The sequence below is a fragment of the Aythya ferina genome, assembly GCF_964211825.1.
Source record: "Aythya ferina genome assembly, chromosome: 1".
Taxonomy (NCBI): Eukaryota; Metazoa; Chordata; class Aves; order Anseriformes; family Anatidae; genus Aythya; species Aythya ferina.
Window position 1 is genome coordinate 181,330,042 of NC_140296.1, and position 116,898 is coordinate 181,446,939.

The window sequence follows — 116,898 nt, forward strand, 5'->3', positions numbered from 1 at the left end:
TAGGATGTTTCATCAGGATGAAGACTACATGTATAAAACTTGTGTTGATACTCAGACATCCTCTTCATGGACACCATCAGTAGCATATATAAGATTGTGCTTATCCAAGAAAAAAAACCTCTAGGACCTTGTGCCTCTCAGAAAGAACATGCTTAAACTTGTTCTAAAGTGTGAGCTGAGATGAGGTTCTCCTCCAAGCCTAAGAGCTGGCTCTCCCTAGTCCTGGTATCTGGGGCAATCCTGAGGCTCACTCGTGAAGACATGGAAAATTTGGACTCACAAAGGGCTGGCTAAGCTCAGATTTAAACAGCCAACATACTGAAGCCTTTGCGTTTCGCACTCTTTACAGTCCTATTTTTCCAAGGTTTAATGCACTTCTTGCAGTAGGAAACTCCTTTAATGTATCAACATGCTGCATGTCTGACAAAGTGTGTTTAGGAAATTGCAAAGCAAAGAATACTGTATAAATGTAACAAAAAGTGCTATCACAGCTATGTGCTCTTGTGGGACAAAATTAAAGGCAAACGATTGCTGTTTGAGGCCACAGTAACATGGTAATTGAGATGTAATCCACAGCATCCTTTAAAAAATAAGTCAAATGCTAAAGACCTTATTTCAAACAGTGCTTATTATTTCCTTTGAAGTTTTATGCAAGTAGTGTTTAGTAGAAAAAATGAGCTGGTAATTTAGTATTTTTCCCACTGTTTGTATACAATTTTCTTTTTAAAATGTAAAGAGAAAAGGAAACAAAGGTTTCATGAGAGAACAAACTGAAATACGAGAACTTCTGTGGGAGACTGAAATAGCAGCAGGATTAAAAGCAGAAAATACATGCATCCCACAGTCTCCTTTCTTGCCTAAGAGGCCTCACATTCAAGCACTGACCAGGACCAGTGTAGCTTAGTTTATGACATCTGACAAGCTCAAAGTCTCTGCCTGTGAGGCAGCATTAGTTATTTTTTAATGCATTCTTTGAAGCTCTAGGCAACAACAAAACAGTATTAGGAATGAAATTGAATTCTTCCAAATTTTTTCAGTGCAGCATCTGTATTGTCAAGGTAGAGGTAAATTTAAATCTGTGTATATGTGGACACAGATGTGTATAAAACATTGAAATGTGTATTTAACTATCACAGAATTGGTAAGATCTGCTGTTTATACTTGGGAACCAGACAATTTCAGAAGGACATGTGATATCATACTTGCATCTTCTTGTTTTACAATGCTAATTGGCAATATATATCATTTTTGTTAAGTACATTTACATCATAGCATGTTAACTTAAAAAGCTTTCTTTTAAATTAAATAGCTTCATTTTTTAAGGATTTGGGGGAATTTTTAGGTATTTGAAGAAGAGAATGGATTTTATGACTTGTTTCAGCACCACTAGAATCAATAATTTCTCCTCAATACCAATGTCTGCAGGACCAAAGCACTAGAACCCTAATGGCTAATAGCTGTCATCTTGCCCTCTAGTGGAATTTCTTTAGAGCCATCACTTGAATAAAACCCACATGGACTAGAGTATTTTAAATTTTTGTAAAAATATATATATAAACTAATTTATGTTGAAGCTGGAGAGGCAAATGCATGTAGATATAGAAATGCACAACTTTTCTAATTTTGTCTTAGCACAGCAAGCAAGATAAGGCTATTACAAAACTCTGAAAACTTCACGTGAATGTTTGCAATACAAGATCAGGCGATGCAGGTAGGTTGATTTGTTTTGTCAGTAAACAATATCCCACATTTTTCAGCTTCTTCTGAAGCTTCCCATATAGGGACTATGATCTCAGACTTTTCTGATCACTGAATATCTCCCAGTTTCGCAAGGGCTGTGAGCAAAGGTTTGAAACAAAAAACAATAATGACTTCAGGAATTTCTGCCTTCAATTTTTGCTGGTATCTCTATAGGTTGTTTATAGGATGCAGAGGGAAAATGCTCAAATTCAAAACTTCCAGTGGAGTGAAGATGACATAGGTCATTTTATGCTCCTTGGGGAAAGAAGGACAGGTATCTGTCAAAGCACCAGGCAGGTTGTGCTGAAGCGGATTCATAGCAGAGTAAAGGGATGTTGCACTGATCTTATCTACTTCATATGCAGCTTATGCAGCATGGCATATACTACTTATCATGCAAAATATTTTGGTATCTTCTTGCACTGTTCTGTGGGTCAAAAAAAAGAAGAAAAAGAGGCTGAGGGCAAGTTAAGAGAAAGACGAGTTCTCAGATTCTGACGGAAAGGTACTGAAAACTGAGGGGATTAGATTACTAGAGATGATTCTAAGCCACAGAATCTTGATCTATAAGTAAAAGTGTTTTTAAACACATATTTTGGCTCATTCTGCTGCAGAGGTGGTCTTTGGAATTCATAACATTAAGTAACAGAAAGCAACTAAACCATAGAGGTTTGGATCCAAGCTCTCCTCCAGTTTTTCACTCTATGATCATTTACTTGAATTGACTGTTTACTTCCTTCTTAGTGACTCCATCAGTGACTTCAGCAGTATCTTGCATACTAAAATCTGTACGATCTTTTTCTCAAAGCAGAATGGTATTTACTTTCTAAATAAAATAAAAATAATTCTAATGTAGGCTTTCAGAGAAATGTTTTATATGTTCAAACTTCAGGCACCTAGCTAGCCTTCCTTCTTTCCCTTTATAGTCCATTGATGTAGGTTACTTTTTCTGAAGGTTACTTGGATCAAATACTTTTGACCCTTACCTGAGTTCAGCCTTTGGAAAAGCCTACTGCTCTGTTGGCTGCAGGTGGAGCTCAGAGAGATAAACTTTCTCATAAATCACTTATGCATTGGCCTGTACTTTAATTTCACTAATTTCTCTAAAAGCCAAGTGAAATAAATCAGAGCCTGCATTTTCAGCCTGAATCTTTATTACAGTTATTATTGAAAAGATGGTGTATGAATCTAGAGAGATGCATTAGGACAGTCCTGGTATTTGGAACATCAATTCTGCCCTTGACACTACTCAACAAATTCCCACTGATGCTAGGGATTTACATGCAGTATGGAGGGGAGAGAAAAATCTTCCTTATGCAAACAGTTAATTGGTTAGTTTATTTGTTCAAAAATTAATAAAGGCAGTTTACCTCAGAAGATGGGATTCAGATCTTTTCAAAACATCAGCCAAGCTACTAAGCTGGTAGATGATTTATTGAATGTCAAACTTAACCACTGTATTTCTGTGCCTGACTCCAGCAATAAAAACTTTGATCTAATATTTGATCAAACAGATAATATTCTTATAAATTCCAATAAACTTTCTATGTCCTAGCTAACTTAACAAATGTTCATGTCAGAATAAAAGTTTAAACAACCTATGCTTTCAGAATTTAAATCTACAAGGCCAAAATTTTCAAAAGTGTCTTGTGACCCAGGATATGTCCATTTCTATAGACTGAAGCCAGGATAGTTAAATAGTTTGGTCTGTACAGTGTACTAAGTATGCATGCATAAAATGTCTCAACTTAAATCACGATCCACTTCTTTAAAAAAAATCATTTTAAAATTTTTGCATGGACTATATTTGAAGTGCATTTATGTTGGAGGAAACCAATGTATGAGGTTTATTGAAGAGTATGTGTATATATACTTATTTTATATATAAGGAATATACGTACATATTATATATCGTACTTTTTAATATATAAATGAACAATTTCTTCAAGTGCAATACAGATGAATTACAAGAAGTTTCAGGTCCACCTTTAGTTCTAAATAGTGGTAGGATAGCCAGAACCATTTCAAAGACATGTTCAAATATCATTCCTGCAGTGAAGCTGGGACTAGTAGAAAATGGAGAAAATGGAGAAAAATAGTCGCTACCCTTAGCACTGTGGCTACTGGCTTGATCACAGAGTTTCTTGATCAAACTCTGATATAATTTATGTGGAACTAGTACTAATTATGCTAAAGGATAGGAAGCTATCCCACAGTTGTTCATAAACTCAAGAAATATTCTTGGACAAAAAAGTGTGGACATCATTTTATATCAACTAAGAAAGAGAGAGGGGAAAAGGAGTGTTAAACTTAAAATGGGAGAGGCAAAAAGGAGGTTTACAAAAGGGTATAGATACACAAAATTTATCTGGGGTGGTACCTTAGTGATGGATGTGTTTTCTAAAGGCACTGCAATGAGCTGAATTTCACTGAAAGTGCTTAGCATATTTCCTTCTACCTGTATTGGTTGCATAAGTGTTCCTTGCTTCTCCTATGACCCTGGCAAAGTCACTGGGGTCATATGGAGTTCAGAACTCCACAGTGAGCTCTGTGGCTCCAAAGGTGAAAGCCTACATGAAAAAGATAGTAATGGACTTGCTTGGTATGAGCTGAAGGACAGAAAGGGCAGCAGTCTGTCTCTCATGTCCTGGACTGAGAAGAGGAGACAGATTTAACCCCTGGCAAATTGAAGTCTTTAGGGATCTTTGTTTCAGTTTTGTGGGCTGTATTTCTATGAGCAGAGGAAGACATTATATAGCACAGAAATATAGGACAAGTGATTACTGTGTGCCAGATCTGTGGAGAGAGGGTGGGAAGTGTTCATCTGCATATGCTATAACAGTTCATTAAATGCAGTAAACTGCCTGCAAAATTTACATAGTGGAAAGAGGGCATTTCATTTTTACCTCTCTGAAAGAGACAAAGAATGCTGAATACATATCAGCAGTCATCAACTTAAAAGGATTCTGTTCACTACAGGGGAAGTACCTGGTAACACTTCAGTGGGGCCAGGCTTTTGCTGTGTGCTCATCAGCTTCCCTGGGGCTCTAAATACTGGAGATCAATAAAATGTATTCCTGGACTAGAAGAACATTTCCTCCAAGATTTTATGCAGCAAATCCTCTTTGCTACATTGGCTCCACATATTTTAAACTTCTGTAGAATCATGTACATGTAAGAGAAAATATCAGAACTGAGACCTTCCATGTGACTGTGAACAGCTGAATGGAATGTTTTAATTGAATTGTCAGGATGCAGGATTTCATTGTCAGACAATATCATAAAATAAAGCTTTGCCATCTAACTCGGGTGATCCTAGGTCTTTTGCCATTTAACATTTAAACTATGTCAGGAAACTGACAGACATTTCTACTTCCACTAAAAGTTATTTCTCTAAAAAGAACCTTAAGAAATTTGCTTTCTCTTGCATGTAATTACAGCATATAATTATTTTAAATCAGAAAGAATTCCAGTGCATTTGCACATCCCCTTTTGACAGTAGTCATCTTGGATTTTAGTAGCAATTACTCAGATTGAAAGGGATGTGTTATTGTAATTGACTCCTATTTATATGCCCCAAAATATCATTTGGTGTGGGTGGCGGAGGAACCTCCACCAACAAGTTGATTTGTTCCGTTACTACATGTTCTTTGAAATTATAGACAGCCTGAATAAATGAATCTGCCATATGTCTATACTCAGCCATTTGCCATTTGGTTGAATGTACAATTCCCATTTTATAGAGCTCTGGATTTTACTCCCTCAAATCCTGTTGAATGGAGACTCAAGTAAATCCAGTGATCTGAAGCCAAACAGGTCAATTATGATCATACATCTGACCTACCACACCACGTATAATTCTAGCTAGTCAAGACCAATCGATTTCTTGTTGAAGCAAAGCAGGCTATATATTTAAGGAAAATATCCACCATTTTAGTCAGCTGCAGAAAGCCTGAGTGTATGGGGCAGACTACCAATCATTTTTATAAAAAACAAAACAAAACAAAACAAAACATAAACCAGTAGCAGATGTAGATACAAAATCTTACCAACAGAAAACAACACTTCGGAGTAATGTTGAGATAAACTAAATTTTTTGCAACCGTGCACTAGATTAGGAGTCTATCTCCAGATACTCTAAGACATTGTTGGAGAATTTCATGTCCTCTGTGTGGCCTCGTCTTTCCTCTCTCCCAAAGTCACAAAAAACATAACTTTTTCTATAAAATACAGGAAATGATGAGTACAAGAATAGTGTAGCACATCAGCTAATGTGCCATGTCGACTGAGACCAACTGACATGCAGCAGTCAGGTCAGCGGCCTGCAGAAATATTTTTAGTCAGTTCACCAATTGCTTGGGAAGAAGAATCCCTCTAGCAGGGTCAATACCTTTTCTGGCTTAACATTACATCAAAACAAAAATACAAATGTCACTGTGTTATCCACAACTACAGGATACATTAACTCTATTTCCTAATAAATAAGAACAGTTATAGTCAGGTAAGACTTGACCAGGCCTTAAGCACTACCAAAATGGGATGTCCTGGTTCTGGCACTATTTTTCTTAGGTTCTGGTACCATTTTTTGATTACATTAGGTCTTCTTTTTCATTCTTTTTCCTCTCTTTCCTTGTACCCCATCAGTCGCTACATGTTATGAAGAATTGGTTCATTCTATCAGCTTGGGACTTTGTCACAATCTGTCACAAACAGCTGTTGTCACTTTGCATTCCCGGCTGCTCACTGTGGTGTCAGAACCATCTCACTCTAGTTTACATTACTAGACAATTTTCAAGTGGGATTCTTGGTTACAGCATTAGCTTCTCCTTGGTTCCACTCACAAACTTCCTTAGCCTTCCATATTATCTGAATAACAATGCCTGTCCCTGGTCCTATAAAATGCTTTCTTTTGCTGCCCTCTGCGTAGGGCAGAGCACCTCTCCAGTGATGAGCTGGGGGCAGCCAGGAGTAGGGGAGGAGATGGACAGGCAGTTTGCTTTGGGGAAGATGAAAACCACAGAAGCAGGGCCCTGTAGGAGGGCTAATGACACCCGAAGTACAGGGAACCCGTGGGAGCTGGCCTGCAGGTGTAAAGAGATGGTCAGGTGGTCATAGGCACATGGAGATGAAAACTGGGATTTCAGAGGGCAAAAGTTAGACCTTCCAAACCGAGATGAACTGGAGTGGAAGGAATTTTTGAGGTGAAAAGGGAGAGGAATTGTTTAGACAGAAAAACGGAAGATAGGGAAGGCAAGTTTGGTGCAGGTGAAGGCATATGTCAGTCTAAACTCTTACAGCAAAGCACAGGTGGGCCCAATGTCAGGAAACTTGTGGACTGCTAGTGTTTACACATTGCTCTGTGTATTGGCCACTGAGTAAGGCTGTGATACATCTGAGCTTTAATCTTAAATATTGATTTAATCTATTGCAAGGAATTGGGCAAAATTTTAGCCATTAATCTGTTGGGCAAGGAATCGATTAGACTGGATTCATTATGTCTGTCTACCTATTTCAAAGGACTGCTGTAAGGAAGAATTAGTCATCATTTGTGGATTTCTTTGAAGATGCAAATGTAGAACTGTATAATTAAATGAAATCATTGTACATAAGGTTATGTGGCTTTGATATTCTCCTATAACATATAAATTAATACCATTATATCTACTTCCATTTTGTTCTTAGGCATATTCGTAATCCTGGATAAGGAATTACAGTGACTGTAAAACGTGCCTACATAGTGGTTGCATGAATGAAATCCATCTAGTAAATAAAACATTATTAAAATTATAAGGCTTATAGCAATATAAATTAGGTATATATATCAAGCTTACTGTTGTTATTCAAAGACAGTGAATCTGAGACAGACCTTTGCTGCTTTAAAATATTTTCTCATCTACAGAAACCAAACCTTTGGCTGCCTTCCAGCACTTAGGAACTGTGGCCATGCCCCCATGTTCCTCACAGCAGCAGTGAAACACCACTGGAGAGAAAGGAATCAGAGATTTACATGTGATAAGTTTACAGTCTAATACCTGGGTGGCACCTGAAGGGGTGACATGCCAGCCAATGTGCCCACATTTCACTGTTTACTCTCTGACAGGCTCAGGACAGCATACATGGGGGGGCTGATGGATTTTACCTATTTCTTATTCAGAGGAACTGAAAGATGATGGTATTCTGGTTGGCTCACAGCTTCAGAAAGCATAAACTATCATCAACATGCTAAGTCAAAAGACAGTATACATTAATCTACACATCATTTTCTCAGGCTAAGTGAGGTAATGTCAATGGTGGAACCATGTCTTTGAATTTCAATGTTTTTTTAGGCTTGGAATACCCACCTACATGTATGTAATGGAAGTTCTGGTGTTCTGTTATGGATTTTCACCATTGTAGAATACTGAGTAACTTTATACCTATAGCAGCAATAGTTTCTCGTGATAATAAAGAAAGTAGTCAAAAGGACTCTGTAACCATCATGGAAAGCTGCAGTGGAAAGCTTCTAAATTAGACTTTTTTTTTTCTTTAATGAAATTCGATTAATTGTTCCTGAAAAGACACATCAGCCCCACCACCACACACTTTGCTTCTTTGTAGCTGTTGCTTAGCATTCATATAATTATGACAACATAAATGGTTTTATTTTAAATTGGTTGTTTTCCAAACAGCTTTTTGTGCACTGATTTATTGAACTTGGTGTGGAGGGGGAAGCGAGGGGGAGTGTTAGATTCCTTCAGGGTCCAATCATCACACCCAATTTTTCACAACTCCTAAGACCTGTACCACCCGCGGTGGGACCCATCTGCTGGCAGGAAATGGTGCCTAGGGCCCTATATTTCTCACTTAAAGATTCTGAATAGAAACAAAGGATAGCAGAATGGCTGAAAAGAAGAAAATGATAACTATGTTAATGTTTACCTATCTTTAGATGACATTCAGAAAGCTTCCTGTGTCGTACTAAACTGTCAAGGCTGCGCCTCGACCATGGAGCTCACAATGCTGTCCTTATGCCAGTTCATCATAACCTGTGAAAGCAAACTTAAAGAAGACCTCAAATGGGGAATGCTTGCTTCCTCCTTCCTTTAGTATTTGTTTGGGTTAACTCTGCCCTCTACAGACTCTTTTGCTTTGCCCTTTCCACCCTACCTCTGGCCCCTGCTGAAGAATTACGAATTCTTATTTTATTCAGGCAGCAATGTCAGTACTCACTCCCCCAAAATCTTCACTGCTTTCACCACCTCAGAAAAGGCCTGTGTCACTGTTTAAGCCAGCTGCTGGCATCCCTTTCCTCTCTGCAAGCAGCACCAGTTAATGAGGCCACCCCAGACTCAACCAAATGTTGAAAACATCATTAGCCCACCCTAAGGCAAAATTTTCTCTCGCACTTAGTAAGGGACTGTTCAAATCTCATCATGAAGTCCTCCCATATATTGAAAATTGGATTCAATTTAAGCATATAGATATGCCTATATACTTTGCCACACCTTACACAAATACATACCTGCATTACTGGCTCTTGTGTGAGATTGGACGTGGTGATAATTAATCATGTGGAAGTGGTGAGGTTTGGTGTGACAGACCTTGAAGCAATCTTTGAGTGATTCTGTAACAGACCTATTATTTGCAGGATGTGTCAATAGGTAGTTCATACTTCACACAACTCTTTACGAAGGGGTTTTTCCTCAGGAGCAAGGTGAGGAAACCAGTCAGTACTTCCTCTCCCCATCCAGACTGCTTAGTTACAATTCACACGTCTGTTTTCCAAACCCTGTGCATTACAGACACAGTCAGCTCAGAGATTTCCTGGTCAAATAACCACAGCATGAAAGAATAGAGAAAGGGCGTGGAATATTTCAGGCATAAAGGGTCTGGTTTTCTACTTTTTTGTACCTGCTTAGTGTGAGAACAAATGGCTGTAAAAAGCAGGCCAAAACCAAAATATATTTACTTGCCCACTGTATCCAATATCTACAATCACTCCCTACACCTTCACTGCAAATACAGAGTACAGAAACATGCCTCTGTGGAGGCTGAGAAGAAAGGTGAGGTAAAATGAAACACTGACTTCACAGAAACAGAACCAGGCCTACTCTGCATAGATGTAAATTGCTATGAAAAAGGCAAAGCATTGGCTTTAGCAGCCTCCAGTGTCTGGACTTAGACACTTGGTCCCTCCAGTAGCTGGGCCCAGGTCCTCTCTCTCCCCATGTGCCTCATGCACAGGCATGCACATGAGGGGCTCTGGTCTCCTCACCGACCCCACAGCCTGTCCTGCAGATGGCTGGGACACCAGTCCATCTGGTAGCTGGCTCGTCCAGCACCCTCACAGGGGCAGATGCACACACCTGGCTCCCAGGTCACTTCAACTACTTGTGTGCAAGTCAAGCTTGACATTCACGAGTGATCACACAATGATTTAAACCACTTCAGATGCCAACACCACAGAACCAGGCCCCAGTGCTCCTGTGGTCCCACTCCAGTCACTGGCCTTTTGGACCTCCATACAAAGATAAGAAATCCCCACATTCAGGAAAGTAAAAAAGTTTTTTTTTAATGAAAACAAAGGACAGTCTATGCTGATCAAGTGCAGGGCATGGACAAACAAGTCTGCTGTCTAGCCACGTGTTTACATGTGACTGCCCCCTCTCAGCCCTCTATATTACTTTTTTTTTTTTTTTCCCTCCCTAAGACACATCTGTCCCTTCCTCCCCTCCCTGTGGTTCCTCCCCCCAACATCCTACAATATGTTTTGTGCAAACCCCAAATGCTCTTCCCCTGCAATCCATAATTGTGTCCTATACTTCTAGGCAGTGACCCCCTCAGTCTGTGAGATGCTACAGAGACCCACTCCCATCTTGTGGTCAACACTTTGTTTCTGTGTAACACAGCAGACCCCAGGTCCTGACAAAATTCAGCAGGAAATTGAAGCCTCTGCCTCTTAAATTCATGTTCTCTGCTGCTACATGGCTCTCAGATTGCAGATCTTGCTTGCATCTGACATACTGTGATAGATTGCTTTGCAATCCTTGATAACAATGTGGGGAAAAAAAAAAAAAGCTAAAGACCTGCATGAGAAAACAACACACAATATGAAACAATCCACCAGGGTTGTAACACACCCATCCCCTAATTCCAATGCACTAGCATTGTTCAGAATCTGTTTATAAGAGCATTAGCTGGCATAACCTTTTTGCCAACTTCCTTCACGCTCTTTTTATTTTTATGTTCAAACATTTGCCTTTGGAATCCTTGCACTGCAGAGAGGCCCCATGCTGGACAATGTCTAAACCTGGAGCAGCAACTGTACCCTTCTAAACTGAGACTTTCATCATCTGGAACATTACTGATTAATCAACAATTCAGCATAGCAATGCTATAAACTGAAAAATAGACCTGCTTCAGAAAAACTGGCATTATAGTTGGCATTGTGTTTTACAATACATACACACATGGTGACTTGATGTACAGTTTCTAAAGCTAAGCATTTTCCCAGAAAGATTTAATTAGTGATGCATGTTTCAGGAGTTTTTCCCACCCTGAGACAACTTTCAGCTAGATATATATATATCCTGGACATAAAGCCTTCTGTAAAACCAATATATTTCTGCATAAGAGTGGTGCAGCAGAAGAAGGAAGACTGCATTCAAGTCTCTAAACAAGTTTACTTGCAGACACTGGAGATAAGTTACCAGCTCGGCTTCCTCTGGAAACTGAAAACAATTATTTGTCCCTCACCAAACAGATTTTCATAACACAATCATGTCATGCTTATACTTTCAGAAAGTCTTGAGGTGTATTTAAAAAATCACCAGCAGGCTAAATCTTTGAAAAGCTTTTTTTTTTTTTTTTTTTTTTTTTTTTTTTTTTTTAAATCAAGGGCAACGTGCTGCTTTTTCATACTAAGTGCATTTTGGATATTGACAATATGATGAAGTTTTATAAAAAAGGTCTCCATTACTTACAATTGTTGCTACTCAAGTGATACTGCTCATTTCATCTCAGTAATCACAGCTCTTAGGCTGAAATTGGGGATCAATGTTATACAGCAACTGCAAAAGAAACAGACAAGCCTGTATAAATGTAAGAGCTTTCCAATTTAATATCATGCTTGCATTTCTAACACAATGATAATGCTCCCCAGGTAGAAACTAGAAATCAGATTCAAACCACCATGGATTTGTACATGAACATAATGAACATTGGGTATATTCTTTGAAAAACAGTCATAACACCCTCTTGCCAAAAAACAGCAACACTTTTTTTATTATTTCCTCTATAACACAGCCCCTTTACCATGTGCAGAACAGATCACCTCCTGTTTAAATACCACAATCGTGACTGCAAAATACCAGAGTCAGCCAATACAAAAAAAAACACTTAAGTGCTGTATATGTTCATAATAAAGAATGAAAATATGAAAGCACTTGCAAAAACAGATTGTGCACATCAGCTTCAGGGCAGCAGAGATTTGCACAATGACAGTATTACCTTGAAGTTGTGCTTCCGCTTGCAATGGCCTGTTTTGCATAGGAGAGAGCTAACTTCCACACCTACCTCATCAGTTATTTGACATAAGAGAAGACAGACTACTTTCTGAAAGATATATAAACACCCTAATATGTCATTTCAGTGTCATCAGGAATGGCAGGGAATATTATTTCCATTCGATGTACAGTATCCAAACGATATTGTTTCATATTTAATTCTCTATTAATTATTTAATTCTCTATTAATTATCTATTTCTTTTTCCTTTCTTTAAGAAAAGTTATTCATTTAGTTGAAAGACAGACAGTCATGTGGGGCAGATGATAACAGTGCTTTACCTCATGTGTGGTGGTGTACTGTGGTCCATACATTTGCTCATACACGCTTTTTATCAAATAAAGATATATGGTGAGGTGGAAGGAGGGGAACCTTCCTCAAGGACCAAAAGTACATTGTAAAATAAACTATGAGAAATTGCCTAAAATATAGTTCAGAAATCTGAATTTGGTTTCCACTGGTGATACAGTGCAGCCTTAGGCAAATCGCTTTGCTTTGCTTCCTGTCTGTAAAATGGAGACATTAATATCTCCTTCGTTCTGCACTGTCTTGGCTATTCACTATGTCAATTCCTTGCAGCCAAGACTTTTTGTCTCTCACACGTACAGAGTTTAGCATAATAAGGCCCTAATACTGACTGAAGTCTTTTGGTATCATTATAATACCAATATTTAAAACTTAGCTAATTTCTATTTACAGTTCCACCATTGACTTCAAAAGAAATTCTGTTATTTCAGTGAATGTCTATTTGATTTAACTTAAAGATTTAGTAGCTAATTATAGTAATACTTACCAATCATTCTGAGATATGGTAATACTTAATTAAGATGTACAGAACACTTTTACTCCCTACAATAAGTGAAGCATGCAAGTCCAGAGCAGAAGTAGTAGCAGCATTTCTAGCATAAGTTGAGTAAATTATATTTAAAAAATAGCATTATGTTTGGAAATTTTATGCCTTCAGGATGGTTTCAATATTCAATGACATACATACTTTTGCCAATGACTATAAAAGGAAGGAGTGCTTATAAATGACATTTCGCTCACTCTTCTTGATATTCAATGTGATGTGGGTGATAATGTTAAGTGTTTTTCAGTAAGAACCTAAGGGACCAGCAGGAATAGCTTTCAACAGCATTAATCAATAATGCAATAACACAGTGGTTGATAATGAAAAGGCAGCAGTTACTAGTGGCTAGCACTGTGCTCCCTGAGACACTGCTCTTCTCTAATGTGCTATATGGTGGAGTGGTGCTAACCCTTCCACTTCATAACTAGTGAAGTGTGCACTCTGACATAAGGGCACGTCTGAAGGCCTTTACACTCTCCCTCCCAGCTCCTCAAGCACTACAGAATTGTTAAGCTAACTTGCACTTTTAGACATCAGACATACCCATCCAAATACCCCAGAAATTGCAGAGCATGAGATATCTGTACCATTCATCAGTGCAGAGTGGCAATCAGGCCTTGGAGCCTTGGACACATGATTGTGTTAATCCAAGGACAGAAATTCTGTTTGAGCTTAAGAAAAAAAAAATAATTAAAACAAAACAAAACAAAACAAAACCTAAGCAACCAACCAAAAACAACGACAAACAACAAAACTGTGAGCACAATGCAACTTCTTGGTGCAAACAAAAAGCTTTACCTAAGGGAATACCTGTTCAGACAAGGGATACATCTTGTCACGTCCCAAAGCCCTGTTTCAGTGGTGTTCCCCAATTTATACCATCAGTGGAAACAGTAAGTCAACCAAAAGACTAAAGGGCTCAACACCAAGTCCAGCACTAATGCCAGCTGTCTGCTTGAGTGAATCATGAACTACCACAGCTGGGACAAGCAAGCTCACAGAAGCCATTTCATCTCCCCATGAGCTGAATATCACAGAATCACAGAATTTTCTAGGTTGGAAGAGACCTCAAGGTCATCGAGTCCAACCTCCAACCTAACGCTAACAGCCCTCCACTAAACCATATCCCTAAGCTCTACATCTAAACGTCTTTTGAAGACTTCCAAGGATGGTGACTCCACCACTTCCCTGGGCAGCCTGTTCCAGTGCCTCACAACCCTTTCAGTGAAGAAGTTCTTCCTAACATCTAGCCTAAAACTCCCCTGGCTCAACTTAAACCCATTCCCCCTCGTCCTGTCACCAGGCACGTGGGAGAACAGGCCAACCCCCACCTCGCTACAGCCTCCCTTGAGGTACCTAAAAAGAGCGATAAGGTCACCCCTGAGCCTCCTCTTCTCCAGGCTGAACAAGCCCAGCTCCCTCAGCCGCTCCTCGTAGGACTTGTTCTCCAGGCCCCTCACCAGCTTCGTCGCCCTTCTCTGCACCCGCTCAAGCACCTCGATGTCCTTCTTGTAGCGAGGGGCCCAAAACTGAACACAGTACTCGAGGTGCGGCCTCACCAGAGCTGAGTACAGGGGGACGATCACCTCCCTAGCCCTGCTGGTCACGCTGTTCCTAATACAAGCCAGGATGCCGTTGGCCTTCTTGGCCACCTGAGCACACTGCTGGCTCATATTCAGCCGACTATCACTCCCAGGTCCTTCTCTGCCTGGCAGCTTTCCAACCATTCCTCTCCCAGCCTGTAGCTCTGCTTGGGGTTATTGCGCCCCAGGTGCAGGACCCGGCACTTGGCCTTGTTAAACTTCATGCAGTTGACCTCAGCCCATCGGTCCAGCCTATCCAGATCCTCCTGCAGAGCTTTCCTACCCTCAAGCAGATCGACACACGCACCTAACTTGGTGTCATCTGCGAACTTACTGAGGGTGCACTCGATGCCCTCGTCCAGATCATCGATGAAGATATTAAAGAGGACCGGCCCCAGCACCGAGCCCTGGGGGACGCCACTAGTGACTGGCCTCCAACTGGACTTGGCTCCATTCACCACGACTCTTTGGGCCCGGCTATCCAGCCAGTTTCTAACCCAACGAAGCGTGCGCCAGTCCAAGCCAAGAGCAGCCAGTTTCTTGAGGAGAATGCTGTGGGAGACGGTGTCAAAAGCCTTGCTGAAGTCAAGGTAGACCACATCCACAGCCTTTCCCTCATCCACCCAGCGCGTCACTCTGTCATAGAAGGAGATCAGGTTCGTCAGGCATGACCTGCCTTTCATAAAGCCATGCTGACTGGGCCTGATCGCCTGCTTCCCCTTCAAGTGCTGCATGATGACTCTCAGGAGGATCTGCTCCATGAGCTTTCCTGGCACTGAGGTCAAACTGACAGGCCTGTAGTTTCCTGGGTCTGCCCTCCGGCCCTTCTTGTAGATGGGCGTCACATTTGCTAGCCGCCAGTCAATTGGGACCTCCCCCGATAGCCAGGACTGTTGATAAATGATGGACAGTGGCTTGGCCAGCTCCTCTGCCAGTTCCCTCAGTACCCTTGGGTGGATCCCATCTGGCCCCATTGACTTGTGCACATCTAAGTGCCGTAGTAGGTCACCAACCAGTTCTTCATGGATAATGAGGGCCACATCCTGCTCCCCATCCCCTTCCACCAGCTCAGGGTACTGGGTATCCAGAGAACATCCGGTATTGCCGCTAAAGACTGAGGCAAAGAAGGCATTGAGCACCTCCGCCTTTTCCTCATCTCTTGTAACTAAGTTTCCCCCCGCATCCAGTAAAGGATGGAGATTCTCCTTAGTCCTCCTTTTTGTGTTGATGTATTTATAGAAACGTTTTTTGTTATCTTTAACGGCAGTAGCCAGATTGAGCTCCAGATGAGCTTTGGCCTTCCTAATTTTGTCCCTGCACAGCCTCGCTACTTCTTTAAAGTCCTCCTTAGTGGCCTGCCCACTTTTCCAAAGCTTATAAACCCTCTTTTTCCTCCTAAGATCAAGCCACAATTCTCTGTTGAGCCAGGCCGGTCTTCTTCCCCGCCAGCTCGTCTTTGGGCACGTGGGAACAGACCGTTCCTGCGCCATTAAGACTTCCCTCTTGAAGAGCGCCCAGCCTTCCTGGACCCCTCTGCCCTTCAGAACCGCCTCCCAAGGGACTCCACCAACCAGTGTCCTGAGCAGCTCAAAGTCAGCCCTCCGAAAGTCCAATACAGCGGTTTTACTGGTCCCCTTCCTGGCCTCGCCAAGAATAGTGAACTCCACCATTGCGTGGTCACTCTGCCCTAGACAGCTCCCGACGATCACGTCCTCCACCAGTCCTTCTCTGTTTGTGAAGAGAAGGTCTATATCCGAAGAGTAACAGTTAAAAAACACTTCACTATAAGGAATCTCAAGTGCCAGCAGAAACACTAAGCAGAAGCTGTGAAGAGAGTACCTGAAAGGACCACGTGAAAGTGCTAGCACATACCCTGGTGGTGAACAAAGATGCCAACTGCCATTACCAAGGACATTCTGGGGGCTGTACGAGAAAATATCCAGCTGGAGCAGTAGCTCGCAAAGTCCTAGGCTAGAAATAATGACAAAACAGACAGCCCTTTTTGAGGCTGCGAAGACAGCATAGCAGCTGCTATACTCCTGTGCCACCTCTTTTCACTGCTGTCGGTGCAATACTTTTTCCTTGTGCTTCAAGTTATGCCTTTCAGAGCATAGCCTGCTGATAAAAAAAAATAGCCTCCTCTGTACCCTTTGTTCTTACTCCTTTTATTAGACAAAACACAGCTCAGTGCCTGTTCAGAACAGCAGGTTCTCGAACTTATTTTTTAATTCTGTTGATCATTTTTCATTTGCATGTTTCTAACACGAAGGGTTTCAGCACCTGTTCTGTGCAACATCAAATCCATGGTATATTCTTTCTCCACTTCCATAATTGCTTTAAAGCTGCTGGTGCCAAAGACTACTCTGTGGTATAATGAATGACCCTACTTCACTAAATAATGATGTCATGTAAGTTACAAAACCGAATTATAACAATTCTTAGTACAATTTACATTATATCTAGCAGTAAGCAGTGTGTAAGGCACCTCTGAACAGAGCCCTTTGACTATCTACTATTCCTTTTACACCGTGATCCTGTGGCACAGAGCAAATGAAACAAGAAGTAGAATGGGGTCAAATGCGCTGCACTATGGGGAGTATTAAGATAAAGGACCTTATATTTAAAACTGGAAGATCTAGTCATCTTAACAGAGGCTAAAGATTAGGATCAGTGCTTTTACAAGAAGATGAATTATACTTTGAGAAGGAGGGAATCTATCAGAATGAAAAGCCTGCTTCATGAGAGCAATTTAGCAAATGCAATTTCAAGTATGACTGTAAAAAATGATGAGCCTGACATGCTGGTAAATGTCAGCTACTTGAAGCTTATTACTCATTTTCTGTACAATAGCACTGTCTTAATACTCTGCTTAGAGCAGATGAAAACAACAATCTACTTGCTTTGCTAATTCTGTAGCTGAAGGTACACGACCCATTAGCAATGGCATTTTTCCTACCAATAGTTCATAACATCCCCTAAAATTACCATCTAAATGGATAATGGTAGCAAACTTCTACAGATGTTTTCAGTTTCTTTTCTTTTCTTTTCTTTTCTTTTTTTTTTTTTTTTTTTTTTTAACAAAACAAAACAAAACAAAGACAGATAAGATTTTGTTTTCCTGCAAATAGAAATATGCAATGTTATTTTTTATGCTAGCACATTAAGTGGGAATGTAAAGTCGTTAGGACTGGTATCATACTTGGTCTACATTAGCAAAAATTGCTGGAAAAATATGCATGTTCTCATATAAAGGAGCTCTGAGTAAAATCTTTTTTTTTTTTTTTAATTGTTTCCTACAAGAGCAACAGTTGCTATCATAACAAACAAAATTTAGATCAGGTGTTTGGTAACTGTGTTTCTAAAGATTAATAAAAAGCACTTTGAGACTACTTATACGACAGGTTTGTTTCTAATGCATTGTAAGTTATATTCAGTGTCTACTGGCAATTTTCAGACTGCTAACCTTTTATAATATTTTCTGGTTGTTTCATAGCAAAAACCTGTCATTTGATGTACTAATATACTACACAAAACACAAGTTAGATTGCAGCTAGTCATGCATGAGGAGGGCAGGATCTTTCTACTTCTCTCCAGCTACCAGTAAAAATCAATATCTTTGCACTGCTGATGTTGTCTCTACAGACTCGGAGGAGCAAAGCAGAGGTGAAGGGATGTCTCTGTTTATCCTGAAGACGCAAGCAGGAATCAATCGTGTTTAGCCAGCTCAGGTGTGTATAAACTAAGGAAGAACTAAAGGACTATGCTAGGGATGTTCTGGGAATGTAGATAAAAATCAGAGAGATTTAAGTCTTCAGATCCCAGAAAGTATGAGAAAGGCTGTCAGAAGGATTAAATAATGAAATGCATGGGATTTGGGGATGCTTAGTTCTCTTCTGCAGAATGTGCTGTCTGCTTCCTCTTCTCTGGTATGTACCACTCCATTGCTACTAACCTCAGGTGCTATTGTTTCTTGAGCAACAACTGGGCAATGCAATTCTTGCTGAGCAGGCTGACAGATGCTCACAATTTGGGAGGTTTTGCCATAAGAAATTTCTTAAATCTCCTGTTCTCTCAATCAGATCATTACATCAGAGTTTCAGCTTTCAAGAAAGCCTCAAGAGTAGGTGTTGCACCTTTCTCCATCAGATCTGGCAGGGAACCCATTAGATCTTGGCATGCCATAGCACGGTGGTACTGGCCATTCTTTTCCTAAGCACTCTACAAAGCCATTTCACTTTTTTAGCATGGCTGCCTCCATAAAACCTGTCTGCTTCTTAATAACTAAGGAAAGCAAAGCCACCAGAAGCTGGTGTGTTCTGGGAGATGTAAAGCTGATAAACAATACAGAGCAACAGCAGCAACAGATCATTCACTCATCCATTCCACCAGCCCTAGGCCAGATAACAGGTTTACACACAGTAACTGCTTGCAGGTACACCCTACACCATTGCGGGGTTTCCTTCCCTGACACACTATAGGGAAGCAGAAGAGTGTGCAGAGACACTCCAGGGCATGGTTAGTTGGTTATACATTCTGTAGAAAGCATAACATGCAGCAATCATCTGCCCCAGAAACCTTGATGTATGGAGAATCAATTGAATACATAAAATGATTTTAATTACAAGAGTAAATGTTATTATCAAGTCATATGCTGGACAATGTAAGAGAAAAGGAAATCCTTATTATTAAAGTTTTTTTGTTTGTTTGTTTTTGTTTTTGTTTTTGTTTTCTTTAGTTATTTGAGAGCTTAATGGCCATTATGCTTATATTCAGTTATTTAGTCTGTCCTCATGAGCAGATCTGCAGCAACTGAACAGAAGAAACAGGCAAAAGGATAGTTAGCTGCAGGTTTCTGATCCTAAAATCAACGTATTGGCAACTACAGACACCAGGATTAAAATTTCTGTGGCCTAGTATAAGTGTTAATGTATAAAATATCTGTGTCTGAGCTGCTCACCTTACCAGCTCATATCCCTTTATACATATGTCTCTCCCCATGAGGCAAGGAGATCTTCAGTGGGAAATGCATCTCATCCTATGGTAGAAAACTAATTAATTTTCTCTGCAAAGAAGACTAGGGTGACATGCTCGGACTTAAATACTGAATTTCTTCTGCACATAAAATTAGGACTCAAGAGATCTTGACCAGCTAGAGAGAATGAATGCTCAAAGCTGTTTATTCAGTTCATCTTAAATGCCACTGGATTTCTGGAAAGAACTTGTAATACAACCAGAAGCTAAGATTTCCCTCTACTGGACAAGTAGTTTAACCACAGTTTCAGACTCAATGGTATTTCACTAGCCAAATAGATTGACATTTCCTCTGCTTGTGGCACAGCTTCAGTAAAAGGGCAAATTATGCCCCCTCGTTAACACCTAATAACAAACTTGCTACTGAGAGAGGTGAGAGACGTCAGATTTTTATTTATTTATTTTCAAAATGATAAGGAAATTAGATCAGAGTTTTCCTCTGTGGAGGGTTATTACACGAGAGGAGAATGATACTAGCAGTGGTCTCAAACAGAGGGCTAAACCTATCTTAGGACTCTGAGAAGATGAACATAGCTGCTTGCCTTCAGAAAAACCTGGGGAGAGTCTGTGTGGTTGAGGTCAGGATTTCTGTTTTCAGAGATCCTTAATATCAAGCATACCAGCTGTCATTAAGCATATAATTCAGTAAGGCCTGGATACTTAGATTCAGCAGCCCAGATCTAAGCCTTGTTCTTTGTCTTTTAGCTTTTCTTCACAAAATAAAAGAAATAGGCCTTCTCTGTTTTTCAGGGATACTGTTAAAATAAGCAAGATACCATATTCTTACAGGATCACGTATTGAGAAAATGTTTTTAAGATTTTATCATGCATTTTAAGATTTTATCAAGCATCCTCATATCCTAATGAGCTCATATTTTTGGCCTTTGAAAACATCTATCTTTAGAGAGAAGATGAAAAAGAAAATGTCAAACCAAAATAAAAATAAAAAGATCTTCAGCCTCTTGCATTGAATGTATAATAACTACTTCTAATCCTGGTATAAGATTTAGTGGCAGCTGTTAAGCATTTTATAATAAGAGCTTAAGAGAATGGGTCTCATGTAATGCCCAATTTCAAACACATTTTATATTCTCCAATATCTCTTGTCATGTTTCTGATAAAGCCTGAGACATTAGACAAATTCCTGAGAGGCTCGTTTGGTGCCATTGCCTTCACAGGTGCCAGAAGATGTCTGTCTACTTTTCCTGGCTACTTTAGCTTTAAAAACTTAATTTTGCTTTCTCTGCAGTTGTAAAGTTGTTCACGTGAAATGAAACAATCAGCACTCTGGAAGGCGATGAAACAATAGCAGTCTATTGTCTTGAAAGCAGTACTTCCTACGGGGATTAAAACATGGTCTGGATGAGTTCCAGTTTGCACCTCTTGCCAATTTGGCCCTAGTGTCTTTACTGAAATAAAAGAAAGTTGGACCTGTACTGGCAGGGACAATCTAAACTCTAAGCAGCATTTATACAGTAAAATAATAAATAAATAAATAAACCCCTACTAAAATATTTTTACGGTTGCAAGGCAAATATGTAGAAGTCAGGGAACACAGAACTGAGACGTTTTAAGAAAAAACAATTTGCCCTAATTTACATGATCTGAGGCTTCTTTTTAATAGGATTCAATCAGTCAATGAGAAGAAAAGTTGACACCTCATCCATGTTGAGTTATTCAGTTTGTTCTACAAAATGCAGAATAAAATAGACAACTTTGATTTTTTAGTTTGTATTTTAAACACCTGATTTTACTTTCCAATTACTAAAAGATACGTTCTCAGTATTTCAATAAATGAAGACTTATGAAGTGCACAGCTGAAACTGCTCAGAACTAATAAGATTTTTTTTGAAAGTTAATTTCCTCATGATTTTTCAAAGTATTATTTGCAAGAGCTTTCTTGTATGGATGTCCACTCAGTGCTTCAGTGAATCTATCTCCTGGTTATATGCAGATATAATGCTATTTAAAATTATTTTCTGACACCCATCACAATCAAGATTTTCACTGACAGACTGGAAAACTTTGACAAAGATTAAAATTATTTTCTCAGTGTCATGCAAAAACTGACAGAAAGGTGAATTTCCTGTTCAAATTCCAAGCTAATCTTCTGCCTACCAAAGATCATGAACTTGCAACAAATATTTTTCTAATCACAATTTTATGTAACCTTCACTTCACAATACACCAGACTGGAAATGTCCCACTGGTTTTGTACTTTGAAACACTACTTCCCATTCAGCATTACAATTGAAAACCTTGGCAGAGGGTGCAGTGAGTAGCTAATACTGCCAAAAACGTGGGTATCAGAAAATTTAAAGTGGCCCCAGAAACACTATTTGGGCAGTGGTGCTTGAACAGGAGCACTGACCTCATGCTTTAAGAAGCTTGGTAAATATACTGTTAAAAGAGGTCACACCTGTGTAAGACCAGGTATCACCAACAACTGCTGTATTATTAGATGCCTTTAGAGGGATTCATTCATGACAACTTTTAATACGATGCAGTGCAGAGGATATCTGTGTGCACAACATGCCACAGAACACTTCTGAAAGCCAGCTGCCTACTGCCAGGGATTGCTTTACCCACCACAGGGAAGGGTGGCTAAAACACCCTAGTGTTGGAGCTTGGTTGTTCCTGAATGCCTGAACTTAATTTCTCTGAGGTGTTTCTTCTTGTGCAAAGTACCAGTCTGGCTCCCCACATTCCTGATTGCTGTCTCCCAGTGCCATCACTGAATCCAGGAGATTTCATACGCTACTCTATCTCACAGGACTCTTGGAGAGATTGCGTGCCTCAGCTAGACAGAAAGTAGGGAGGGCAGCAAGAAGCAGGGGCATATCAGAAGGAATAATGAGCCACCAAAAGGGAAAGGGAAGAAGTCTAGTGAAAGGCGGAGTTATGCAAGAATGAAATGGTCCAAGTCCTTTGCCATTCCATTTTGCAGACTAAGGTGAAAGAGGATTTCTGTAACCATAAAATCCATATTCCTACATAAGAATCACCACCTACTTGCCACTACATAACTTTTAAAAACAATGTATAATTTTGCTTGAATTGCAGAGATCTTGACTGCATTTCTCATTAGAGAAGAAGCACGACTCCCCACAAACCCCAGTCTGGACCCACACAGCCTTGGTGCCATGCCCATTGCAGCAAGGGATCCAGGTGTAGTCTGGAGTTATGAAAGCTAAGAAACCAAAGTAAACAAAAATGAAGGAGATAAGCGATGAAAGCAAGAAAGCAAGGAAGAGGAAAACAGCTGGAGGAAGATTCCAGGCTGACCCACAGTAATATTTTGCTCATTAAAAGTCATTAGCGTATTAAAAAACAAACCCATCAAAATGGAAAAGTATGCAAATGTAGGATTTGGTCTCCCCCCCAGATGTACTGGCCATGAACCAATGGATAATAGTTCTGGTGACCCAGATGGGACCCTAAATTGCCTTACCCAGTCCGACTCGTCACCATTAGTGTCAGAGGGGAGGACACCAGTGATCTGACTGTAGAACAGCCTCAACCCTCCAAAAGTCTGGGGCCAGCACAGCACAATGCTTTAAGGAATCCACTGAACATCAAGGGGGATAAGGGGGAAGTGACTGGACTGGTGAGTGTGGTTTACATCTTGCTATGGGTATTTGGAGAGCAGATCGGCAGCCTCACAAGTAGACACTGTGGATCAGCAGGAACAGGATACAGGCCCATAAGGCACCTGACCTGACTGGTTGGTTAAAGATAAAACCAAGAGTGAGCACCAGCTGAATGGAAAATAGGAAGCAGTCAGTCCAAAATCCCCCCTTCCTCCACCATTGGATGCATCCTTAAAAATTGGTCTAAATTTGGTGGTGACTCCACGACAAAGGGTAAATGAGGCAATATTGTAATCAGCATAAACTGGATGATGGGAAACAACGGCCAGAAAATGGATCCTTGAATTACAATACCAAACTGCAATTGATGCTATTTTGCTGTTAGGAACGAAAATGGGATGAGGTGATGCATGTCAGTGGTTTCATGTCACTTTATCAGTACCTGAAAAGTCAGTTTGAGTGCAGGTTGTGAGAAGATCATGTTATGCTATGTGCTGGAAAAAAAAGGGGTGGTGGTGGTAAATAATAACCCCCCTAAAATTTATGCAGATCTAGAAGAATAAGTTGTTACTGCTACCCTTGGTACCACTGCCACATAATCCAGGGGAGGACTCAGATGTTTCCCCAACTTCCAAAGCTCCTGTGGGGACATCAGCTTCTTCTCCTGAGGCCCAGGGTGATTCTGATTTTAGCTCAATAGCATATCACACTCAACAGAAAATGGGGCCAGTTATCCAGGCTCCACTAGGACAGGCGGCAGGACCACGGGAAAAACTTGTTGCTCTTTATGTTCTGTTTACATCAGATTTGTTAAATTGGAAACAATCTGTTGGATCTTACAGGGATAATCCAGCAGCAATGCACCAGTTGTTAGAAACTATTATGATTACGCCTAATCCCAACTGGGAGGATATGCAAGCTTTATTAAACACCTTTTTGACCACAGAGAATGAAAGGAGAATGATTTTAGAGAAAGCTCAGGAGGAGACGAGGCAGAGGTACTCATGGGGAGACATAGTGGAATTATTACCAGTTAAGAAGGACCCTAAGTGGGACCCAAATACCAGTAGAACAATATTGATAATTAATCCGATAGGCTAGAAAACTCACTCTGGGACAACCCTTGATGGTATTTGTGCTGCATGCAGTGCTAGCTGTAATGGAAGTCAAAGGAAACTGATGACTATCCCCAAGCCAGATGGCTAAATATCAAGCTGTACTAGTGACCAAGGAGGCATAAAGTTGTCTATGGTCATCACCCTGAGCCTGGCTATGCTCCTTCCAGCCTTGGAGACAGGAGAAATCCAACATGACTGCATGGGTATCATCAAGCACACTTATGCCAGCCAAGGATGAGCCGATTGCTAATGCAGACCTTGAGTATTTTACAGACAGTGGTAGTTTTATGGAAAATGAACAGTGTAAAGAACAATATGCAGTAGTAACCTCTTGGGACACTGTAGAAGCAAAGTCGCTACCTCATAATGCCTCAGCACAAAAAGCTGAACTAATTGCCTTGACTAGGGCCTTAGAAATAGCAGAAGGGAAACCCCTCAATGTCTATCCAGATTCTAAATATGTCTCCAGAGCTTTGCACGCTCATAGAGCCATCTGGAAAGAATGAGGGCTACTGACAACAGCTGGAGGACCAATTAAGTACAGTCCAGAAATTTTACAGTTACAGGCCCAAAGCTGCAGTAGTAATGCACTGTAAGGCCCACCAAAAGAGTGATCACAACATAATAAAAGGGAACAGGAAAGCTGACTTAACAGCCAAGGAAGAAGCTACACGAGTACCAAGAGAGGTATATTAGTCTCTTGTGCAAAAACTTCACTCAATTCACCAGAATATACAACTAAAGAGGTCCGACTAGCCAAAAAACTAAAATGTACAAAGCAGAAAGACGGATGGTGGAAGATCTCCAATGCACAGATCCTGATAACAGAAGTTATGAATAAACGGTTAATGAAAAATTTATAAGAAGGGACAGACTTTGCCACTGATGCCATGGTAAACCTGAAGATCTTTGCAATAGGACCAACAGTGCAAACTATCACAAACCAAGTAGTCTGAAGGTGCCCCTGTGCTGTGCAAACAACCCCAAGATCCAGCAAAAGCCACCACCAAGGGTGAAAATGAAAGGGATGAAACTTGAGAGTACTGGCAAGTGAACTTTTCCAAATTGGCTTGACAAGGATCATATCGGTTACTCCTGGTTCTAGTGGACATGTCCACCAGATGGCCTTCCCATGCAAAACTAATAGAGCTAGGGAGATTGTAAAGGCTTTGCAGAAAGAAAAAAATCCCTCATTTTAGAATACCGGAGGGACTCTCCTCAGACAACGGACCTCACTTTGTATGAAAGTGGTTCAAGGAATACTGAGTTAGGGGGTCTTAAATACTCCTTGGGAACCACAAGGACAAGTAGAAAGAATGAATCAAACACTGAAAAAGCAGTTAACTAAAATTCGTCAGGAAGCTCAACTGAAATGGCTGGAGGCCCTACCTTTGTTGGGCTTTGTTGGGAGTTAGGATAGCCCCCAGAGCTAGGGAAAAAGTTAGCCCCTTTGAACTGTTATATGGAAAACACTACCATGTAAATGAATTGGTGACAGAAAAGAGTCAAATACATGTAAGGGCGGGAGGCTGGACGAGACAATATTTGCTGTCTTTGTCTGCTGTGTTGTCCTTTCTTCATAGATATGCATAGATATGTGCAGGAGCGACTACTAATTCCACTGGATGGTGCATCCATTCCAACCTGGACATCAGGTACTGATCTGAACGTGGAAAGATAAGACTCCAAAAGAAAAGTGGAAAAGATCTTACACCTTGCTCCACACCCACACTGCAATCAAAGTGGAAGGGATCAAACTGTGGATTTGATACACCTGCATAAAAGCAGCATCACCACAAAGGGAGAAGTGGGACATAATCATCAAAAGAAGGAGCAGAAAACACTAGGTGGCAAGCTGAACAAACTGAGGACTGGAAACTGCTGTTTAACAGGACAAAATGATTTTTATTCCTGTTATATTTTCTATAGTGGGACTGACCTACAGTTCCAATGCTTAGACACAGAAGTCTATGGTTCAGTTAGCTTTAAACTTAATCCATTTTGCAAATACGTCATCTTATTGGGTGTGCACCCATGTACCTGTCTCGATAAATGAGGGAAGTCCCACATGTTCTGTACCCCTCACTGTGAATAAGACAGATGTGTGGCAATTAACAAACTCAAGCAATGCTAGTATCTCCTCTCTATCATTTTCCCTCTCTCCCGTGTATCCTATTGAAAGAGAAAATCTGACACGTATGTACTCAGTTAAGAGGACCAATAGGAAGCATGCCACCCAGGGATCGCATGTGGGTTCCTGGAATCTGACCGGACAATGTAAAACTGTTATTACTGTTGAAAATACCAATTACACAACCATAAGAAATTATGGAAATAGAAGCAGGCCTATCAGCCTCTGCTGGTGGATAGCCCCAGGAGGAGTGTATTGGTTGTGGCCCACAGGCACGTAAAGTAATTCTCCTTAGATGGTATGGGGCCAGTGCCCTGGGAGCTTTGGTTACATGTTAGACTCCATGACCACTCACACATAAAGGGTTGGGTAAGATCACAGGCTGTCTTTATAACAGAAAAATGAGAAATTTATATTCCCCTTTCAGAAAGAAATATCTGGTTTCATGCTTTGTGGAGGGCTTTCTCCCCTCATGGGAACTTGAGAGGGCAATAGTAGGTATTTCTGCAACACTAGAAATAAGCAAAGCCACCACCAATGTGCTTCATCGAATAAAAACAGAAATAAAAGAGGTATCACAAATAGCTTTGGAAAGTCGTCTTAGACACATTACTTGCAGCTCAGGGATATGTCTGTGTTGTAATAAACTCTGAACTAATGCATTTGGGCCCCTCACCGCAAGAAGGACATCGAGGCCATGGAGCACAGAAGGCCTACGAAGGTGGTGAGGGGCCTGGAACACAAGTCCTGTGAGGAGCGGCTGAGGCAATTGGGGTTGTTTAGTCTGGAGAAGAGGAGGCTCAGAGGAGACCTCATTGCTGTCTACAGCTACCTGAAAGGAAGGTGTGGCTAGCTGGGGGTCCACCTCTTCTCTCAGGTAGCTAGTGGCAGGATTGGAGGGAATGGCCTCAAGCTGCACCAGGGGAGGATAAGCTTATAAATTAGGAGACATTTCTTCTCAGAAAGAGCAGTCGGGCATTGGAGCGGGTTGCCCAGGGAGGTGGTGGCGTCACTGTCCCTGGGGGTGTTCAAGGAAAGGTTGGACCTGGCGCTTAGGGACGTGGGTTAGTGAGTGACATTGGTAGTAGGGTGATGGTTGGACCAGATGATCCTGAAGGCAACTTCCAGACTTAATGATTCTGTACAAGTGCAGAGAACAACCCTGTATGAGCTGCTGCAGGGCATGTTAGCTCCATCCCAGCCAGACCCAGTACAACTGGGGCAGGTGCCAGCTCAACCATGGCCCCAGGGAAGTAATGCAGTGCCCTTGCCAGCCAGGCATGTTCTCGATGCCTCCTGAGGAGCCCAGCCCCGTCGCATGGCCCGAGATCCCCATCCACGCTGCGGAAGAATGTCAACTGAGGCACAAAGAGCTCTGAAGGCAGGAGCCAGAAACTGCCGCAGTCACTGCAGGACTGTGAGGGAGTGTGGCCCTCCAACCTAAGGCCACACCTAGTGACGCCCATTGTGACACCTAGTGACGCCCCTGATGACGCCCATTGTGACATCATGTGACGTAATGCTGAGACACAGTATATATGCACCCCTGCCCCCAGCAGTGCTCAGTGCTGTTGCCTCTGCTGTGGGAGCAAGAGCACTGCCCTGGCTGGGAGTCTCGGTGCGTCCCTGCCCTGCCTGGGAGCGCCAGGCCACAGCCGCTGCTCGGGGCTCGGCTCCCCTGCCCCTGCGCCTGTCCGTGTCGGACCCAAGCAGGGCCCGCAGGGCTCCAGTGGCCCCAGGTGGGCTTGTGCCCACATCCTTGCTGCAGCATGGAGAGGCTCCTGGGGCACCAGGAGCATCCGATGCCCAGCAGCACTTTGCTGTCCAGAGACAGCGATGCCCACCAGCTGCCAGAGGAGGGCCTGCATGGGCTGCACCGCGCGGCTGCCCATGGCGACCTGGCCCGGCTGAGACAGCACTGGTGGCTGAAGAAACTACGCAAAAACCGTCTGGACCAGGCAAAGCGGTGAGGGGCTGGGGGGCATCTTAAAGGCTTGGGCTGGGACCGCTCTCCCGTGGCGTGTGAGCTTCAGCCTGGTGCCACTGCGTACGTGGCTCTGGCACCAACCCTCCTTCTGCAGCAGGTGTCAGCAAGAGCTGAGGCGATGGAGGGCTGAGACTGGGCCTTGTCCGGCCAGGCAGTCACTGGCACTGGCCATAGTCAGGAGAACGTGCTCCTAGCAGCCCTTGGCAAAGCCTTCAGCCCTGCGCGGAGAGACGGCTGAAGTGCAGGGCAGAGTCAGGAGCACGGCAGCAAGGGCACCGCCTCCCCTGGAAGCCTGGGTCAGGGCTGATCACTGCGAGGGCTTTTCCCTCTCATCTGGCAGAGGGGAAAAATCCAGCTTTGCTTGGAATTGCTGGGGCGGCTCGAGCGCTGCTCGAAGGGTGTGCCGCCGACCGCCACCGCCCTGTCCTCTCCCTGTGGGGTTGTTTAGCAGCCGCTCGGGCATTAGCAGTTCTCTCCTGTCTGGTGGGTGATCAGCGTCGCGGCGGTCACCACCCTTCTGACGCTTTTGTGCTGTTTTGATTGTGGAAAAACTCGGAGGATTACACAGACTTCAGAGTCTTCATGAAGTTCCACAGCCTCCAAAGCTTACGTTCCGCTTGGCATTGGCAAGTGGAGACTTGTGGCCCTGCGCGTGTTCCAGAGCCGGGAGTGATTTCGGGCACTGCCTGCCTGTGGAAAGCTAATTTATTTTGGTTTTAGGACACCTCTGCACCTTGCTTGTGCGAACGGCCATGCAGATGTTGTTCGATTCCTGGTGCAAGAGAAGTGCCTGCTGAACCTTTGCGACAACACTGGCAGAACGCCACTGATGAAGGTATGTGGAACACGTTACTCTGCTCTAAGTGGGGCTTTATCGATTGTGCTTCAAGTGACAAGTGTCTTGCTGCATTCTTCACACCAACCTGTAGAGAAACCTGAAAGTTGTAATCGGCACGTAATAGGCGTACACGAGCTCGTCTTGGAAGATGCTCTTATCTTCCAGCACTGGGAAGCTGCTGTAACTGTGACAGAGTGAAACATGGCACAAGTCCTTCCTTTTCTTTGTGTTGTTTGCAGGCAGTGGAGAGCCAGCATGAAGAATGTGTGGCGATTCTGCTAGAGCACCATGCCGACCCAAACTTCCAAGTTTACAGAGGCAACTCTGCCCTTCACCTGGCTGCCGCAGCTCCTAACACATCTCTAGCAGAGATGTTGGTTGAGCATGGTGCACACCTTGAAGCAAAGGACTGGGTAAGTTTTCGATTTGGGTAGTGCTGCTCTTTGGGAAAGGCACCTAATTCATCTGGGCTGTTCTGACTGGGATTCTTTATCCTTTCAGGAGGGAAATACCCCGCTTCTTCTTGCCATCTCCAGCAATCATAAAGAGATGGTAAACTTTCTTCTTCAAAAAGGAGCGAATGCGTGTGCTAAAAATTTGTTTGGAAGGTGAGGCATTGCTCCATTCCACATGTCGGTCTCCTTAGCATTGTCACTGGAAGGATCGGGAGAAAGAGAGTCAGTGTTGTCCGAGAGACAATGGGCATTAAGTGAAACAAGAGGCCTTCCCAGAGCTGCTTAGGAGAAACCCTCTCGGCATAAGGAAGGTTAATCAGGGGACCAGGTGGTGCCAGGGGTTTGAGCAGCCTCCATCCTTGGAGGCTTTGAAGAGCAGCGTGGAAGAAGCCTTGAGCAACGTGGTCTGGACTCGTGGTCTGGGCTGACTCTGTTCTGGGGAGGCGGTTGGCCAGGAGGCGTCCCGAGGTGCCTTCCAGCCTCAGTCCTGCAACACTCCCCTGTGTGTGGCTTTGCTTTCCCTGAGCTTGTAGGAATCGCGGAGGGAATTGTTTGGGGAGTAGACAGGGGGTAGAATAATAACAACACAGAGCCTGCAAATGCTGCTATGTTTCATAAATCATCTTTTGGATGCTTTAGGACTGCTCTTATGTTTGCCGCTTCTGTTGGGGAAATGGATGTAATAGAGCTACTACTTTCCTATGGTGCCAAGATTGCTTGCAAAGATACCGCTCCCGAAACAGCTGTGGATTGTGCACTCCACTCGGGACACGTTGGGTGAGTGTTTTGTACGTCATTGTCAGAGCGGCTGAGTTGTCAGACTGTCCATGCTGATTTGTCGCTCTTTGTGGTAGATGCACAAAGGCTTAATGATATCTTCAGACCATTCTTGAAGCTGGGCTCAGTGATGTCTTCTCATGTCTCCTTCCCAAGTCAAGAGAGGATTTGGAAGTAGAGGAGAACTTCCACCCACAAGGCTCTCCTAGAAATCCCGCTTGTGTTGCTAAGCCCAGTTCCACTCCACTGAGCAGGGAAGGGGCGCCTGTTCTTTCAGTGGAGATCTTACCAGTGTCCCTTCAGATAAACCCTCAAAGAGATCCCTGGTGGCGTAGCAGGTCCGCCATCATGGGGAGACTGACACCGCACACAGACAGTTCTGAACCGGTTCCAAGTCAGTTGCTGTCCTCGGCAAGAGCAAGGATCCTGAGCAAGGATGTTTTGGATCTGACTGCCTGTACGTTCTCTCTTTCTACGCGTAGCATTGCCATGAAACTGGTAGAACGCGCACGCTGTGAAAAGACGGGAGAAGCTTCTGCTGATGCTGCACAAGACACAGCAGTCCCCAGCAAAATCTGCTCTCGGAGGACTGAGCGTTTTCTATTGCACATACGTGCTTTGGATGGAGAAGGTAGGATCCTGTAGTGTGGAAGAGCTGATGAGGATAAGTAATGTGGCCTGATGTCAGACCCTTTCCCATATTTGGGGTCAGGGCTTAACTGGCAGGGAAACGCAGAGTGCCAGGAATGCTAACACTGTCTTGCTTTGTCCGTCCCTTGTAGGCGCCCTGCCAGCTGTAGGAGCAGAGCAGGAGGAAGAGGCTGAATTGCCCACGGATCACGAGGTACTTTCTGTGAAGGGCCCACTGGCTGCCACTTGGCTCGCTTACTTTGGGGCAAGTTTACCTCTGGGCTCGCTTCCCTCTGTTGCTGCCTCTGCCACATGTTTGTGACTGGGGGCCCTTGAACTTCTTGTGCTCCAGCCCAGCTCTTCAGTTTGCACTGAGCTGGTGAAACTGCTAGGAGACCTGGGTCTCACTGCAGCTGGCCTTCCAGTTACAGTTCCAGTCGAGGGGAAGCATATTCTACATAATGAAGCAGCAAAGGTTCTTCCCACTGCTTAAAATCTTCTGAGCTTCTCAAAGGGGCTGGCTGGGAGTGGCTTGTTGCTTTTCACCATACCTCACCAGCGCTCTGGTAACCTTCACGTGGCAATTTTTAAGGCCAACAACGAAGACATACTAGAGAATAGCACTGAGGGCTTGCAGCTCTGCTTTCAGTGTGCATTCCTTGGTTGCGAGCATGTTCTCAGAAGCTGCAGGGAGATTCCAGGCCATGCTTAAGCTCTGGCAGAAGAAGTCTGGCCTCTGCTTTGCAAGTGCTGAAATGCCCCTGGAGGCAACAACAGTTCTGCAGAGTCCATTCTCCGCTGCCCGCCTTTTTGTGTAGGCAGAAAGCCCCTGCCCAGTCTCTCAGCCTATGTTCCAAGAAGAGAAAAAACCTTAAGCCTCCCCTGTGTTTTAAGAAACAGAAACCCTCACAAAGAGCTGCTGGTAGTTGAGGCTAAGAAAGATGGAGAGAGGTCCCCAGCTGTGCAGATGCCCGGCGGTGGTGTGCTTCCAATGCTTTGTTTCAGTCAGAAGACTGACCTCGTTGTAGAAGCTAATGAGTAAAAGCACAGCTCATATTCCCATGTTCTCACTGACTTTGTCATGCTCACGGAACCCCATTTCTTTAGGATCGAGACAGACAGCTGCAGCTGGAGCTTCCTGGTGCTCCTGAAAGTCTGTCTGCATCAGAAGCCCCACCTGAAGCTACTGAGAGCCAGCGCAGGGACGATGAGAAAGACACAGAGCACTTGCGAGAGGAATTGGAGACGGCAAAAGCTGAGGTATGGAAAGGATGCACTATAGGGATAAATCTGAGAGCGGTTGTGCTTTCTCTTCCCTTCTTCCCCCCTTTCTGCTGGTGACCAACACAACGGGCCTTTGGAGGAGCTTTTCATAAGCTGGAGGTGCAAGGCAGTGCGTTAGGAGCCACCTCCTTGTGAGCAGACGGCATCAGAGAATGATAGAATATCCGAGTTGGAAGGGACCCACAAGGATCATGGAGACCATTTACCGTTTTTGTTGCCCTCCATTGGACGCTCACTCGCAGCTTTATATCTTTCTTAAACTGTGGCGCGCAGAACTGCACCCAGTGCTCTACGTGAAGCCGCATCAGCGCAGAGAAGAGCAGGACATTCACTTCCCTTGACTGGCTAGCCAGGCCGTTCTTGATGTGCCCCAGGATACGGTTGGCCTTCCTGGCCGCCAAGGCACCCTGCTGGCTCACGCTCAGCTTGCTGTTGATGAAAACCCCAACAGCCCTTTCTGCGGGACTGCCTCCCGGCATCTCTTCCCCGGTCTGTACGTGTAGCCAGGGTTGCCCCTTCCCAAGTGCAGAATCCAGTGCTTGCTCTTGTTCAACTTCACATTGTTGATGATTGCCCAGCTCTCTAATTTCTCCAGATCTCTCCGCAAGGCCTCACCACACTTAACAGTTCCACCCAATTTGGTATCATCCGCAAACTTGCTCAGAAAGCCTTCAAGTCCTTCATCCAAATCATTTATGAAAACATTGAAGAGGACTCTTCATAAAATGGAGCCCTGTGGAACCTCACTAGTAACAGATCTCCAGCCTGATTATGCAATGTATCTCTTCTGTTTTGAAAGTGTCAGTGTGAGAGAAGGAAAGAGAAGAAGCAGGTCGAGTTGAAAAGCCCAGTCGAAGTGCGTCTCGAGCAGGAAATGAAAAGGAACAGTGAACTGCAGAGAGAATGTGACAGGTATGGCTTGTTAGCACTTTAAAGAGAGATCCCATAGAGTAGAAATCAAGCTTCATGGAGGCTGATTGTAAAAGGAGGTGAGGGTAACTGTCTGTGAGCAAATTCAAGCCTCACGCTAGGCCTTACAAGGCTCTTCTGTAAGCGTGCCTATGCTTTTACAGAGCTGCCAAAAGAACTTCAAATGCAGGTTGCCCTGCAAGTCTCCTGGGAGGGAAGGAAGTCCCTTCTCCATTTGTTCCTCCGTTGAGGCGCAAGGTGGACCCTCCAAGTGATCTGTGGCACTGGAATGCTGGTTTTTCTCAGTAACTCCTGGTCTGTCAAGCACGTTAAAGAAGAAGCAAGCCACCTCTATGCTGTTTATGTCTGAGAATGTGAAACAGGCTGGTAGTTCCTTCACCTCATTGTTTTCTTGACTAACTTGCTGCGCAGGTTAAGGAGGCATCTGGACGCAGCTCTGCAGAAACTAAGCAAATATGAGGCCAGAGAAAGAGAGACCCAGTTTAATACTGCAGAAGACATGACGAGCAGCTGCTCTGAGGGGGCCCGTGAAGTTGATAAATTAACAGCAAAGGTGAGCTCTGGATTCTGCAGGATTTTGTGATTTCTTTTTTTTTTGTCTGTTAATGTTTGTACCTGTGTTGTTCTTTTCTATACTGCTTCTCGTATTGTGAGTTGTCTGTTCTCTCCTCGGTGCTCCTTCTGTTGTCAAACATAGCGGGTAGTGTAGAACGAGTCAAGTGCCCTTGTGGTGGCTCATTGAAGAATTCTGTTAAATGATAGTGAATGGCATCATGTCTAGGAAGTGTAAAATGAAGATTAAGTTCCCGTTTTGTCTTTCGTTTGTTTGTTTGTTACTCCTTTGTTTCTTTTGTGAGGGTTTTGGTTTCGCTTTCTGTCTATTTATAAAAGGCAGGAACCTCCCGAGTGTATTTTTAGTAGGTATAAAAAAGGGTCTGTTTCTGGAGGATGAGGGCAAGACAGCACCGCAGTTGACCTTTGGGACTTAATGGAACATCTGCTATATCCTCCGTATACTTGCACCCACACATCAGCTTTGACCAGGAGAGAAAAGGCCTTCCTCCAGCAGCTCTGCCAAAATGGCCTCCTGAGGCACTGTTTGCAAAGCTTTCAGAGTAACGGCAGGAAGAGCATTGGTTGCTCGTGCCTATTCCGTTCTGCACTGCAGCGCTTCCCCCCCAACACACACAATAGGCGTTCTTTCTGGTGTCTGGGTAGAGGCGTGTTTGATGTCCCATGAGCAGAGGAGCATTTCGGGCAAGAGCGTCCCTAGCACCTTTCAGGCCAGTCTCCCTGCAGAAGAACCGAGGAAAGATGGAAACTTGGGGAATCCTGTCAGCAGTGACCTAAAAGCTGTTCTGTTAAAAGACGAGCCTGCCTTTACTTTGCTTTCAATACCAAGTCAGAAGGTGACAAACACCATCTTGACGCCCTACCCCTTTGTGCTTTGCTCTCCACAGCTCAAAGAACTTTCGCAGCTGCTGGAGATGGAGTCTGAAAAACGCAGGCAGCTAGAAGCACAGAATTGCGACCTGCAAGACGAGCTGTCTGCTCTGTGTGACTCTCAGGAAAAACTGGAGAAGACCAATGGCCAGCTGCAAGAAGAGGTGGCATACATCAAAGATCTTCTGAAGACTTCCAAGGTGGGTCACGAGCAAAAGCAACAGCATGAGACAGAGATAAGAAAGAGCCTGACAAGGAACAAGTGCTCATACCAGAAGTCGCAGGACATATTTGTATTTGGGGTCTTGCCCCTCTTTCTTTCCGTGAGGCGTTGTTCTCCACTGGCACAGAAGTCCCCGCAAATTGTGTATGGAGCCTTTGGAAAAGGCTTACAAGCAGAGCACTGTCTTACAGAGGCAAAATGTCTTAGTACTAGCTCTGAGGTAAAAACGGAGTGCTGAGAACTGGTGTCGACCAGATTAAAATGAACGGTTGACCTGGGGCAGTTTCTGGGTTCTGCCTTGACAACTGGTGGTAGTGAGGAGGCAGAGTGGCCTAACCTTAGTGAGGCTGAGCCCTTGAAACTGGCTATGTGATAGGTAAACATGAGCTCTGGATTCTGCAGGATTTTGTGATTTTTTCTTTTGTCTGTTAATGTTCATGCCTGTGATGTTCTTTTCCATGCTGCTTCTTGTATTGTGAGTTGTCTGTTCTCTCCTTGGTGCTCCTTCTGTTGTCATCCATAGCAGGTGAACGCAGATGCAGTTGTCGTTATGAGTCAAAATGAACGTGCAGAGCAGTATCTGTGAGGGCACTCTGAGGGCAGGCTGCTCTGTGGAGGAAGGACGAGCTGAGAGTCACAGCAAGGCTGGCGGGCTCAGTGGCTTCACAGGCCATGGCACAGGCCCACAGCACTTTTCAGGTCTGGCAGGAGCAACTCCACCTGTCTGAAGTTGGCTCTGCCCAAGATCACTTCTGGAGCCCTGTCTTAGGAGTTGAGCCAGTGACGCTTTTGTAACTTGCCGCTCACCAGCCGCTGTCTCAGCCTGTCTTTCCCTAGCCAGGGGCACCCTGATGTCGAGGACCAAGAAGTGCTTTTGAGCTGCCGTGGGTGTCTTGTTCAGTTGCATGGAACCCTTTAGCTACCTTTCCCCTCGTTACTGAGAGGTGCTGCTAAGGCACACGTGTGCTTTAGAAGGTTCTGTAGAAGGCCTCAAGTGCCCTTGTGGTGGCCCATTCTTAGTCCAAAGGCTCGTAGCATTCTCGTGGCTTCACTGCCATTCGAAGAGTTCTGTTATTTGAAAGGAAATAGCATTGTGTGTAGGCACTGTAATATGAAGATTAATTTTGTTTTTGATTTTTTTTATTTTTCTGATATTTTTTTTTTTCTATTTATAAAAGGCAGGAACCTCCTAAGTGTATTTTTAGTAGGTATAAAAAAGGGTCTGTTTCTGGAGGATGAGGGCAAGACAGCACCGCAGTTGACCTTTTGGACTTAATGGAACATCTGCTATATCCTCCGTATACTTGCACCCACACATCAGCTTTGACCAGGAGAGAAAAGGCCTTCCTCCAGCAGCTCTGCCAAAATGGCCTCCTGAGGCACTGTTTGCAAAGCTTTCAGAGTAACGGCAGGAAGAGCATTGGTTGCTCGTGCCTACTCCGTTCTGCACTGCAGCGCTTCCCCCCCCAACACACACAATAGGCGTTCTTTCTGGTGTCTGGGTAGAGGCGTGTTTGATGTCCCATGAGCAGAGGAGCATTTCGGGCAAGAGCGTCCCTAGCACCTTTCAGGCCAGTCTCCCTGCAGAAGAACCAAGGAAGGATGGAAACTTGGGGAATCCTGTCAGCAGTGATCTAAAAGCTGTTCTGTTCAAAGACGAGCCTGCCTTTACTTTGCTTTCAATACCAAGTCAGAGGGTGACAAACACCATCTTGACGCCCTACCCCTTTGTGCTTTGCTCTCCACAGCTCAAAGAACTTTCGCAGCAGCTGGAAATGGAGTCTGAAAAACGCAGGCAGCTAGAAGCACAAAATTGCGACCTGCAAGAAGAGCTGTCTGCTCTGCGTGACTCTCAGGGAAAACTGGAGAAGACCAATGGCCAGCTGAGAGAAGAGGTGGCATACATCAAAGATCTTCTGAAGACGTCCAAGGTGGGTCACGAGCAAAAGCAACAGCATGAGACAGAGATAAGAAAGGGCCTGACAAGGAACAAGTGCTCATACCAGAAGTCGCAGGACATATTTGTATTTGGGGTCTTGCCCCTCTTTCCTTCTGTGAGGCGTTGTTCTCCACTGGCGCAGAAGTCACTGTACTGAACAGAATTATGTATGGAGCCTTTGGAAAAGGCTTACTTTCTCCTCCTGAGAAACAGGATCGTTGACCTGTGGTAGTTTCCGTGTTCTGCCTTGACTGCTGGTGGTAGTGAGGAGGCAAGTGCCCTGCCCTTAGTGAGGCTGGGCCCTTGAAACTGGCTATGTGCGACTGATGGGGGGATGGTTCTCTTCTTTTTTGTGGTGATGGAAATTTCATTATCTTCTTCAGACACAGGCAGCCTCCCCAGACATGCAAGAGCTGTCAAGATCTCCTCCTTGTGCTTCTCCGAGCAAGAAGCCAACGCACAGAAGCAGAGATGCTGAGTCTGAAGAGGAGGATGGAGGGAGAAAGACACCGCAAGAGCATACTTTTCCAAATGAGTCTGTTGAGGCAAAACTGGAAAGGTACAAGCACTACTATCGGGAGGAACGAAAGCTCAGAAGACTTCTAGAAAATGACCTGCAAAGGTATGTCTAGACTGCTTTTTGGAATGTGAGCAAGATGCTGCTTTTTCCTTGTACGTTCTCCTCCTAAAAACCCTTTTGTAGGTCTGGTCAACATGATGTCAGTAAATATGCCTACAATTGCACAGTCCCTCTCTGCGCCTGCTCTTCGCAACTTGTGAAACTCACAAGACACATCTGCAAAAGGCTTGGTCTGATTCTCACAATGGAAATAACACATTTGCTGTTCACAGGATGCTCCTGGTAAACAAGGGAGACGAGCAGATGGAATCAGAGGGAATGGTCACATGGCCATTGGAAAGGAGAAGCAAAGCCCATAAGGGAAAAGAGAAGACGACAAAGACCCGCACTACATGACATGGTTTATTAAATGCCAAAGTGGGCGACAGAACTTGGAATTAATGGCAGGCTGTTATCTGCACAGAACCGCTGCGTTCTTGCCAGCATGGTGGGGGCAACGGCTGCTCTTGCTCACTACCCGAATTAGGGGGCTGAAGTGTTGGCAAACTTCTTCCACCTTGGTAGAACCACGCCTTGTTTTCTGGACTGGGACGTCCTCTGCTCCACCTTCATCTGATCTGTAATAATGTTCAGCTGTGAAAATAGGGAAATGCAAAATAAGGAAATGCACGAGGCAGGAACACATGTTTTCACCTCCAATTACCAGTATGCGAAAAGTTAGTGAAGGAAATTCCAGAAGCTACACACGGAACGTTGTGAGCTAACCTGCAAAGGACTATTGCACACCAGTGTTGTTAGCCTTAGTCCTGTGCAGCCCTCTTCATCCTCGAGTGTCCCTACTCCCTAAGCACTCAAACTGGGCATTCTTTGGAACACTACTCCTAAAATGCAGCTTCCGCATTCACCTTGAAAATGTTGAAAAGGATCTGCCTTTGAAAAGGCAAACATCTTCGTGCTGCCACCTGGCCCTACCGCAGCCTTCGGTGTGGCATGTCTTTGTCTGGTGCCTGTTCTCTCATTACCATTTGTACGGTCATTTTGTCTATTCTCCCTTTCCGTTCACTCTTTCCCTTATGGCTTTGCAGAAGAAGAAGGGCACTCTGTATTCTGCACCCCCGCCATGACCAGAGGTCTTCAGCCCTCCCCCATACAGTTGTGTACTCTTCTGATGCTTAGCAGTTGTTTTAGCATAAAGACGGTGTGTTTTGGACCCACAAAGGGATTCTAACTTGAGGCTCAGAAGCATAAGCTTGCTCACAGATATTCTTTCCGAGAGGTTGAGAATAACATTTATGAATGCTGACCTTAGCCACGCAGGCTTCAGTGGTGCTTCCGGTGGAGCTTAGCGTTGCTTTTGTCTAGACTCTGACGAGCTCTGAAAAAGTCAGATGCATGCAAGAATTATATTTGGTTACAGTTTGGCAAAGCTACTCTCCAGGTCTTTGACCAGCGTTTGACTTCTGAGAGTGGAAGGGATTAATGGCGTCTAAACACAAAAACATCATTTGATTTGAGGTTTTTGGAGAGCCTGCATCCATGGTGCAGAAGTATCGCCGATGCTGTGGATTTATGTGGCTTCTTCTGGAAGATGCATCACCTGCATAAAGAGTCAGGGATATCCTCCCCTGCCTAAGGAAAACTCCAATCTCAGACTTGCTGCCAAAATGGCAGCCAAAGCCATAGACTTCACAGAATCAGGTTCTGCTCTCTAGAAGGCTCATACTTCTTTAAGCATTCTTAGTTTGTTGCCATGACAATAGGACATGCAGTTCCTCTTTTCTGCCTTACATCGCTGTATTGGGTGTGCATGGCAAGGTTTGGGTTGCAAGGGGCTGCAGAGTTGGCCTCTGTGAGAAGGATCTCCACGCTGCAGCCCCCCCATGGGTGGAGGAGCCCCCGGTGGAGCAGGTGGCTGTGGCCTGGAGGAGGCTGTGGCTCATGGAGAGCTCCCACGGGAGCAGGCCCCGGGCCGGAGCTGCAGCCCATGGAGAGGAGCCCGCTGTCGTGGTTTAACCCGGCTGGCAGCCAAATACCACGCAGCCGTTCGCTCACCCTCCCCCCTCCCTCTCTGGGACGGGGGAGAGAAATGGAAAGTGAAGCCCGTGAGTTGAGATAAAGACAGTTTAATAAGACAGGAAAATAATAATAACAAAATAATAATAACAATAATAATAATAATGTTACAATGGTGATAATAGGAAAGTAATAATAATATGTACAAACAAGTGATGCACAATGCAATTGCTCACCACCCGCTGACCGATGCCCAGCCTAACCCCGAGCAGTCCGGCCCCCTCCCCCCGGCTAGCCACCCCTATATATTGTTTAGCATGACGTCAGATGGTATGGAATACCCCTTTGGCTAGTTTGGGTCACCTGTCCTGGATCTGTCCCCTCCCAGCTCTTACTGCACCCCCAGCCTGCCTGTTGGCAGGACAGAGCAAAAGGCTGAGATGTCCTTGGCTTGGTATAAGCACTGCTCTGCAACAATTAAAACATCGGGGTGTTATCAGCACTCTTCTCATCCTAAGCCAAAACACAGCATTCCACCAGCTACTAGGAAGAAAATTAATTCTGTTCTAACTGAAACCAGGACATCTATCCACCCCTTATTCCATACCATTTATGTCATGCTCAGGTTACACTCTTTTCCATACATTCTAATTAGTCACCTACAGTAGTCATAGTAGTGATAACATACAGTATTATATAGTAATTAACATGGTACAATTCAGTTCATGGGCTATTCTCACCCAGTATTAGATCTCCTTGAGGTACACACCGGACCTCTCCGTTCTTTTGCATCACCCACCAAGTGTATCCAGGTCCCTGAGCGAAAACAATTCCATGAATAGGTTTGCCTTTTCCTGAGGCAGGAGTAGCCCAGACTGTTTTACGCAGCATATTTCTTACATGCACTACAGGAACTTTATCCCCATCTACAGTACGTAACAGGTTTGATTGGGCAGGTCCAGCTCGGTTGGCAGATCCCCTAGTATTGACTAACCAGGTGGCCTTTGCCAAATGCGTATCCCAATTTTTGAATGTCCCAGCGCCCATTGCTTTCAATGTAGTCTTTAACAGTCCGTTGTATCGTTCAACTTTCCCGGAGGCTGGTGCATGATAGGGGATGTGATACACCCACTCAATACCATGTTCTTTGGCCCAAGTGTCTATAAGGTTGTTTCGGAAATGAGTTCCATTGTCTGACTCTATTCTTTCTGGGGTACCATGTCGCCATAGAACTTGCTTTTCAAGGCCCAGGATAGTGTTGCTTTTCAAGGCCCAGGATAGTGTTGCTTTTCAAGGCCCAGGGCGGTGGCATGAGGCACAGGATATGTTTCCAGCCATCTGGTGGTTGCTTCCACCATTGTAAGTACGTGGCGCTTGCCATTGCGAGTTTGAGGGAGTGTGATGTAATCAATCTGCCAGGCCTCTCCATATTTATATTTCAGCCATCGTCCTCCATACCAAAGAGGCTTTGACCGTTTGGCTTGCTTGATTGCAGCACATGTTTCACAGTCATGAATAACCTGTGCTATAGTGTCCATGGTCAGGTCCACCCCTCGATCACGAGCCCATCTGTATGTTGCATCTCTACCTTGATGGCCTGAGGTGTCATGGGCCCATCGGGCTATAAGTAATTCACCTTTATGCTGCCAATCCAGGTCCACCTGAGCTACTTCAATCTTAGCAGCCTGATCCACCTGCTGGTTGTTTTGATGTTCTTCAGTAGCCCGATTCTTGGGCACATGAGCATCTACGTGACGTACTTTCACAGCCAGGTTCTCTACCCGAGCAGCAATGTCTTGCCACAATGCAGCAGCCCAGATGGGTTTGCCCCTACGCTGCCAGTTGTTTTGCTTCCATTGCTGTAACCATCCCCACAGGGCATTTGCTACCATCCATGAATCGGTGTAGAGATAGAGAACTGGCCATTTTTCTTGTTCAGCAATGTCTAAAGCCAGCTGAATGGCTTTCACTTCTGCAAACTGACTCGATTCACCTTCTCCCTCAGCAGCTTCTGCAACTCGTTGTGTAGGGCTCCATACAGCAGCCTTCCATCTCCGATGCTTCCCCACAATACGACAGGACCCATCAGTGAACAGGGCATATTTCTTTTCATTCTCTGGTAACTGGTTGTACAGTGGGGCTTCTTCAGCACGACCCACCTCCTCCTCGGATGATATCCCAAAGTATTTGCCTTCTGGCCAGTCCATAATCACTTCCAATATTCCTGGGCGACTGGGGTTTCCTATTCGAGCCCGCTGAGTAATCAGTGCAACCCACTTGCTCCACGTAGCATCAGTTGCATGATGCGTAGAAGAGACCCTTCCCTTGAACATCCAGCCTAGTACCGGCAATCAGGGTGCTAGGAGGAGCTGCGCTTCAGTACCGACCACCTCCGAAGCAGATCGAACTCCTTCATATGCTGCCAATATCTCCTTTTCAGTTGGAGTATAGCGGGCCTCAGATCCTCTGTATCCCCGACTCCAAAACCCCAGGGGCCGACCTCGAGTTTCCCCAGGTTCTTTCTGCCAGAGGCTCCAGGTGGGGCCGTTCTTCCCGGCTGCAGTGTAGAGCACATTCTTTACATCTGGTCCTGTTCGAACTGGCCCAAGGGCTACTGCATGGACTATTTCCTGCTTGATTTGTTCAAACGCTTGTCGTTGTTCAGGGCCCCATTCAAACTCATTCTTCTTACGGGTTACTTGGTAGAGCGGGTTTACAATCAGACTGTAATTTGGGATGTGCATTCTCCAAAACCCCACAACACCTAGGAAAGTCTGTGTTTCTTTTTTGTTAGTTGGTGGAGACATAGCTGTTATTTTGTTGATCACATCCATTGGGATTTGACGACGTCCATCTTGCCATTTTATTCCTAAAAACTGGATCTCTCGTGCAGGTCCTTTGACTTTATTTTGTTTTATGGCAAAACTGGCTTTCAGAAGGATTTGGACTATTTTCTTCCCTTTCTCAAAAACTTCCTCTGCTGTGTCACCCCACACAATAATGTCATCGATGTACTGCAGGTGTTCAGGAGCTTCCCCCTGCTCCAGCGCAGACTGGATCAGCCCATGGCAAATGGTAGGGCTGTGTTTCCACCTCTGGGGCAGCCGATTCCAAGTATATTGGACTCCCCTCCAAGTGAAGGCAAATTGTGGCCTGCACTCTGCTGCTAGAGGGATGGAGAAAAATGCATTAGCGATATCAATTGTGGCGTACCACTTGGCTGCCTTCGATTCAAGTTCATACTGAAGTTCCAGCATGTCCGGCACTGCAGCACTCAGTGGTGGCGTCACTTCGTTCAGGCCACGATAGTCCACTGTTAGTCTCCACTCGCCATTAGACTTTCGCACTGGCCATATGGGACTATTGAAAGGTGAATGAGTCTTGCTGATCACTCCTTGGCTCTCCAATTGACGAATTAGCTTATGGATGGGAATCAGGGAGTCTCGGTTAGTGCGATATTGCCGCCGGTGCACAGTTGTGGTAGCGATTGGCACTTGCTGTTCTTCGACCCTCAGCAACCCCACAACAGAGGGGTCCTCTGAGAGACCAGGCAAGGTAGATAATTGTTTAATGCCTTCTGTCTCTAAGGCAGCTATACCAAAAGCCCACCGGAACCCTTTTGGGTCCTTGCAATATCCTCTTCTAAGATAGTCTATGCCAAGGATACATGGAGCATCCGGGCCAGTCACAATGCGGTGCTTTTCCCACTCATTCCCAGTCAGACTCACTTCAGCCTCCAATACAGTCAACTGCTGAGATCCGCCTGTCACTCCACAAATATAGATGGGCTCTGGTCCTTTATATCTCGATGGCATTATAGTACATTGTGCACCGGTGTCTACTAAAGCCTTATACTTCTGTGCGTCTGACGTGCCAGGCCATCGAATCCACACAGTCCAATAAACTCGATTGTCCCTTTCCTCCCCCTGGCTGGAGGCAGGGCTCCCCTAATCCTGGTCAGAATCTTCTTCATTTCTGTGTTTGAAGGACTGTCTGCTGGAAGTTGGAGCAGCAAACTTTTCAGAGAATCCCTTTTTCTTGATAGTTTTCTTTTGCAACTCACGTACCCGTGCCTCTAGGGTCGCAGTAGATTTTCCATCCCATTTTCTCATGTCCTCTCCATGGTCTCGTAAGTAAAACCACAGGGTGGCACGGGGTGAGTACCCACCATATCGTCTTCCTTGTGTGGATGAACGCCTACCCCTGATAGCTGAGACACTGCTTTGTGCAGGTGCGGAGGAGAATAATCTCTCTTCAAGTTGGTGAACCTTTTCAGAAAGTTTCTCCCAAGTGTTCTCTTTTGGTCGGTGGACACTGGTTGGTTCAGGTGGGGAGGATGATAGATTCTCTTCAAGTTGGTGAACCTTTTCAGAAAGTTTCTCCACAGCTGAGACGCAGGCCTGTAAGGAAGAGGAGAGACTTTCTTCGTACTGCCGGAGTTGTTTAGCCGCTTCATCCACTGTGGGTTCCTCATCCTCTTTCCAGGCCATTATTGCCAATGAGCTGGCATATGATGATGGTGCACTCCGTACAAACTTCCGCCACATGGGTCGTGTACACCTGACTTCATCTGGATCTTTGGATGTTTGTCTGAGGTCTGGATCCTCATAAATCACTTCCCGTACGGCTAATTCCCTCAGGTACTGGATTCCCTTCTCCATAGTGGTCCACTTGCCTGGTAGACATAAAAGTTCTTCCTTGAAGGGATACCTTTCCCTCACAGCTGAGAGGAGACGCCTCCAGAGGCTGTGAGATTGTGCTCCATCTGCAATTGCTTTGTCAATGCCTGCGTCTCTAGCAAGGGATCCCAGTCGCTTGGCTTCCCTGCCGTCTAATTCCACACAATTGGCTCCAGAGTCCCAGCATCGGAGCAGCCAGGTGACAAGCTGCTCACCTATACAGCGACCAAAATCTTTTCGCACATCTCGTAACTCACGCTCGTTTAGGCTTCGGGTAGTTACTGTTGATTTTTCGGCATCCTCATCTTCCTCCTCCTGAACCCTTGATGGCCCAGCGTCGTCGTCGTCTCCGTCGTCTCTATACCTAGATTTGGCAGAAGACTCTCTGTGTTCTAAACGACCTGAATCTCTATACCATTTTTTCACCTTCTCTACAGGGGCAGCTTGCACTGCTACTGCTCGTTTCTCTGACCCAGCCACAGGAGCTGGAGCGGCTGCAGGAGCTGGAGCAGCTGCAGGAACCGGAGCTGGAGTGGCTGCATGAACCGGAGTTGGAGCAGTTGCAGGAGCTGGGACTGGAGTAGCAGCAGGAGCTGGAACTAGAGCGGCTGCAGGAGCTGGAACTGGAGCAGCTGCAGGAGCTGGGACTGGAGCAGCTGCAGGAGCTGGGACTGAAGCGGCTGCAGGAGCTGGGACTGGAGCGGCTGCAGGAGCTGGGACTGGAGCGGCTGCAGGAGCTGGAACTGGAGCGGCTGCAGGAGCTGGAACTGGAGCATCTGCAGGAACTGGGACTGGAGCATCTGCAGAAGCTGGGACTGGAGCGGCTGCAGAGTCCACCGTAGGGGTCACAGTGGCCGTTGGATCTGTCACAGGGCTTGGAGTGGCCGCAGGGTCTGTCACTAAGTTGATAGCAGTATCAATGGCAGCTCGATAGGCATGAGCCAGGCCCCAGCATGTTACAATGATTTGTGTTACTTTGGAACTGCCAGAATCATGACACCTTTTTCTCAAGCATTCTGCCAGTTTTTGAGGATTTTGCAGTTGTTCAGGGGTGAATTTCCAAAACACTGGGGGTGCCAACTGCTCTAGATGCCTGCCCATATCCTCCCATACTCCCTGCCACCCACAACTATACTGCCTCCGGGCAGATCTCCGGATGAGCTTCCTAAGTAGTTGTTTAACTTTAAGCAGAACCTGAAGTGCATTCAGGAGGCAGAACAACAAGACTATGCTGGTCTGAGTATCCCAAGGATATTCAATATCTTCCAGAGCTATTGTAGCAAGCTCGGAGGGTAAGAGGGTGGTGAAGGAGGAAGGCATAGTGATCCAGGAGGATACAGGGGTGGTGAAGGAGAAAGGGAGAGTAATCAAGTAAGAAAAAATATCTTCCCCTTTCCCCTCCACAGATTGACTCCCTAATGGAAAAAAACAATAGGAATAATTGCTAATAGTTTCCAAGATACAGTTTCCAAAATACAGAGTCGACGATGTTACTGAGTACAAATACCAAGTTAGAGTCATGACCAGATATCTCATCGTCTCATAAGCCATTGCTACAACACTCAGTACCATAATGATCTGAAACCAGGGCCCGGAAAGGATAAACAACATGACAGAGAGCAAATACAGAAAATAATGCACTATAATACTCAATTTGGAAAACAGGCGCAGCAGAGTTGAGATTAAAGCAATCAGCATTATGACAAGTGACTATTAAGCAGGTCTAATACTTACACCAATTTTAGTTTAACACACTGTGGTCAGATCTGCCGTTATCTCAACCTTTCGAGTCCCACGTTGGGCGCCAAAAAGACTGTCGTGGTTTAACCCAGCTGGCAGCTAAATACCACGCAGCCGTTCGCTCACCCTCCCCCCTCCCTCTCTGGGACGGGGGAGAGAAATGGAAAGTGAAGCCCGTGAGTTGAGATAAAGACAGTTTAATAAGACAGGAAAATAATAATAACAAAATAATAATAACAATAATAATAATAATGTTACAATGGTGATAATAGGAAAGTAATAATAATATGTACAAACAAGTGATGCACAATGCAATTGCTCACCACCCGCTGACCGATGCCCAGCCTAACCCCGAGCAGTCCGGCCCCCTCCCCCCGGCTAGCCACCCCTATATATTGTTTAGCATGACGTCAGATGGTATGGAATACCCCTTTGGCTAGTTTGGGTCACCTGTCCTGGGTCTGTCCCCTCCCAGCTCTTACTGCACCCCCAGCCTGCCTGTTGGCAGGACAGAGCGAAAGGCTGAGATGTCCTTGGCTTGGTATAAGCACTGCTCTGCAACAATTAAAACATCGGGGTGTTATCAGCACTCTTCTCATCCTAAGCCAAAACACAGCATTCCACCAGCTACTAGGAAGAAAATTAATTCTGTTCTAACTGAAACCAGGACACCCGCGCAGGAGCAGGGGGTCTGGGGGCTGCTGCCACCCACCCATGAGGGACCTGTGCTGGAGCAGTTTGCTCCTGCGGGATGGACCCTGTGAAACACGTTCATCTGATTCGTGTCAATGTGGAACAATGCTTGGGCCTCATAATGTAATGTGACCTGTCTTACATACCCTTTATAAAGAACCACAATTCCAAGAGAAACAGAGTGATTAGTGTATATAGTTCTTGTATCTTGCAAAAGACTGCTCTAGCAGTTCGTGTTGATAGAGAGTTTGGAGGGTAAACCGTGAGACTTGGGTTTGGGAGATAAGAGAATAGGGGGGAGTTTTTTGAGATAACTGCTGACTATTGCATGAGACACAACTTTCTAACATCTGGCCCAGAGACTACTAAATAAGGAGAGGGGGGAAGCTGAAGAACGACCAAAGGACAAAGACTGGGAGGAAGACTACGAGCCTTCAGTATGAGCGATCCCCAGCGGGACCACCAGAGACTGATACACATGTATCTGTGGGATGGTTCAGGTCCCGGGAAACTAATTATAATAACCCTGCCTTTTCCAAAAGTGATGATGAATATGTGTTAGCCTAGGAGCATAAAAACCAGCCGCCTGATGTAACTTGTGTGCATCTTGGTGGAGCAGAGACTCCCGGTGCACCCAGCACTGTTTGCTTACCTCTATACATTTAATAAATTGTAAACTTTGATTGTAACCCTATTTGGGACTTAGTCATTTATTACAACCCCATGGTACCAAGCCATGTGGGAGCAGTGCTTGAAGAGCTGCTGCCTGTGGGCAGCCCCCGCAGGCTGTGTCCGGGGCGTCTCGCGGGAGGGACCCCACGTGGAGCAGGGGCAGAGGGTGACCGTGAAGGAGCGGTGGAGACAAAAGCATCAGGGACTGACCGCAGCACCCATTCCCCCATGCTCTTTGGGGTAAGAAGGTGGAAGAGGGTGGATGGGAGGAAGGTGGTTTTGGTTTCTTTCCTTTGTTTCTAACTTCTGTAGCTTGTTAATAATAGCCAGTAGGTTTTATTAATTTCCATACTCTGAGTTTGTTTTGCCCTTCACAATAATTGTTGAGTGATCTCCCCATTCTTGTCTCAACCCTTGAGCCCTTTCCTCTCTTTGAGGAGGGGCAGTGAGCAAGCGGTTGTGGTGGAGCTCAGCTGCCCACCGGAGTAAAACCACCACAGAGGTGTGTCCCACAGTCACTGCATAGGCCAACAAGGAGTCTTGCAATGTGAATCCTTCACAGTGGATGAGAAGTTCCCCCTGCTCCCTTCTCTTTCTCCCTCTGTAGAGGTTCACAGTCCGAGGCAGTCGCGTGCTGTGACGGAGCAGGGGATCACGGTGGCAAGGCGCTTTTCCTCATCTAGGTCACTGGAGGCAGGCGAGGGAGCCACAAGGACCTGGCAAGTCGACTCCATGCTTCAAGACTTCCTCCAGCCAGAAGGAAAGAAGGGTAATGGTTGTAGGCGACTCCCTTCTGAAGGGAACAGAGGGCCCCGTATGTCAGGTAGACCCTACCCATAGGGAAGTCTGAAGCCTACCTGGGGCTCGGGTCAAGGCCATTCCCAGGAAACTTCCTGACCTTGTTAGCCCCTCCGATTTTTCCCCATTGGTGAGAATTCAGGCTGGCAGTGACGAAATTGCTGAGAGAAGCCTGGAGGCTTCCAAAAGGGACTTCAGGGGATAGAGGGAATTGCTGGATGCAGTGGGCACGCAGGTGGTGTTTTCCTCTATCCCTTCAGCCCTCCCCGAATTTGCCAGATGAGTGTCAGAAGATCTCTTTATATGGGAGAGCCCGAGTCTCCTTCCCAGGAGAACACCTTGCTCAGAGGATGCTGGTTTGAAGCCTACAAATCATTTGCCCTGCATTCAGAAATCTGGCCACAGCATTAAAGCTCTCTGCCAGCCTCATGGACAGTGTGGTTGAGGTCCCCCGCTTGTCGTGGGCTATCCCTTTTGCAAGGGAACCATTTCTAGCCACAGGAGGCAAATGACACCTCTGTCTTTGTGTATTCTCCCTTTTGCCATCCCAAGCCCTTGTCCCTAGCTTGCCCCTGAGTTTCCCTTGGTACTGTGAAACTCACAAGACACATCTGCAAAAGGCTTGGTCTGATTCTCACAACGGAAATAACACATTTGCTGTTCACAGAATGCTCCTGGTCAGCAAGGGAGACAAGCAGAAGGAATCAGAGGGAATGGTCACATGGCCATTGGAAAGGAGAAGCAAAGCCCAGAAGGGAGAAGGGAAGAAGACAAAGACCCCCACTACAAGACATGGTTTATTACATGCCAAGGTGGGCGACAGCACTTGGAATTACAGGCAGGCTGTTATCTGCACAGAACCGCTGCGTTCTTGCCAGCATGGTCCAGTCCAGTCCAGAAAACAAGGCATTATTATTTTGTTATTATTATTTTCCTGTCTTATTAAACTGTCTTTATCTCAACTCACGGGCTTCACTTTCCATTTCTCTCCCCCGTCCCAGAGAGGGAGGGGGGAGGGTGAGCAAACGGCTGCGTGGTATTTGGCTGCCAGCCGGGTTAAACCACGACAGCGGGCTCCTCTCCATGGGCTGCAGCTCCGGCCCGGGGCCTGCTCCCGTGGGAGCTCTCCATGAGCCACAGCCTCCTCCAGGCCACAGCCACCTGCTCCACCGGGGGCTCCTCCACCCATGGGGGGGCTGCAGCGTGGAGATCCTTCTCACAGAGGCCAACTCTGCAGCCCCTTGCAACCCAAACCTTGCCATGCACACCCAATACAGCGATGTAAGGCAGAAAAGAGGAACTGCATGTCCTATTGTCGTGGCAACAAACTAAGAATGCTTAAAGAAGTATGAGCCTTCTAGAGAGCAGAACCTGATTCTGTGAAGTCTATGGCTTTGGCTGCCATTTTGGCAGCAAGTCTGAGATTGGAGTTTTCCTTAGGCAGGGGAGGATATCCCTGACTCTTTATGCAGGTGATGCATCTTCCAGAAGAAGCCACATAAATCCACAGCATCGGCGATACTTCTGCACCATGGATGCAGGCTCTCCAAAAACCTCAAATCAAATGATGTTTTTGTGTTTAGACGCCATTAATCCCTTCCACTCTCAGAAGTCAAACGCTGGTCAAAGACCTGGAGAGTAGCTTTGCCAAACTGTAACCAAATATAATTCTTGCATGCATCTGACTTTTTCAGAGCTCGTCAGAGTCTAGACAAAAGCAACGCTAAGCTCCACCGGAAGCACCACTGAAGCCTGCGTGGCTAAGGTCAGCATTCATAAATGTTATTCTCAACCTCTCGGAAAGAGTATCTGTGAGCAAGCTTATGCTTCTGAGCCTCAAGTTAGAATCCCTTTGTGGGTCCAAAACACACCGTCTTTATGCTAAAACAACTGCTAAGCATCAGAAGAGTACACAACTGTATGGGGGAGGGCTGAAGACCTCTGGTCATGGCGGGGGTGCAGAATACAGAGTGCCCTTCTTCTTCTGCAAAGCCATAAGGGAAAGAGTGAATGGAAAGGGAGAATAGACAAAATGACCGTACAAATGGTAATGAGAGAACAGGCACCAGACAAAGACATGCCACACCGAAGGCTGCGGTAGGGCCAGGTGGCAGCACGAAGATGTTTGCCTTTTCAAAGGCAGATCCTTTTCAACGTTTTCAAGGTGAATGCGGAAGCTGCATTTTAGGAGTAGTGTTCCAAAGAATGCCCAGTTTGAGTGCTTAGGGAGTAGGGACACTCGAGGATGAAGAGGGCTGCACAGGACTAAGGCTAACAACACTGGTGTGCAATAGTCCTTTGCAGGTTAGCTCACAACGTTCCGTGTGTAGCTTCTGGAATTTCCTTCACTAACTTTTCGCATACTGGTAATTGGAGGTGAAAACATGTGTTCCTGCCTCGTGCATTTCCTTATTTTGCATTTCCCTATTTTCACAGCTGAACATTATTACAGATCAGATGAAGGTGGAGCAGAGGACGTCCCAGTCCAGAAAACAAGGCGTGGTTCTACCAAGGTGGAAGAAGTTTGCCAACACTTCAGCCCCCTAATTCGGGTAGTGAGCAAGAGCAGCCGTTGCCCCCACCATGCTGGCAAGAACGCAGCGGTTCTGTGCAGATAACAGCCTGCCATTAATTCCAAGTTCTGTCGCCCACTTTGGCATTTAATAAACCATGTCATGTAGTGCGGGTCTTTGTCGTCTTCCCTTCTCCCTTATGGGCTTTGCTTCTCCTTTCCAATGGCCATGTGACCATTCCCTCTGATTCCATCTGCTTGTCTCCCTTGCTGACCAGGAGCATTCTGTGAACAGCAAATGTGTTATTTCCATTGTGAGAATCAGACCAAGCCTTTTGCAGATGTGTCTTGTGAGTTTCACAAGTTGCGAAGAGCAGGCGCAGAGAGGGACTGTGCAATTGTAGGCATATTTACTGACATCATGTTGACCAGACCTACAAAAGGGTTTTTAGGAGGAGAACGTACAAGGAAAAAGCAGCATCTTGCTCACATTCCAAAAAGCAGTCTAGACATACCTTTGCAGGTCATTTTCTAGAAGTCTTCTGAGCTTTCGTTCCTCCCGATAGTAGTGCTTGTACCTTTCCAGTTTTGCCTCAACAGACTCATTTGGAAAAGTATGCTCTTGCGGTGTCTTTCTCCCTCCATCCTCCTCTTCAGACTCAGCATCTCTGCTTCTGTGCGTTGGCTTCTTGCTCGGAGAAGCACAAGGAGGAGATCTTGACAGTTCTTGCATGTCTGGGGAGGCTGCCCGTGTCTGAAGAAGATAATGAAATTTCCATCACCACAAAAAAGAAGAGAACCATCCCCCCATCAGTCGCACATAGCCAGTTTCAAGGGCCCAGCCTCACTAAGGGCAGGGCACTTGCCTCCTCACTACCACCAGCAGTCAAGGCAGAACACGGAAACTACCACAGGTCAACGATCCTGTTTCTCAGGAGGAGAAAGTAAGCCTTTTCCAAAGGCTCCATACATAATTCTGTTCAGTACAGTGACTTCTGCGCCAGTGGAGAACAACGCCTCACAGAAGGAAAGAGGGGCAAGACCCCAAATACAAATATGTCCTGCGACTTCTGGTATGAGCACTTGTTCCTTGTCAGGCCCTTTCTTATCTCTGTCTCATGCTGTTGCTTTTGCTCGTGACCCACCTTGGACGTCTTCAGAAGATCTTTGATATATGCCACCTCTTCTCTCAGCTGGCCATTGGTCTTCTCCAGTTTTCTCTGAGAGTCACACAGAGCAGACAGCTTTTCTTGCAGGTCGCAATTTTGTGCTTCTAGCTGCCTGCGTTTTTCAGACTCCATCTCCAGCTGCTGCGGAAGTTCTTTGAGCTGTGGAGAGCAAAGCACAAAGGGGTAGGGCGTCAAGATGGTGTTTGTCACCCTCTGACTTGGTATTGAAAGCAAAGTAAAGGCAGGCTCGTCTTTTAACAGAACAGCTTTTAGATCACTGCTGACAGGATTCCCCAAGTTTCCATCTTTCCTCGGTTCTTCTGCAGGGAGACTGGCCTGAAAGGTGCTAGGGACGCTCTTGCCCGAAATGCTCCTCTGCTCATGGGACATCAAACACGCCTCTACCCAGACACCAGAAAGAACGCCTATTGTGTGTGTTGGGGGGGAAGCGCTGCAGTGCAGAACGGAGTAGGCACGAGCAACCAATGCTCTTCCTGCCGTTACTCTGAAAGCTTTGCAAACAGTGCCTCAGGAGGCCATTTTGGCAGAGCTGCTGGAGGAAGGCCTTTTCTCTCCTGGTCAAAGCTGATGTGTGGGTGCAAGTATACGGAGGATATAGCAGATGTTCCATTAAGTCCCAAAGGTCAGCTGCGGTGCTGTCTTGCTCTCCTCCTGCAAAGGCGTGTTGTGTTGGTCACCAGCAGAAAGGGTGGAAGAAGGGAAGAGAAAGCACAACTGCTCTCAGATTTATCCCTATAGTGCATCCTTTCCATACCTCAGCTTTAGCCGTCTCCAATTCCTCTCGCAAGCGCTCTGCGTCTTTCTCATCGTCCCTGCGCTGGCTCTCAGTAGCTCAGTGCTTAAATGGCTATCTGTATTCACAGGTCCCATCAGAAGACTGTAACTTCAAAGCATAAAACTGTAAATTTCAGCCCAACTACCTACCACTGTCCTTACCAATTACAGCTGCCTCTCTAATCAGTTTTTACTGATCCCACTCTGAAACCTATGATATTTGGCAGGGAGCATAGTGCCTCTGTCTCTGCTGCAATCCAGATGCTTTTGTGGCTGAGCATGCTGCCACTTGAAAAATAACTTGAGAGAAAACACTTCCTCCAGGGATGAATTATGCTTACTCTGTATCACTGTCTCATAAATAAAATCCTACCAATTCTTCTACGGTATCTGGAAGAAAAGAGATACACCTAGCTAAAAATGCATTTTTTTCTCTGTTTCTCCATTAAATGGTTGTGCTAATTAGGGAGATGCTCTGAAATAGCTGCTCATAGAATTCACGTTTTACAAGCTGGATTTACTTGGCTGAAGTTTCAACAAAAGGGCATTTTTATTATTATTATTTTAGCTCTTCCTTCTAAAGATGAGGTGTGAAACAACGAAGAACTGCCAATATACCAATAAGCAACTGACAGCAGTGGCTGGGTACATCAACCAGTTTGGTCAGAGAGCAACACTGCCAGATGCAAACAGGCTTGATAAAGCCGTGAGGACTCATCCTAGAAAGAAAAATTAAGGTTTTAATAGCTGTACTCTTATTAGTGATGAAAGAGAAGAAAGTATTTCAGAGGACTGTATCTCCTCCCCTGAAAGCAGTACTATACTATACTAAATATTCTCAGCGCTAATGGTAAGAAAATATCCCCGCTATAATTAGGTTTTGATTGCCATCTCTTCATTTTTCACAAACTCAGACGCACGAAGTGGCTCGTAACCACAGGGAGGGCTGCCGGCAGACACGTCCCACGAGGCAGGTGGCTGTCGCGCAAACCGTGCGACCCCGCTACTCACAATTTACGCTTTCTTACCGCAAGGTTTTCGCTACTCTCTCCTATTACTAAAGGAGACCCCCCGACCCCCTCACCTCACGCTGTGGCACACTAATGAGTGTGGGCTCATCAGCCGCCCCGCAATCAGCGCACCCCCCCCCCCGCACGCCGCTGCCGCTGCAACCGTTGAGCGCAGCCCCCTCGGCGCTCTCAGAAAATGGCGGCGGCCGCGGGCGGGCTGCGCATGCGGAGAGCCGCCCCGCGCCGGGCGGGCGGGCAGCGAGCGGGGCCGGGGCCGGGGGAAGCGCCGCCGGCTGCCTGTCCCTGAGCCACCCCCGCCGTGCCTCGGCATGAAGAAGATTTTCGGCTTCGGGAGGAAGAGGAAGGGGCAGCCGCCGCCTCCCGGTGGTGGCGACGCCGCCGCCGCCTCGCCCTGTCCCAGCGGTACCTACGAGCTCCGCCAGAAGGAGCTGGGCAAGCTGCACCGCGCGGCCGCCAGCGGCGACCTGGCCCAGGTGCGGCAGGGGCTGAGGAAACACGGCATCGACCAGCGGGACAAGGCGCAGCGGTAAGGGTGGGGCGGGAGGGGTCCCTGTAACCCGCAGGACCCCCCCCCTCGCTCCCCAAAACACGCCCCTGGGGCGTTGTCGGAGGGCGGCGAGAGGGCTGCAGCTTGCCCGAAGGTTTTCTTGTTTGCGAAGCCAGCGGTGGCTTGTTTAGGATCAGCGCGTTTCCCGGCGCTTGGTGCTAGCAGCTTGGAGGCGATCACAGGCTCCTTCAGCGTTGTGGTTATCGGTTGCCCACCTGAGGTCTGCACACTCCGCTGCTGTCGTGCTGTGCTGGGCGGCTTTCAGGGGATCACGGTCAGACCTTCAGAGCTGAAGGGTCCTGCACGCTCCTACGGGAGTTGCTCCAAAAAGGGGAAATAGTCGCTCTCAAGTGGCTGCTGCTGTTCCCTGTCTGTAGCGAGACATGACAGGTTCTCTGAAGTTTTGTGCGATTTACTTGTCTTCATCCTTTTTGCCTTGGCAGAAGCTTTTTTTTTTTTTTTTTTTTTTTTTTTTTTTAGGAGGCTTGCTAGCTGCCCTGTGAAGGGAAGAGAAGTATCTGCATTAAAAATTGCTGTTTCTGCATCACATCACGGTGTTTGTGCACCTCTCCTTTTCTGTTCCCACCTAGCCTGAGAGCGGTTGTGCTCCTGTCTCTCAACAAAATACCCCAACAGTTGTTTTTTTCCAAGGTTACTTGAGGCTTCCTAAATGCAGAGAAAGATCTTACCCACAGCGATGGAGTTCAAAAAACAGTGGACTCTTTCTCTCCCAGTTCTTGAGGAACTGCAGGATTTTTGTTGCACAATCTTCTTCTGTGGTATTCCATTTGTATGACAGTTATAAATGTCAGAATGGCGACATACTACTTTCCTGTAGTCAGGATTACGGTGTTGTGTCTGTTTTGCTAGAGATTACCAAAGGTGCTTTGATGCCTATGTGAGTTTCATGTTTGCAGTAGTAACCAAGCTAGCAAAAAGCAAAAGCAGGTGTTTTCAAAAAGCAAAGCAAAATATCAATATTCTTGCTAAAAACCCATCTCCTAGATCTCTGATATGCTTCTGGCATGTGAATGACCCTGTGAGGACTTAGAGGTTTACTTGCTTTAGACCTCAGATTCCCAGGCCTTGGTCTTCCGTGCTGTGTCATGGGTGCAGTTGTGCTGGAGGCAGTGACCAGAGTCTGGACACAGGAATCTGTTTGTGCAGATTCAGTTATACAGCGGAGAAAATGTCATCTTACTAAGCAAATGCTGTGGAGGGGTTTTCCTAGCCAGCTTCAGGCTTTGGATGTGCAACTGCTGTTACTGGCAATAGAATGAGCTTGGGTATTTGTTCTGTTTCGATATTTTGAGACATGAAATCTGCCCTATCTGTGTACCACAGACTGAAATCATTTCTTCATCTGTCAGTGTGAATTTAATATGTCTATTTTTTTAGGACACCGCTGCATCTTGCTTGCGCAAATGGACATGTGGATGTCGTTACATACCTAGTAGAAAACAAGTGTAAGCTAAATCTTTTTGACAATGATAACAGATCGCCACTGATGAAGGTATGTGGAATGTGTTATCCTACTCAAAGTGGGGCTTATTGATTATATGTTAAATGATGGCTATCTTGCTGAATTCTTTACGTAAATCTGTGTAGAAACAGGTGTATTATAGCTACTCTTGGAAGAGGCTTCCCAGCATTGGGAATTTGCGGTATTCATTGGTAGAGTGAAACGTGACTGTTGCAATTTTTTTTCCTTGTATCGTTTCCAGGCAGTACAATGCCAGAAAGAAAAATGTGTGGCTATCTTGCTGGAGCACGGTGCTGATCCAAACCTGGCAGATGCTAGTGGCAACACTGCCCTTCACTTGGCTGCCGCAGCTCCGAATGCATCTCTAGCAGAGATGTTACTTGAGCATAATGCCCATATCGATGCTCAAAATAAGGTAAATTTTGAGATTTGTTAGGGAAGTTCTTCCAAAGAGTTGCATTAATATTTCTATTGAAGAGTTTTTTGGTTTAGATTTTTAACTTGAATGATTTTTCTGCCCTTTCAGGAGGGATATACCCCCCTTATTCTTGCTGTTTTGGAACATCATGAAGAGATGGTAGAATTTCTCCTTAAAAAAGGAGCTGATGTGCATGCTCGAGATCAGTGTGAAAGGTGAGATGTTGGTGGATTGCCTTAGTCGTCTTCAGGTTGGACTGATGAGAGGCACAGGAAAATGAACACTGACATAGAAAGAGCCACACAGGAGTTTCCTGTGTGACTGCTGGAAGCAGGTCTACAGAAGGCCACCGACATGCATCATTGCATGTTTTCTGCATTGAAGATTGCAGGAAAGCATTGTTTGTGGTGGCCACCGTGGCAGGAGACTTGTTAGGAGCATTGCTGTTATGAAGGAAATGCTTTTTCAAATTGAGGAATAGTTCATATGTCAATGTAGGAGCTTTGTCTGAGGATCAAACAATTTTTTTATTCCCTCTCACATTTTATTGTAGCTAAAATACATTTTCTCTTGTTCATTTTAAACTAACGAGGATTTTTTTTTTGAGAGAGAGAGTAAGCAAATAAGAATTAAACTAATTGCAGTGTCTGTGTAAAATGATTTATTTCTTATTATATTTTGGATGCTTCAGAACCCCGCTTATGACTGCTGCATCTGGTGGGGAGCTTAACTTGATAAAAGTTCTTCTTCGCTATGGTGCTGATCTTTCCCATAAAGACACTAAAGGGTGGACAGCTGAGGATTATGCTATTATTCATGGATATTCTAGGTAAACTTTTAACTTTATTATTAGAATTGTTAAGTTGTCAGTTATCAATGTTGGCTTTGGACTTTTCTGCTAACAGTACCAAGGTTTAATGGTATCTTGGGACAACTCTGTCACTGAGCACAGCTTCAATTTTCTAGAATTTATTGCTCCCCTGTCTACTACTAATTTGGAAGTTGAAGAACACTTCCACACCAAATTATGTTAAATTTCTAGTTTGTGTCGCTAAGCTCATACCTGGCCATTATAAACTCTTAAGTTTCTGTAACCTGCAGTTATCTAGATATGGAGCTTGACAAACTGTATTTGTAAATCCTTGCTTGACAAACTGGATCTGTAAATCCTGTTGTAAAAAAGAGTTTGTAAACTCTTTCCCCAAACCAGCACTATTGTTACTGTATTTCAATCCTCTTACCAGAACCACACACCTTTTGTTTCAGAGGAGATCCAGCGATCTCCACTTCTGTTAATTTACTAAACAATCTTGCTGCTGTTACATTTAAGTGTTACAACCATGGGTGTTCATTCTTAATGGCAGTTATGTGTGCTTAAACTATGCTGAAAAAGTGTACCAAGCAGGAGTGAATTTCATTGATACAAATACGCATCTGTATAATAAACATGACTGTAGTATTTGGGTATGTAATAAGCAAAGCAGTAAGTAGAGCATGCATTAACCTTAGTGAATATATCATAGAGTCATAGAATATCCCGAGTTGGAAGGGACCCATAAGGATCATCAAGTCCAACTCCTGGCACCGTACAGGTCTACCCAAAAGTTTAGACCAACCTCAGCTTAACACCATTCTCGTGGGTCCTATCACTGGTGTTTGCAGAGAATAGGTCACCTGCCTCCCCAGTCCCCCTCGCGAGGAAGTTGTAGACCGCAATGAGGTCCCCCCTCAGCCTCCTCTTCTCCAGGCTGAACAGGCCCAGTGCCCTCAGTTGCTCCTCATACGTCTTCCCCTCTAGGCCCTTCACCATCTTTGTTGCCCTCCTCTGGACACTCTCCAACAGTTTAATATCCTTCTTGTACTGTGGTGCCCAGATCTGCACACAGAACTCCAGGAGAGGCTGGACCAGCACAGAGTAGAGTGGGACAATCACCTCCGATCGACTAGCAATGCCGTGCTTGATGCACCCCAGGATACGGTTGGCCTTCCTGGCTGCCAGGGCACACTGCTGGCTCATATTCAACTTGCTGTCAACTACAGCCCCCAGATCCCTCTCTGTGGGGCTGCTCTCCAGTGTCTCATCGCCCAGTCTGTACGTATAGCCAGGGTTGCCCTATCCCAGGTGCAGGACCCAGCACTTGCCTTTGTTAGACTTAATGTGGCTGGTGATCGCCCAGCTCTCCAATCTGTCCAGATCTCTCTGCAAGGCCTTTCCACCCTCAACAGAGTCCACAACTCCTCCAAGTTTGGTGTCGTCAGCAAATTTGCTCAAAAAATCAAAGAGGATGTAGGACCTTCTAGTCCTACATCCAAATCATTTATAAAGACATTGAAGAGGACTGGCCCTAAAATGGAGCCTTGAGGGACCCCACTAGTGACCATCTGCCAGCCAGATGTGGCCCCATTTACCACATTTACCACATTTGAGCCCTGCCTGTCAACCAATTGCTCACCCATCGTATGATGTTTTTATTAAGTTGTATGCTTTTTTTTTTTTTTTTTTTTTTTAAGTTGTATGCATTTTGTCCAGTAGGATCCTATAGGAAACCATGTCAAAAGCCTTGCTGAAGTCCAAAAAGATAATATTGGCTGGTTTCCCTTGGTTGACTAGGTGGGTGATCTTATCATAAAAGGAAATCAAATTTGTTAGGCAGGACCTACCCCTCATGAACCCATGTTGGCTGGGACCAATGACTGCATTGTCCCCCAAGTGTGCTTCAATAACTTCAAGAATCATCTTCACAATTTTACCAGGCACCGATATGAGACTGACAGACCTGTAATTGCTAGGGTCTTCTTTCTTACCCTTCTTGAAAATTGGGACATTTGCCAGCTTCCAGTCTACTAGGACCTCTCCAGATTCCCAAGATTGTTGAAAAATAATTGAGAGAGGTCCTGCGATGACATCAGCCAGCTCTTTAAGCACCCTGGGATGGATTCCATCCAGGCCCATGGACTTGTACGGATCCAGGTGGAGCAGCAAATCCCGCACACGTTCAGGGTCGGTTGGGAGTTTGTCATTCCCACTGTCACGGACCTCCCGCTCAGGGCACCCAGGGTCCCGAAGCCCATCATCAGTGTTGAAGACAGAGGCGAAGAAGACATTAAACATCTCTGCTATGCCTATGTCATTGTCTGTGAGACCTTCCCCATCAAGTAGCAGACCTGTGTTTTCTTTGTTTCTCCTTTTTCTGTTCACATATCTTAAAAAAAAAAACTTTTTATTGTCTCCCACAAACATGGCCAGCTTCAACTCTAGTTGGGCTTTGACCCCACGAATTTTCTCCCTACAAACACGAACAGCATCACTTTATTCCTTCCTTGTTGCCTGACCCTCCTTCCAGCAGCTGCACGCTTTATTTTTTCACCTAAGCTCCAATAGAAGATCCCTGGTCAGCCAGGCCAGCCTTCTGCCCCACCTGCCTGACTTCCGATATTTTGGAATCGCCTGATCTTGTGCTTTTAGGAGGCAGTGCTTAAAGATTGACCAGCACTGATGGACGCCAGTGCCTTCAAAAGTGGTTTACTAGGGGACCTTGCTGACTAGTTCCCTAGGCAGCCTGAAGTCTGCTTTCCATATATCCAAGGCTGAAGTTTTGGTGGAAGTTTTCCTTCTGTCACCATAAATTCTAAACTCAACCACTTCATGGTCACTATGACTGAGATGGCCGCCAATTGCCACGTCTCCCACAAGACCCTCTCTGTTCTCCAGCAACAGATCTAGGAGGGCACCTTTCCCAGTTGGCTCCCTTAGCACCTGCACCAAGAAGTTATCCTCTAAGTGCTTTATGAACCTCCTGGACTTGCTTGTGTCAGCGGTGTGGTAATCCCATTTGATGTCTGGCAAGTTGATAATCCCCCATAAGGACAAGGGGAGTTCATTTCAAGGCATTTCTTAGTTCTGCATTGACGTTGTCGTCCTGGCCGGGTGGTCTGTAATAGACTCCCACTATGCCATCCCCTTTATTTGTTTGTCCCTTAATCCTTACCCAGAGGCTCTCAACTTTGCCATCACCAACTTGAAGTTCCACACAGTCCAGCCCATGCTCCACATACATCGCCACCTCGCCTACCCTGCCTGTCCCTCCTGAAGGGCCTGTAACCATCTATCGCAGCACTCCAGCCACAGGACTCATCCCACCAGGTTTCGCTTATGCCGATGATGTTGTAGCTGTGGGACTGGGCCAAGACTTCTAGCTCGTCCATTTTATTCCTCATACTGTGTGAGTTTGTGTAGAAGCACTTCAAATGTGCCTCCCTACACACAGCACCTTGCACAGGACCTCACTGGCACACAGTCCCTCTGATTGTAGCGCACCATCCTGTAGCTCATCACCGGCGTGCCTGGTTTTATCCCCTTCCCCCTCCGACTCTAGTTTAAAGCCCTGTCTATCAGCCCTGCCAAACCCTGAGCCAAAATCCTTACCCCTGTCTGAGAGAGGCCAGCAGGCTTCGCGTCACGTAGACCTTCCCGTGATTGAAAAACCCAAAGTTCTACCGGTTGCACGAGTCCTGAAGCCACGTGTTAATGTGGTGAGCCTGCTTGTCAGCATCGATCCCCCTTATCGGAAGGATAGAGGCAAACACAATCTGTGCCCCTGATCCTTTAAGTAGTCACCCTAGAGTGCCTTTTGATTGCTCTTGGACTTCTCATTGCTACCTCATCATTACCAGCAGCGGGTAGCAGTCGGTGGGCAGTACCAGGCACTTGACTTTCTTAGTGAAGTCTCTCACCCACGCCCTGGGGAGACAACAGACTTCCCTGTGGGTGGGGTCCTATTGGCATATTGGGCACTCTGTCCCTTTCAAAAGGGAGTCCCCCATGACAATAACCCTTCTTTCTTTTTTGACAGACGACGTAGCAATGCCGACGTAGCAATGCGGGGGGTATGTTGCCTTGCCTTAGGCACCCTCTCCAACTGGGATGGGCTTTTGTCTACTTCATTGTTCTGACAGTCATGTTGTAGAGCCTCGTACCTGTTACATAAGGGTAGATGGGAAGGTGGGCAGGGACAGGGCTCGCCTACCACCCGAAACAGGAACCTGCCTCCATTCCCCCCTTTGGCCTAGGTCTCCTCCTGCAGCCTGGCAAGATGAGGGGACTTTTGTCTTCTGTGTAGCAGGAGACACTTGTGCTGTGGCAGGCTTGTGAGTGTCTCAGAGAGGGTAGAGTACACCTCCACCAGTCAATTTCCCTCTCTGACTCCCTGATGCTCCTGAGCCTGCTCATCTCCTCCTGAAGCTCTGCTACCTGGCTGAGCAGCTCTTCAACCTGGGCACACCTCCCACAGGCATACCCCTCACTGCTGCTGTCAGACACAGACAGGAGACTCGGGCACACCCTGCAGACCAAGACCTGGAGGGCAGTGTGTTTCCCCGAGCCCTCTGTCTGAGTAGCCACATCAGTGACTGTGGCTGGAGAGGCCGCAAGAGATGTGGAGGCCATGGTTTTCTGCCTGGTTGATACCATGGCCAGGCTCTTTGCAAGAAGGTTACGAGTACCAATGGGAAAGACTGCTGCGAAAGAGCGGTGAAGGCGCCCCCCTACTCGCCCTGCCTGCGCGAACTGCTGCGCCTCCCCCGTTTGCCCATCCTGGTTGCTCGTGCCCTACGAGGGCTGCCGGGTCCTGGCAGCTCCCTTGGCTGCTTTGAGTGAAAATATGAATTAATTCATATTTTCATATGAAACATTCATATGAAAATATTCATATTTTCATGGCTTTGGATATATCTAGGTTGGATAGCGAGTGGCTGATACTATTCCATTAAGTGGTGTATACAGGTATGTGGTTATTCTTACCAAATGCATTTCCTCTCTTTCTGTATATAGTCTTAGCAAACAACTGGCAGAATACACAGACTGGGAGAACACAGGAGAAGCTTCTGCAGGCGGTAAACAAAGCATCCCAGTACTTACGACTCCTCACAGAGCAGGAGCTGCTGGCTTTACGTTGGGTGCACCTGCTGTGGACAGAGGAGGTAGGATATTTAACTGTGGTGGACCTAATGAGAAAAAATAAGTGGCCTTTACTTTAGGTGTTTTATATTGTTCAAGCTTCTTGTGCTCAGTGTTGACTTTAGTGGAGGCATCAGATGGAGTATCACAAGAAGTTTTGTGAATGTGCTTGTTTCTTGCTAGTTTGAAGTGCATCTTACCAGCCCTGAGGACAATTGTGATTTGTGTATTTAACATCAATTCATATGGTTGTTACCTTCAGCCCATCAGATCGCCCATTTATACAGGTTTTCCTTGCGGTGGGATGTGCGGGAAGAAAGGAGGACAAGTAAGGAACTTGGCTTTGTTTTTCAGGTAGACGCTTAGAGATGCTCTTTCAGATTGTGCTGTAGGTTCATCCTGGGCAGTTGGCTCACGTTTCTGTAGTAGGGAAACAGCAGCTGAGTTAGAAAGATGAATGGCTTGTTGATTTCCACTGAATTTGTATGTCTGTTTGTTTTAATAGTTTCACTTGTACTAAGCTCATTTTAGTGAGTCACATTATTTCTCATCTTCAGTTAGAATTGCTTTTGTTTAGGTGCTGTGGAGACACTTAGGAAAAATTGTCTTGGAAGAGTAACTTCATTATCAACAATTCAGTGTCTATGTATACTGTATCTTCTTGGACATAGTCTGATTTATAATAAAGAGGCCTTTCTTCCACTTTGATTAGTTTTATAACAAAAAAAAAAGTTAAAAGTTCATATAACTTTGTGATCCAGAAAAACAATTAAATTGCCTTGTGATTAAAAGAAAGAAACTCTTTCAGTGAGTTTGTAAAATCCAGTCAATGCTTATGAGCTCAGATAGTGCTAAAGGAATCTTAAAAAAAATATATATTTTAATACAGATAAAATTGTTTGCTTTATACTTTGTTTCTCACCCATCAGTAGGAGGGTTTATTCATTCTGTATTTTTAAGGGCTTTATGTTAGAATGATGTGTCCAAGGGGAAGCAGACAGTGTTCAAATGCAATTGCTCTTTTTTATTTTGACAATGTGTCAAAAAATATGTACAAAAAGTGTGGCTTCTTTTTTTCTTCTGGACTTTTCACAGGAAGGAGAACTGAATTTAGGGCTGACCTTTGCCTTTGACTTAGGAACAGTTCCTTTGATCTAGTCAGAGATTTGAAGTTTCTTCACAGGCTGTTTTTGTTTTTTTTTAACTTTGTTTTTTTTTTCAGCAGGGCTTGATACAGGTAGTTTAATCAGCAAAATACTGTTTTCACCCCAAAAACTCTGTTCCTACTTTCCACATTGTTTTGGAAACAATGTTTCCACATGTAGTTGCCACATTGTAATGTCTGACAGGCCTGTATTATTTTAAAATATGTGGCTTAAAAGAGGACTAGTATTGTGTAATTCCAAAGCTGGCATATGTGCAGAGAAATACAGGTTCTTTGATCAAATACAGGTTCTTTGATCAAATTTCTGGGATTTTCAATGTTAACCTTTATTCTTTTTGCTGCTTTTGCACTTCCTAATTGGAAGAGGAAATTGTGTAGAATGTTGAACAAGTCGGCATTTTTAAGCTCACTTGCTTATCGGAATGTCAGAACGTGAATGTTTTTATTAATCACAGACAGGTTTGCAAAAATCTCCAAATGAATGACTTCCAGCAATAGTGTATCAAGTGACGGAGTTTTTAGATTTTAAGTTGGAATTTCTTTGGGGGAAACAATAATTACACAATCCATATTTCTAGTATGTTTGCGATGACAGCTTTTTTAACTACTGCAGCACGTACTACTCTGTTGTTCCTTCAGTGTTTCCATGAGTAGTTAAATTGTTTCTGCAGGGTAAAGTTCTTGAAAAATAAATGAGCACACCAGTGTGTTTTACATCTCCTGAGGTCAGGAAAAGTATCTTCTGTATCTCCTCTTAAGGAAACAGAGAGAGGCAGAAGGGATGAGAAAACATCTTGAAATCGTTTCTTAACTGTTGTATGATTTTGATAGTAGTCATTTTGTCACATCATTGCATGCATTTGTGATAAAATCAATGTAAGTAGGACGCCCTTCTGCTCCAAAACAATACCTATAGCTTTGTCATGAAAGAATTTGGCTTAAGGCAGCTGCAATAACAGAACCGCATTGTTCAGTTACCTAAAATTTAAAATTTATTTGTAGGTGGGTTGGATAGAGCAAAAGGACAGTGATTTTGTATTCCAAAACTTCTGTTTTGCAGTACAGACAAACATATGCTCATAGTCACAGTGCATTCTCCCACTGCTATAGCTATGTCTATGTGCTTCTCATGTTTCTGAGATTTCAAATTTATTCTGATGTAATTGTTTCATCTGTCCTTTCCATGCCTTTTCCTAAATGGATATAGGAATGCAACAGTCTCCTAACCAGGCACCAAGAACAGGAGAATCAAGGAAAGGTATTCTGTAGCATTTTAAGTATGGAACATGTTGTATAATTCACAAACACCTATACATCATACATACTTACCGTCTTGGAGATCCATGCTTCGATGATTTGAGATCTATAAGTTAGATTTTAAGAGTTGGCTTGGGGTGTTTTCGTTTGCATGTTTTTTGTGCGAGTCTTTTATTACTGAATTCAATGTTTGCTTTTGTCACCAGTGATAGTATATCTTTTTATTTATTTACATTTGTTCTCATGGTGCTTTGAAATGGGCTTCAATGGTGAAAACAAGCAGTCCCCAGAGACTGGTTTTCTAGATCCTATTTCTGTGTCAGGGCATCAGAGCCTTGGTTTAGGTCTGACTGAAAGCTATGTCATGAACTTCTTGCCTTCTAAAGGATTGTGTGACCTGGTTTTGATCATTGACTATATTTATTATACATCAGAAGCAAAAGTTCAGATAATTTATTGAGCTGCTTTGATTAACTGTAACAGTACTAATGGAAAACACTGAAGTCACCTGTTCAAAGCTTATAACTGTTCCACCCTAACTATTTCTATGAGGCACGTTTCTTTTCAGCTGTATTGCATTGACAATAAGTTCTATTCAGATCAGGAGACATGCTCTTCAGAGTTCTCACCTAAACTCTGTCGTTAGGAAAGACAGAACTTGTACATTCATTTATAGGCTACTGGTAGCGGAGATGTCTTCAGGTGTGATGTTTCTTGGTTGTTGGGTTTGTTTTCCCTTTAATAATTTTGTCCAAGACTTTGGTTTACTTGCCATCATATGATTTTATGGAAGGTCCCAGTGTCCTGTTTATTAAAAAAACAACAACAACAAACAAACAACAACAACAAAAAACTTATGATAGTTAGCAATTGGTTAAAGAACTTCATGAATGCTGACATAGCTTCTGTGTGGAGATTAGGAGATTATATGTGCTTGTTTTTTCCTTTTTGTGTTGGGAATCAGAATCCTTTTATTTTGTCTTAGTTGTTAATAGCTGAGAGGTTGTAGCACTTCTCAAACTGTCTCCCTAGAGTGCAGATTTATTAGTACCTCAGTGACCTGAAGCATGTGCTATAGTACGCTCTCATCAAGTCTTCAAAAGATGTGAAATCTGAGGGATGTGCTTCAGCACAGAGCTGCCATTTGGAGGGACCTTGACGAGCTGGGGAAGTGGACTGACAGGCATCTTAAGAAATTCAGCAAAGGCAAACGCCAAGTTGTGCCCCTGGCAAGGAATAGCTCCTTGCTACAAAACGTGATGGGACTGCCTGGCAGGGGAGCAGTTTTGCTGGGAAGGCCCAGAGAGTCTTGGCAGCGAGCAAGCTGAGCATGAGCCTTGCCCTCAGGGTGCCCTGGCTGCTGAGGTCGACAGCATCTTGGGCTGTGTTAAGAGCAGCCCAGCCAGGAGACTAGGGAAAGTGATTCTCTGCCCCTACCTGGGACTTGTTAGACTATCTTGATCCTGGGTTATAATTTTGAGCCCCCAGTACAGAAGAGGTTGATCGTTCAGCAGGGAGCCATCAGATTCATTAGGGGCAGGAATACATGCCCTGTGAGGAGGGGCTGAGAAAACAGGGCTTGGTCAGCCTGAAGAAGAGGCAGCTTCAAAGGGGACCTAACAGCAGCTTCCAATATATATGAGAAGACAAAGCCAGGAGCTTCCTTGTGGTACATGACAAGAGGTATAAGTGGAAGCAGGAAAGTTTCTAACTATGTTAGAAGCGTTGCCATGATGAGGACAGTTAAAACAGGGAGGTTGTTCGGCTTTCCTCCTTGGCCTGACCTCAAATCTGGACTGGCTTTGAGGAAGCAGTTGGCTAAGAGACTTCCTGAGGTCCCTTTTCACCTGACTTATCCTATGATCCTAAGTGAGAGTTGCCTTCGTTTCACCAAAGAAAGTTTGAAGTATAGTATAATATGTCCTGGTAATGCTGCTTTTGTCTATTGTATACTCTTTTTTGGTGTGTTATAGAGACCTGCTGGTGATCCTTTTACCTAGAGATAAGCTTTAGGTCTTGACTATGCATTTTCATTTTTCTTTAAATTTTCAAAATAATCCATAGTTGAGTAAAGTAGAAAATAAAGTGTATTGTATGACAGTGTAAAGCACTTAATGTTTACTCTGCTTGTGGTGCGTGAATGTGTGTGTAGTATGAGTACTTTGAAGGTTCATCTACTTACTGTCTTCATAAACCACCACCATTTGTTAACTGTTCACAAGCTTAGCATAGTCACGCTATGCTGTTCTTTAGTTTAGAGATATTTCTTCAATGTAAGAGCCCAAAGAAGGTATCACCAATCTTCTTTATTATTATTATTATTATTTTTTAAATTCCATATTATTTGAAAAAGCAGGTGCTTTGGAAATGCTTTCATTCATGCTGCCTTGTATTAAATTGGCCCCAGTTTCATTCTGTTACAATTTGTAGTGTTGTCCATGTGAAATGTTTGTTTGTATTGATTAATTTTTAGCATGCCAAATCTAATATCAACATGTTAATTAATATTTGAACAGCAATAGATGACTTTTCCCAAGGAGACTCAATAAGGTGAGACTTCTAAAAATACCTAATGCTTACTTGAAGAATGATATGAAGGAGCTGCTATTCATTTTGCTTTGCTTTTTAAGAAGCTCTGAGAAAGAGGGGAATGACGACAGTTGGCATACTTCTGAGGAAGAAGAACTTGATTTTACCCCAAAGGTATGGTGCCTTTACAGGAAAATTGTTCTGTAGAATAAGTGATTTGAAAGCAAAGAAACTTTTTCCAGCCAATATTGTTTTCTCTTTAATAGCAGTCTCTGGTCTGACAGCATTTTTTTTTTTTTTTTTTTTTGCTGCTGTGAGGTATGTTTTTTTGTAAAAGAATTGTAGCTGTGGCAGAGCATGCTGTAAAATTGTTGTTTGGGGCAAAACAGCAGTAGGTGAAAAGATAAGCAACGACATTATTTTAGTTGTTCTGGTTCATTTGAGTCAGATTTGCAGACCCTGAAAGTTTATAAGTTACTATATAACCTATTCTTCTCCAAATGTCGCTATTGTTTCTCCTAATTTATGTGATAGAATTCTAACTGATAATGAAAAAGAGCGTTTATTAACTGAAAATGTCTACTGAAACTGTTCAGCACCTGGTTCTCCATTCCTTCTCTTCAGGTTCCTCCAGTGCTCAATGAATGACTTGCTCAAATTAGTCTTTTTTTCCCCCTTCCTTTCTTTTTTTCCCTTCTTATTTGGAATGACATTGTATAGTTCTCACACTGTGTGTTTTTATTTTTTGAATGCTCGGGTGGTACTCTCTTATCAGCCACATGTGTTATCTCCTACTGTTTTTGCTAGTATTATGAAGGATTATCAGTTTCTCCAGTGATATCTGGAGCATCTGGTCTTTTGCGGTGGCATTCTGCAGTAATGAGGAAGGGGTGTATGGTGGTGGTGAACTGGTGGGGTTCAACACACTCTGTGATGCCGGAGATTCAAGCGTGTGTAGTTTAAACATTATTTCATTTTCTTACATTGATTTAAATGGAAGTGATGTATTTTTCAAATAATGATTTTGAAATTTAGGGATCTTTTGGTAGGTGAACTTGCAGTGACTAATTTGTGTGTTAAGTCTAAGGAACTTTAAGAGTTACTCAAGTTATACACACTTAAGAGTAAGCATCCTACATATTACAAACATTAATTCAAAAACAGATTTTTAGACTTGTTATGCATGTAAATACAGTTTCAGAAAGAATTTGCTGAAGGGTACCTGAGGAGGTTTTTTTGAGGTAAAATAGTCACTGACTTGCATATGTGTGAGAGTTTGTGTAATTAGACCCATAGGATGCAGCAAGCACTTGAGAACTGTCAAAAGGACAGCCCAGTTGCATTTACTGTTCAAGATTTGATTTAAGTAAATGATTTGTTTTTAAAAACAAGATAGCAAAAAATAGATCAAATAATTCTCTTCAAATATATTTTTATTTACAGAAGCCACAGAAGCCAAACTTGACGCTGTTAATGAATGCTTCCCAGCAGTTCAAGAAAAACAGTAAGCTATTTAGAAAAGACTGCATGATATAATGTGATACAAAAGTAAACTAGCTGAGTAATTTTTTTCCCCCTTTAGACTATAGAAAGTGAGAAAAGTAGTAGTATAAGAACAGAGCACATAGTCATTTTAGGGCAAAATAAGTGAGATCATGAAAATGAAAATATTGAGTCCCTTCTTAAGCCTTTGTGCCTGATAAAGTCCTTCCTACCATCCTGCTTATCCACAGAACTATTAGGTGGTTTTACCTTGCTAGGCAGCTGAACTCCACCACAACCGCTCTCTCACTTCCCCTCCTTAGAAGAGGAGCGGAAGAAGAAAAGGAAAGAAACAACTCACGGGTTGAGATAAGGATAGGATAATTTAATTAAAGGAAAAAATAATTATTAAGGAAAAATTATTAATTAAACAATTTAGCTAAAGGGAAGAAAACGGAAAGGGAAAGAAGGGGCAAGGGGGGACAAACAACAAGCAAAGGGTTTGTGGAAGTGCACAGGAAATAAATTACTCTCTACTTCCCACAAATGAGCGATGCTTGACCACGTCCTTGAAGCAGGGCCTCAACGCACGTAGCCTATGGGCTGCTGCAGGGAAAGTTAACATCCCAGCCAGACCCAGGACAATCCCTTACCTGGCTCCTTTTCCAGACATTCCCAGATGACTCCTCTTCTATGCTTTAAGCAGGTAATAGGCCTGTTGCTATTTTTGTAACTCATTTGGTTCATATGCCTTTTTCCTTTTCTCATGCTTTAAGATGATGGTGATGGTTCTAGAATTGAAAGTCCTAAGTCACAGAAGAAAAACCTCAAACATAGAACACCATCGGATGCAAATCTGAACAAAGGAAAGTGTGGTGAACTGTTGAACCAAGATGTTTCAGATGCAAGCAACCTGGAAGAAGAGGAATTGGACGAGGAAGAAGAAGAGGAGGAAGAAGAGGAGGAAGAAGATGAAAATGACGATGGAGATGATGATGAAGAGTATGAAGAGGAAGAAGAGGGAGATCTTATTCAAGGTGAAAAGGAGGAGGAAGATCTGGAAGATGAAGAAACTCAGTCTAACAGCATAATGGAGGAGGAGCAGGGGCGTGAAATAGAACCCAAAGGAAAAGTTAATCAGGAATTGGGGTGCTTTAGAAATGTTAAGTATGAAGGGGAAACTCAGTGTGGGACTGGAAATGTTTTTGGTGATGATCAGAAAATACGTAAAGAACTTGATGAAAAGATGGAGGGATCTGTTGATGCTCCTGTATCTTTTATAGCTGGGTGTTATGAAAGGTTGCAAGAAAATAAAACAGTGATATCTCCAAAGGTAATGAACAATGAATTATCTTATGAATCCACACCAAAACAAGCTGTCCTACAAAATGTAAATAATTTACAAACTAGACAAGAAACTTTGAACAAAAAAAGCGTGATTCAGGAGAAGTTACACCAAAAGGGTAACTTCTCTTCTGTAGACTCAGAAACAACAGACTGGAAAAAAGAGATCCCCCAGCCTCTCTCCGACAGTTGTGGTCTTATGGAGAAAAAGTCAGCTTTTGGTGATGGCTTTAAAAGTATTAATGGTTCTCAGTCAGCAGCAGAAAACACAAGACTTGAAAGTCAAAGACCAAAATCAGATATTTTTGAATATGTGGGTGAGGAAGATGCTGAAGAAGAGTATGAAGAAGTAGATAAGAAAGTCTGTGAAGCACTGAAACAAGAAAGTGAAAACATGCACTTAAATAGATATGAAGAAAACACAAGGGCAGTGTTCTCCTCAAGCACAAAGGTAAGTATACGGGGATGATTGAATCACAAGTGTATTTTTAAGGGTAGTACAGGTAAGAAACAGTAAGCTGTATTCCTACAGATACTTACTGCATATATCTGTATTTCAGTGATCATCTTTTGATACTAAAAAGTGTTACTTCTAGCCAAACTAATTTCTTAGGTATAAGAATAATGCCAGACATTATTTTCAATATTTTTTGTGTGATTACAATGATCTTGAAGGAGAAAGACAAGAAACTTCATTTATCTGAAATTCGTGAAATTTCTCTGTTATATAACTGAGAACAGATGTTGTTTGTGAAGTGTTACTGCCATTTAGTAAAGTTCACAGCATGTTGACTGCAACTAAGAAAACAAAACAATGAAATTGAGAGTAGGAAGCTAGTCATTTTCTGGGGAGCAAGCCGGGGGAAAGAAGGAATGTGTTCCTGAATAATAGGATTTAAATAAAGCTGGGGTTGGACTGACATGAGGAAGTGCTTTTCAGAGGCTTTTCAGAACTAGAGATGAAGTTTATGACACGAGGCATTGCTGTTTAATCATGCACATTCCCACTAGAAACCTGAAGGCCTTTTGGAGACTTTTGAGCTTTGCTTTACTTTTGTCTTACACAAGAAAAACATTTTCCAAGTTGTCAGTGGATGTTGAAGAAGATGCTTGTTTCTGTTCTTTCCAGCTGTTTTGGTCTGTCTCTTTTAGGAAGAGTTACTTAAGTGGGAAGAAGAGGAGAAGGAAGATGCTTGTGGAGAGCTACAAACTGCAGCTATTGAGGGTGTGAAAAATTCTGTTCATAGTAATACCCATCAAGACCATAATGCTTCAGAAGACACAGCTGCTGAGAAAAGTGAGTTAATTAAATATTGATCCCAGTTGTTCCTCTCTAAGTATTAACGTGCCGTAAATGAACTGAAATGGTGATTTGGTGATCGACTTTCAGAGGTGATAAATTCTCTTGTTGGCTGTGATTTCTAGTGGGCAGTGGCAGAGGAAGGCAGCAGCTTGTTATCCTTTTCATTCATTCTTACAGAGCACAAAACATGGTGTTGGATTCCAAATTAATTCTATAGGAAGCAAGTGCTGTTCTTGCTTTTGTTGCTGTATTCTCCCTGAAGTGGTCTGAATAAGACAAGTAGAGAGAAACTGGTGTGTCTTGGGTGTGACAATAGTTATTTCCCTTTCTGGCCTGTACTACCATGTTGAAAAGCTGTGATTGCTCTTGGCTGAAGCCTGGGAAAGACTTTTGAGTCAAGCTGTGAGAAAATTGTTCTGCTACAGTGCTTCACCTTGTTCAGTTTTAAAAATGTAGGAGGTCTCCCAGTGCCAATCCTTTGTGTGCTTGAGAGCATTACCAGCTTATACAGAGTGCTCACCTCAGGGTTTTGGAGCAGGAGGAGAAGACACTGGTTCCATTGTCTGTCTCCTGAGCATAACTTGATGCAGTAGATGTTTTCAGAGCATGTGTAACTGCTGATCAGGTTCTACACAGAGGACCTGGCAGAAGCTAATGCTCTGAAGGTGGTGTGCCTAAATGTGAAACTCTGGACCTGTAGGTAAGAGAGAAGACCCAAGCTCTGCATCCTGCAGTTCCTGAACATTTCCCAAATATGTGCGAGGCATAGTTTGTAGCTTTGTCAGCTGTCATGCTTAAGCATCTTCTGCTTGAAAGGAAATACGAGGAGTAAAGAGAACACTGTGATGTGACTGTGTATGAAGATACCATTGAATATAACTCATTTCTTATTTTCTCCTCTGCAGAAGAACTGTTACTCATTCAGATGCAGGGTTTGACTGATGGGGAAAAGCGGAGTGCAATAAATGTCACAGCATCTCTCTTTGTCCACCCTTTGTAGGTGCCTTGCCAGTTCTAGGAGCAGAGCAAGAGGAGGAAGCTGAATCTCCCTGGGATTCTGAGGTACTTTCTCTGAAAGATGTAGTGGTCCCAGTGGGGGGAAGGTCATATCCAGAGCTTGTGTTTGAATTTGTCGCTGCCATTGATGAGGCTTGTTTACTTCTTGTTGCTTCAGCTGTATGTTTGTAACTAGAGGTCCTTGAAATGCTTGTGCTCTAGGCTTTCTAGTTAGAATCAGGACAAAGGTAGATCAAGCTAATGATGTGGGCATTCTAGTAGCTGGCCATTGAGTTTGATGTCTAGTACAATATCGAGAAAGTGAAGTTTTCTGCTACTTAAAATCTTGTGAGCTTCTCAAAAGGGCTGGTGGTGTGAAGATTGTATTTGTTCTGTTGTTGTTTTGTTTTGTTTGTTTGTTTGTTTACCATACATCTCTATTCTGCTGCCCCAGTCAGTGTTAAATGGTTGCCCCTACTGTCTGCAACCTAGACACCTAGATTTTTCTGTAGGGAACCCTTATCTTTTTAGGTATACTTCATCCTTTTTAGAAAGTCATTTTCAATAGATACCAAATGAGCTGGCTGTATGTGTCCCTTCTGTCTGTGGTAATTGGCTAGACAAAAGAGCAGGGTCTGTAGCTAACCCCCTCTGGCTTTTCTTGTGAGGAAAAATGAATTCCTCCCCACCTCCTTCCTTAAAAAATATTAGACTAACGTTTTTAAGATAATGTTAATCTCTGTTAACTTTGCCTTGTTAGTCTTTATTCAACCCAAATTTTTGCTTCATTTTTGCAGCATAGTGGTGAACTCATTCACCACTGCAGGATACATGCTCCAGGAACATAAGCTCCAACTTGAATGTCAGGGATAAGTTTGGTACAAATGTTGGATCGCCACAGAGCTGCAGTTACTCATTTGCAATCCACATCTTGATTTCCAATGTTAATTCTCTTTTGTGGCCATTCTGTTTAAGGATTATCAGTGTTACAGGATAGTTTAGATGAGTTATAAGTGGGTTTGTTTAGCCAAAGATCTGAAAATACACACTACTGCTGTGACTTTTCCATTGTGTGCTATGCATTGATGTGTCCTTTACAAGACTTCAATTACAAAAACCTTTTGATACACTTGATATCATGTTATGCACATTGTCTGAGTGGCAGCTTTTTTCATGGAAATAAGTGGGGGGAAAAAAGTTTGTACCAATTGTCTTGCATGTGTTCTAGATTATACAGACAGATTCTGAAAGTCTGAGAAAAGTGTCGCCTGGTGTGTTGCTCTCAGCTGCAGATGAACATGGAGCATGCTTGCAGAGTGTTTCAGTGGAGCGCAACAATGGTAACTTTCTGGTGGATTGTGTTTGTAAGCATTTGTAGACTGAAGTGAACTTTTACCAGTGTCTTCCTTAGGAGTGCTGTTATGCTGTGGCTACGTGCCATAGCAATGAGGAAGTGCTTGGTACTTGTTAATTAACACCAGTTAATGCAGCACTTGACGGCATGTTTGATTAGTAAAGGAATTCCTTGTGTGCATTATGTGTGTTCTTTGGACATGTATATTTTGGTTTCAGGTTGTTGCTTACAGTAATAAAAGTGTGTGTAGTTTGGGACTGATCTGTCAGAACACTTAGACGTTCTTGGATAATAACGCAGCAGAAGAAATATCACCTGGACAAGCACATTTTTTTTGTAGCTTAATTTATGATAGGTTTATGTTGTGCTTTGTCTAGGAGCTAAAATGTGATGAAAAGTTCAGGTTCTGTTCCTCACGATTTCTTCCTGTAGCTTGTGAAATTTGCCTTTTGACCATCTTGAGTGTAGAACAGAAAAGTTTTGCTGTTGGGGTAAAATTCTTTTCTTAGGATTTTCTTCTTTAAAAAAAGACTTGTCAATCCAGCTTGTAGTGTGGGTGTAATAAATTAGCTGTAGAGGCCAATTTTAGTTTAGTAGGCTGGAAGCAGAACTTTACAAGATGAGAGCTTTAAATGAGCTTGATTAGTTGTCATGAAAGTCAGAGTTGTACGATTCTGCTAGGTTAAATTTGAAATCAATATGAAAAGGGGTTAAGAGGTGATTATGGTAATCTTTCTAAGGTATTTCCATATTACTGGACCACCAAGTTTGCTGAAATCAAATACTATTCTAATTATTTTTTTTAATATGAGAATTCTTCTGGGGAGCCATTCTTTGTAACATTTCATATATTTATTTCATGAGAGGACTCAAACTGTAAGATGACTAAAGCAGAGAATTCAAGAAATTAATGGCCACAGATTGTATGAGTTTGGAAGTACTTTGATGTTAATGTCGGACAAAAATTATTTGAAAATTATATTTGGAGCAATGCTATAAACATTGCAACCGCTACAGCCAAATAACATTTGTTTCATTTGCTTCCTTGCAAGCTAAAACAAAATGATCTGTTGAGAACCAGCTTGATTTTACCTTGATGAGTGACACCTATATGAGTTTTCTGTTCTGTGCCCTTAATCTCCCTGTGCTATCACAGGGAAAATAGCTCAACGTTAAACACTTGTTGGATAATCAAATGCTTAGTACTGTTGAATTGTTTTATAATCATTATTACAGCAGTAATAAGCTTTGGCTTTTGACATAGTCCTTTTAGAAAGTAGAATACAGCTTCTTCCTAAAAGGACAAAATATTTTGATCTTCAGTTAACAAGCATGACCATACTGCTTCACATGAATCGTTCTAGCTGTGTGACTTTTTTGATTATTTTTCTTCCAAGGTGCATGTAGGAAAGAATGTGTTATGCATTTCTTGTATGCTAATACAAATGCTGTATGATAAGGTAATTGAATGTTAGGTATTGTACTCTCAATGAAATAATGCTTGTAACTAACTGATATTGCATGGAGTAAAAGATACCTTCAATTAAAGAAAATAATACTTCTTTTTTCACCTCCAGGCTTTTCAGAGAAACCCAGCAATTTGCAGGTAAACAGTTCTTTTGTTTCAGACTACTTGTCCTGTTCATTAAAAAAATACGTAGTTACTTTGAATTTGCGGTGTGTTTTTTTGTTCACTGGACTGTGTCTTTCATAGCTGAAGATTTCTGCGTCAGTTTTAGAAATGAATGAAACATCTCCTAGAAGAGGAAGGCGGAAATCAGGTAAAGATGACATCATGTTGTTATTCTAGGTTTAGCTTCATAATCTTTCTGGATAGGCATATTTAATTAAGTATCTGATTTGTTTTGCAGATCTGTTGGAGGAATTTAGTTTAGGAGATGCAGAGGATATTGAAGGTATTCATAAGTCTTTTTGTTGTGTTCTTTTATGGGCAGACACATTGTACTTCAAATTCTTTCTCAGTAATAAATTAAGAGTTTTGGTTTTGTCTGTAATACACAATTAAGTGAAATCCATGGAACCATTCAGGTTGGAAAAGACCTCTAAGATCTAAAACAACATTTCACTTAGTGCTAAAGTCCACCACTAAAACATACTACTAGTAAGTTCTAAATCTACACACTCCTGAAGATCTCCAGAGATGGTAATTCAATCACTTCTCTGGGCAGCTTATTCCAATGCCTAACAACCCTTTCATTAAAGAAATTTCTCCTAATATCCAGCCTAAACCTCCCCTGGTGCAACTTCAGGCCATTTCCCCTATTCTTTTCCCTTGGTGCTTGGGAGAAGAGCCTGATCCCTACCTCATTACAGCCTCCTTTAAGGTAATTATAAAGTATACTAAGGTTTCCCCTGAGCCTTTTCTCCAAGTTATACAACCCCGGCACCCTCAGCTGCTCATAGGACTTATTCTCTAGACACTTCATTAGTTTTGTTGTCCTTTGGACGTGCTCCAGCACCTTGATGTCCTTCTTGTAGTGAGGGGCCCAAAATTGAACCAGTACTCAAGGTGTGACCTCACCAGATCCGAGTCCAGAGGGACAATCACTTCCCTAGTCCTGCTGGCCACACTATTTCTGATACAAGCCAGGATGCTGTTGGCCTTCTTGGCTGCTTGAACATACTCCTGGCTCATATTCAGCCAGCTGTTGACCAATACCCCCAGGTTCCTTTTTGCTGGGCAGCTTTCCAGCCACTCTTCCCCCAGCCTGTAGCATTGCATGAAGTTGTTGTGCCTCGAGGTAGAACCTGGCACTTAACCTTGTTGAACTTCGTACAGTTGGCCTCCACCCATAAGGCCAGCCTATGCAGGTCGCTCTGCAGTGCCCTCCTATCCTCAAGCAGATCAACACTCGCACCTAACTTGGTGTCATCTGCAAACTTACTCAGGGTGCGCATGATCCTCTTGTCCAGATCATTGGTAAAGGTTTTGAAGAGAACTGTCCCCAGTACTGAGCCCTGGGGGACTCCACTAGCGACCGGCCTCCAACTGGATTTAACTCCATTCACCAGAACTCTTTGGACCTGGTCATCCAGCCAGTTTTTAATGCAATGAATTGTACATCTGTCCAAGCCTTAAGCAGCCAGCTTCTTCAGGAGAATGCTGTGGGAAATGGTGTCAAAAGCCTTACTGAGGTTTAGGTAGACCGGATCCAGAGCCTTTCCTGAGTCTGCTGAGCACGTCACCTCCTCCTAGGAGGAGGTTAGATTTGTCAAGCAGGACCTGCCTTTGATACACCCATGCTGACTGGGCCTGATCACCTGGTTGTCCTGTAAGTGCTACGTGATGGCTCTCAGGATAATCTCCTCCATAAGTTTTCCCAGCTCTGATGTCAGGCTGACAGGCCTGTAGTCTCCCACATCCTCCTTTCAGGCCTTCTTGTAGATAGGCATCTCATTTCCTAGCTGCCAGTGGACTAAGGCCTCTCCTGATAGCCAGGACTGCTGATAAATGATGGAAAGCAGTTTGGCAACAGTCCCTAATTGGCTCACTCACCGGTAGCCCCATAATGGAACAGTATAACATTGCAAACACAGAAAGGAAAGGCAGTCTTTTCATAGTTCATTTCATGTCAGCAGTTCTTCCTGTGTGTCTTTATTCATATGTCTTTTTTCTCCCATGTGTTATCCTGAAGATAAGGTATTAAGAAGTATATGTGAAAATTTCTCTCTAACTTTTGTGTTTGGATTTATTTCAACAAAGCATTATGATTACTGAAATGCTCAGTCTAGATCCATGTCTAGAGGCATCTTTCTTTCTTGTACAGAGTAAACCTGGGACCCTGAAGACTTCGAGCATGAGATTTTGTTCATGTTCATTTCTGCACAAAGCGAAATGAAAATAGCTGGAGGAATGTAGCTAGTTACTGTATGGCACAGAGTGTGCAACGTATATAAATTTATATATACATAAACCATTCCTGTTTCTTAAAGGTGTGTTTGTGACCACTTATATTAATTTTCAGCAAATTTTCCTTATACATTAAAAAAAAAAGTGCCCTGGAAAAAAACAGAAGTTCACAAAGATATGTCTTAAATCTGCGTTGCAGTATTTTCTCTAAATCGTAAATCATGCATTTGAGGGGATATGTTAGTTTGCGTTAAGGTTTTCCTCATAAATACAATGATTCTGGATGTGCTCTAGCTATAAATAATTTGTATTAAGTCATGTTGGATATAAAAATGTGATGTTTTCACTGTAGGTGAGTGCTCAGACTCTACTTTTCACATGTCATCATCAGGTGAAAAAGAAGCGATCAAGGATACCATTGAAAGCTATGGGAGGCAGGTATGTGAAACCAAGTATCTTGAATTACATTCTGTAAACTGTATTATATGTTAAAGTAAAAGAAAGCTTACCAGTTAGTTAATGGTGCTGAAGAAAGCGTCCTGTACTTGAAGGCTGTATTATCTGAAGTAAAGTTGGATACAATCTTATGTTTGTGTAAAATGCTTACCATTATGATGGGTGTTTGACATTGATTATCCTGATTTGTTTCCAGCTGATTTGCTTAAACATTGACCACTGTTTTTCTTTGAGTGTGTGGTGCTGAGGAACAGTGCAGACAAATGTGTTCATTTTTCCTATGCAAAATGCATATTCAAGGGGGGAGAAAGATTTTTCTATCATCTCCTAACCTGTTGGACAAAACATGACAGATATTCCTCTTTGTAAGAGAAAGGTCAAGCAAAAATCTGGTGAGATGATCTGCCAGATGCTTTCTTTGCTCATACAAGATGTCCCTTGGTTTATCAAGTCAATAAGTGTTTGAAAAGCACATCTGCATCATTCGCAGATGACACCAAGTTAGGTGCGTGTGTCGATCTGCTTGAGGGTAGGAAAGCTCTGCAGGAGGATCTGGATAGGCTGGACCGATGGGCTGAGGTCAACTGCATGAAGTTTAACAAGGCCAAGTGCCGGGTCCTGCACCTGGGGCGCAATAACCCCAAGCAGAGCTACAGGCTGGGAGAGGAATGGTTGGAAAGCTGCCAGGCAGAGAAGGACCTGGGAGTGATGGTGGACAGTCGGCTGAATATGAGCCAGCAGTGTGCTCAGGTGGCCAAGAAGGCCAACGGCATCCTGGCTTGTATTAGGAACAGCGTGACCAGCAGGGCTAGGGAGGTGATCGTCCCCCTGTACTCAGCTCTGGTGAGGCCGCACCTCGAGTACTGTGTTCAGTTTTGGGCCACTCGCTACAAGAAGGACATCGAGGTGCTTGAGCGGGTGCAGAGAAGGGCGACGAAGCTGGTGAGGGGCCTGGAGAACAAGTCCTACGAGGAGCGGCTGAGGGAGCTGGGCTTGTTCAGCCTGGAGAAGAGGAGGCTCAGGGGTGACCTTATCGCTCTTTTTAGGTACCTCAAGGGAGGCTGTAGCGAGGTGGGGGTTGGCCTGTTCTCCCACGTGCCTGGTGACAGGACGAGGGGGAATGGGCTTAAGTTGAGCCAGGGGAGTTTTAGGTTAGATGTTAGGAAGAACTTCTTTACAGAAAGGGTTGTGAGGCATTGGAACAGGCTGCCCAGGGAAGTGGTGGAGTCACCATCCCTGGAAGTCTTCAAAAGACGCTTAGATGTAGAGCTTAGGGATATGGTTTAGTGGAGGGCTGTTAGCGTTAGGTTGGAGGTTGGACTCGATGACCTTGAGGTCTCTTCCAACCTAGAAAATTCTGTGATTCTGTGATTCTGTGATTCTGTGAAAAGAATTTTTGGAGGGCCTTTTAGAGGGGTATATAACAGGCATTCTTTTTATATTAGGCATACAGGACAGGGCTGCTTAGGGGTCTCCGGTGAGATTCCAGTGTCTGGAATCTGCTGTAACATTCAAGGGACAGTGGAGCAAGTAATTTTGACCCCGCACCCAGGCACCCTGAAAGAGGGTCATAATTTCAACAGGCAGAGTGTGGCGTAATAACCACACAAGCACCAGGGTATGTTTAAGGATCAATAACTTCAACAACTTTATTGAGGACAGGCTCCCTTCTTATACCATTAGCTCTACAAGCGGTACTTTCCCACTCGCTGTTCATTGGTTCACAACTTTGCCCAGCAACAGCGAACATTTAGCAACTTCCATATCTTAACGGCTGGAGAACAAGCAGTTTGAGACAGCAAGGCATCCTGTGAATCACCACTTCTTTGTTCCTTCTCACTTCTTTACATTCCTCATGGCTTCATCCTCACGAGTCCGATGTTATCACCAAGCATGGGGCTTGTAGACCCCCATGACGATACTCCCACAGCAGAGCACCGAGCTCGAGGCATTTGGAAGGTGGCGAAAGTTGAGCAAAGAGAACGGAGCTTGGAAATGGAGTGGCCAAGACTGGTGGTTGCTGGTTGAGATGCTGCTCCCCATTGTGACAGGAGGAATTTCTGCAGAGTTAAAAGGGAGAAAAGGGCCTGTCTATAATAAATAGAAGGAGTGAGAAGCTTGGACACCAAGGCTGCAGGCCCTAGTTAGAAGAGAGCACAAGCTGAGGAGCCACACAGGGAGGGAACTTATTGAGGGGAGCGTGATGCATGTGAGCAGCCAGAAACGTTGAGGAACAAAGTGTGGGTGGGGTCAGGGATCTGAGGATACTGGAGAGAGGAGCCGGTGGAGGGGTTGAGGCATTGTACAGGTTTGATAGAAGTTTGGGTTCCTGTTTTGGGGTTGAGGGAAGGAATGGACAGGCTTTCCTAATAAATATTTTTCTTCAGAGCTTGGAATGGAATTTAACATTTCTGATTGGGGCGGGGAATTGTTGTAACATAGCCAGTTCTCCCTATGGTGGATAATAAGCTTTTTATGGTCACTTGCACTATATTAGCTCAGCTGGCAGGAAAATGTAAAACACCAAACAGTAGAAAGTGATGAAGGAAGGAGGGTGGGAAAATTCAGGCAATTGTGTTTTATTTGTTTATTGTGTTATGTTTTTTTTTGTTGTTTGTTTGTTTGTTTTTAAGTAAAGTAATCAAATATGAAAAAAATAAGCTACTTAGTGACACCAATTGTAGAGAGAAGGCAGGCTAAAAGGTAAAAGCAATCCTTAGGTCCAGAGAAATCTAACTGAAGAAAAAGTATTTCTAAAGTAAGTCCTTTTATTTTAAAGGAAAAAAAAAAAAAAAAGGAAAAATTGAAGAAAATAAAAGCGATTCAGTATCTTTATTTCTGTTGTATGATGGATAAGCTTGCAGCACAAATTACGTGGATTAACTGTAACTTCCTTTCTTTTGGTAATCTTTCTGTCTGTACCTGCTTACTCAAGGAAAAATATATTTTAGAAACTACCAACTTGATAGAAAAAACAGCACATGAAAATCAGGCTGACAAAGCAGAAATTTCACATCAGGAAGCCCTAGCAGAAAATGAGGATTCCCACAGTGCTGACAAGCAGTTAAGCCCAATACCTTGGGAAGAAAGGTATGAAAGAATGTGGGTTGAAAATGAGAAAAGGGAATTGAAAACAAACTTTAAAAACATTACAGCAGAGCTGAAGCAGCTGTTTGGTGAAGTTTGTGAACCTGTGAAAACTACTTTCTTTGTGGAAGAAATGTCAGAAGACAACTTTAATGAAGAACTGAAGAGTTTTCACGTTGCTTCATCTGGCATGACAGAATCAAACAACAAGTTAGAAAGTAAAAGTGAATTTGGAGATACTAAACTTAATGCAGACCTAAAAGAACCCAAAATGGAAATTGTAATTCCAAGTCTTGGTGTTCTTCCTGATAGAAATAACTTAAATGCAAACATGGAAGATACCTGGAGTACAAATGAAAGAGTTTGCACTAATGATGCAGATAATACAAAAGTGCCTCTAACAAAAGAAGAGGAAAATAAAGTGCCTACTACGGAAATGGAAGAGAACAAGTATGGAAGTGGTAGAAATGCAGAGGGAAATCCTGAATACTCCCTGAGACACTGTTTAAAAACAAATATTTTGGATGACATTTCTAATATATGTCCTAATTTAAGACCTGCTTCTACAGATGATGAAAATGCATTTTTTGTAGCAGAACAGAAATTGGGAAGAGACTTCTGTCTTAGTGACAATATTTCCAGAGACTACCTTATCAAAAACAATAAAATAGGAGAAGCAGAAATTGAACGTATTTTTGCAAATACTCAGCAACCTTGTGGCACTCTGGAAAGGAATCTGGATGAAGAACTAGAACAAGATGTGGAAAGATTTAAGAGTAAGGTAGGAATGCTGCAAATGGTATTCCTGTCTTTGGAGAAAGAGAAGGTACAGCTACAAAAAGAGGTAGAAGTTCACCTGCTACTCCTTATTCTTTAGCCTTTCCGCGTTTCAATGGTCCTGTTCACATTAGCTATTCATCATCAATGGAAGGTGCTTTGTGCAATTTGTTTCTTTGTTTTAATGTTTCATTACTTACGAATACAGAGAGCAGTGGAGAGTTGTCCTCCGCATTACTTGATTAGGTTTTGAGAAAATAGAATGTATTATTGTTTCAGTTTAATAATAGGTGAGAGTCAGTTCCAGTGTAAGTGGTTATCACTTCATTGCTGTAAAAAGAAACGCACACAGCTATACCAGTGCTGATTCTCAATCAAAGAATGAAAATAGCTTCTGAACAGGGTCTTGGCTAATCTATTCTTTTGCTGTGAATTGTGCATGGCGTGCCTTCATTGCCCTTCACTAAAATTCCTGTTCGCTGTGAAACCATTTCTGCTTGTGGGTGTGAGATTCCCCTTGCTCCCCCCCATTAAGGAGGTAGCCGAGCATACTTCCAGTTGTATTCTCTGTGTATTTACAACTAACTGTGTGTAGTCCTTCCAATTTCTCGTCCTCCAGTAATGCTTTCTTTTCTGTTGTTCATGTTTTAAGATAAATCATTGTTTTCTTTCTAAAGGCTATGTTTTTGTTATGCTTTAAATCACAGATGGATTCAGCATACTTTCATTGACTGTATACTTTGTAGTGTAATTTTTATGAAAGTATTTCCCTATATGAATTGAAATGGTCTTATTTTATTTGATTTCAGAAGTAAAGCTTGAATTACTTGATCATGGATATGGTGTTTCTCTCCTGTAGAAAAATAGAAATATATGAAGCTGATCTTTCTTTTCATAGGTTGAGAAGGAAAAAAGGAAGCAGAGATGTTTCAAAATGCAGGCAGTGGAGAAACAAGAAGATCTTGATAAATTAAATGCACCAGCAGGCAATGCAAATCAGCAAATGAAACAAAAGCTTAATCTCAGGAAGAATGAATGTTTGAAAACTGAGGATGATAAAATAATAGAAGAAAAGCACAAAAAGGATTTTTCATCTGAGGAGACTTCAAATGTAAATGAAATGCCAATAAAAAGGTAAAGAGATTGAAAAAAAATCTCTCTAATTCTTATTTGTAATATTAAGTAGCTTTAGGAGGTTTTTTTTGTTTTTTTTTTTTTTTTAAATCTTATAGTAGTTGAAGTAGTTTCCTCAGTGCTGAAAGCCACACTGAATAGTCCATTGCGTCTCAAGCATTTAAGAAAAATAATATTTTCAGGAAGAGCTAAGTTCATAACAGAAGTTCAGATTTATTGCAGTGGGGGGTGAGAGAGAGATCTTGTGAATTTAATTGTCAATACTGAGGCTAAGCATGTTTTCAAAACCAGGGCCATAAGACTGGAAGAAAGAGTTATTGTCTTAGGAAATAGCCACACAGAAAAGTAGGGACTTATTTGCTTTCTCCCTTTTCTAGGAGACTTTAGTAATCCTCATGCAGCTGTTTTCCTTTTCATTAAGCTTAGATTGCCTCTGTCAGGAAAAAGGGAAAGATAGTATTAGCAAACTTATCTAAAAAGTTTGAAGAAGTTGCAGATGCTTTTACGTAACCTCAAGCATTTTTTACTGTTCCTCTGAGGGGAATCTCTGCTCTATGTACTTCTTCTGATGGGGATAGGGATGTTCTACCTTACCTGAATTTTCCTCAGATTCTACCATTCTTCCTCAGTTCTAGAGGAAAATGTTTTAATAATTGAGTGTATTCTAGAATCTTGGGAATCAAGCTTGTGGTTTGTCACAGATGTGTTTAGTCTTGGTTGTTTCAGGACTTGTTTCTGGAGCATATGCTTCATATTTTATGTAAGATACTTGGTGAGTTGGTGTTTTTTTTTTTTCTTTCTGTTTAATGTAGTAAATCTTTCCTGAAAGCAAAAGATGTAAAGAAAAATGAGAGTAAAAGACAGTCTTCAAAGCAGAAGGCTAATCAGCAGATGAGTTCCTCCAGTGGAAATCATTTTCAAGTACTGGATGATAGCACTTTCAGTGAAACATCTCAAGATGAAGAAAGGTACTGAATATAAGGAATATTATAAATAAAATTTTGTTATAAAAATTGACCTGAAAGCTAAAAATAAGTTTTGTATATAGAATGCATACAATGATTCTTCTTTCATGTGACAATTTAATCTAATGCCTTTTATGTTCAAAATCACTTACTTAGAATGCTTTGAACATATTAGTCAAGCTAATGATAGGGGAAAATGAGCACAAATTCTGAACTACCTGAATGTGTGCACGCATTTATATGTGCACAAACATACATTTTTTTAATACATTTTTTAAGGGAGATGGGAGACTAATAAAAGGCAAAGTTGCTTGTACACTACAGGTTTCTCTATTTTTTTCTTTTCTTTGCCTGCCCAAAAAGAGAAATATTACCTCCTTTGTAGTACAGCACAAAGACAGCTGTATAAGCTTTGGATGTTGCTCTAGTATCTCTATAATCCACTGTGCTGTAGAGTGTAAATAACAGTTTTTCTAGAACTAATTCAGCGTATTTGGCATGCCATCAAGCTGTCTCATATGCATGAAGCATCAAGGAGAAACTGCACAGAGCTTATCAGTACAGGTTGCAGGCACATAGTTCTTGCTGAAGAGCAGTTTTCCCTCATTAATGAACTTTTGTTTAAAAAAAAAAAAAAAAGTTGATGTTTTGCTGGCCTGAAACTACCTCAAGTGGAAAGTAGTGAACTCAGGACGTCTTTTGTACAAAAATAATTGTAATGACTAAATAAGTTTGACTGAATGAGCAGTCCTCAAACTGAGAGTGACACCATCATGCCTAGATGTCCTGAGTCTGGATGGGATGGAGTTAGTTTTCTTCCTGGCAGCCCACACAGTGCTGTGTTTTTTAGATACATGACTAAAACAGTATTGATAACAAATCAGTGGTTTAGCTGCTCCTGAGCAGTGGTTTCACAGTGCTAGTGCATTCTCTGTTTCTGACTTTGCCATCACAGCAAGTAGGTTGGGTATGGGCTAGAAGCTGGGAAAGGACACAGCCAGGGCAGCTGACCTAAAATGACCAAAGGGATATTCCATACCATGTAGCTTCATCGTGCTCACCACTAAAACTAGGGTGTAGTCTTGCTCAGAGACTGTCTGGGCACTGGTTTGCTGTTGGGTGGTAGTGAGTGTTTTGCATCTTTTTATTTTTTTTTTTCTTCTTTTCATTTAGTTATCCCTGTTTCTATTTCTTCCCATGAGTTTTTCTTGCTTTTGGTTTTCTGATTCTCTCCCCCACAGGGGGAGTGAGCAAGCAGCTAGTGAGTGCTTAGTGGCTAGCTGGGCTTAACCTACCAGAGCTCACAGACAATAGCATTAGAGGTTGGACCTGATGATCTTTTGAGGTCCCTTTCAAACTGGGTTGTTCTGTGATATTATTCTTAGTATCTTGTGGGAAAGATAGCTTTCCTGTACACTTAAGACTTTTTTTATCGGTCTTCAACTAGATGTTCAAAATTCTTATATTAAATTTTAGTTTAATTCACTTATGAAATAGTTTTCAGAGCAACTTCAGATATTGCTTGTGATGCAGAATAAGCATTCCAGTAATGAAATGTATTTCTGTTTTCCAGACCTGCAGCAAAAACAGGGAGTGAAAAGAACAAGGTAATGTAAAATTAGTTTCTTGATAATTATTCTGTATCGGTTTTTAATCGGTTAGATAGGAACAGCCTTTATGTAGTGGTCCACCAGATGCACAAATTTCTGCTAGTATGCAACTTCACACTATTTGAGCCAAATCTATGGGCTGCAAATGAGAGAATGAATTGTTCTTGCATCTGTAATGATCTATAATAATGTGTTGTTGTATGCAGAAAATATTGTATCTTTTATATATCTTTTTTAGGTCAGCGTACAAATGGATGTTATGGATAACCTTGATTTAACACAGTCATCTGACACAACTACAGAAGATGTTGAATCACCAACTCCAACCTACAAAGAAGCTATGTTGCTGTTAGAACAGCTTAGTGTGGATCATGCAGGTAAGTTTTCAAATCACTGTTTTCTGTTACAAGTTCCTCTTTTAAAACATGATCTCTTTGTATACCTAATTTTTCAGTTTTCTATTTTGATCTGAAGTTTGCGATGAGAGACAACTCCTGCCCACACCCTAGAGAAGTATGAACTTCTTCAGCACTGAGTGTGGAATTCATCTCACCTTATCTTTTATGTCTATCTGTATCATCAGCAAATGCATCTTACTTATGTCTCTAGTCTAGTCAACAGGACAGTGGGGGAAAATAGGATGAAAAAAATCAATGAGTGAGATAAAGACAGGGACATCCCTTACCAATTACTGTCATGGGCAAAACACTCCACTTGGGGAAAATTAATTTGTTTGCTATTTAAAATAGATTTGGGTGGTGAGAAAGACCGAATAATAATAATAATAATAAAAAAACTATTAAAACAACACCTTCCTCACACCCCTTTCTCAGGCTTAACTTCACTTCAGTCCCACCACCTGAGCAGTGCAGGTAGGATGGTGGGTTTGCAGTCTGTGCAAAGCAGTGCCTCTCCTTCCTCTTCACACCTTTCCCTGCTCAAGCATGGGACCTTCCACAGGCTGTGGTGCTTCAGGATAAACCTGCTCCAGGATGGGCTCTGCATGTGCTGCATTTCTTGTCATGAAGATCTGTTCCAGTGCGGGCTCTTCATTGACTACACGTTCTTAAGGAAATGTGGGGCCCTCCATGGGCTGCAGTGTGGATACACACTCCAGCATGGTCCTCTTCAGGGATTGCAGGGAAATGCCTGCTCCATTATGGTGCTCTCCACAGATTGTAGGGGAATCTGCATAAGCATCCGGGGCACCTCCTCCCCAGCCTTCATCAGACCTTGATGTTTGCTCTTACTCATGCTTTTTTTTTCCCTTCTCCTCCTCTGCCTGTGTGGTGTTTTTTGCCCTTTCCAAAATACGTTTTCCTGGAGGTGCCACAAGCTTGGCTGATGGGCTGAGCTGTGTCCTGTGGTGGGTCTGCTTCATCTGTGTCTGGCATAGGCAGCCCGTCCTTTTCACAGAGATTTCCCGCTACCAAAGCCTTGCCACCTAAACTCAATACAGCTAAGTATTAAATAGGTTATACATTGGAAAGTATTTGTGTGTATGTGCAATTTTGTCTATTTTCTATCTCCAAATAGGTTCTGTTATTCTGCTGAAAATTCAGAACATACTTCTTCAATATGAACAGATAATAGAACGCGAAAAAAGTCGGTATGCAGCTCTTAGTAGAGAAGTCAGGAAATTGGAAAGTGAAAAAGAAGAGTCACAATTAATAGCAGAAGAGACTCAAGATTTGAAATCCATATTGGCTCACCAAGAAGTGGAATGGAAAAGTGATATCCAAAGCCTTAAGTATGTAATCCTTTATTCTGATCATGGGTGTTATCTCGTCAGTATTCACGTTGTGTAATAGTTTATTTGTGTGTTTGTACAGCTGATGCACAAGATGTCTTCCACCACTAATGGAATAAAATTACAATTATTTTAAAAGTCTAAAACTGTATTTGAAAAGATGTGACATTTTTACGGTTTAAATTGCCTCTGAAAGTTCTTAACATGGCATATTTACTTTTTATATCAGCAGTTAGTTCCTCAGATAATCTCTGTTAAATCACAGATTTTCTTTGAAACAAGAAGAAGAAAAGAGGCTCAGAGTTGAAATGCTGTATGAGAAAACAAGAGAACAGCTAAGAAGGAAAGAGGATCAATACTGTAAAGAGATGGAGAAGAAACAACAACTTGAGTTGCACTCAGGGAATTTACAAACAGAGATAATAACATTGAGAAAGCTCTTAAAACAGGTATATTAAATACTAAGGTAAACATCTCTTTTCTGTTTGTTTTAATTGACATTGCATTCTAGTATGTTCAGAAAAAGAGGTTAATGGAAGAGGCATTAAATAACTATATCGCCACATTTTGAGGACAGTAGAAAACTGTTGGTTCACAGGCAGGTTTACAGGCAAGATTCATTTTCTCCTTTTTCAGAATCAAGGTTTTATTCATATTTCAGGCAAAGCCTCACTTGGAGTTATTTTTCCTAATTAACACAAAACATTGTATTTTTTTTCTTAAAATTTATTTTCCTTCTGAAAAAAAATAATAATATTCTTGCAGGGCAGGTATAGTAACAGGGATTTAAATTCAGGCCCAAATGGTAGCATTTACCTGAGATTCTGTACACTACTTCTGTTGCCCACAGTCAGGGGACTAAATCCAGGTAAACCTCTCTCGCCTGTATTTTTATTACAGCTTTAGTACTTTATTTCCTGTGATTGAGATGATGACATTCTTACGAATGGTTTTGTGGATCTTTTCACTGGTCTTTACATACTTTTAAGTATATCTGCCATGGTTCTACACAGTTTCTGCTTAGGACATTGCAGTAGGGTACAGTCAATGGAAATGATGTGCTTTTAGAAATGTTATTTATTCAGTTTATGTTGCTCTTAATGTTAGTGCTAAAACTGATGAATGGGTGTTCTCGTATCTTTGACTTTAAGCATATGAATGTCCATTCCTGTTTTAAGTGAGTACGTATATTGTGTTAGTAATTTGACTTGGGTTTCTGCTTAAGCTCTGTATGGAATATGTTACCAAGAATAATAGCTTTCTTACATTTATTTATTTATTTTTGGTATAGAGAGTGATTCATTAAGTATAAAACTTTTATAATGCTGATTGTGCAAGCTAAACTTGGACATGTGCTGTTCATACATTTTTTTTTATTCATTCAGAAATCTAAACATTCTTGTTTTCAAATACTGAAAATGGATCTGTAAGTCTGTGCTTAGTAATAATTATAATACATTTAAATTCAGAGCAGTCTAAATCATTTGCTCTAGTAGGGTTAGCCTGTGGGATGCTTGCCATCAATCTGTGTTGTTTGTCTAGGACAAGATGAAGCAGCTTACTAAAATTCTGTACGGTCTGCCCTAAAGGGCAGTTGCATCTTCCTAAATATGTAGTCAGCTGGCTAACACCTGGATTCTGCTTTTGGGTTCACGTAAGTTGTCAGATTTGTAACATTAGGAATACTTTCTCTTGCATAGAATAAACAGCCAGGAACATAAACAGGCAAGAAGCCAGATCTACGCAACCCACATTATGTCAGAGTATGTGTTTGTCCCCTGCCACAGAAACTGAAACCAGTACAAAACAAAAACAAAAACAAAACAAAACAAAAAAGTTGCCATTCAAAGGAGATATTTTGGAAACAATATTAAATCTAGTTTAGCAAGTTGGAATATTGTAACTCTTGAGGAAGCAAAAGTGCATGAAATACAAAGAAGAATGAACTGGGAAGATATTGATAGCTCTGATTTTGCTCAAGATTCAGAAGTTCAATTATATTACTGTAGGTTGAAGAAGAGCGTGATGAAACACAGAGACAGCTCTCTCAGGAAAAGAGTGCCAGAGCCCTACAAGAAGGAATTTTGAACAGCCACCTGTGGAGACAGAAGGAACTAGAAGAAGAGACAAGAATAACCATAGGAAAAAATTCAGAGGTAAGCAGTTCTGTTTCTAATTAAATTTCACTGCTCTCATTCTAAAATTATTATAAATCTTAAGTAACTTTTTGTGCTTTTTGCTGGATTATCTACAGTTGTCAATATAACCCAACTATGTTACTGATGTCTTCAAAAGTTTGGGAAAGCAGCATCAGTTCCATGAATTTCCCTGAATTCTATGTGGAAATAGCCAATATAAAATACTACACTGTTTATCCAATTTCTTAAGCTATCTGCTATTTTTCATTTTATAGATGTTAATTTTTAACATAATTTTTAACATAATTTTTAATGTTGCTAGCAATCAGACACACAGTTACCTCAAGGCTGACCAGGAAAGAAGTTTTTTAACGCTGTTTGCAATCCTATTGCTTGGCTTTTGGATTAGTTATACCATCATCAAATCTGTTTACTTTGAAGTATGCCTTCTTCCACCTTCACATTCTAAAATTTTATAAAAGAATATGAAGAATGAATGAAATTTCTCTAGGAGGTCAAATAATTGGAGGAGAGAAAAAGCAAAGCTCTACTGGGGGGGGGGGGGAGGAGGAGGAAAAATAACCTCAAACCTGCCAAGGGTTTACTGAATTTGCTAAGAACATCCAGTGCTTCAAGTAATTATTTGTTCTTTGTTGTACTTTTCAAAGAACATGGGATTTTTACATTAATGTGGAAATAATTTATGTATGTTATGAGCAGAAAACACGTAAGAGTACTGCATTTAAGGGATGATTGCTGGAGTCGTATAGTTTGCTTTCAGTAATAAAGAAAAAAAGCTAGGCCTTGAGTCATTTGAGGGCTGATACAAGAGGAGAGGTAGCATTTATAGTTGTTGCAATTCAGCTTCATGTTAGAAAAGGAAAATAACCTTTTTATATCTCTGTTTCTACTAGATTTATAACTCAAAGGTATGTGGTTACAAGAAAACATGGACACTTGAAAAAATTGTATTTAAAATATCCCAAATATAAATTATTATTGAGTTGCTGCTTCAAGGCCGGGGGGTGGAAGGCATACGTTTGGGATGTTCATACAGTCTTAAGGGTTTGGTAAAATTCCAGTGCATGCACTTGTACACATGCATTGTACAGTAGCTTATGTATCACCTGAAACTTCTCTCTCATCTTAGCAGTCATGCTTCAGTATTACAAATGCTAAAACATAGTTTGAAAGTGTATTTTGCAGATTAATTTCCCGACTGGCTATTTATTCATTTTCCCTGTCGCTCAGGAATCTGACACTAATGAAAGGGAAAAGGACCTGTTGTACAAAAATCAGTTACTGCAAGATGAGATTGCTATGCTAAGACTAGAACTTGACCAAGTAAAACTTAGGCACCAGGAGGATGAAGGAAAATATTTAGAGGAAAACGAAACTTTGAAAGAAAAGAATGAAGATCTTAAAAAGGAACTTAAACTGAATGAGGAAGCCTTAACACAAACAGTATTTCAGTACAATGGACAGCTGAATTTACTGAAGACAGAATCCGCAGTGCTAACTTCCAAACTTGAGCAGACTAAAGAAAGCAAAGACAGACTGGAGACAGAGATTGAATCATTTCGTTCTCGCCTGAATGCTGCTGTTCAAGATCTTGAACGTCACCAGACATCAAAAAGTGATGTCGAACGAACATTTCAGAGAGAACGTGATGAATGGCTTCGGTTGCAAGACAAGCTCCACCATGACCTCTCTGATGTGCGAGAAACCAACAACAGCTTGTCTCAGCAGCTGAGTAAAGCTGAAAGCAAAGCTAATACTCTAGAAAATGAGCTTCACCAGCTGAAACAAACACTTAGAGAAAAAACACTACTTTTAGAAATGACACAAAAGGAATTAAGTCAAGCCCAGTGTCAGGCAAAGGAAAGTGATCATGCTCGGCAACTTGAGAAAGATCAAGTAAGCAAGTTTATGATAAAGCAGGAATCCATGCAGGAGCGATTGGCCCAGCTCCAAAGTGAAAATCTTTTACTCCGTCAGCAGTTGGAAGATATGCAGAACAAGGGGATCATCAAAGAAAAAGTTGTGAATGATGTCCAGGACAGATTTAATGATATTTTCAACAAACTCAGAGCTGATACTGAAAAGCAAGTTTACCTGATGGAAGAGAGAAACAAGGAATTAAAAACCAAGTGTACAGATTTAAGAGAACAAGTCTTCAAGTATGAGGCTGACAAAGTAGAAAGAGAGGTAAATTATACATTCAGAACAATTTAAAATTTATTATTTCTTGAAATTGTTTTATATTTCTGAAACAAATCATGCTTACGTTATATGCATAGGACCAAATCATGCTGATTCTTTTCTGGTTTGTTGTGTTTCTCCTGGAACTGTGAAAGATTTTGGCAAATCGGATGTCAATGCCAAGATCTCATCAGAGAAAACAGAAAAAGGTATCCAAATGTGGGGTTTGATGAAGGAGGAAGTTCTTCCTTAGAACTTTTTTCATCCCTTTTCCTTAGTCCTTTTTGTGCCGTGTAGAGGGGTGGTTTGATATACCTAATGCACTTATGACACACACACAAACACATAAAGAAGAACCATCCAATATGCAAGGGTTGAGAAATGAAGATGCAGGTAAGTGAAGTGATTGGGGGGGAAAGAAGGGGGGAAGTGTTTATAGTATATTACTACAGAAGAAATAAAGATGCTTCTCTGTAAGATGCGATAAAATTGAAGACCATTAGTATTTTCCAGGTGTTAATTTTTGTATGTGTTTTGGGAGTTCTAAAGTACGTGTCAGTTCCTCAGTAATTTGATTTTGAACACTGACCTAAGTTTAGTCTTCTCTATTTTCTTTGTTGTATAGCCATATTTAAATACTTCATTTCTTTGTGCCTCTGTGAAAGGCTACTTAGCCACACAGAAGAAAGGCTAATTAGGAAATCAGTTAAACTTTCTGCAAATTGATACAATTCATGAGTATGAAATGTGCTGCTTTGCAGACTGCTAGCATAACTTTGTATGTCTCAAATATGCATGAAACAAGTGTTGCTCCCAATTGTAGATGACTTTTGTCAATAAAATGGATGGAACTGAAAATTACGATGGAGGTAGAAGCAAGGAATAGCTAGACAGCTGAAAAAGCTGGGATGGGAAAATGTGTAGTTATGTATGTTATTGTAATAGGTAGAGTACTCTCAATTCCAGGTAGAATAATGATTAAAAAGTTGCCTTAACCATTTTGTTTAATCTTTCCTGTCTAGAAAATAGGAAATAATCACGTTCTGTGTTTAGACTCTCTGCTGTGAGGTTCATGTCCTTTAATGATTTGAATGGTGATCTAAAATTACTCTTCCTTCTTCGTAACAAACTCAGAATCTTTGAGTGAGTTAAGTACTTGAATGTGTCTGATAACCACCTTAATTTTTGTTTACTTTGAAAGGTGGGGCATGGGGAGAGTAGTGCAGCAGTGTTGTCAGTCAACTTAACCTGTAAATTGCTTCATATTTTTCCTACTACCTTACAAATTTAATAGATATATAATGTTAATCCAAAATGAATTCAGTAAGAAGACTCTAAGATGATGTGATTTAACATGTACTTAAAGCTTCAAAAGAGTTTAATTATATTTGCATAGTGGAGGAATAGCACAAGGAGAGACCTAAGACAAAGTCCCACCTTTGATTATAAGTGCAATATCTTTAGCTCTTACATCAAAACAGATTTGTGTTTTTTAGAAAATGAATACATGACTACAGTGTGTGCTTGTGTTGTTCCAAGAAGAATATGACTTAAGCCTTTTTTTTTTTATTATTATTTAGAAACAGAAACTCTCATAAAGAGTGTCTCATAGTTTGTATGTGTGCAGTTGAGAAGAGACGTGCAGGTGCCTGCTGGTGGCACGCAAAATTTCACACCTTTGAATTTATTGTGAACACTGAATTATATGATCTAGTAAGTTTAAGTAAAGAAGCAGAGGCATGTTTCATACGCTATTCTTCATGCTCATCTTACTGTTTTTTTTTAGGGTATGGTCAGACAGCTGCAGCAGGAACTTGCTGATGCTCTTAAAAAGCAGTCTATGTCAGAAGCCGCACTTGAAGTTACTACGCACCACCGCAGTGACCTGGAGGAAGACAAATTGCGCTTGCAAAAGGAGTTGGACAAGGTTAAAACCAAGGTATAGAAATGAAATACCCCTCTGGCCGGTGTGGGTCAGCTGTCCCAGCTGTGTCCCCTCCCAGCTTCTTGTGCACCCCTAGCCTCCTCGCTGGCAGGGCAGCGTGAGGAGCTGAAAAGTCCTTGGCTCTATGTACACACTGCTCTATGACATTTGTGTTGTCTACATTGGTGTGTTTTCACCACAGTTTTCATCAAAAATCCAAAATGCTACATTGTGTGAGCCTCTGAAGAAAATTAATCTGTACCAGACAAAACCATGATAGTTGCCTATGCTTTTCTTTTCCTGAAATATAAGTCATGAGAATCTAATTATTTTGGAGCTGTGAGGTCACTTTAGGAGAAAGATGAACTGAAAAATTTCAGTTCACTGAAATTAAATATTAATTAATAATTTTCAGTGGACTAGCAAGCAAGCGGATTCCATGTCATGAGTAACTAAAAGGGTAGGAGTGGTGGTGTCAGTGCTTAGATGAGTGCTATAGAAATTCAATATAAGGATGGGAGAGGCCGGTATAATATGAAGTAACACGATTTCTATTCATTTGCTAAGAGAAGTGAAGGTTCAAATGTATTTCAGGTGATTACATTACTTTGAGTAGAGTATATGTGCAGATACATGCAGTACTCAAATTCTTTAGCACCCATTGACTTCTCTAGAGAGAAACTAACCTGGCTAGTATGGATTTTTACTGTGAACTTTTTCAGTTGCAGGAATCAGAACAACAGCGTATTCAGTCTGAACATTGTGTTCACGACTTAAAGACTGTCTTAGATAATAAGGAAAGAGAATTAGTAGCTTCTTCCCAGAAACTGCAAGACATTCTGCTATCATCTTCTGGAACTAATACTACTATAAAACAACTGGAAGAGCACGTGCAAAGGTAAGAAGATAACATAGTGAAACAAGATTTTCCTTTCTGTGATTATATGAAAACAACAGGATTGTTTTGTTGCATCACAGGATATTACTATAGGGTTTTAAAAGAAGCTTTTGCATTAGATTAGATATGTTCTTTCACACTGTTCTTTCAGAACTTGTACTCATGTGAATTTCTGTCATAAGACCTGTATTTCTCTTTCAGGCTTGAAATTGAAAATGCCAGATTGGAAGCCACGGCCAAACAACAAACCAACAGGATTGAAGCACTTCAGAAAGATCTGCAAACTTCTGCCTCAGTAAGCTAGTCAGGTTATACAGTTTATTCCTCAGTAAGCTAGTCAGCTTACTGAGGAATAAACTTTCCTTTTTTTTTTTTTTTTTTTTTTTTTTTTTTTGTGAGCTTCTGAGCATAGTAATGTATTTTCTGTGAGAAAGCTATAAGATGGGATTTTTCTGGACAGTGTAGGGGAGATCAGTTCCTAAATTCTGCTGACGATAGGCGGCTCTGAAAATCCTGCTGGGTGCTTCCCCAGATTCCCAGTTTTGAGAGTTTTCTTGTAATATTATAGCAAGCCCTACTTAATGCTGTCTAAGGTAAGGTTTTGACGCTCAAGTGCCGGTTTAAATATTTTCCGTTTTATACCTGTCATGACATCAGATGCTGCTTCAGACACATATCAGTATGTGCATCTTGAAAGATTTTCAGCAAGTTACCCCAGGGAAATTCCACAACTGATATTGGTGCCAAGAGCTTTATGCCAGAAGCCTGACTGGAGGAACAACTGAGGGAATTGGGGTTGTTTAGTCTGGAGAAGAGGAGACGCAGGGGAGACCTTGTTGCTCTCTACAACTGCCTGAAAGAAAGATGTGGGGAGCTGGGGGTTGGCCTCTTCTTACAGGTAACTAGTGATAGGACCAGAGGGAATGGCCTCACGTTGCACCAGGAGAGGTTCAGGTTAGAAATGAGGAGACATTTCTTTTCAGAAAGAGCAGTCAGGCATTGGGACGGGTTGCCCAGGGAGGTGGTGGAGTCACCGTCCCTGGGGGTGTTTAAGGGAAGGTTGGACCTGGTGCTTAGGGACATGGTGTAGGGGGATGGTTGGACCAAATGATCTTGGAGGCTTTTTCCAGCCTTAACGATTCTCTGATCAGACCGGGACAAGGATTATATTCCCCAGAGATTTTGCTGTGCAGAATTGCTTTGCCCTTGGTGGCTTGGTGTGTGTTTTCATGAAACAGTAAAGAGGAATTTTCATGGTATCATTTGCAGAACTTGTTGCAAGGCTTGGAATTTCTCAGTGCCCCAACTCAGTGGTTAATATTAGCATAAATAAGGTGGTTTCATCTGCGGCTTATATGAAGTAAATAATTTTTATATTCTAACTGGTACACTAGGGTCATTGTTACACCTGTAGTTAATTAATGTTGAAGAGGTTTCAAAAATAATTGTACCTGAAAGTTGAACTTTGCATGCTGTGCTGACACTGGCAAAAGAGGAGGGAAGGCAGTCACAGTGCTTACACTTCCCCCTTAGTTAAGATAACATGACTTTCAAATGTACTGTGAACACACCAAGGATATTTTCCCATTCATCGAAGATTCTTTGTATTCTACATGGTTCTCTCCCTGGAGCAAATGGCAGAGGTGATGATTGCTATGAATTTTATGATAGCATCAGACTAAGGTAGTTTGGATTGTTGGTGGTAGGGATAAAAATTAAAACTATGAAGAGATGGAAAGATGTGTGTAATATTTATTTCTGGTACTGAAGTGTGAACTTCGGTCTAGAAAGTCATTGTCGTCTTTTTTTTTTTTTAACACTTCCTTAGGTTCATAATCGCCTAGAGGACTTGATAACTGGCTTGCGGACAACACAGACAACTGCAGAAGAGTACCAACATCAGCAGGTACCTTAATGGCTTCTGCAAATAACTGGTTTAGTCTTTTTTGTTTTGTTTTGTTTTGTATGCAGGTAATTAATGGAAAGATTGGGTACGTTGTAAAGTACAGATGAGCTGACAAATACCCTTCTGGTTTCAGGGCAAGGCACCTTCAAGGGTAAAGGCTGTAAATTTCTGCATTCCTCTGCTGCTGCTGCATTTTGTATCTGTGTGGTGGTATGTGGATACTTGTGTTCATTGGCATGATTCTTTTGATGGATATGATGGATGATGTGGGCAGGAGGGAGATGTGTGGTTGAAGGCTGAGAAGGGAGACTGGACTTGGGAGATCTGTGTTATCTTCAGCACTTTGTCACAGCTTCCACATGAGCTCGTTAGCTTCTTTTCCCACATGTGAATAGATTCTGGTGCTGTCCTGCTACATGAGGGGCTGAGGTAAGGAAAAAGTAATTAAGTGAGGTGATGCTGTGCAGTGGCTGGCAGCTGGTGTATGTGCATGGTCTAGCATCTTGTGAAACCCTGGAGTATTCTTAAAGGACTCTGTTGTTGAGAAATGAAACTGTTGCAGCGATCTGCTGGAAGTAAAAAGCTGTTGGTTTTCTGTCCCAGTGAAGTCTGAGCTCTTTTCTAGCCTTCTTTTTTCTTCCTTCTTTTTTTTTCTTCCTCTTTTTGTGTCATACTAATTAGAAGCAATCATCAGGTTTAAGGCATACATACACTGTTTTTTAACATTTATTTATCTTACCTCTACATTGTTGTGCATTAGGACCCAGGATTTGACCTACTCTGTAAGGACACATGAGAAAGCTTTACAAAATTGTAAATTTACACCTAAACCTTTGTGCAAAGTTTTTGTCTTTCTGTAGATTAGTGGATGTTTTGTTTTTAAATATGCTACTCAACACATCTAGTTAACTTTTATTCTATACATGTGAACTGAATAAACAAGCTCATTTCCACATAAATACATCTGTGACTCAAATCTTTGTTGCTTTGTGTAAAAGGAGAATATTGCTGATTTGAAAACATTTTCTTGCTCTGAGAAGATATGTAGTTATTACACAAGCAGTGAATGTAGGATAGACAAATCAATATGAACTTAATCAATTATGTATCATTATGAAATCAAGAGGAACTTGTGAAGAAAGTGGTAGGGAAATTTTGAGTGTCGTCTTACTCCTAGAGTTGTAACCTCATTTTGTCACATACAGAGCACTGACTCTTTCCACTAGCTTTAAGTGCTGTTCTTGGTTGTGTTCCTGAGCTGTGTTTTACACTTTGTATTAATATTCACTGTAGATGAGAGGAGAGCGTAACCCTGCTTCCAGTTAAGTTACTACTTCATATAGCAGTGTTGGCTTTCTAGTTATGTTGTTTTTTTTCTTTGCCGTTGTTACTTCCACAGATGCAAAAGCAGAATTTGCTGCCTCTGACATCAAAAGACTCACGCAGTATGTGGGAGGAGGAATTGAAGTCAAGAACCCATCTTGAAGATCGTCTTGCTCAGCTTGGCAGGGAAAAGGCCGAGCTCCTAGAACAGGTGAGCCCTAACACCTACTCAGTATCCAGAGTTATGTTCACATTTTTGCTGACTTTTTACATACTCAGCCTTTTCTCTTCTTGCTATTCGGACCACAAGTAACTGTTGATTTGGGGGTTATGCAGGAATTGAATAAAAGCTCGTGGAGTATGTCTCTGTAAATGCTGGAGTGGTTCTGCTGGGAAAACAGTGTGGTTTGAGCACATTTTGCAAAACTGAAGTTCCCCAGTTCTTCATTTAAATTCCTTCTGGTTATATAGTCCCTTGACTTTGGGACAGGGTTAAAACACTTGATGCTTCCAGTACAGTGTATGGAGGAGCTGCTACAGGTTTTCAGAATAGCAGGAGCTTAAAATTCTTGCAGAAAAATAAGGAGCAAGTACAAAGTGCAAGAAAAACTGCCAGATTCCTTCTGTTTTGCCTGAGAAGACACCAAAAGAAAGAACAATGACTGAATTAGTAAACACTGACAAAGAACATGCAGAGGGAATGGCAGAGGTGAATGAAACATTGACCAGCTCCAGAAGAGCCACCTTCTCCTCCTTGTTGAAGGTTCAATGAGAAGGTCTTTGCCACCCTCTCACTATGAAGCCCTAGGAGAGGTGGCCTTTGCTTCAGTAGGGACATCTCTTTCTGTCTCTCAGTATTGGCCCCTCTGTGTGGAACCTGAAGTGATTTCCTGCAGAAATGTTTGCAGGGACCCTAGTGTTCTGTTGAACTCTGAAAGGGGTGTACTGCAGCTTCTTTGTGGAGAACGCCACCTGCGCATACCACATGTAGATGCTGTCCCTGTGCTGGTTGTGCCATGTATCTTTTCTGTTTTGAAAGTGCGAGAGTGAGAGAAAGAAAGTGAAGAAGTTGATAGAGTTGAAACGCCCAGTTGAGGTGCGTCTGGACCAGGAAATGAAAAGAAACATTGAACTGCAAAAAGAATGTCACAGGTATGGCTTGATTAGTACTTTAAAGGGAGATCCCATACAGCAGAAATCAAACTTTATGGGACTCGAGTGTAAAAATAGGTGAGGGTAACTGTCTGTGAGCAAATTCAAGCCTCACGCTAGGCCTTACAAGGCTCTTCTGTATGCGTGCCTATGGTTTTTCAGAGCTGCCAAAAGAACTTCAAATGCAGGTTGCCCTGCAAGTCTCCTGGGAGGGAAGGAAGTCCCTTCTCCATTTGTTCCTCTGTTGAGGTGAAAGATGGACCCTCCAAGTGATCTGTGGCACTGGAATGCTGGTTTTTCTCAGTAGCTCCTGGTCTGTCGAGTGTGTTAAAGCCACCTCTATGCTGTTTATGTCTGAGAATGTGAAACAGGCTGATAGTTCCTTCACCTCATTGTTTTCTTGACTAATTTGCCACTCAGGTGCAAGAGGCTTCTAAACAGAGCTATGAAGAAAATCAGGATGTATGAGGCCAGAGAAAGAGAGTCTCAGTTTAATTTCCAGGGAGAAATGAAGAACAGGTATTCTGAAATGGTCAATGAAGTTGGCAGATTGAGAACAAAGGTGAGTTCTGGATTGTTTGTTTATATATAGCATTATTTTCTGGAAATCTGTAATATTATTCTCATATACTTGCTTCTCTAAATGGTGTTGTTGGCTCCCAGGGCAGGATGCAGTGAAGGGATTAAGAAGTTTTCTAACTTACCAGCAGTTGTCTCAGCCCGTCTTTCCCTAGCCATGGGCACCCTGATGTCGAGGACCAAGAAGTGCTTTTGAGCTGCCGTGGGTGTCTTGTTCAGTTGCATGGAACCCTTTAGCTACCTTTCCCCTCGTTACTGAGAGGTGCTGCTAAGGCACACGTGTGCTTTAGAAGGTTCTGCAGAAGGCCTCAAGTGCCCTTGTGGTGGCCCATTCTTAGTCCAAAGGCTCGTAGCATTCTCGTGGCTTCACTGCCATTCGAAGAGTTCTGTTATTTGAAAGGAAATAGCATTGTGTGTAGGCACTGTAAAATGAAGATTATTTTTTATTTTATTTTATTTTATTTTTTTGTTTGTTTCCTGAGGGTTTCTGTTTTTTTTTTTGTCGTTGGTTGTTTATTTGTTTGTTTTTTTTTTTTTTTCTATCTATTTATAAAAGGCAGGAACCTCCTAAGTGTATTTTTAGTAGGTATAAAAAAGGGTATATTTCTGGAGGAGGAGAGCAAGACAGCACCGCAGCTGACCTTTGGGACTTAATGGAACATCTGCTATATCCTCCGTATCCTTGCACCCACACATCAGCTTTGACCAGGAGAGAAAAGGCCTTCCTCCAGCAGCTCTGCCAAAATGGCCTCCTGAGGCACTGTTTGCAAAGCTTTCAGAGTAACGGCAGGAAGAGCATTGGTTGCTCGTGCCTACTCCGTTCTGCACTGCAGCGCTTCCCCCCCAACACACACAATAGGCGTTCTTTCTGGTGTCTGGGTAGAGGCGTGTTTGATGTCCCATGAGCAGAGGAGCATTTCGGGCAAGAGCGTCCCTAGCACCTTTCATCCCAGTCCCACAAGGGAAATGCTGCTGGTTTAGTACCTCTTTGTGGTGTGTGACCTGCTTCAGAAGAACTAAGGAAGGATGGGAGCTTGGGAATCCTGTTGGTAATGATGTTAAAGCTGTTCTTCTTTTAAAATACAAGCCTAGCTTTACTTTGGTCTTAATACTGTGTCAGAAGATAACAAATACAGTATTGGTGGCCTTCCTATATGAATTTTCACTGAATTTAATGTTTTTTGACCCGTCTACCTTTATTTTATTGCTGTCTACAGGTTAGTGAACTTTCCCAGCAGCTGGAGCTGGAGTCGAAAAAATGCATGCAGCTGGAAGCACAAAATCAGGATTTGCGAGAAGAGCTGTCTGCTCTGCGTGGGAATCATGAAATACTGGAGAAGAGTAAATGCCAGCTGAAGGAAGAGGTGGCAAACCTCAGACATCGTTTGGAAACTAATATGGTGGATCACAGCCAAATAGAGCAATATAAAAGAGAGATGGAAGAACGAGCTGGACAAGAAATCAGACAAAAGCTACAAGAAGTCAATTTGTTTTTGCAGGTATATTAAGTAGTCATTTTTGCCTTCAGTCTTTATTACATTATATTTTTTCTGTCATTTTTAGTATTTTATTTATGGTGCCTCATTCTGTATGTTAGTGCTGTGCTTCTGTCTTCCCAGAAGGGAAGTGGGAGAAGGGAAAATGGTTGGGCTAAAATGTTTTTGTGTGTGTGACGTGCCTGCAGGATCCCAAGTCTGTAGTCTGCCCATGGCAGACTTGGTTTTGCAGTTCTTAGAGGATATAGCTGTCTAGTGATCTTGTTCTCTGTTCATCGTCGAATGAGCATTGTAACTTAGATGGTTTGGCCAGACATCCAGGTCTTGCTTTATCATTTTGTGGGGTAAAGTGCTCAGGAAAGAAGTCACTTAAGTTACATGGACTTTTGTGAAGGGGGCAGGAGGGTGGGATAGTACCCTCATAGTTTCTTTATAGAATCTTTTTCTGCCTGACCTGTGCTGCAGAGATAATGTTCTTTTGGTACTACATTTGAATAATAGTGCTAAGAGCAGATACCGCTCTGAATTAATTATTTAATGTGGTAGTTCCAGAGTTCTGTCTTGATTGCTGATGGTAGTGAGGAGGCACAGTTGCCTCAACTTTGTAAGTTTGGGCCCTTGAAATTGAGTATGTTGGGGGGGGGGGAGAGAGACAGTTCTCTTTTTCTTTATGGTGGTTGAAATTGCATTATCTGCTTCAGACACAGGCAGCCTCCCAAGACAGGTTAGAACAAATCAGAGCCAGTCACCATGCTTCGCTGAGAAACCAACTAAAACACAGAATTAAAGATCTTGAATGTGAGTTGGACAGGATAAAAAATACGCAACAAGACAGTATTTTTCAAAAAGAATCCACACAAGCAGAAGTGGAAAAATACAAAGAACTGTATCTGGAAGAAGTGAAAATTAGAAGATGTCTAGCAAATAAGCTGGAAAGGTAAGTCCGTGCTTTTTTGGAGTGTTAGCAAGATGTGAAGTGGTAGCAAGTTGTATGAAAAACATTGTACAATTTCCTCCTGAAATCCCTCTTCTACTTCTGGTCAGCATTATGTCAGTAAATGTGCATAAGATGGCATATTACAAATTTCAATTTTTTAATTTTATAAAAAGAGTCCTCTACGACCCTTCCCCTTTTTAAGAACTGCCTTCATTTCATGTCAGTGTTCCAGCAGTGCTGCCACTGGTCATCCTATTATTAGAGTATTTTTGAAGTTAACAGCATTTTAACAGGCATCCTTTTGGCCCCTTCTAATAATGTCCTCCTCTTCTTCTTCTGTGTAAGGCAGAAAAGAGTGACTGAATGTCCTGTCCCACTGTCTGCAAACTAGGAATGCATAAAGATAGACTTTCCAGGGGGTGGACTCTTGATTCTGTGACACAAAACAATCTTTTTGGCTGCCATTTTGGCAGTATGTGTGAGGTTTGTGCTTTCCTTGGGTGGCGGAGAGTATCCCGGAGTTCTTCTGCAGGTGATGCACCTTTGAGAAGAAGCTGTGTAAATATATGGCATGCTTTCAAGTCCTAATGATTCAAATGTATTCAGTGCTAAAGTGTTACTAACTTGCTGCTTTCTACAGGTAGTATAACTTCCCAGAAGTAGGTTCTCCAAAATCTTCATATTGGTTTACACTCTCATTTTGAATTCTTTTAATCTCTTTATTTTCAGAAGTTAAATTAAAGTCAAAAGACCTGGAAAGTGAATTTGCAAAAATACTACAAATATAATTCTTTGAATGGTTTTAAATGTTTCAGAGCTAATGAGAGACTAGCAGAAGCCAATGCTAAGCTCCTTCAAGAGCGCCATAGAAGCAAATCTTTAATTGCAAGCAGCATTGTCGGTGGAGGTCTGGCTGCAAGTCCAGTTCTATATTCAACTGAACTGGGACATCTTGGCAACAATTTGGCACTGAACAGAAGTCTTAGTCTAGGAGGAAACTTCCTTGGCCCAACTGGGAATGCATTATCGTCGAGAAACAGGGTTGAAGCCTATGTGGCTAAGGTAAGCATTGTGAAATGCTCTTCTAGCTACTGTTGAAGAATATTTGTAAGCAAAGTTATGATTCTTAGTGTACAGTTAGAATCTATCTATAGTTTGAAACCATAGTCTAATATGCTAAACCAACAGCTGATCATCAAAACATTACACATCTGTGTGGCAGGGATGAAGGCTTTCTGTCATTGGGATTGTACAAAATTCCAAGAGTGCTCAGAGACCAAAAATACTGGCATCTAAATAATGAACTACTATTAACTAATACGTGTCTATTTATTAACAAGAGAAAATGTGATAAAGAACGCTGTGGAAGAAGTTCCCAGCTAAGCTATTCATTAAATTTTAATGTACAGTGTGTAGATAACTGTATGACATCTTTAAAATGGATAACTTTGAATGCAAAATCCCATCAGACATCTTTACTCAAGACACTTTTTCTTTCCTTGCTGATTTTCATTTTAATACTTTCTTTGCTGGAACATGTTTGAGTACATTAATACCAACAAAGGATGCTTCAAAACTAGGATGATAGCAGCATGATTGCTTAACTTCTTACTATATTGTGGGATGCATGCTGTGCCTAGGAGGCATCTCTCTTTGTGGTTCCTGCTGAGTATTATTACCTGAAATAATAATACCTAAATAAAATAAATTATTCTTCAGGAAGTCTTCACAGCTTTCTAATTTTACAGCAATGCTGCAACCTCTACAATAGCTTTGTAAAAAGTAGCATAAAATAGTACAGCCCTAACAGAACAGTGAGCGTTATATCAGGAGATCTGGAAGCCAGATGTCAGTAGGTTGTGATCAGTGCTCCACTTGGCACAGGATTAAAGCATGGATAAGCTTCTCTGTTCAGGCAGTGTGTTTTATTGCTCACGTATTCTGTTGTTGAATGAATGTGAAAAGCTATTAATTCACCTGCAAGTCCATCTCAGTTCAGTGGTCCTACCCACATGGGAAGGATCCCAAGGATCCCATTTAAACAACATGTCTACATATTACATCTTTTTGTTTGTTTGTTTGTTTTGTTTAGTTTTTGTTGTTTTTTAATGGACAGAGGAGCGTAAGTAACACGTAGTAGTGTCAGTTACAAAGATGAACTTTTCTAATTTACTGTCAATGTGGCTTACTTGTATCATGCAAGTAGTGTGAACAGGATGCAATTCAGGGACCCATGCAAAAGTGAAATAAAGAAAATGCCAGGACAAGGGAATGAGGGAAAGGGAGCAAGGAACTAGTAAGGGAAGAATACAGAGATGGGAGCAAGGTATTAAAAGAAAAAGAAGGAAACCATCCTATTTCTAGGAGAAGAGAAAAGGTTAACAGCTGTTCTTTTTTTCTTTGAAGAAAGAGTAAAAAGACAGTGAAGGGAAAGAAAGTGGGAGTACGTAGGACTATTTCCTAACTGAATTACAGCAAAATTCTTCATATAGTCCTTTCCATTTTAATTTTCCAGAAGAACTTGGAACTCTTTGGGCTTCTTAAAGTTTGGTCAATACCAAGGTCCATATTTCACTGGTTCCCTTAAACATGTTATAGAAATTAAATATTTCAAATGTTATTTCATAGTTCGTTTTTATGCAGTTGATAATATTTATTCTTAGCTTTTATATGGGCTGCTTCAACAGGTTGTGAAAAATGATTCACAAACCTGCTTGTGAAAAACAATACTTGAGCTGATTCCAAGAAACGTGTGCATTAGATCTGTGAATGGTGATACTGTTCTCAGTCAATATCCTGACTTCAGTGGCACCCGTAAAGTTGTTTTTTTTCTTTTTTTCCGATTGTATGACTCTTGCATTTTGCAAGGGATTGGTGTTATGGGGAAGGCTTTTAGATTTTGGTACTGTTTTTTGAGGCTTCACTTGCAAGGTTTAAAAAACAACAACAACAAAAAAAACAACCATCAGCCTTGAGCAGACTCACAAGGAAATGTGAGAAAATATTGAGTTATACAGTCCGGCCTCACCTGGAGTACTGCGTGCAGTTCTGGGCACCACAGTACAAGAAGGATATTAAACTGTTGGAGAGTGTCCAGAGGCGGGCGATGAAGATGGTGAAGGGCCTGGAGGGGAAGACGAATGAGGAGCAGCTGAGGGCACTGGGCCTGTTCAGCCTGGAGAAGAGGAGGCTGAGGGGGGACCTCATTGTGGTCTACAACTTCCTTGCGAGGGGGAGTGGAGAGGCAGGTGACCTATTCTCTGCAAACACCAGTGATAGGACCCGCAGGAACAGTGTTAAGCTGAGGCAGGGGAAGTTTAGGCTGGACATCAGGAAGAGGTTCTCCACCAAGAGGGTGGTTGCACACTGGAACAGGCTCCCCAGGGACGTAGTCACTGCACCAAGCCTGTCTGAATTTAAAAAGTGACTGGACTGTGCTCTTAGCCACGTGGTCTAAACTTTTGGGTAGACCTGTACGGTGCCAGGAGTTGGACTTGATGATCCTTATGGGTCCCTTCCAACTTGTGATATTCTGTGATTCTATGATACATTATATTTCTCCATCTTGAATTACATGTTAGGTGAGGTTTTCTGTTTGTTATTTGAAGGGGGCTGGGTTCTAAATTTCTCTCGTGGGACCTAGTCCCCTGAAGTTTTCTCTGATCTTGTTTACAACCTACAAAAACTTTTTCAGTAGAGAAGCTGAGGATAATTGGTTCATACTATACATGCTTTATATACGTGTTTCTTAGGATTAGCTTTAAATTCTAAAATAATATGACATTATAAAGTTTGTTTGTTTGTTTTTCTGAATGAAGGTAAATCCTCAGATAACTTACCCATTCTTTTACAATTTTTGCCACATCCCTTTAAGAAAAACCCAGAACTCTTAGCTTGCCTGTTTTCCCCTTAATCAAGCAGAAGGCTGGTCTCTGGGACTTAGAATTACTGGTGTGAATTTATCCTTCTTTTCACCAAATCCAACAGTTTGGGAACAACTGAGACTACTTGTAATGGCAATGTCTGTAGACTCAAGTCACTCAATGTTAAATATATTCAGAAGAATCTTAAAACCTAATCTTGTGTTTTCAGTCCTTCAGAAAAAGAAGCAGGGTTCTCAGGTGCAGTAGTTGCTAGAGGATATGTATCTCAGCGTATATTTCACTAGAACTGGTATTTGAAGAGACACCACATACCTGAGGAACTGAAAGCATGGGATTCCTGACAGATGCATGTGTAAAAGATTTGAATTAGAAGTTTTAATCTATTTTGAACTATTTTACCAGTTGTGCTACTTAAGACTCTGCCTAACTTGTCACCAGACAAGTTAAAGTTAAAGACGCAGAAGTTTCTCAGACTAACAGTGAGGTGAAGAAAAGGCTTAACTTCAGTTACACCTCAGATATTTCCGGTAACCTGGTTCCTTTCTACTGGGAAAAAAAAAAAAAAAAAAAAAAAAAAAGCCCTCTGAATTTGTATTGCCTTTAAATTCAAGCCGAGTGCTGCCTTATTGGGTGAAAGAGATTACAAGCGCTCCTGACAGTAAAGCTTAAAAAGACAGGGAGTTAAAGAGCTTAAATCTCAGTGTGCCTCAGGTAGTTGTCTTGCACCTTTTTTTTTTTTTTTTTTTTTTTTTTTTTTTAAATCAAAGCTATTGGTGGAGATTTGGTGCTTCTCTCTGTACCTTCCTCAAAGTGAGGAAGGTTATTTGAAGTACAGGACATGCCTCTCCTTGAAAGAGGAAGCTTATACAGATTTTGACTTTGCTTTGTGCAAAAGCTTTGAAACAGCTTCAAGGACAAGAAGCTGAAAGTATTTCACACTGCCATTACTCAAAATGCTGGTATCAATTCCTTTGTCCATGCAACTGGTAGAAGGTAAATTGTGCTGTTCCAAACAAGAGGATGTACTTAGGGAATTTAGAGCTTAATGTAGACATGACATGACAAATTTGGAGTTTCAAGGCATGAAAGATTTCAGTTTTTATAAACTACTGTTTAACATTAGAAGGCTAATATCACTGATGATGCATTTAGCCTTACATTTTGAAGACAGTCATATTGCAGACTCAGCCAAAAATGAACATCCTACTCTCAACAATTATAAAGAAATGGATGTTCCATTACAGTACAGCCCCTTTCCCCATACCAAGCGTATATGCTGCAGAAATCAATGACCTTGAAATGGACATGCAAAAGCATCTTGAAAAATCCAAAAAAGTTCATACTGACACATGCTAATTAACCAAAAAGATCAAATCACATGTAAATGTCTGTTTTATTATTATATTTTTATTGTTATTATAATCTTTTATTATTATTAGAACTCCAGGAGTGAGGAGTAAACTACAAGTACTTGAAAAATTCCATGTAAGTCACTACAAACAGTAGCTGTAGGAACTAACAAGCAATTCATTACGTTCTGGAATAATGTTGGCTGAAGTTGGTTTCATAGTAGGACTTGTGCCATTTGGAAAAGTGTGTCTGTATTTCCGTTACAGGAGTAAAGAGATCTTTGATGAGTTCTGTTTTTCAGTTTATGATTTGGTCTGCTGACTCCCAAACTGCTCACACATTGGCCTATCACTGTCTAGAATTAGACTGAACCAAGCAGATGAAACACACATGCAAGGTTCTTTTAGTGGTCTTCTTACCATAATTTGGGAACTGCTGCTTTAGGCCTTAGATAAAGGCAGGGAATTTCTGCTGCAAGGAGTTTCCGAAGCAAGAGTCCTCTTAATAGGTTCAACAAACATCAAGCTTAAACCTTAACAGCTGTGCCAAAGGCATGGTGAAAATGAATGTGAGTGCATTGACACAGAAAATAATAGTGAACGCTGCTAGATGCAACAAGTGTGGTTAGCGGATATATGAAACCAGCTTTTCTACTGGTAACGTGAGAGCAGGAATGCCCTCCTCCTACTCTGTCTCTCAGTTTCTGTTCCCTTTCTGTTTTTGTTTCCTGCCTGCACTCCTGTATTGTAGCAGTCTTTGTATCGTTAGCCAATTTAGTTGTTTTATTTACATGTAGGTCATGTTCTTAGTTCTTACTGAAGACTTTTAAACTTAAGGCCATTGTTCTTTCTTCTTCAATTCCTTAATCAATAATCTGTTCTTTCTCTTCTCTGCAGCCAGATACATGACAAGGTTTGTAGCCAGTATTGTTTCATGTTGGGTGGTATTATATACTAGAAATGTTTTTGTCTATATATGCTGTTAGGTTTTGATTAAAACTTTTACAGATGCATTCACATTTTCCTATTACTGCAAATATTTTAAACTTGTTAGTTTGTCCAATAGACAGGATCACCTCTGCAGAGCGCTTTTGTGCTTTAATGTATGTTACGGTTTTCGTGGTAGTTAACTGTCTATAAGATATCCTCCTTGACAGTTCTGATATTCAGAAAGTTCTTGGTAGTAACAGCAATTCATATACGAAGTGCCAGTACTGTTCTGACTTCCTCAACTGTGAGTATCATTTCATGAAGTCTCACAGGATCCAAGTTACTCTGCTCAAGCAACCTGTGTGGGTAAGTAGTAAGTCAAAACTGCTCTCTGAAAAAGAGTTTTCGAGAAGGTGTCTGCTGCAGGGCAAGGTGACTGCAACCCAGGGTGCTACTGCCTGAAGAGATGTGCAGTGGGATGAGAAGTACCTCTGGGCAGAACTTGGTGCAGAACAGATCAGAGATCATTAATCAGTTTTCCAGTTCTGTTACTGTTGTCTGGCAAAAGTTTTTCTGGAATCTGAAGTTGTCACCTTATTGCTCAGGAGGTTCAGGATAGTCAGCTGTGTTGCCTTTTCCAGGGGGATAAGGGAAGGAAAACAACAGAGAAGGCACAAGTTATTATCTTCAAGTGTGTATTTTGCCTGGCATTTCATTCCCTCTTTTGGAAATGAGCGTGCCAGCTTATTTTTCACCTACTCCTCTTTCCTCAGACTTTCATAAGGATCACGAAGATGTTAACAGAGTATATAAGAAAAGAAGAACTTCCTATTTTCTTGATTCATCTGTACTTGTTGGGGAGGATTTGGTGGGCCTTCTGATCACTGCGGAGGCTCCAGAAACCAGTGGAAGTGGTTTCTCCTTCTGAACTACTACTGCTCTGCTTAGGATTGGTCTTGTTTCTGAGTTAGCTTTTAGTCTAGGTACTTGGTTTCCTTCATCTTTTTGTTAGCAGTGTCTCTGTGCATTAGGCTCCCTTCTGCTTCTTTCCCCTGCTTGTAAATAACTAGAGGTTGAAGGATCTGGGGGATCCTCTTCCTTCCTTCTTTCAGCTCCTTGTTCCCTTCTTCTACCTGTGAAGGTACCAAGAAATATCACTGAGTGATTCTTTTTCAGGTGGAGATGGTGAATTTGGTTGCAGCTATCCCTGTGGTCCTGGAGAGAATGCCCTTCCCTCCTCGCTGCTGGTTTGTAGCCCCACTTCTTTGGCCCTCACAGTGGCCTGTTATGGCTCCTCTTGTGAGGGTTTGCACAGTTCTTCCCTTCCAGAGATTCTTGCTTTCCCTGGCCTGTTGAGTACGCCAAACAGTTTTTCAGTTCTTATCTTTGATATGTTGCTAGGCAAGCCTACTCATTTTATAAAATAAATCCCTGTTCCCCCAGGGATTCAGCACTGAAGTCAGAGAATGACTGAATGGGTGAGGTTGGCAGGGACTTCTGGAGATCACCTAGTCTAACCACACCCCTGCTCAGAGCAGGTCAGCCACAGCAGTTTGCTTAGGGTCATGTCCAGCCAGTTTTTGAGCATCTCCAAGGACAGACACTCCACAACATTTCCTGGCAAAGTGTTCAGTGTTTGACCATACTTGCTAAAATAGTAATACAAAAATCCTTATGTTTGAATTGATTTTCCTCTATTTCTACTTCTGCCTATTGTTCTTTCACTTGGCACCACTGAGAAGAGTCTGGCCCTGTCTTCTTTATACTCCACCCACAAATCAGATAGTTACGCCCATGGATAAAACCCCCTGAGCCTCCAAGCTGAACAGTCCCTGCTCTCCCAGCCCATCCGCAGAAGTCACGTGCTCCAGGCACCTAATTATATTCATGGCCTTCATATTTGCTAATGACACAAGTCTGGAAGCTGTCTGTATGCTGTCTGTTTTGACAGTCACTTCTCTGTGTCACAGACTTGATGGAAGATAATACAGGAGTCACGAGTATCATCAAATGTACACAACAGCATGTAGTGTTCAGGCTGTGGCTCTTTGAAAGGTCTGATTTCTCACTATGAAGACTTTGCAGTCAGAATACAGGGCAGTAACTTAACTAGTTGGCAGCAAGAACCAGCTTCTAGGGGTGAGAGGGGTAAAGGCTGCTTCCTAGTGATCCAAGCCGATTTCAGTTCCATAGTAAAACCCACAGCATTTGTTTTGCAGAACCTGCAGCTGCTGCTCATAGCTTCTCAGTAGATAGGTAACAATAAAATAACGTGGTTTTATGTTTTTCACATGTGTAATAACAATAAGGAAAAATACTGGCATGATCTATAGCAGCTCTTCCAATTTTCCATCTTAAGGTGGAAAAAAAAGAAGAATATTGATGCGCGCTTTTTTGTCCACAATGGAATGTATCGGTCCTTCAGCAGCTGCTGTTGCAGCTGTTCTCTTACGAAGTCGCAGAAGTAGGCCTCAACCAAAACGGGCCCTGTGATGGCGTTTGTGCACATCTTATTGTTCGGCTGATGTTCTGCTCGTGTATTTGAAGATGGCCATCAACCATACACACACTTTTATAAAACCACTGTGCTTTCTTCCTCTACTTTTTTATGCTCAGTTATGTTCCAGATGGTGAGTTACCGATTTTGTTGTGCTAAAGTTAATGTTGCTCAGCAATGAGAATGCTATGGCCTGGCTGACCAAGAGTTTCTTTTTGTAAAAAAATCAACCCCCAAACGAAGACGTCTCTATTTAGGATGATGTTTTCAGTGTTTGACACACATTATACATGGTTTTCAAAACTGTTTTATTTTTTTATTGCAAAAATATAACTCTTGAAATTTTAACTATATATTTTACCTGTAACTCTAGATACGGCGGGAACTGGATGAAAAAATCACTAAAGAACTTGAACAAGGTAATGTGTAATTCTGTTAGCAGTGTTTTTAAGGAAGATGATGATTGTTCCTAATTTTTGGAAATACTGACTTGAAAGCTGTCAAGGGCACACCTGTTTTCTGCTAACTGTCTGATTTAGAGTTTTATGTGGAAAATTTCCTGCTTACCAAAATACTGCACAGAATGTTCTGCAGTTACTTGAGAAAAAGCAAAGGAAACTAAACTACCTCCCCCACACAGGTGCACTTGACTTAAGCTAAAGGTATCTCTAGTCCTCAGACACAAATATCAAACATAAAAGAAGCCCTGAAATAAGATTTTTATAGACTTCAGCCATCACGTCTCTTTCTGCATACACTCATTGCATTTAGCACTGAAGCATACCATGACACATTTTCTGGTGTTAGTTCTAGGTTTTTGCTGTCTCTTATTCACTGCTTGTATTTGTAGTTTATACATTGCAGTCTTCGGATGAGCAAGAAGAATCAGTGACAAAATGCATCCTTTCTTTAGGAAAAGTTCATTCAGTAATGTTGAGGCAAATACAGTATGAGGTGGTTGCTCGCAACATGTAGTAAAAAACATGTTCTGGAATATGAGGCCAGGTCTCCAGAGAGAAATTGCACCTCTTTCATGATAATTGTACTGCCAGAGTCACTGCTGCTGTGCCTGGAGCTGTTTTGAAGCAACAAACCCTGAGAGCATTGCCTTCTGTTCCAGTGTGCTTCATTTATGTATAGTGAGTCCAGCTGTTGCTTTACAGCTCTTTACATTTGCTTGCATGGACACAAACCCATTGCTTTGTATCCACTGGCATTTTCAAATGTAGTGATGTGTATGCTAGGAGTCATAGTTTTGTTTGAGGGGACCTTGCCTCAAGAAGGTGGATGGATGGAAACACAGCAGAGCTTTGTTTTTCTGCTCTCGTTGCATGTGTGTTTCCATGGAGGAAAGAGGGGTTTGCCAGGGCAAGTTATAAAGACACCCCACAGAAAAGGCTGCATTAGTTCCAGGCTGGGGAGACTTGTCCTGCTTGGATTGCAGTACGAGGTGCTTCCATTTTCAAAGGCAGATCTTTTACAGATTGGTCACAATGAATACGGAAGCTGTTTTTAAGGGGTAGTGTTCCAAGATCTGCAGGGAGCTAAATTTAGCACTGGTGTAAGCTGGTAAGCTGTAAACTGGTGCAAGAGTTGTTTGCAGATTCCCTGAAGGTGTTCTGTGTGTAGCTTCTGAAATTTCTGTCACTAGTTTTAGAAGTACTGTTGACTGATAATTAAATGTGGAAAACAGTGTTTCTTCCTTTGTGCCTGTTCCTTTTTCATTTTCTTAGAAGTTTTTAAATCACTCTCCAGATTTTAGCCTGTCCAGTTGCCCATAATATGACTTATTTGAGTTAGTCTACTGTAAAAGTAGCATCATGAATCTTGTTTCTTTTCTCCCCAGCCACTGCTGAACTTGAAACTGGATCTGCTGGAGCTTCTCCCATGGTATCTACTGATGGATCTTCAAAAAATTTCAACGTTGACCAGGATCCCCTTTGCAAGGCAATACAGGAGTACCGTGATGTTTTAACCAAGAATTATTTGATCTGAACAAAATGCAAGGGAAAGGCACTAGAAATTTTGTTTACATAACATATCTGTGGTTTCCCATCCCATGGCTCAGAAGCAAAAATATCTTCATTGCAGTTTGAACATAAATTCTATTAAATAGGTGTCACTTGTTTTTTGATGTATGGTTGGTTTATTTTGCACTCAATATAAGAACCATATCTGTTTTTTCTAAGTAGCAGAATGACTTAATCTTGATTCATGAACTTTACAGAACTCTCAAAATGTTTCTGATTAAAGTTAGTTGAAATATTTTGTTCCCCTCTTGTTCAGTGTTTTAACAAAAGCATTTCTTTTGTTCTGTTTAATACTTCCATTCTATGTGTTTTAGTGTTTCCAGTGTTATTTTAATGCTTAGGATATCATTTGGTTGGCTTTTTGTCTGCTGCTTCAGTCCTGATGCAGTGAATATTTGTTGATTTAGTGAAAGTTTTACCAGTGTTTAAGCTGGAAAACAGGGCACTTTATATTGCTATCACTTTTATGTCCACTAGGCTTAAAAATACTGTGAATGTACAGTAGTGCCAAGAAAGCTTTTATGTGATATGTTTGTTTTGGTATCCATGTTGGTTTTTGTATTAAAACTTGCTTCAGCTTTAGACATTTGCAGTTGCTAGATGAACACCTGTGGTGAACCTGAAACAGTCCACATAGGGAAAAAGGAATATTAACATTGCAAACTTTGGTCTGCTTGGTACGTAACACTATTTGTGTGATAGAACAGCTTTTTGTTGCTGCTAACAGCTGATGATACAGTGGCTGCAGCCCAGGTGAAGGGCAGTATTGTGGGACGTTTGTGTCAATAAAAGAAGCAGTTTTACTTATTTCAGGGAGTTATCTGCTACTGAAGATCAGCAATCTTCATTTCACGTCTACCAAACTTGCTGGCAATTAGAAGATTAGAACAAATGAAGTCCAGATTCTGGAGAAATAAAAATGGTTGTATTGAGAAAAAGGAAGACTGGAAAAAAAAAATAATGTTTTTTTTACCCATTAATTCAATAACTTGAGTTAACAGGCAGTGAGGAAAAGCAGTGAATGCTGCTATGTCTCTCTGCTCCTTTTTGTATGAATACAACAGTTTTGTGAAGCTAATACACTGTATTTAATTCCAGGCATTGTTTCAACTTGGTTTTTAATAAAATTTAAAATCTAATACGTCTTTGTTTTATTATATTCCCCTTCTTGATTTTGTTTTCAACCTCCTTCCTTGCCTGTATGACTTGCTAGAGCTGTCCTCTGCTCTCTTCAGCTCTGTTCATGGCTGTGCCTTCAGCCTGGCCTGAGAGCAGGTAAATGGCTGAAAAAAAGGCACGCGTCCCTGTCCTTTTCTTCCACTTGAGGCTTGAAGCACATTTGTGTAAAGATCAGGGACTAAAATTGAAGTATTGGTACTAACCACTTTCCAGGCTACTTTTTAGAGCAATTCTGCTTGTGGTCCAAAGCAGATGAGCTTCTGGTAGGCATGAAAGGTTGTCAGATCCCACAGCTTTGGATCCCATGAGGAGCTGATCAGTTTGTAGCCTGCCAAGAGGAAAGATGTTAAGAAATTCCTCTGGCCTTCAGCACAGTGGTCAAAGAGGAGTTCACATTGTTGGAGAGATGCTGGAAAGTACCAAAGAGAAAGCAAGAGCAGAAAGTCTCGGCCTTCACTTTGTGTTGTAATTTTAACAAACTCAGGTATGACTTCTTTTAAGTTTCTTCCTAACCTGCTTCTGTGCTGTTGGCTGTCAGTGAGAGGGGAAAATTGTGTGGAGAGGTGTGATCTTAACGAACGTTTAATGAAAGGCTTGCTGGTCCTCAGGGGTGATACTCTAACAGGAAACCATGGGTAAAGTCTGTGGTGTAAATCTAGCCGTGTGCAGGGCTATTTGGGGTCTTTTTGGCAGCAGGTTAACACCTCTCCCTCTTGAAGAAACCTCTGCTGAAAAAGTCTATGCCCTTGTGCTGACTTCAACTGGTTCAGGAAGGGATCAGGGTGTTCAGATGCCTGCAGCAGGGCCAGCTGTACTTGGCACACACTCAGGCCACCTTTTGAGAGGCAGTTGTGAGGATCGCTGGCAAGCCCCAGCCCCTGGGGGCCCTCCTAGGGCAGCCTGTGGCAGTGCTGAGGCCTCCAGAGCTCTCTGCCTCCCTCTCCACCCCTGCCCACCCAGGTGGGCACCTTGCTTGCTCCCAGGGCCTCAGGTACCGTCCTTCTCCCCTCAGCCCTGCTGCGGTGGCTGGGCAGGGGCCGTGCTGCTGGGAGCATGCTGAGGGCTGGGGTGAGGAGAAGCTGTGCGAAATCTGAGGGCTGCGCGAGGGCAGCGCTGGTGGGCAGGGGGCAGAGCCTGGGCGGGCTGCTGCCAGGCCTTGCCCTGCTCTGCAGACACCCGTCAGGGGCCCGAGCAGCAGCTGCTGGCTGATCCCCAGATCATGGGATGGGTGGTCTGCTCCATAAAAACCAGGGCTGCTGAGGGTGACAAAGTGCGCCTTTCTCAGAGTGGGTGCAGTATTTTTGCTCAGAATTTAGTGGAGACAAATTGGGAGATGGATATCTGCTGGTGATAAGCCAAGGGGCAACATGACAATGTCTGAGCAATGGATTGAGCACAGCATTCAAGAAGCATTTGGGCAACGCTGTCAGACGTGGCTTAATGCATAGTCTCTTCTTCACATCAGAGACTGTTTTCACTCTGATCCTAAATATTTTACTCGAAATAAACTTAAACCTGCCTTTTCAACCACCTCGAGCTTTTGCACTTCTTAAAATTAAGCTGCATTTATGCCTGACACGTATATCCAGGATGAGTTGGGACAAGCGGTAGAAACAACATGGTGGCAAGCAAGAAGGCTGCTTCCGTTCACTTGATGAGCACACGCTGCCACGCACATTGTGCTTGCAGTATAATCATGGAAGTCGTCCTGTTTTAGCATTTACTGCTAATGATGTGATTGTTAGGAGGAAGGCGAGTCCCAGCCCTATTGACTGTTTACATCTTAATGTGCCCTGTTTTGGAAATCCAGTTCCAAGCTAAGTGAAGTTCTATTGTGTGATACTTCCCCTGCAGCATCACACATTTTCAATCAGCACCCACTCCTCAGCTGTAATCACTTCCTGCTTTGGCATCTGTTCAGCACTGCACCTCACTGCAAAACAGAGCTCCCATGAATCTGACACATGTAGATGCAATGGCATGGATAAAATGGTGCTGAAGTTGCAGTAGAAAAGATTTTGTGTTTATTCGGAATGCTATGAACTGCATATGAAATAGTTGTAAATAGCTATGTTTTGGTTTTATAGTTGTGTGGGTTTTGCTGTTTTTTTTTTGTTTGTTTGCATATTGCTTTGAGAAGAATTTTGAGAACCTGCCCCCTGTAGATGCGGTCACTGCATCATCTGCACATTCAGTCAGTGCAACTGTTTACCATAAACCAGCAGGAGCTCTGATCGGACCATCTCCAGAAATACCACAGAGCTCAACTGCACACAGGTTTCCCTCTGCATCGTAAGCAGAGCTGAAGTTTGAACTTACAGGAGTAAGAATTCCCAAGCATTTAAACACAAAATTATTGAAGCAAGAACCATAATAATAATAATAACAATAAAAGTGTTTCAGGAAAGAAAGCTTCCATTTAACATTCTAATGCCTTAAACAATTCCCGATCAGAGCAGGTTTTCTCACAGTTCCCCAGTGTTTCTATAACACGCACAGTAATTTTATCTGCATTCAAGAGAATTTAGCTATGACAACTTTCATCCACATTTAACAGGTTGCTATCCTGCGTCTTTTTTTTTTTGATGGGCTTCGTTACTTCAATTCTAACTTTTGGATATCTCCACCTGTACAATTTCCACTTCAGTTTCTATGGAATGTGTTGCAATCATCATCCTGGCAAAATATACACTGATATCAAGACAAGGTAAAACTACATTGTAAAACAAAACGATAGTGATGGGAAATAGGGTAAATAACCATTAATGGTGTTTGAGAGGACAGAAGTTGTACATACACAGGGCCTCTTCATGCACTTGTGCCCCCTTACGTAATGAACACTTTTTATCTAAAAGCACAAGTAGCAGGAAACAAGTTCAGTGCGGAGAGAAATTTGTTGGCATCCATTCTCTGTCAGTGTTACTGATGTAAGCCTAACAGCAGCAACACGTTGTCCAGCACAAGTCCCGGAGTTCCTGGAACGTGCTGCAAGGCTCCAGGAAGGAAGATCTTACCGCCTGGATAAGGTCAGGCTTTTAGCACCAGCAAGTAGTTCTTGGCAGAAGTCTGAATGCTATTTTGTTTTCAGCTTTGATTGCTACTTCCATCAGTAAGGCTTTTACTTCCCTCAGTATTTCTGCAATGACTGTAAAAAAAAATAATGTAAAAAAAAAAAAAAAAAAAAAAAAAAAAATCCCCTAAACCAAAATATCCTAT

General features: G+C 42.6%; 3 protein-coding genes across 11 annotated transcripts; 2 read left to right on the forward strand and 1 right to left on the reverse strand.

Annotated features, from left to right (window-relative positions):
• Positions 1-30,991: 30,991 nt before the first annotated feature.
• On the forward strand, positions 30,992-38,068 carry LOC311430309 (uncharacterized protein; the record flags this gene model as incomplete). Its single annotated transcript, XM_084506829.1, has 9 exons — positions 30,992-31,100; positions 31,426-31,487; positions 32,381-32,533; positions 33,357-33,469; positions 33,899-34,040; positions 34,948-35,130; positions 36,902-37,084; positions 37,476-37,714; positions 37,945-38,068. 9 exons carry the CDS (start codon positions 30,992-30,994, stop codon positions 38,066-38,068), a joined length of 1,308 nt encoding a protein of 435 aa, XP_084362955.1.
• LOC311439476 (uncharacterized protein) lies at positions 38,062-53,750 on the reverse strand. Of its 2 annotated transcripts, XM_084525203.1 has the most exons (4): positions 51,925-53,750; positions 51,295-51,533; positions 38,977-39,047; positions 38,062-38,305 (listed from the first exon to the last, which is right to left on the reverse strand). In XM_084525203.1, the coding sequence occupies exons 1-3, from the start codon at positions 52,336-52,338 to the stop codon at positions 38,993-38,995; spliced, it is 708 nt and encodes a 235-aa protein (XP_084381329.1). In that variant the 5' UTR covers positions 52,339-53,750; the 3' UTR covers positions 38,062-38,305; positions 38,977-38,992. The 2 variants fall into 2 exon arrangements, with proteins under 2 accessions (XP_084381329.1, XP_084381328.1); XM_084525202.1 differs by lacking the exons at positions 38,062-38,305; positions 38,977-39,047 and adding an exon at positions 47,783-48,262.
• A 211-nt stretch (positions 53,751-53,961) lies between these two features.
• On the forward strand, positions 53,962-113,642 carry ANKRD26 (ankyrin repeat domain containing 26). 8 transcript variants are annotated; one of them, XM_084525082.1, is made up of 39 exons: positions 53,962-54,300; positions 55,720-55,834; positions 56,046-56,219; positions 56,331-56,437; positions 56,914-57,051; positions 62,053-62,201; positions 64,551-64,601; positions 67,117-67,150; positions 67,231-67,303; positions 68,573-68,633; positions 69,388-70,406; positions 71,108-71,252; positions 72,259-72,320; positions 73,483-73,594; positions 75,186-75,214; positions 75,323-75,389; positions 75,480-75,524; positions 77,832-77,917; positions 80,871-81,866; positions 82,698-82,933; positions 83,746-83,901; positions 85,472-85,505; positions 85,747-85,885; positions 87,045-87,258; positions 87,524-87,707; positions 89,268-89,414; positions 90,648-91,604; positions 93,385-93,537; positions 94,245-94,420; positions 94,622-94,715; positions 96,249-96,326; positions 97,726-97,860; positions 98,689-98,801; positions 99,222-99,363; positions 100,598-100,879; positions 101,578-101,813; positions 102,629-102,875; positions 110,847-110,892; positions 112,320-113,642. In XM_084525082.1, exons 1-39 carry the CDS (start codon positions 54,083-54,085, stop codon positions 112,466-112,468), a joined length of 7,599 nt encoding a protein of 2,532 aa, XP_084381208.1. In that variant the 5' UTR covers positions 53,962-54,082; the 3' UTR covers positions 112,469-113,642. The 8 variants fall into 8 exon arrangements, with proteins under 8 accessions (XP_084381208.1, XP_084381210.1, XP_084381213.1 ...); XM_084525084.1 differs by having other exon boundaries at positions 94,251-94,420; XM_084525087.1 differs by having other exon boundaries at positions 80,871-81,803.
• The last annotated feature ends 3,256 nt before the right edge of the window (positions 113,643-116,898 follow it).

Excerpts from the sequence above, each read along its gene's own strand:
- LOC311439476 (XM_084525202.1), bottom strand. The coding sequence starts at position 52,338 with ATGTCCCATGAGCAGAGGAGCATTTCGGGCAAGAGCGTCCCTAGCACC. Across the intron at positions 51,534-51,924 it reads ATCTTCTGAAGACGTCCAAG|ACACGGGCAGCCTCCCCAGA; the intron begins GTGGGTCACGAG and ends TATCTTCTTCAG. Across the intron at positions 48,263-51,294 it reads CTAGAAAATGACCTGCAAAG|AAGGGAGTCGCCTACAACCA; the intron begins GTATGTCTAGAC and ends TGTTCCCTTCAG.
- ANKRD26 (XM_084525082.1), top strand. The coding sequence starts at position 54,083 with ATGAAGAAGATTTTCGGCTTCGGGAGGAAGAGGAAGGGGCAGCCGCCG. Across the intron at positions 67,304-68,572 it reads AACTTGATTTTACCCCAAAG|AAGCCACAGAAGCCAAACTT; the intron begins GTATGGTGCCTT and ends TTTTATTTACAG. Across the intron at positions 99,364-100,597 it reads TTGGCAGATTGAGAACAAAG|GTTAGTGAACTTTCCCAGCA; the intron begins GTGAGTTCTGGA and ends TGCTGTCTACAG.